General features: G+C 47.8%; 1 protein-coding gene across 2 annotated transcripts; it reads right to left on the reverse strand.

The window, feature by feature from the left end:
• Positions 1 to 29,485: 29,485 nt before the first annotated feature.
• CMTR2 (cap methyltransferase 2) lies at positions 29,486 to 120,351 on the reverse strand. Of its 2 annotated transcripts, none has more exons than XM_078670865.1 (2): positions 120,232 to 120,351; positions 29,486 to 35,313 (listed from the first exon to the last, which is right to left on the reverse strand). In XM_078670865.1, the coding sequence occupies exon 2, from the start codon at positions 35,297 to 35,299 to the stop codon at positions 33,011 to 33,013; it is 2,289 nt and encodes a 762-aa protein (XP_078526991.1). In that variant the 5' UTR covers positions 35,300 to 35,313; positions 120,232 to 120,351; the 3' UTR covers positions 29,486 to 33,010. The 2 variants fall into 2 exon arrangements, with proteins under 2 accessions (XP_078526991.1, XP_078526990.1); XM_078670864.1 differs by having other exon boundaries at positions 120,205 to 120,281.
• Between the last annotated feature and the right edge of the window lie 23,828 nt (positions 120,352 to 144,179).

Here is a 144,179-nt window from a genome sequence, read left to right on the forward strand (position 1 = left end):
AGGAGCTTGCAGCTTTCATAATTGGTGACGTTTTAATGATTGTCCTCTCTAAACTGTTGATCCACCTGCTCTCCTTTTCTAGAGGGGCCGATAAGACTGAGGCCATAGAATTTCTTATTTGAAGTTGCAACACCTAAAAGTTCCTGAGTCGGGGTTCCTCTCAGAAATGTATGGTCTAAAAAGGTTGCATCCAATTTATTTTCCTATTATAATTTGACTAGACTACAAAAAGGATCAAGAACCTGTTCCATGTGGGCGAAAGAAGGCCAGGGAGCTGCAGCCTACATTAGAGAGCTTTAATATGACTGAATCCTGATCTACAGGACTGATGGTTTCTATAATCAGTTCTTGGCAGCACTACCTGTGACACTGTGAAATGCAATAATGACATTTTGAACATTGGAATGTTGGGAGATCCATTGAAGACAATGGAGTGCTCCCTGCTTCTACGGGCCGGTAAAGGCCCGCAGAGCAACATTCCAATGTGTTACAAAGGCCTCTCTGAGCTTGAGGGAATTTAAATCCCCTCGAGCTTCGAGAAGCCTTTGTTTAATTTGTTAGAACATTCGGCCCTCTAGAGGCAGAATGTTCTAATAGCCTTATAGCCCTTCATAGCAGAGCTATACCGGCTGTTAAAGTCCTGTCCCTTGTTAAAGGCCCTCGCCTTCGACTTGGGCCTTTAACGCGGGAGCTAAGGCTATATTACAGATGTTGACTATGGGATGGGTGCTAGAAATTGAGAAGAAATAATAAACTCCACCAAAAATAACCAATGTCAGGGTTCCAGTGGAGCTGTCAAAGGGTGGGGGCATGACCTACTCCTGTTAATTCACTAGGCAAGGGGTGCCGCTCGCAGCCGTTAGTTGGGAATACCAGTGCGGTGATTGAAGACCTGCTGACCTTGTCCTGTCTGGAGCTATTGGCATGTTGGGCCCCTTGAACTGGGCTAATTGAACCTTGACTCGGGAGGGTGCGGGACTGCGAGTTCCAAGCGGCAGTGCGCGGAGGAGATCGAGCGCACCTGGGACTCTTCCCGCCCCCCCCTCAAAGTGTACAAAACCACGCCCACTTACGCGCCTCGCGGTACGTGCCGGGCGAAGCCCGGACCTGTTTTTGCCCGTTAGAGACCGTGTAAGACCGGACCGGGCCCCCCCCTAACTGTGTGTAAGCTCCAGCCTTTTTAATTCATTTGGTTTTAAAATAGTTATTAAGTTTACTCATATTTATATTTTAACAATATGGTTTACACTGTATGATTTTTAACTGTGTTAATAATAAAACAGCATGTCGACACGAGGAAGTAGGAGTAAAACAGCTGCAGGAGGGACTCAGTTAATAGGCCCCCTAGATAACTTCATCATTAGGGCCAACACATTTATAGATAAAAGCATCTCACTCATGGAACGTAGAGTCTCACAAGATTTGGCTATAGCGAAAGGATCTTCCCTGGGCCAGCTGGCGACCACTAGAACACCTGAGCAGGTCAGGGGCCCTGGCCTGATAGAGGTTTCTGCCGACATACATACTTTACCAAATGTGGTGGATTTATCCGCCTCACATATCCTATCTGACACGCAGATAAGTCTGGAGTTGGAAAAGACACCAGATTTAGCCCTGATCACTACCCCAGAGGATACAAGACAGCTCAGGGGAAGAAGGGAAAGCGCGGTGCAGAAAAAAAGGGATAAACGGGAAAAAACAAAGGACATCCGTAAGACAACTAAAAACTTGGGAGACAAGTCAGTTCAAACTACAGTGAGAGGGAGGAAAACTGGGCATACCGAGCATTCAAGCACTGCGCCAAATGAGATCTTGGGATACGGAAGCCCAGAGACACTGGTTATCCCGCCGGGGGGAACAAACGGAAACGAAACTGACAGTCAACTCCTGATAAATATGGGAGAGTTACTTAAAAGTTATCTTTCCCCCGCTAGAAACCAGATTGCTACATATTGAAAAACAACAAGCCGAACTGACAACTCTCGTAAAAAATCCACTAGTTGGTGGGGCACTAATGAAAGGGGGAAATAAACCAACTAATAGCAACTCAGCAACCCCACAAGTAAAAAAAATAGTGGCTGCAGAGGTAAATGCTAAATCAAAAACGCCTAATGTAACCAAAAAGAACACGGTAGAAAGGCCCAAAGAACCAACTGTGCAAATTAGCCAACAGGCTAACATTCCCAAGGTCCCCGTCCCAAATTCGAATAGAGACCGGGACAGGGAAGCTTCCGATGGCAAATCTGCTGTTAACTTGCCCCCTTAGGCTAGCCCTTTTACGGTGGTAATGACAGGTGTCCCTGAGCTGACTAACCCCAGAGAGGAACCTACTTGGTCACTTATGAACAAGGTTCATCATTGGCTAAATGCGAACCGACCATTACCACCTTATGGGTCGAGTAAAATCCTAATGGCACGTAGGGCTCCCTGGGTGGGACATCGAAGAAAAACAATTCAGGGTGATTGTATCCTGATTAGCTTTGAGGATCCTCACATGGTGGATCATATTTGTTCTTGGGGGACCCTGGATAAAAATGGAGGGATAGAAACCAAACGTCTTTTTTTTATCCGCCCAGAAACCGTTTTGGCACAGACTACGCAGGGAATTGGAATGGACGGAATTATCAAGATAGGGGATGTGATTGGGAGGAGTGGGGAGTTAATTTCAATAGAAAACCTACCAGGGAAGCTGCTTACGAAAGGAACTGGAATGGAATAACCCAATGAGTCAGGGGAGGAGACTGGGAGGAGCGGGGAGGTAATTTTAACAGATACCCTATTAGGGAGGCAGCTTATGGGGATAGCTGGAGAGGAATTCCGACCATAAATAGGTTTAGTTGTTTGGAGATGGTCGATTACCATCACCAACAAAGGGCTCCTCGACTGGCCACTGCAATCAAATTGTCCCCACCTCCCCAGCGGCCAGTACAGTAGTTATCAAATTGTCCCCACCTCCCCAGCGGCCAGTACAGTAGTTACTGATTATCCATTGGAATATAGCGGGCATTCGCCCCAAAGTTAAGATGGAACTGCCCTGAATTTTCTGCAGCAGTATAATGTTATCTGTCTGCAGGAGACATGGTCTACAACCGAGCTTCACCTGATAGGATTTAAGACATACTTCACGCCAGCATTGGCAGGAAGTATGGGTAGGCCCAAAGGTGGACTGACCATCTTCATAGCCAATACGATACAAGGCCTGAAAATAATGGTAGTAAAGCTGGATGTAAACTATCAGCTTCTCCGCCTCTCTTTTAATAGTCTAGTTTTGTCTAGTTCTAGGACACCCCCGCGCCGCACGGCCACCAGCTGCTGCGTGCGCCTCCCTGCCCGTGTGCCTCGTTACCGCCACGTGACCACGCCCCCTGCCTTAGAGCGGCGTGGCCCGTGCTCGCTCGAACTGCCCTTGTTGTTTCTGCCGTTTCTGTATTGTATTGTATTTTTGACATTCTGTACTGCCTGTATTTTTCCCAGTAATTCGTTGTTTCCTTCCTGTGTTGCCTTTCTCTGACCCTCGTCCCCCCTCCCCGCTTCCCGCCACCGCCGGTAACCCCGCCCCTTTTTCTTCTGTACCCTCCCCGCTCCCGCCTCCCAGCTGCTCCGCCCCCCCGCGCACTTCGCCATATATGGCGACCGTGCGAACGCGCAGCGTTGACGCGCAGCGGGCGCGCCGATTGTGCGCCGAAGGCGCGCCAAAGGTAAGCCCGTCTGCGCCCGTCCGCGCCTGGACCGCGCCCAGTGCCAGGACCCCTGGCCCTCGAGGACCCCGGCCGACCCGCCTGACATACACCGCCGCCAACCTCAGCGCACTCGACGCCGGTCGACCCCCAGGATGCTACCAAGCCACACCACGACGCACCCACGGACCCTTCAGCTGCCGCGCCTGCAAGTTCACCTGCATCCGGACCTGCGTCGCGCCAGCACCCGCCAAGTCGAACACCAGCAGCACCCACCTCAAGTGCATCCTGCTCAACACCCGCTCCGTCCACAGACACGCCATCGAACTCTGGAACCTCCTCGACACCACAGCCCCTGACGTTGCCTTCCTCACGAAGACCTGGATGAACGCCTCTTCAGCACCCGACATCGCCATCGCCATCCCAGAGGGCTACAAGATCATCCGGAGGGACCGCACCACCAACCAGAGGGGAGGAGGCATCGCCATCATCCACAGGAACACCATCCGTATCACGACCAGCACCGACAACACCCTCACCACCGCCGAACACCTGCACTTCCAGATCCACACCAACCCGAAGACCACCCTCAGAGGCACCCTGATCTACCGGCCTCCGGGACCACGCACCCAATTCAGCGAGGACATCGCCGACTTCGTCAGCCCGCATGCCCTCCCCTCCGCTGACTACATCCTCCTGGGGGACCTCAACTTCCACCTGGAGAACAACAACGACCGCAACACCAGCACCCTGCTCGACAACCTCGCCAATCTTGGACTCAAGCAACTGGTGTCCACCCCCACCCACCTCGCCGGACACACACTCGACGCAGTCTTCTCATCCAGCACAGACATCGCCTTCAGCCACGCCACAGAGCTTCAATGGACGGACCACAGCTGTGTCCACTTCACCTTCAAAAGAACGACGACCCACCACCACCAGCAACAGGTTGCCCGCAGAAGCTGGAACAAGATCACAGCCGACCAGCTCGCCACCTCCTTGAGCCAGCACCCTCCTGCCAGCTCAGCGAACCCCAGCCAGGCCGCAGACAACCTCACGAAGTGGATCAGCAACTGCGCGGACGAGCTCGCCCCACTGAGGACCCCGCCCAGCAGACCCGGCAGCAAGAAAGCCCCATGGTTCACCAACGAACTCAAGAGCTCCAAGAAGAACTGCCGAGCCCTCGAGAAAGTCTGGAGAAGGGAACCAACACCGGACAACAGGACCACCCTCAAGCTTGCCACCCGGAAGCACCACCAGCTGATCCGCGCCGCCAAGAAAACTGCATTCAAGGACCGGCTGGACAACAACGCACACAACTGCAAGGAACTCTTCAACATCGTGAAAAAGCTTTCCAACCCCAGCGCAGGAAACAACGACATCACCCCGTCGCAAGACCTCTGCAACTCCCTCGCCTCATACTTCCACAACAAGATCGCGGACATACACAACAGCTTCAACAACCAACCAACGCACACCACGACCGCAGCCCACCACCACCCTCCGCGCCTGGACTCCGATCAGCACCGAAGACACCGTCCGCACGATGAACTCCATCCACTCAGGATCTCCAACCGACCCCTGCCCCCACCACGTCTTCAACAAGGCCGACGCTGTCATCGCACCCCACCTGCGAGACATCATCAACACATCCTTCGACACCGCCACCTTCCCTGAGAGCTGGAAGCACGCCGAACTCAGCGCTCTACTCAAGAAACCCACAGCGGACCCCACCGAACTCAAGAATTACCGCCCCATCTCGCTCCTCCCGTTTCCAGCCAAAGTCATTGAGAAGACCGTCAACAAGCAGCTGGCCGCCTTCCTTGAGACGAATGGATCCCTCGACCCCTCACAGTCGGGCTTCCGAGCCAACCACAGCACCGAGACCGCCCTCATCGCCGCCACCGATGACATCCGAGCCCTGATGGACAACGGAGAAACAGCGGCCCTCATCCTCCTAGACCTCTCCGCGGCATTCGACACTGTCTGCCACCGCACCCTAGCACAGCGCCTCAGCAACGTCGGAATCCAGGAGAAGGCTCTGGAATGGATCATCTCCTTCCTCGACGGAAGAACACAGAGGGTCCGCCTACCGCCGTACAAGTCAGAGGCCACCGAAGTCATCTGCGGCGTCCCTCAAGGATCCTCGCTGAGCCCCACCCTCTTCAACGTCTACATGAGCCCCCTCGCGGCCATCGCACGCCAACACAACCTCAACATAATCTCCTACGCCGACGACACCCAGCTGATCCTCTCCCTGACCAACGACCCCGCCGCCGCCAGAGCCAATCTGCACGAAGGGATGAAAGAGGTAGCCGAGTGGATGACGACCAGCCGCCTGAAACTGAACTCAGACAAGACGGAGGTCCTCATCCTAGGCTCCTCGCCCTCCGCGTGGGACAACTCCTGGTGGCCTCCCGCCCTGGGCACCGCACCCAAACCGACAGACCACGCACGCAACCTGGGCTTCATCCTGGACTCCTCCCTCTCCATGACCAGACAAGTCAACGCCGTCTCCTCGTCGTGCTTCAACATCCTGCGCATGCTACGTAAGATCTTCTGGTGGATCCCCACCGAGACCAGGAAGACCGTCACCCAGGCCCTCGTCACCAGTCGACTGGACTACGGCAACGCCCTCTACGCCGGTACCACCGCCAAGCTCCAGAAGAGACTCCAGCGGATCCAGAACGCCTCAGCCAGACTCATCCTCGACATCCCACGAACCAGCCACATCTCTGGACATCTCAGAGACCTGCATTGGCTCCCCGTCAACAAAAGAATCACCTTCCGCCTCCTCACCCACGCACACAAAGCCCTACACGACCAAGGCCCGAGCTACCTCAACAACCGAATCAACTTCTACGCTCCCAAACGCCACCTCCGTTCAGCCAACCACGCCCTCGCCGCCGTCCCCCGCATCCGAAGAGCGACAACAGGAGGAAGGTCCTTCTCCTACCTGGCCGCCAAGACCTGGAACTCCCTCCCGACCGACCTGCGCCTGATCCAAGACCATCTCTCCTTCAGGAAGAAGCTGAAGACCTGGCTGTTCGAGCAGTAACGGCACCCCCCTCCCCCCAGCGCCTTGAGACCCTACGGGTAGGTAGTGCGCTCTATAAATGTCTTTGATTGATTGATTGAATAACAAAGAGACTATCCTTCTCCTTACTTTTTATAACAACCTCTCGGAGGGACAGGTCTTGAAGGTCCTGTCTAACCTGCGAGATAAACTCTCACAGTTGACACAGGACCATGGAGACGGAGCAACCGTAAGCATAGTATGGGGGGGGAGACTTTAACCTTCACCCCTGCCCACGAAGTAGCAGCAACATCTGTGGGTTCGTGGATGAATACGATAGTCCCATTCCCCACTTTAACCATTCCACCTTGGGCTTGTTCTTGAACGAAGCACTTACAACATTAGGTCTTATGATAGCCAATAAAGTGAACCCGGTTCTACATCAGCTTGAACCAACATTCCTGGGGAGGGGCCATGAAACAGCAGCTGACTACATTTTATTATCAAATGTCCTGGCTAATAGAGTCAGGAGTTTTGACGTGTTAGTCAACACATTAAGTGACCATTATGCCTTTAGTCTCGAATTGGCCTTAATATATTCCCAGCCCTCCTCACAATGTATACTAAGTGCGCTAACTCAGAACACTCTGCATCTCGATAAGATAAATGGATATTCTCTAAAATGGGAAAAGGTGGATCCGGGGGATTTTACAGAAAAGGTGATAAGAGCAGCCTACCCATTTATTCTTAGATGCTTAGATTTAGCAGCCTCACAGGAGGAAGTTTTAAGTAACTTCGTGGTAATTCCAGTTAAAATCAAGGAATTGCTGATTGTAAAGACCCAAAGAGAGGAACCCAGGAAAGTAGGGTGGTTCAACCATAGCTGTACGGCTGCGCATACAAAATTAAAAGTAGCCTTGAATAAAACAAATAGAGATCAACAGACTATAACCGACCTTAGAAAAGGATATAACAGTGCACGTAAAAAGAGGAAGAGTGAATTAAAGCAAGCCTTATGGGATCAACTCCATAAGAGCTCCACAGAGAAAAATAGTGAGGCTTTCTGGAGAGTGGTAAAGTCCCCCTTTTTAGCAGAGGAAAGCAATCTCCCAAGAATTGAGGTAGCGATTGAAGAATCAGTTTGGGTGGCTCACTTTTCTAAAATATTTCAGAAGGGCCCGACACAGATAGGAACTGATGTAGTTGCAACTAGTGGCCTCTCTCCCGTTACATATCCCATTACGTTAGAATTTGACATTTCCGAGGTGTTATTGGCATTAAACGCCAGCAAAAACGGGAAAGCTCCAGCACCCGATGGGGTCCCTGTAGACCTATTTAAATATAACACGGATCTTTGGGCCCCAATATTGACCAGGGTGTTTAAGGCAGCTACGGAGAATGGGCTGCTGGACTCCTGGACCAAATCCATCATGGTTCCCATATATAAAAAGGGGGATCGGCAGGAGGTATCCTGCTATCGCCCTATTTCACTGCTGGACTCATTGGGCAAAGTGGCGGGTAGAGTGGTGCTCGAGCGACTCCAGCAGTGGGCGGACGATGGCGGGATCCTCTCCGACCTTCAATTTGGGTTTAGGGAGGGCTTTGGTACTACAGAGCAAGCCCTGAACCTATCAATGTTGCTGGGTAAATACTTGCATGCAAAGCAGGGCAGGTTATACCTGGTTTACGTTGATTTGTCTGCCGCTTTTGATTGAGTCTCCCACGCAAATCTCTGGTCTGTCCAGCTACATATGGGTGTTGATGCTCCTCTTGTAGATTTTTTAAGGAAACTATATTCTAAAGCCTCTGCGAGAGTACGATTTGGCGTAAAAGGTGAATTGTCCGCATCTTTTGGTGTAGAACGTGGTGTTCGCCAAGGTTGCGTCCTGGCCCCCTTTCTGTTTTCACTATATACAAACGACTTGGAGGTGGCAATGTTGAGGGGGGGCCAGGACCTACCACAAGTAAACAAGCGTCCAATTCCAGCTCTGCTTTACGCGGACGACGCCGTGATACTGGTGCGTACTCCACGCGAACTGCAGAAGGCCTTGGACAGGTATGCAGACTTCATGGGGAGTTTAGAATTACACATAAACATAAAAAAGACCTATGTAATGATAGCGGGCACGGGGAAAAAAGGGGTCAAAGATATATTTCTTGGCAAAGCAAAATTAGAAACTACGGCCCAGTATCCCTATTTAGGTATTTTAATTGATGACAAACTGAACTGGAAAGCCGCAGTTGAGGCAAGAAAACATCTCCTCATGAGAGCTATTGTAGCACTCATAAATTTTTCCCAGAAGCTAGGTAAAAGGCCCCCAGTAGAACTGCTAAAAATCTATAATGCAAAATGTCTGGCAATAGCCTTGTACGGGGCGGGTGTGTGGGGGCATGCGAACATCGGCACCTTGCAAGTGGTAGAGAATATATTCTTAAGATTCTTATTAGCGGCGCCTAAAAGAGTCTCTACATTTGCATGTCATACGGAGTTGGGGATTCCTTATTTGGTGGATCTGGCAAAAATCCAACCGCTTTTATTATGGAGACGAATTTGGCTATCTGGAAAAAATCAGTTAACGAAGCAAATCATGACAGACTGCATGTCACTAGATCACTCACTCAAAAATAAATGGCTTTTGTACGTGAGAAACTTTTTGTTCGATCTAGGGCTAGGATCCTATTATGAAAGACCTGAGTCAATTGGCGAAATCTCGAAGAAAGACTTGAAATTCAGGGCATTGGGCCACTTAGAAGAACTATGGATTACAAGTGAGGCAACGAAGGCCTCTGTTCAACATGCAATAGCGGTCCAGACTACCCTGTTAATCCAGCCATACTTAACATATGATTTTAAAGTATTCGAGCGGCTTCTTTTAACGAGATTTAGGCTAAATATTTTTCACCGACTAGTTGCTTTCCCAGTGGAAAATACTTGGGATCCTATTCTCTTATATTGCCCTTGTGATGGAATCTCAGAGCAGTCAACTATACATACTGTCCTGTTTTGTAAGTTCTATCATGGCCATCGTAAGATTTGGTTGATACCGTTGCTAAACTCGTGGGGTATAAGTCGTTGTCGCCCAGCAATGCTGAGATTACAGTTTTTAGAGTCTGAATGTGTTTCTAATCATATTGTAAACTTTTTGAAATGTATTTTTAAACACATAAAAAAATTGTGATGAGCTCTTTCGGTGTAGAAGAAATTTGTCAGAAGCCCTCTCAACCTGGACACTGATTCTCCTTTTTCCCCAATGATTTTATGGACAATGGTGTGCAAAATGATTTGAAAATGTATCTGTATTTTAATGTTACTTTTATGGTTTTCTACTCTGTAAAACCGAATAAAGAAGAATTCATTCATTCATTCACTAGGCAACTCTTCCCTGTCGTACATCTGCTGCAGACCAGTTTGATTTTGAGGCAACCGTCAACCTTCTGCAAAAGAAAATCTCCTGGCAGCCATCCAAATCTTTAAAAGTGTGAGAAACTGGAGGGCAGAATACACACAAACACATGGAGGCTGGAACAGGCGAGGTCAGAAGAAGCAATAACGTCTCTTACTTTTAAACAACAATGGAAAAACAAGGCATTACTTTAAGAGGCTGGACAAAGATTAACCCCCTGATCGCATAATTATGTTTTCAGTCAACAACATCTTTTATGAATACTTGCTTATTCCCTAGTTCGTCAGCCTAAAATATGTTTTGGGAGTGACAATTCCGGTCAAATGTGCTTTATAATGTAATTGTTTAATTGGAGGTTAAATTTTTTTTTGCCGGGTTGTGGCTTCGTCGGCGATGTAGTGAGACGTGCTTTCCGCGGGCTCCGATGCCCTGCCGCCTTTATGAGCCTTATTTAGCGGAATTGGGGTGCTGCACCGTGGCCCCAGGAGTGGTGGATGCTGCCTGTGAGCCGGGGCACCCGCGGAGAGCAGTGATCTGTTGGGAAATTGCACTGTGGGCTGGCGGCGACTGCCAACGTTCCTGGGAGCAGCCGTGCCCGCCATTTTGTGCCACCCGACGGAGAAGCTGACCCGAACCCAGGGGGCTGCCTGGGGTCCCGCTTAGCTCTGCCTGTGTGTCTCCTGCGGACTGGGTCCGGGCTGGCAGTGGAGCACTCCCGAGCGGGAGCTTTGCCGACAGTTGCGAAGGCAAGACCCGATGAGGCAGTGTGGCGAGAGGAGGCGGCGCGGCCTGGTGGGGCTGCCGTGGTGAAGAACGTGGCGGACTGACGGCGCCTGGCCCCGAGGTGGTGCAGGAGTTAGTGCGTGGGCTGGCCTTGAACTGCGGCCACCCAAAAGAGTGGTAAGCCCCCGGAGCTGTGCTATATGTAGTGGAGCGGAGGCCTGGGGGTGAAACAGCGGAGGCGGCGCAGGATTGGCGGACGGTGCTCGCGGCTGCTCTGGGGGCCTGAGCTGAAGTGGCCTGAGAGGTGGAGGTGGACCGGCAGGTCCCTCTTGGATGAGCGGCAGGAGGCAGGCTGTAGACCCAGCCTTGTAGTGGTAGAGGCGGGTCATTGAGCCGGTTGAAGGGCTTTACCGACAGTTGCAGAGGCCAGGCCTGACGAGGCAGTGCAGCGAGAGGAGGCGGCGCGGCCTGGTGGGGCCGCCATGGTGAAGAGCACGGCGGACTGACGGCGCCTGGCCCCGAGGTGGTGCGGGAGTTGGTGCGCGGCCCGGTTTTGAACTGCGGCCCCCTGACGGAGCGGTGAGTCCCCGGAGAACAGCGGTGCCCGGCTGTGCTCTGTGTAGTGGAGGCCCGGGGGTGAACCAGTGGAGGCGGCGCAGGATTGGCAGGCGGTGCTCTGCAGCGGCTCTGGGGGCCTGCGCTGAAGTGAGGGGTGAGGTGGACCGGCGGATCCCTCTTAGACAAGCGACAGGAGGCAGACTGCAGGCCTGGCCTCGTGGCGGGTCATTGAGCCGGTTGAAGGTGCGGCGAGGCGGGGGGTCGGGGGCCAATGTCGGGAGCGCTGATCTGAGCGGCACTGGGGGACTCTAGACATTGCACATTGCTGTCCCCCGGAGTCCTGCTCCCCGGTCTCCCTGCGATGCTGCTTAGACACATGGTGCGCCTCCATGTTGGATTGAGCGGCGGGTCGCCCCAGGGACTCAGAGCGGCCGGCACCGAGGCAGGGGAGCTCTGCTATATGCACGGAAGTGAGCGGGGATTTCTCCTCGATGGAGTTGCTGGGGGCCATCGTAGGCGGAGCGGGGCTGGTCGTGTTGCTGCCCTGTGGCGAGCGCCACCATCTGGGGCCCCGAGGCATACCCCATCGGTTGGACTCCCCATTGAGTGACTCGTGCACATTGACTGGCACTGATTTGTGTGGGGTTCGGGACACACAATTTTTGCTGTTAAGTGGGGTTGGAAACGCTTGTCAGGCTCTGCAGTGCCCTGTGGTCTGGGGGACCCGATCATCATCGGCTGCTGCCAGCCAGTCATCGCGCGACGTTTGAGGGTGAGGGCAGCGGGGCCATCGACCGCCATTTTGAGACTGAGGCCTGGAGGTACTGACCGCCTCGACCACGGCCCGCACTGCACTGCTGTGGGCGAGTGTGCTCCGGTGGTCGCCCTCTGAGACGTGTGAGGGGGTTGTGGAGCGGGTATTGCTGGGGGTGACGGAGTCATTTGGCACGGGCAAGGGAGGGCAAACATTTTAGGGCTCCAGTGTCGCCATTCCGTGACTTTAACTCATTGCCTGAAGTTTAGCACTGTGGAGAGAGGGGACCCTTTTTTGTAGCTGTGCGACTACCCTGGGGCTGTGGCTGGTGAGCTGGAGTGGAGAGGCTGTGGCCCAGATTGACCTGCAGGGGGTGGCGCGGACTGGTGCATTCCCCCTCCACCCCCCCCTTTTTCTTCCTCTCTCCTGGGCGCATACCGACCGACAGGCACAGTGTACGCTGATTGACCACAGCCGCAGAACTGGCAATTACACGGTCTAAGGGGGGCAGGGCCGGCTCGGCAGCAACATCCAGAGACAACTCAGTTGTAGCCATGTGGGGCAAGGTCGGGGCGACGAAGCTTGCTGAGGGATCTTCGCAGGCTGCTGGAGGCTCACCGCCGGTGACCCAGGCTTTTATTACCTCCTTTATGTCTGAGCTCAAGATGGAAATAGGCTCCCTACGCTCCGAGGTGCATTCTTGCGTCAAGGAATTGCCGAAAGAGGTCACCGACTTGGGAGACCGGGTCGACAGGCTTGAGAAAATACTAGATGCACGTACGGAAGACCAGGAGCAATTGTGGCAACGCCTGGCGGCGCTGGAGGAACAAAATATAGAATTACAAATCAAGCAGGAGGACCTTGAAAACAGAAGCTGCCGGAACAACCTCCGCATCCGGGGGGTTCCTCTCGGAGCAGACAGAAAGGACATTATGACCTATGTGGCACAACTCCTCCACGAGGTTTGGAGGGGATGAGGACGCCTCTCTGCCGGCTTTGGACCGAGCCCATCGAGTTTCCGGGCCTGCGGGGAGACCGGGCTTCCTTAAAGACATTCTGACGCGAGTGCATTTCTTCACCGAGAAGGAGGCTATCTTGAAGGTGGCAAGGGACAAGCCAGATCTTAGCTATGATGGCCACAATTCAATTCAATGAACTTTATTCGGTTTACTTGAACTCACAGAGTTATAGAACTATGGTGATGATGTAACTTCAATGTTTATGAGATGAGGAGGGCATCATGAGAATTCCAATAAATAGTGTGAATTAATAAAAACATAGAATACTTTGACCGGTACATTTAAAATTCCAAACTTTTTCTATACTTCAGGGAACATTTAAAAAAAAACAGCCACAAATGGAATACATTCAGGTTTTAACAGTTGCAAATAATAGAGAGCGGGACGTGCTTGCACGAAATTTAACTTTTTTAAAAGAGTTTTTAAATAAAAGATCCTGGGCATTTCATAACATTTTCAGAAAAACATGAAGTGCAGCAGGTCCTGAGGAGACATATTGTCGCAGCCACAGGGTGCTAACACTTTCCCTTTATGATATCCCCTTGGAACAACTAATAAAAGGTGGAAATAGTCCATTCTAAACCTGATTAGTAAAAATCGCTCGCAGGCTGGTAACGGCCATACTAAGTATGGTTCCAAGTCTAAAGATGTTTTAAACATTATGTATTTACGGACACTGGTCTTCAGCAGTTCTTTCTCCTCTCTTTCCATTTTTTTACGTAAAGTAAAGGAGTGTTTTACAAGCGCAACATCTTCTTTGGTAATGCAATCAGGTGTTAAAAACAAGTCCGGGCATCCCAGCTCTCTAAAACACATCTTTAAATATTTCAACCATGGAATGTAAATCATGTGATCCAGACTCATGATCTCTTTAAGGAGTTTATGTGTGAGATCAATATGTTTGTTGAGCCAACATTTTAGCCAGAAAGTTAATGGACGCAAAGCCAAAATGTCACAGATGTAGGGAATGACGGTTTCTTCATGTACTAGTAGGTTCGCAGTCCCCTTTGGAACACACAAAAACTGTTTTAATAAATTATTTTCTGTTACCTGTAGACCCTCACGTCCGGAATATCCCCATAGGTCACTCCTGTAACTGGCTATAGATACGCTCTTAGCTCGATAGATCTTTAACATTGCAGCCACAGGGCGATTGCCCATTTTGGCTGCGAAGCCAAATAGCGCAGCATTAGCCCTGGTGACCTCTCCCCTTTTCTTATTTAGAAGTGCGACCCAGTTAAGCCGATCATCCATTAGGACGCCCAGGTACGAAAAGGTCGTGCATATTGGTACTCTGTCACCATTCACCATGAAGGTATACTGTCTTTTTGGGCGCAACCCTACCTGCATCACATAGGATTTAGAGTTATGTATGGACAGATCTCTATTAGCCATAAATCCATGAAAAGCATCAAGTAGGGTCTGTAACCCTTTCGGGGTACGGGCCAAAAGGACTGCGTCGTCTGCATATAGCAAGACGGGCAAGCCCCGCCGTCCCACATACGGATAGTCTGCCCCTGTTTCTAGCAGTGTTCCTTCTAGGTCATTAATGTAGAGGTTAAAAAGGAAGGGTGCCAATATACACAACTGTCGCACCCCCCTTTCAGTATTAAAATTCCTAGTTACCTTGAGGTCTGTGGTGTATCTGATAATTGCCCTTGTGTCTCTATGCAATTCCATCAGAAAGTCCACCAAATTTGGCTCCACTCCCATGGCCCTCATGGATTGCCACAACTTTCCCCGATTGACACAGTCAAAAGCGGACGAAAGATCCATGAAGGCCATGTAGATGGTCCCTGTACGAGCTATGGTGTACTTTCCCAGGATCAAATAGAGTTTTAGGCATTGTGCCATGGTTGAGTGGCCTGGGCGGAACCCATACTGGATATCCGAGATGATTTTATTTTCCTCTGCCCAAGCAAACAATCTCTTTAATATGACTCCCCTATAACCTTTACAACGGAGTCAATCAGGGAGATAGGCCTATATTTCATAGTGCAATTACGGTCTCCCTTTTTAAATACTGGCACTATTGTTGAGACTCCCCAAGATGTTGGGCATCCTTCTTTAGCCGCGGCGATACCCACCGCAGCCAGGATCGAACCCCAAAAAGAGGGATTTGATTTAAAAAGGTCCGGGGGGATACCAGCCGGACCTGGGGCCTTCTTATTTGTAAGGTTATTGATACCCTCCTCCATTTTGTTCACAGAGAACACGACTGCGTTCTTACCTAATATCTTATCCGGCACATACGGCGGGCTAGATGTACTTTTAAAAATGGTAGCAAAGTGAGACACCCATTCGTCCTCCGTTATGATGGTGCCCACTTCTTTCGCTCTTTCCACTAAAAAAGGAGATCGATTAATAATGCTCCAGAATCTGGAGCTACTAGATAGGGTCAGTGGGTCTAGGAGCTCCCTCCAGATCGCTTCCTTCATTTCAGTTTTTCGAGTGGCCAGCACTTTTTTGTAGTTTTTCCGGAGTATACCGATCTGGGTTCTGTCCCTTGGTGTTTCTTTCAGTCCCTCCTTGAGGTCTCTTGCGGCTTTGGGACATAAGGGACAGAACCATTTAGGATCACTAAACAACCTGGGTTGCCCTGGGGCAGATAACATGCCCCCCACTTTGGAAGCAATCCCTTCAAAGGTTTTGAGAATACCAATAGCCAATGATTCATCATGAAGGCAGCAAGAAAATTCTGCAGCACAGACGTCTGAGTTTTTCAAGAAAAAGGGACGGGATCACTTGGTTCCATTTTAGCCGCCGCCCACCATCAGTTGGTTGCCGCCCATCAGTTGGTTGCAGTGTGTTAATACCAGTTACTGGGCCCTCTTTCTTCATAAAGCTCCCACCCATGGTGACACAGACTGGGTTGTGATCGCTATATACACTTGGTACTATTGAAAAGCCCTGAAGAAAAGATAGGATGGTTCTGGATAGCAGTATATGCTAAATGTGTGTGGTGTGTTTGTTGGAGCGTCCTGAGGTGAAAAGCCGGGACTTGCAAGCTGTCTGATCTGCGTTTGTTCTAGGTGCTTTTTTAAAACTTTTTACACGTCGTATTTTAATTCTGTTAATTCTGTTTGCTGATTTGACTAGCTAACAGTTTTGTCCTGTGTTACGTACTGTGCCACCTATTGATCTCGGGGCCATAGCGGTGTGCTCCTTTGCGCTGTGGACTGCTGCTGTGCAGAGTTGGCTGCCCGGTCTTCGCAGACCTCCCCCACTGCAGCCGAGTAGGTGCTGCCGAGGGGCCCGCCATCTTGGGTGAGGAGCAGGAACAGGGCGAGCAGACTAGTGCTCGGCCCCTCCTGCCCTCGTCACTACAAAAGCCCAGCTCCTCACACCCCCATTTGACTGCTAAATGTGTGTGGTGTGTTTGTTAGAGCGTCCTGAGGAGAAAAGCCGGGACTTGCAAGCTGTCTGATCTGCGTTTGTTCTAGGTGCTTTTTTAAAACTTTTTACACGTCGTATTTTAATTCTGTTAATTCTGTTTGCTGATTTGACTAGCTAACAGTTTTGTCCTGTGTTACTTACTGTGGCACCTATTGATCTCGGGGCCATAGCGGTGTGCTCCTTTGCGCTGTGGACTGCTGCTGTGCAGAGTTGGCTGCCCGGTCTTCGATTCTCTCACAGACCTCCCCCACTGCAGCCGAGTAGGTGCTGCCGAGGGGCCCGCCATCTTGGGTGAGGAGCAGGAACAGGGCGAGCAGACTAGTGCTCGGCCCCTCCTGCCCTCGTCACTACAAAAGCCCAGCTCCTCACACCCACATTTGACTGCTAAATGTGTGTGGTGTGTTTGTTAGAGCGTCCTGAGGCGAAAAGCCGGGACTTGCAAGCTGTCTGATCTGCGTTTGTTCTAGGTACTTTTTTAAAACTTTTTACACGTCGTATTTTAATTCTGTTAATTCTGTTTGCTGATTTGACTAGCTAACAGTTTTGTCCTGTGTTACTTACTGTGCCACCTATTGATCTCGGGGCCATAGCGGTGTGCTCCTTTGCGCTGTGGACTGCTGCTGTGCAGAGTTGGCTGCCCGGTCTTCGATTCTCTCACAGACCTCCCCCACTGCAGCCGAGTAGGTGCTGCCGAGGGGCCCGCCATCTTGGGTGAGGAGCAGGAACAGGGCGAGCAGACTAGTGCTCGGCCCCTCCTGCCCTCGTCACTACAAAATGGAACCACCACCTCGGAAGCGCAGCGGACGAGCGCAGCGGGCGCGCCGGCGGCGCGCCGAAGGCAAGCCCGTCTGCGCCCGTCATCGCCAAGCCATCGCCTCTCGCCAGAATCCCTGGTCCTGACCCTATGGGGGTCCGAGTGTATGACGATCTGACACTACGCTCTTTGAATAATGGTCATATGTGTAATAACTTGCCGACTTGTGTTGGAGATTCGAATTTTGCCTGTGACTCATGTGGTTTTATGCTACCTTGGCCAGGTCTGGTCGGACAGAATGTGAGGGCGGAAAAATTCACTCAGCTAGTCGTCCTACAGCTAAATGTAAGGTCCATTGCCAAACACTACTTAGAGATACAGGCGCTTCTGCTTGAGGAGAACCCTGATGCCCTTTTTGTTTGTGAGACCTGGCTGCATGACACGGACACCAGCCTACCACATCTCACTCTCCCTGATGGCTATTTGATCAAATTAATCAACAGAGAGACACGAGGTGGCGGGATTGCTGTTATCTTCAAGGAACAATATACTTGCTCCTTTATTAGAGCTGACATTTGCGACTGTGAATGTGCCAGATTCCAGATTGCCTTCTGTCCCCAGTTCACGTTCTCTGGTCTTTATATCTATCGACCCCCGGGACCGGCCCAAAAATTCATTCAATCTCTAATAGAAGCAGCGAACTCCCTAGTAATTGGACCCTCCAACTTCACTATCTTAGGAGATTTAAATCTCCATTTTGACCACAACCACGATGCCACTATTAGGAATCTCTTAAATGACTTAATGGCCCTGGAACTGGAACCCTTTGTCCATACTCCCACTCACGTGGCGGGTCACACACTTGACCCCGTTTTCTCTAATTTCTTGGAGCTTAGAGTTGACGCCCCTAAATCCATGGGATGGACGGATCACTTTCTGATTAAAGCCACCTTGCAGGTCAGGGATCCTTTCAAAATATTGGGGCCTAACCAGGTCCTAAAAAGACCAGGCACAAACTAAAATCCGATGATCTCCAGACTACATTGGGAATGTTTCCCGGTAGAGAGGAGCCTAATGTCAACGCCGCATATTCCATCTTTCAGGATTGGATTGTGAAGGGCCTGGATTACCTCGTCCCTGCCAAATGGACTAGAGGGCGTAGGTCACCATCCCACCCGTGGTACAATGATGCCCTCAGAGCCTGGAGGAAAGACTGCAAGAGAGCTGAACGCCTCTGGAGGCGTGAATATAGGGATGAGCATAAACGGTTATATTTGGCCAAGTTGAAACTTTACCATAAAGCCATTTGCTCTGTACGCGCCGCCTTCTACGCTGAAGAAATTAAGGCCAGCCCTAATCCCACCAAATGTTTGTTCAAACTCGTCCAAGAACTTCAAAACAGTAGAACTCCATCCACCAACATCACCTCGGCACAACAGTGTGAAGATCTGGCCACTTTCTTTGTTGAGAAAGTCAATACTATATATAGCTCCTTTCCACAACACCCTTCTGAGCCCGGTAATTACACCTGCCCTAGCTCTAAGGGAGCAATATTGGCCTGTATCCCCAAGATCAATGTGGATGAATTAGCGATAATATGTAAAAAAGTTAAATCGGGTAGCCCGGCGGACCCTATGCGGCCTGCCCAATTTGTTGATTCCCTAAACCTCTTTCTTTTACCCCTTAGATCTCTCCTTAATCTGTCCTTTTCCACAGCAACAGTTCCTGATGCTTGGAAACAGGCTTGGGTCTCCCCGATCATAAAAAAGCCGACTCTGGATCCTTCCAGACCTGAGAACTTCAGGCCAATCTCCCTCCTCCCTTGGGTGGCTAAACTCGCTGAAACCCATGCCAACTCTGTGCTTGAACAATTTGTGCACCAAAATGACATCCTGGACCCATCCCAAAATGGGTTCAGACCGGGCCACAGCACAGAGTCTGCCTTGTTAGCTACCACCGAACATCTTCGGGAGATCCTCGACGCCGGTCAGAGTGCAGCGCTGATCTTGCTTGATCTCAGTGCTGCCTTTGACACGGTGTCGCATGGGATCCTGCTTCGCCGCCTGGAGGAATTTGGTATTAAGGAGTGTGCCCTGAAATGGTTCAAGTCATTTCTTCAGGACAGATCTTTTAGGGTTTCGGCACCTCCTTTTCTATCCAGGCTCCACCAGATTGGTCAGGGTGTCCCACAGGGTTCCGCGCTCAGCCCGTCCCTTTTTAATCTTTATGTACAGCCGCTTGCGGCGATTGCCAGAGAGTGGGGCTTGACGCTGGTATCGTACGCAGACGATACTCAGCTAGTCGTCACACTCTCCGAGACTCCATCTGTCAATGCTATGAGATTTAGGGATGGAATAGCTGCAGTCGCGCACTGGATGACTAACAACTGTCTCCAGTTGAATGCCGGTAAAACGGAGATTCTGCTGTTGGGGAAGAATACGACCCTGTGGAACAAACACTGGTGGCCTCCCTCCTTAGGTCTGATGCCTGCTCCCAAGACCTCAGTAAAAAACTTGGGTGTCTGGATGGATCCCTCTCTGAGACTCCAGACCCACACAAAGAAAGTGGCAGCGACTTGTGTGGGTCTATTAAAGAGCCTCCGTCCCATCTTGGGGTTCTTTGAACCCGCCATGCGTCAGCTTGTGGTTCAGGCCATCATTCTGTCACGCCTAGACTATGCCAGTGTCCTTCTGTTAGAAGCCAACAAAACGGAAGTAGCCCGCTTTCAGAGAGTCCAGAACTCGGCTGCTAGGACCCTGGTAGGCCTTCCCCGAAGATGCTCTGCCAGAGCTACGATCAAAAAACTGCACTGGCTCCCCATGGAATCCCGCATCAAATTTAAGACGCTCTGTCTGGCTTTTAAAATTCTTAAACTTCAGAGCCCGGTCATCCTACGCCCTCTTCTGACTTTCTACGTTCCACAACGTAATTTAAGCTCCCTTGGTCAACATCTTGCAACCATCCCTAAAAGCAGGATCTACCGTATGGGTGGACGCTCTTTTTGGGTGCTGGGACCTAGGCTTTGGAATTCTCTTACGGTTGCCATTCGTGGCATCGAGAACCTGCTTGCCTTTCGCAAAGCTGTAAAAACCTTTTTGTTCTCCTGTCCTTGAGGCTCTGCTCTTCTGGCCTGCTACATCCACTCCACCTCATTAGTCATCAGCGCCGGGACGCCTCTTCGCTGGGGCAGCTGTGGCGCTTCAATAAACTATTAACATAACATAACATATAGTCTATAAAGGATCCGCTGCCTCGGCCTTTAAAGGTCGGTTCCCTTTGTTTGCTAAGCGGAGAAGCGAAACTCATAGCGGAGGACAGATCGAACTTGTTGAGCATATCATTAAGAACGTTTCCCTGTTTGGAGTGCTCAAAATGAAGTCCCGATGTTAGCGGGCAACCCAGCGTCCCAATGTCATTAAGTTTAGGGTCGCCGCATGGGTGCACATTGAAATCACCTACAATCATCAAATTCTCCCTAAAAAGGCCACAGCGCGGTTCTATAAAGTTATTCAACTTGGCAATCCCACATCCCGCTTCTTTATGGATGGCGTTATAAAAATTTATCAAATGAAGGCTGCTGTTTTTTAGCCCCAAAGAGATAGCCTGTATGTTTCTATTTTCGAAAGGGATATCCCTGATGTTGCATCTCAAGGCCAAGGAAGTAAAGATTGCCAAACCTCCCATTGCTCTACCACGGTTTGCTCGAGTTGCCGGGACAAGAAAAGCTCTGTACCCGACCAGCCGAAGGTTGCAGTTAACAAGCCAAGTCTCTTGAAGACATATTATCGAGAAGTGGCTCACGAACTGCACCCATAGGGGGTCTGAAACCTTGCCCCCCAGCCCCTCAATATTCCATGAGAGTACATTGTGATCCTGGATGAACTCGTTTAGAACCAAAGGATCATTGATTCGCTCCCCAAGGGGAACAGCCATTATTTTTCCAAGGGGATTATCTTCCCGTGGCCCTACCCCTGGGGAGGGATCAAATGTTTCCGGGTATGGCACTACATGCAGAGTCTCCGAGGCTGGGCTTTCACCTGAGAAATACCTATCGGAGGGTGAGCAACTACTATCTTCAGGGGCTAGTATGTCGAGCTTCCCGCACAGGCAATCACAGTCATTAAGGTCTGAGAGAACTGCGTATCTATTTGGACCCACTGGAGACGAGGAGTAGCCATGGTCACCCCAAGTATGGTCCCCATTTGGTCTCAAAGGTAAAAAGCCCAACCTCGATTGATCTCTATGGTTGTATGGTCTGTCGTGTAGACCCATGTTCCAGTTGTCAGTTCGACCTAGGGTCGCCCTCCTGTAAAAGAAGCCCAGTGGCAGTATCTCTATACCTTGTCCCTTGAAAGCTCTATCATACTCCACTTCCCTGAATATCCTTTCTACTGGTGCGGGACTATTAAAATGTATCACAATACAGTCTCCCCTTCTCGATTTTCTGGAACTACCCAGCCAGGATACACGCCGAACCATAATAACATTATGCAAGGCCGTATGTCCTTCTACAGTGTTGCGGGACAACCAGTGGGTTACCTTATTTTTAAGTTGACTGTAATCCTCTTTAACTCCCTCAGGGAGGGATGGTACATTACCCAATACAATCACCAATGGGGTGGATTGTGGAGGTAGATCAATAACGGGGAGATTTTCCACGCTTTTAGTTAACTTTCCTATGTTTAAATTTGCCTCAATCTGGGTTAATGGTGCAGGGCTATTTTTCCAATTTTTCCTATTTCCCCCTCAGCGCATTCTTTTCCTGTTTTTCCCTTTATTTTTTATTCTTTCTGCCTCTGTCCTATACTCCCTGTTTGTTAAATTATTTTGTTCCTCATCTACAGTAGTAAGTGTAGGACGAGATATAGGTGGTAAACTTTTGTTGGACTCTGTTCGTTTTTTGGAATATGAGACAGGGCCACTAGTTTACATACAGGCTACCAGGCTTTCCAATATGTGTGTGTTGTCTAAAGTAGCCTGTTGTAACTTACCCAGGTTCTCATTTATTACCTTCATTCTCTCTATGAGTGGAAGCATAAATGACTTCAATATCTGTTCCAGTTGTGCTACAAGGCCTTCTGGGATATGTGATGCTGATATCGGACGTTTAGATAGCTGTGGAATGGCGTTGGGAGATAGTTATTGTGGGTACGCTCTGCGGAGCATTGGGGGCATTAACTGATGAAGAGTTTACTGGGGGAGTTAAATTCGCCATGATGTTGGATGTTTTAATTACCGTTGGACATTTGTTGTCCCCCACCCCGCTTTCTTTTCCCGGTTTGTTTGTGGCATGTTACTAAAATGTTTGGTGTGGAGACAGCTAAAACTGTAGTAGGGCTTGTTTCAGCAGGCCCACTTTCTGCAGATAGTATACTACTGCCTAATGTGGTGTTCACAGAGTTGGTATTACGCCCAGCTAATCCTGTATTCACTTCGGGCAAGCTATCCCCGCTATGTCTCGGACTACCTGGTTGTTCTGGGGTTACAGCATTCTTAATATTACCCAATGAGGACTGCTTCGAGCCAAGGGATTCCAGAGATAGCCGCTTTTCTGTAAGGGCTATTTCACGTTCTAAAACGACCGCAGCTCTAGTAATAAAGTTGTCTAATGTCCCAGAGATGCTGCCCCCTTTGGTGTTTGGCACTATCTTCCTCCCATTCCCAGATCGTTGTGCCAAGTCCCTGTTTATAAGTTGGCTGGTTGAGGACAAAACAGTACCTGCGATTGGATCAGTATACAATGTTCACAGCCCGATTCGCCCAGCCTCCTCCTGCATTAGACGGCCCCGCCCTTGTCCCGGGATGCTCCCGCGCCGCAGGGGTAGTGGCTGGTTTAAATGATAACAACCGCTATGGGCGTTGCAGAAACCAGGTCCAGGTGTGAGCAGGCAAGGAATCCTGGGACTTGGAGTCCGCCAAGGATGTTCGGGCGTCTCTCACCAATCCCGCAGTTCCAGTAAAACAGGTATGCGCCTCGCGTCTCTCACTCAGCCCGCTGTGATCAAGAAAGAAGTATTTGCCCTTGTAGCCTCCCAGAAAACGTCTCAGGAGTTTTTGCACAGAAAAACCTCAAGCGCTGAAGGCTACAAGATCCAAATCTTTCAGGACTTGGCGCCCAACACCCAGCGCAGACGGAGGGCTTTCAGGCCGGTGACGGAGAAGCTATGGGCCCTCCGCATCTCCTACCAATGGGGTCACCCGTTCGCCCTACATCTTTCACTGGGACGATAAACGCAGAGTATTAAGGTTCTATCGGGAAGCGGCACAACTGCTTAAACTACCGGAGTCGCCGGCGCATAGCCCTCCTCGCTGGATGAGAGATCCGCCTCACAGGCTAAACAAGACATCATAGCGCACATCCGGTCTCTCGAGGGGGAGCGCGAGGGACCGCCGTCACACCCATCCACCCCGTGACCTGGCGATCAGCGGTGAAGTATGCTTCAATGACTGTACTACTGCGGTCAATGTCCTTGGCCCCCTGGGTCTGTCGGGGACGGACGGCTATTTACCTGAGCTCCAGCTTCTGATCGGGCGGTAGGGGTACTGGGGCTCTGGGGATGTTCGTTCCGGAGATTGCTATAGGTACCCCCCAAACTGTTACCTAGGGAAGTGACATCTCTGAGTACGTCTGATCCCTTGGGTAGAAGATGCCCTGTGACTGGGACAGTATAATGTGGCCCTGTTGGCCTCTGTTGACATCTTTTGTCGAAAGGCCTGATTGGCCGCTATGGAGCTCCTATCCCTTTCCTCCCTTTCTGCTTCCTTCCTGACTCTCTTCCCTTTCTATCTTCTCTTTTTTGTGTGCGATGGGGTGGGGATCGGGTGGCCGCAAGCTCCTGGGCGGGTGGGGATGGGGGGTGCTGCTCCTGTGTCCCTTCCCTCACAGTGGCAGGGGTGGGGGGTGTAGGTGAGCCCCGATTATTTCGCAGTATGGCTGTGACCGTCCCCAGGCCTTTAAAGATATTAACACTTAATGTTAAGGGCTTAAACTCCCCTAGCAAGCGTAGACAGACATGGCGCTATCGTCTCCAGCAGAACCCCGACATCATATTCCTACAGGGAACCCATTTGCTGCAAGCGGACACGAAGCGCATGGCACACCCTAAGTATCCTCTTCAGTTTTGGGCTGTTGCTGACACTAAAACGGCGGGTGTGGCCATATTGTGCAGGGCTGGCTTCAGGCTGGGGGACACTAAGCCTTTTAGGGGTGGAGAAGGGCGTTTCCTTAAAGTTAAGGTACACATGGGGAGGCATCAGTTCACTTTATGTAATATATACGCGCCCAACCAGATGCAGGATAGATACCTCCAGACACTTCTGCGGGAGCAGATCCCATGTGGTGACCCATCCTTGGTACTGGGAGGGGACTTTAACTTAGTGTGGGATCCAGACATGGACCGTAGCGACGCCTCATTCAGCGGAACCGGGGCGTTGCGCACACAGATTACGGAGCTGGGACTGATCGACGCGTGGCGCTACCACTGCCCGGGGCTGAGGGACTACTCATTTTATTTCACGCCCACCAGTCATACTACCGCATAAATTTCTTATTTACTTCGCTTGATCTGGTGTGGGACACGTTGGGAGCCTCCATGTCGGATATTTCGCTGTCTGACCACGCTCATGTTGAGCTGCTCTTGCATGACCCGACCACATGCCCTACTCGGGAGGCACGTTGGTGTTTGTCGCAGAGTATCCTCCGAGACGCCACCGACGTTGAAAGCATTCAGGAGGCCATAGATTCTTATTTTAATAGTAATGACATCCCGGAGACTCCCTTCCCTGTGGTTTGGGACGCCTTCAAGGCCACGATCCGGGGTCATATCACCTCCCTAGCGATCGCGCGGCGACACGAAGCCTGTAAATTGGAAGTTAGCCTGAGGAAGGACATAAAAAGTGCTGAGATCCAGGATCGGGAGCATTTGTCACTGGAGTCCAGAAGGAGGCTTGCCAACCTCAGAGGGCAGCTCAGGCTTCTACGCACCAACAAGGCAAACACTCTCTGCTGGCACTGAAGCGGAGATACTTTGAGGGAGGAGACAAGGTGGGACGCCTGCTGGCGGGGAGGTTGAGAGCGCGTGCGAATAGGGCCCACATAGCTAATGTCCAGCTCCCGGATGGGAACAGGCTGTCTCGGAGAGGGACAAACGCGAGGCTTTCAAGGGCTACTACACCGCCCTGTATCGGAGGGAGACCCCCCCCCCCGGCAGACGCAACTGCGGCTGTCCTCGCCAATTACGAGGGGACACCGATGCCCCCAGTGTGCGCGGCGGAGCTGGAGGATCCCATCCTCGAGGAGGAGATAACGACAGAAATCAGAGATCTCCCTTTTGGGAAAAAACCAGAGCCGGATGGCCTACCCCTGTCCTTTTATCGCACGTTCCAGACCCAGCTTAGACCTTACCTTCTGAGACTGTTCAACTCTTTCACAGATACCGAGGGAGCATCCTCCGAAATGGGTATGGCGGAGATCGCTTCGATACCGAACCCTGGGAAAGACCCCACGATGTGTGCATCCTATTGCCCTATAGCTTTACTGAATACTGACCGTAAAATCTATACTAAGCTCCTCGCCAAACGCCTGGACCCCAATATGCCGGGGCTTGTGGACCCAGACCAGCTTCATCTGGGACCGGCAGGGAGCGGACAATGTGCGCAAGCTCACACATCTTGTGGGGAAGGTGCATCATTGGAAAATCCCGGCCTACCTCCTGTCGCTAGACGCGGAGGAGGCCTTCGACCGGGTGGACTGGACCTTCCTTCGGGCGATACTTCAAAAATTTGGACTGGGCCCGAAGATGATTACAAGGATCATGGCCCCGTATGTAGGGCCGCGGGCCAGAATTCGGGTCAATGGCCAACTTACGCCACCGCTACCTAGCCATAGGAGCACAAGGCAGGGGTGCCCTCTATCGCCCCTGCTGTTTGCCCTCGCAGTAGAGCCCCTCGCAGAGATGATACGCCGAGAGCCAGATATCCACGGCGTTATTCATGGTGGGCGGGACAATAAGGTGGCACTTTTTGCGGATGACCTGATACCAACTCTTACACATCCGGGGGAGTCTCTCCCGGCCCTGCACAGGGTGCTCTGCCTCTATGAGAGGGCCTCTGGTCTCAAGATCAACCATGACAAGTCTTGGGCCCTTAACCTCACCATCCCGAAGGAGGAGATACCCTCTTTGAAAGACGCGGCACCCTATCAGTGGGCCGAGCACCATATCCGCTACCTGGGTCTTCTTCTGACCCCCTCTTTGGACGCATGGTCATCGGTAAACTGGCGGGAATGTCGAAAAGCGGTCCTGGAGGACCTACGGAGGTGGAAGCCTCTGATGTTGTCGTGGTTGGGTAGACTCAACGCCGTTAAGATGTCGATACTTCCCAAAATCTTGTATGTATTTCAATGTCTCCCCACTCCGATCCCGCTTCACTGTATACGGGGTTTGCAACGTGAGCTCACGTCCTTCATATGGGGCGGAAAACGGTCCCGCTTCTCGCAGAAGATCCTTATGGCGCCGCGGGATGGGGGGGGGACTAGCCTGCCCCAACCTAGTGCACTATTACTGGGCCTCTCACCTTCGCTTTGTGGTGGAGTGGGAAGTGCGAAAGAGATAGAAAGGATGGTTACATATGGATCGAGCAGTAACGGGGCGAACCATCTGGGACCTAGCATGGTTACACCGGACGTCCCGCTCTAAAAATGCTTACATGGCGGTGCCCACGAGGACGGTCTTAGACATATGGGACAGTGTAGTCGTGTCCAAGGGACTTACCACATTTCCATCCCCGCATACCCCCATAGTGGGGAACCTGCACTTCCCACCGGCCCATCAATCTCGAGCATTTGACAAATGGACACAATGTGATTGCAAGATGAGTTGCGACCTATATGAAGGGGGCGCACTCAAAACCTTTGACCACTGTCGGGAGGAGTTTCGAGTACCATCGGAGGCAAGACTGCAATATGCGCAGTTGCGACAATGGGTCTCTGAAGGGGAAATGTACCAGGCAGCCACACACGATTTCACCCCATTCGAGAAGCTGGCACGCTCCCTTGGGGGATTAAAGGGGCTGATTTCCCAGATCTACCACATCCTACAACACCCGCCGACTGTGCCCTCTCACCCATACCAACGCCAGTGGCAACTGGCGGTCGGCGCAGACATTGAGCCCTCGCAGTGGGACAGACTTTGGAGAGATATCCCCAAGATATATCGGAGCATCCCGCAAAGGGAAAGTGCTTACAAACTCCTGACCCAGTGGTACTACACGCCCCTGCAGCTCCATAAGATGTTCCCACGGTCTCTTCCTTGTACTGGAGGTGTCAGTCTGCATCCGGGGATTTTATCCATGTTTGGTGGGCGTGCCCGATCCTGACTGTCTTTTGGAAGGAGGTTCTCAGCCACATTAGAGGGGGGCTGGGGTTCCCCCTGCCTGAAACCGTGAGCACAATCCTACTTGTTATCAGACCTGCCACCCTTAAGGCACTCACCCGCAGCGATTGGATCCTGGCGCTCCAAATGCTGGGGGCGTCCAAGCAGCTTACAGCCCTATACTGGAAGAGAACCGAAGCCCCACCTATAGCAGTCTGGTTTGTACGGCTTTGGCATGTCATAACGATGGAACTTCTTACAGCATGCATGACTGCAAGCACGCGACAGCATGCATGACTGCAAGCACGCGACATGCGTTTTTGGGCGGTTTGGCGGCCCCTAGTGCGAAACCTCTGCTCCATAGAACACGCGCGCCACATGCCTACCAAGCTCAGAACCCTGAGCCTCTTTGACAACGCTGTCGCCCCTCCAGACCCAGACAGACTACTCCCTTAGACATCCTCGATGACGCAGGAGTTACCTGGGGCGTCTTCTCCCCGCTGACCCCCCCATGGCGCACGCACACTCTGCCTTCACTGTTCTCATTATATCTCACACCTCTCCTATTCTCCTTTCATTTTCTCCTCTCCTTTTCTCTGCTGTTAGACTCTACACATGTTTACTGAGCCCCGTTGGGCTGCCCTTAAGTGTTGGGCCCGTTGCCCATTAGTCAATTGCCAATGGACCTGTGATCTGGGTTATCTATACGCCACATGGATACAACAGCTTATGTCATGCCACGCAGCCGGCCCCGATGGGGTTGTAGGCAAGGTGCTGTGTAAATTTGTTTTTTTTGTGCAAGCCCTCTGGCCCTAACGCTGTTTCCCTTCGCGGACAGCCCTGTCTAGGGTTGTAGGCTTAACGCTGTGTTTAAATGACCCTGTTATGAGTGTTAACTCTTAAAAATAAAACAGACTTGAAACAATTTTTTTTTGCCCCTGCTGGTATATTTTCGATTATAAATAATAGTTAAAATACACCTATTTAATATAAATGCTTTCTGGAGTCTTCCACATGTATGGAGCTGAGCTATAATTTATGAAAACCAGAGAGCACACAAAGGACAATGGCGCCTTCTTCTAAAAAATACTTCATCTATTATACAGTCTTAAATTAAGACCAAACAAATAAAATTGGAGAAAGCTGGAAGGCAGCCAACAGTGGCTGCTCTGGGAATGGATGTTCTAGACCAACTGAACCTCTCAGCAATAATTTGCTTTAAGGTGGCATGCTGCAAAGAATGGTATGGAGCCCTGGGTGATGAGATGTTAAGATACATAGCATAATAAGAGTGTGATATCACCTCTTAAAACTTGCTCCCTACCCATCAAATCGTGTCGAACTGAGAAAACCTCACTCCAGTGGGGAAAGACTGACGGGCATGTCTGAATGGAGCGTGTTAGCAGAGAAAGTTTTGAATGCCTTCTGATGCTGCTGAATGTATACATGAAACCTTCAGATCATTACACTTACACAAACTATGGGTGGTGCTACAAGGGTACTCTATGAATAAAAGCAAGTAGATAATCCAGAGACATTAAAAAAATAATTAAAGGAAACGTTATGCAGGTTGTTTGTAACAGCAGTAGGAAAGTGAACATTACGTCGTTAGAAGCATAGAAAGACAAACATATCTAACAATTAGCATGCCAGCACATTTCCAAGTTTCTTATTTCTCTTCTCTTTAGCCCGCACTTCAAACCTGTTGTTGGACAACATGTATCCACCACTGTCATATTCCTACCAAAATTACGCAGAGTAGTGTATACCACATTAGAAAGACAGCACAGTAAAAAATACACAAGGACGCATCAGAAAATGAAAATACATTTTATGTACAAGGAACCTCACAATGTACACATTATAAAAATTGAAATAAAATCTGTTTTCTATTATGATGCATCACCAGTGTGCCTTTCTAGCTACCAATTCTCTATGACTCGCTGGAAGCGAGTAATTCAACTGAATTATAGTAAAACAAAATCAGTACCGTGAAAAGATCCTTCTTCAATAGACATTTGTTGGATGGTGGCTGCTGGGCACGCAACAATATTTTGAACTTGGAGCCTGCTCAGTGCAAAGCATATATCTTCTAATCACTATTGTGTGACCTATGAAACCTTTTTCTGTTACTTCTTATTCTTTGACCCCTACATCTTTCACCTTCCCCGAAAATCAGTCCATCCTCTTTTTGTGCTTTATTCATAGTGCATGATTAAAGGTTTGCAGTCTGAATGCTGCTCCTGGCCATCCTGCTGCATTCCTTTACATTTCTTGTACCTCTTATAATCCAGTGAAAGCCTGTATTGTTTGTGTAATTCTGTAGAGCCTTTATAATCTAAATGTTTGTGCTTGATCACTGGACCATTACAGCATGGAATTTAATGTTCTATGCCACACCCTGGCACTAAGATCATGATAAGCTCATTAATGCTCTGCATATGTTGCCCCTTGACACACTGTCTCCTCACTAAACATTTTCTCATGCAGTATGATTCCCTTGGTATCATTATCATGCATGTCATATTAGCAGCTCAAAGATGACAATCAGAACCTTCTTAAACGTTATGTCTCACAAAGATATAACTGAACTTACAACAACATGATAAGTCAGAAATGTCCCACAAGGACCCGCAATAAGAAAAATTTCTAAAATAAGATTGAAAGATGCATTCTACACTTGCTTTAGATTCCTGCCTTCCTTGTTACTTACTGAACGTATAGCCTAGAGGCATTGACTTTTATAATAGGTTTTCTGCTAATGCCAGAGTCACCAGAGCATAACAGAAGCCTTTATAAAAAAATAACAATATGAAATAGGCCTGAAGGAAAGTGAGTGGTTTGCAGCTCCTGAATTCCGAGAGAGATTTACCATAGCAGCACGTGGTTTTACTAGGCATGCACTTGCAGAGATAGCTCATTGCATGCTCCACTTCATCTCCTCAGCAAGTGACAAAAGCTTGAACACTTAGAAGATTTAAGGAGGGAGGGGCGAAAAAGTCCAGCCTCTAAGAGCAGAGCAAATCTGTTAGAATGCCAGACAAAATGCTCATCAACAAATGTGCTACAGTGCATGCCGGTGATCAATTATCTATAAACCACGCCCGGCTTCACTAAGTGCCTCTTGGTATGGTCGAAAACGAGCAAGAGTCTTCACCCTAGCTGAGGGGTCACTGTGCGATACTATTGTACCTGGATTAAGAGAGCAAAAACTCCACCGCACCAAAAATAAGGCTGTTTATTTGCAGAGGTGTTAGTTTGCCATATTGTCGTCTGGCTTGAGTCACCGTGGTTTTAAGAGACTGGCTCAAACATATTGCCCCCCCCCGCTGATCATGGAAAACGTTCATGCACATGACAAAGCCCCCAGTAGCGGAGTGTATGTAGCGTGTCACCGGTCATTACAAATGTTTGAGATCATCTAGTGAGAAGAAATAATAGTCCTCTCTACCCAAGCTACATTACCAACATTCAGCAAAAGTAAGAATTCCAAAAGTCCTTTTGTTTCACGGAGTCTAGGTTTTGAGATGCATAGTGAAATTATTCAGAGGATATCTCTTTAATACCTCTGAGCACGAGAGCTATGTAGAGAATCTTCTCTAGTACAGGTACTGTATGGAAGTTACCTTCCTCTCAGGCCAACAGTTTCCCTTTACTTGAATGGCAAATATTGAACATCCGCAAGGGACTATTAAAAATAAAAGTGCCCAAATCGACTTAAGAAATTAGAAGTCAAACTTACAAGATGCCCACTGAATAAATTGATAACCGGTCTCAATTTGAGTTGTAGATGTTGCCGCCCTCTGACCACTGGGTCCCCAAGTTTAGCACTGGCCAAGTTACACAAGAGGGCAGCAATAATGGCCACTGAAAGACAAATACTGAATCCATATCCTTTCCCCCCCCACTCTCATCTCCCAGAACTTTGCTTTCACAGCTGTACTGTAGTTTGATGATTATATTCCTTGTCTCTCATTACTTTTCAAGCATAATCGCCATTAAGGATAGCACAAACCAGGCACCTCTTTTGGAAGTTCCTTTAGAAAATGTCAAATTCAATGAGTGTGAAGTCTCTGCTCCACTTTTAACCGATTGAGCAAGGTTAATGACTACTGGTGCGCAATGATGGAAGCTAAGACTGTGGTGTGAAACTCACCCTGCAGAGTGAGAGTGAGTTATTCAAATCAGTACTTTTACGATCTCCACACTATAAATTCTGTCAGGACTTTAGCAATTATACAGTGTGTACTACACAGAAGAACTTGCAAATCTACTAAGGGATGGGCTCACTGTTTAGGCTTTGTACTAACTGTCCTCCAAGCTCTGGGTGTCACAGCAGGCTCCATGGATAGGACTGAGAGACAAAGTAAAATTGGCTGCAATGCCAGGTTCAGAAGCAGGGTAGAATTAAAAACAGTTAAGACGCAGCTGATTTGCAGGGCTGCACATACGTCAGTAAGTTGTACTCTTAAGAGTAAAGGAGGCAGTTGGCCATATATATATATCACCCACCAGTAGATAACAATTTGGGTAACAGGATAAAAAATACGTATTGAGGTGGTACAGTAATGAGAAGGGAGAGAGTGGTAGAAGCAACCAATCAGAGATGTCAAAACTTGAGTGTAAAGAAACAATACTGCCATCCTCCCCTTGCAATCCACTAAGGTGGTGCCCCAATTGCAACGGGCAGAAATATACTTCTTCCACGGTTAAAGTCACAAGGCAGACAGCGAAAACAAACTTTCTAATGATGGGATTATACTAAGAAAATCTATCAGCGGAATCTATTAGCGGACCATGGGGGATGAAAAGGCTTTATGGAATTTAAAACGTATTAAATGGTGTAATGAAGCCAAACAACCATTTCTGATTTAGACAATAAAATATTTGCACCAAAGCTGGCAAACGGGCCTGCTTAATTAAGAACAAAAAAACAAACTAAAGTGAACATATTTGCTCAGTAGGAAAATAACATATCTCAATTTGATTCGCAGAACCTAGGGGATCTGAAGGAACACCTACACATTTCAGCATGGAAAGTCCCACCAAGGGGATGGGAGCAGAGAGTAGCTTGAAAGTTGAAACAACCACAGCCTAAATTGAGCACTCAGCATGGTCAACAACCAACCATTCCACAATATTTTTCAACCACATGACAGCTTTTTTCATGTTGGACCTCTCAAATTCTCTACCAACAATACTTCCCTTAATAGTAGAAACTTGGAAAACATGTACATTCGTAAGGCACGATGGATACAGGGAAAGAGGTCTCTTCAAAAAGTAATCAAGGAGTGAAAATGAAGACAGCTGCCACCAACACCAATGTGGTGCAGTTCTTCTCAATCTGCTTTTATATTGCTTTCTTTCTGATAAACCACTTGTCCAATCACATGCAGGCGCTGCTTGATGATGGCAGAGTTGAGATCCCACAGAAACTCCAGCAGTGGACCCGTAAGGAAGTGTTCAATGGGAACACACTCCAACACTTGCTTCTGTGAATCCAGCATAGAGCTCACCTCAGTGCTGAGAGTCTGCAGGTGGGTGAGGACAGGAGCCAGGAGACCCTCATACCCACTACAAAGAAGCACAGCACCAATTCCCGAAGACTGAGCAGATGTGGGGCAGGCAAAGCTGATATTCCGGAAGCAGTGATGCAGGATATATAGGAGGCCCGCTGTGAAGCGTGTAAGGCAGGACATGATGGGGAGGATCAAGGATGATTCCGGCTGCAGCTGCTGCATTGAGAAAAGGATAGCTTGCAGAAGATGCTGATGGTATTTGGGATCACCATCATGCAACAAAGAACAGCAAAATGCGTAGTTTGTTGGTGGCTCCAGGTTGATCACCTCTATGTGGTCCTGGCTTTGGAAATTGCACAGCGATGGAATACCCACAACAAAGCATTTGATTTGATCCTTGGGTCGATTGACAAAGACTTCTTGATGAACAATGGAAAGGTCCAACAATTCATTAAGTATGAATTCTTCAGACAGGACATGGCAGGATGGGCATGACTGCAGGGCAGGTTCTGCTACTATACCACTTATGAAAGAACCGGCCATGGCTTCATTGAGGCTCTTTAAGAGCTCACCATCACAAAAGGGTGAGCTCTTTACTTTGGCTATCTTCAACCCCACCACCATGTACCATTCATCACAGTTCAGAGGACAGGGTGGTTTTTCCAGAACAATGTTTTTTCCTTGGTTGCACACAGCATGCTCCTCTGCCCAAGGCAAGAAAAAGCCCTTCAGCACTTTGTTTTCCCAAGATAGCATTTCAAGCTCCTTCCTCTCATTGAACGTGTCACTGCGCCGGTTTCTACTTCCCACCCATCGGTATCCAATACTGCTGGCAACATTGGGCTTCTTCACAATCCACTCTTTTTTGGCAATGTACTTCATGTTGTACTTATGCAGGAAGTATTCTACTGCATAGTCTCTCAAGGCATTCAACCTTGAAAGGTCTTTCTTTGTCTTATGCTGAAACAAGCGGAGGTTTTCAAGGATAGTCTCAGTCTGGAGCTTGTGAAAAAATGAACAGCAGCCATGGTGGGCTTTAATGAAGGAATCTGGAATGGCGTGTTGAGGAAAGAGTGCTTTGTCAAGGATTCCAGTCCCAAAATTGCATGCAATCTTGTCCAACAAAGGTTGAATAGCTACTTTCCCTATATAATTCAGGCAAATGACATAGACTTCTGAGTTACCTGACTTACTAGTGCCAGGTTTGAAGATGCACAACTTTTCAAAGCAGCAGTTCAGAAGGTAGATCAGATTGACAGAAGCTTGTTCAAACAATGTGAAGGTCTTCAAGACAAAGGAGCCACCAGTGCCCAAGATCATCAAAGCAGTAATGACTTCACAGTAATGCAATGGAGCCACCAGTCCTTCTTGCTCTCCTGGGTTCCCTTGGCAGTCAAAGCTACCATCCGCAGTGACCAAATGAACACAAGACATGTGGCCAATGAAATGCTGCAGTCCAGAAAGATGACTTGATTTCATGATATCTCCAGTGTTATCAGGACCAAAGTACCACCAGGTCAAAGTGCTGGCAATAAATCGGTCATCTGCGATCATCTGTAGGCTGTCATTGGCTTCATAATATGGGTTCAAAGTATTGGCCACCCAGTTCCAATCACAATGAAGTTCCTGAGACTTCAGATAGTGGTTGAGGCTGGTGATGAAAGCTCCTGGGGCTTCGCAGAGGTGAACGGAGTTCAGCTCCCTATTCCACAGCGCTTCTTGGGGAAGAAGCGGAAAGCTGCTCAATATCTCATGAAGTTTGCACCAAGCCTGGGTGCACAGTTCTGCATTAACTGTTTTCCTAACCTCAGGAATTATGCGTCCAGCTTTGTTGGTGGAAGAGGTGTGGAGATGCCATTCATCAAGTTTCTTGTCACATAGGAGGTTCTTCACCTGGTTGAGGGACTCCTTCAATGCAAGGAGCAGATCATATTCCTGGGGGTTACTGTTACATAATTCATCTGGGCCCGGGAGGGCCCACTCATTATTCTTGGGTTTCTGGTAGGTGAACTTTTTCTCAAAGAGGTCCTCGATTTCAGCACGGACATCAGGACTGTACATCTCGAGAACAGCAGCATAATCAAGACGCTGCTTTTTACACTGACTCATTCTCCATAAGGACTCTGAAAGATAAAATTGCAACAATTCAAGTCAGCAACTAGACCAGGTATATGGGAATCAGTCAACATTCAGCTTTTAAAATCATAGGCGCGCCAAATAAATCAAGAGACTTTAATCAGTTAACATCATTGTATCCTGCTACAAATGATATGTAGACTGATTATGTGTAGTTACCCTGCAAAAAGCCTATGTAGTAAATATGTACAATTGTTCAAGAGTAACGATTACAGATACTGCTAAAGTGTAACATGATGGTGTAACATGCAAAGTTTAAAAGAGAAAAACCAATAAAGTATGTTTTAAAAAAAAGACTTTAATCAGTTAACATATCAAGAAATTTAAAGGAACAGCTGTGATATATCTAGGGGAATTGATGAAAATCATACTCACATGAAGGAATAAATAACACAGAAGAGATGCACAACACTCAAAGAAAGCAGACTTAAGTATTAAGTTTGCATTCACACATTAAAATTACAGACGCTAAGAAAACCCAAGACACAATCTGACAGAAGCAAACGTTGGGATCATTTTCATTAAACATGTCCAAGAAACACTGACTATGGAAACAGTTAACATTCACAGACTAAAATCATAGAGCTCCAAAAGAAAACGAAAGAAAGAACAGGGAATCAGTGAACAGTCATTAAACAAACAAGCATTTGCAATGCAATAGGTCTAGCATTTGCGAGAGTTTGAGCTATTGGCATTGTAAATGACAATGCCTTTTATTTATGTGTTGTATAGAAACAGACAGGAACGGATCAAGATTGAAAGAATGTTTAAAGAACTGATAGCTTTAGAAGAACTTTTGATAAGGGCTATAGCCAGACAAGGTCCCTTGGTTGACATACTATCAAAAATCGAAATAACCAAAGCAGAGGCAAGCGAAAGCATAGTCAGGAAAGCGGCTAGTAATTATCTATCTGAGAAAGAAAAATTCTATGAGTATAGCGAGCGGGTAGGTCACCTTTTGGCAATCCGCACGAGGCAAAATCTGGCAGCAGGAGAAATAAAGGAAATTATGGACGGAAAGGGAGGGGCGGTGAATAAGATAGAAGATGTGAGGGAGGTTTTTAGAGGGTTCTATGCAACGTAGTATGATCAGACGCTTCTGAATTTAGACACAGAGACTATGGAATACCTTGAGGGAATACCACACTCAGTACTAGGAAGAAGAGGGGAAAGAGGAGCTAGACCTTCCCTTTACTTTGCAGGAACTAGGATTGGCTGTGAACAAACTCCCCTCGGGGAAAGCTACAGGCCCGGACCAAATTCCAGTAGAATTTAACAAAACCTTTTGGGCCACGCTGGGCAAGGATCTGCACGAGTCCTTAAGACAGGCACAACTAGGGCTGTCTGTTCCGCATTCATTGGCGGGGGGCAGACATTATAGTTATACTAAAGAAAGATAAACCTCCCCTAGAACCAGGGTCCTATAGGCCAATTACGCTAATGAACACGGACGCAAATATTTTCTCTAAAGCACTGGCACAAAGATTAGGGAGGGTCATTGAGAGCCTGGTTAGCAGCACGCAACATGGGTTTATCCCAGGGAAAGGGACCACGCAGCATAAGAGGCAAATGATAACCCTTCTAGATGCAGCGGAAGTCTCAGGAGATCCTGTCGCGGCTGTATTCTTAGATGCGGAAAAGGCCTTCGACAGGGTCTCCTGGAACTATCTCTGGAAGGTTATGGAATGGTTTGGCATCGGTAGAGGCTTCATTAGAGCAATCCAGGCCCTATATATAAAGCCAACCGAAAGGGTTAAAATTAACAAAGGCTACACAGACACAGTACAGATAAAGAGGGGGACAAGGCAGGGGTGCCCCGCCTCCGTTTGTGCTGTATCTGGACCCAATACTACGGAGGCTATCTGGTAATAATAACATCCTCCCAGTCAAGCTGCACAGTAGGGAATACAAAGTATTTGCCTACGCGGATGACGTGGCTATTATTACCCCGGATCCAGGTAGAGCTATTGTGGAAATTGAGCGGGAGGCAAAGGACTTCGGGGCAATTTCGGGGTACTCTAATAACAAGGGGAAGACGCAGATTGTACAAAACAACTTTACAGCATATCAGGATGTGAGGGCGGTTCCTGTGGCAGTCTATTTAGGGATAAAGGTAACTTCAGACCTGGATAGGCTGGGAGAGATAAATATGGAGCAACTAATAACAAAAGTCAAGAAGAACACAGAAAGAATACATAACTTACATTTAACTCTTGTGGGACGTATAAACGTCATCAAAATGATCACCTTGCCTACATTTCTATACATCTTTAGAGCTATTCCGTTATTCTTTGACCAAGTATGGTTCAACAAACTAAAACTGATATTGAATAGGCTTATCTGGGCACAAGGGAAAACCAGGGGAGCGTATCAGCATATTACTCTCCCCAGAGAAAAAGGCGGCTGGGGGGCCCCAGATTTCAGACTTTATTATTGGGCGGCAGCCTTTCAGTATTTTCAGGGACTGATAGGGGGTGGAGGTAATGAGTACTTGGGTGACAGACCTGCATTCACGAATGTATATAGGGCACTGTTGGGTGGGGATGCAGAGAATTGTTTTTTAAATACAACCGACTTCAGTTACTTCAAACACACAAGGTTCAAGACGCTAAAAGCAGCATATAATATCTGGAAGGCATTCACCAAAAAACTAGGGATTGGGAGATATAACAGGTATACCCGATTGTCTACAAATGCCTCACTACCGGGGGACATTTTCAGGGATGCTGTTATGATGGAATGGGTGAATAAAGGGATTAAGAAAGTAGGGGATCTGTGTGACCAGGGGGGCATGCTACAGTTTCAAGAGCTACAAACAAAATGTAACCTAACCAGTAGGAGGTTTTTTAAGTATCTACAGGTGAGAAGTTGTTTTGCCAATAAACAGGGGGGGGGGGGCATTGGGATTTGGCCAATGCCGAATACTGGAATATGTAGAGGGCAGCGGGAACTGTTCAATTCGTCAGTTATACGCGGAACTGTACGCACTCAAAATTGATGACAGGGGAAAGTATGCCACAAACTGGGCAGAGAAAATAGGTTCACCGCATGAGGGATTCCAGGACTCCCTGGACCTGGGACGCACTGTTCTATGCTCAGCGGCTCTGCAAGCGCAACATTACAAGACACTGTACTCCCTGTACCATACCCCTGCTAGAATAGCACAATGGGGTGGCACCTCGGGCAAAACCTGCCTGCGATGTGACTCAAATAATGCAGATATTATTCATATTTTTGCAGGATGCCCACAACTGTATTCCTTTATTACTGCAATTGAGAAGTTTATGGATGCTTCGTTGGGGGTTAGGGTGGCAATGTCACCTGAATTAATAATCCTGGGGGTGTCGGGAGGTGTAGAGGGGCACCTTAGAGTTTGTGTTTATGGCCATGGCAGTATATCGTATTTGCATAGGAAAGGCCTGGCTAGACAGAGCTCCTCCAACTCTCCAAATCTGGATTGCCAGGCTGCTCTCTACATATAATCTAGAGAAAGCGATATATGACAGGAAAGGTCGCAGAGCAAAAGCCTTGGAGCCCTATAGTACAATGGAAAAGAGGGATGAATGCTGGCACTGAGACAGGATCCTTTCCTATAGGCTTTTAGGGGTAACTCTTCTGGGTTTTAGCTTCCCTCTAGTTGTTTAACTTGGTTATTTAACTTTTGCTGCTGTTTAACGTTAAGGGCGTCTAAGGTAACAGAGGGGTCTTAGGAACTGGAAAATGAAACTGTATTAATATAAAAAATGCGTTTTCTAAGGATGCACTTTCATGCTTACTTTTCTTTTGTGTTTTTTCTCTCCCTTTTTCTTTTTGTGCCAAGAGGTTTACTTTGCTGTCTGGAAAGTGTGGAAATATGTTTTGATTAAGAGTGCTGTAACACTGGTTTGGAATATGTGTAAAAAAATCTTTAAAAAAAAAAAGAGAAAAGAAAACTATGATGCGGCAAGAGTTGTCCGCGTCATGGCGCTTTTTGAATGCCAGTAGGGGGGCAACATGGGCAACAGAAGGAGGGTAATTGGATGGGAGGGGTAAGGCAAGAGTCATAAACAACAACCTCATCATGTTTCAAGTTCTAGGAAAGCCTGCAGGAGTGCCCGAGGCCTGTAGGAAACCCCTCGCCTGCGCACTGAATTAAGTTATAGAACATACTCGCAGGACCAGCCACGTAGCAGCGGAAGGTGATGAAAGTGCAGTGAGTGGACTCGGAGACAGAATGCTGCACGTGCTCTGGTGAATCCAGAGTCCAGGTCCCGCACTGTGCTCTAAAGGTGACAGGCGGATGCCTAGGGACTCCGGGGAGCAGAACTGACATGGTAAAAGTGGCCCTGACATGTTCTCAAGATGTCGGGCAAGGGAGAGGATCACACGTTACGACCAGAGCTACCAGGTTATTCTGGCTAAATCTGTCCGTACCTTAAGGAAATATGAGTGACCTTGTGTGATGTAACTAACTGGCGCTTATTATGTAAAGCGCTCCAATACCTTTGGGTGAAGTTCAAGTTATATAATATGCAACAAAACAATGACTTGAAAAATAAAAGTGTGAGGGAAGCTGCACTGCGGACTAAGCGCTATGGCTGCAAAGCGACGCAGAGTCTCCATAATCACGGCTGAGCAATCTATTTGGCTGCAGTGTGCTCCTCATGAAAAAAAAACCAATTTGTTCATGATCCTCAGCACTATTACGCTCACCCACCTTACTGCCAGTATACCACTGATCCTGCCTCCATTCTGTATAGTGATTGCCCTGGTGGAATCACGTGTGATGTGTGAATTGCACGCACCACAGAGGAGCGGGGGCGAGGGAGCCTGTCATCTGTGCCACGCTGATGCGCGTGCTAGACACCGATGGGAATGAGCGGAGCAAAGGCGGGACATGCGCCTGCCTTTGCCCAAGTGCGTGCCTTATTTTTGTTAAAAAAGCACGCAAAACACAATGGGAGCCGGCGAAAGCCTGATCACACGCACAAGCGTGTGGTCAGCTTTCAGAACCCCGTACAAAAGGTCTCGTGCTGCGCACTGCAACGCTAGGCACAAAACCTAAAAACCAGAGGCTTCATGTTTGGACTAAAATCGCAGACAGGTCAAGAAAACTAGAAAGGAGAATTACGAATGAGTAAACATTCAGAATTTTTTCTAAAAAGAATACACATTTGGCATCAAGGGCCGTAACCCAGGCAATGCGTGATAACGTGTTTGCATTCTGTTAGCTGCTCACTTATATTTGTTGGACGGCTAGAAAAAAAAATATTAAAAAGTCTTCTGAAATTAACATTGCACACAACTATTTAATTTATTCCTAGTTTTCATTTCCCCTATACTGTTTGCACCTCAATGCACCCCAATGACTGACAGACAATAAATACTGCAATGAATCAACACAGTAGCATGATGATTATGGAATACAAGTGCAGAAGCAGATGTATGGAAAGACTTGTGCCATGAGAGAGAGATTGGATGTCAGGACCAGATACAAGAATTATGCTTTACTTACTTTGCTTTATTACATACATTCATAAACAACAGCCATTTTAGTATCAACAAAATAAAAGCCAACATTCCCCCAGGCACTTGGAATAACAATAGTATCAACTGTCAATAATATAACAATAGTCCATATATATGCTTTGGTTGCTTTATGCCCATTGTTTATTTGGTGGAAGTTGTGCTAAGCAGGTTTGCGATCTGTGTTGGTTTGCAGGAGTGCTAGCGCGCTCCTTACACAACTGCTAATCCCATTTTCCTACCTGCGTCGCTCAACTTTCCTCAAGCGGGGTTTAAGACGTACGCTGCGGGAGCTAACCGAGCTGTGTCCCAGCCTGGTCACTGACGCCCCGTGGCGGGGTCTGCATTATTATTCCCCAACCACAACTGATTTGGATGCCCCACAGGGGTGGATATTATACTTTTGGATGCCCTACAGGGTCTGTAATATATTAAGGTTCCATGCAGGCCTCGGTGGGCACGCGGCTCCCGGGCTTAGAACCTTAAAATCATGATGCTACTGGCCCCCAAATATATACTACTGGGCTTCCCAGTTCCGCACTAGGCAGAGCCAAGTCTGCTTGGATACAGCTCTCAGTGTTAACGTCATGCAGATATTGGAGAGCACTTATTTGGAGGAGGACGCCCTGTTCTTCCTTCCATGGTACAACAACTTTTATAAGGTGGAAGATGCCTCTATATACAGGGCAGTCTCAGAGGCGTTGGCCCTCTTGGATCAGTGCTTCTCAAGGCAAATAGCTGAGAAATGTGCTAAGGCTCTCAGATTGGACCGTGCAGCTTTGGTGCCTTCAGCCCCTCCCCAGGTTACCGAGGGGCGAGTATCTCTACCCTTAAAGAGATAACGAGACACTGGGGTGGATCAGGATGCATTCGATTGTTTAAAGAGCGTGTTCCTGGACCAAACTACTCCCCTAGACAGGCCTGCTGATGGCTTTTCATAGCCTCCTGAGTCAAACTCACCAGATAACCTGGGTGGGGACGACTACCATGTGGATTCTGACGAGGAGGCGGCCCCTAGAGGCCCTGGTGTCAATCGTCTGATTCAGTCCCATCCCTGGGACATTCCTCCTCTGACACAGTGGCAGATCTGCTGAATCGCGAACAATATCATACACCCTAGATCCTCTGACTGGGGTCCGGCAGATTAGGTGGCAAAATATGTGGCATGTAGCTTGCACAAGTCTTTGGAGGAGGAGGTCCATAGCCGCCTTTGGGCAGAATGTCCTCAACCTTCTGTGGAGGGAAAGGTTGCCCTTACCCGGGAGATCGACCCCACGATGGCCACCTTCCTGGCAAAGTTTATGAAAGAGCCCAAGAAGGGATAGGTGTTGGCACTCTTGCCAAGACAAACTACTGGATGCTGTAGGCCCCCTCACCAAAATGTTGTCATGGTTGAGGAAGCCAAGTCGTCTGGGTCCCTAATCTTTCCCGATGTCCTCTCCGGCTGGGCCCAGTGGGCTGTCATTTTTTTTATAGGAAAAGCCAACTGTGCGTTCTCCAAAAAGCGCCGTTGTTTGCCGCTTATTAAGTTGAACCCGAAGTTTGGAGATCTTGCGCCCTCGAAAGCGGGGGCGGTGGCCCAGGGAGGTGTTTTCTGGGACCCCTTCATTAAGGAGTTGGAGACGTTTGTGGTGGCATTCATGTTCCTAGATGAGGCCCAATCTTCCATTTAGAGGATCTTCAACGCCAGGGGCTGGCCGTGGCATGTTCTGCTTCCCTTCTCAGAATCCCTCCAGAAGACAATGCTCCAAGTGTGGCTAATAGCAGGACCAATCTTGCTTCCTGTCATTCTACCCCACCAGGGGCCAGCCTTTCTATGGCAGAGGAGGCTTCAAGGGACAAGTCATCCACCCCTCCACAAAGAGTATTCAACTTCCTTCCCAACAAAAAGTAGGGGGCAGGCTGGCAATTTTTTTCATCACACTTGGGTGTCCATTACAACAGACCCGTGGGTCCTACAGACAATCTGGGTTTCCAGATTGAGTTCCATGGTTCCGCCTGCATCCAATCAGTTTCTCTGTGCAGCTGTCAGACTCATCGACACGGAGGTCAAGGCCCTCTGAGACAAAGGGGCCATTTGCCCATCTGTGATACACCCCTATGGTTTTACCTGCAACCTGTTCTTGGTCGACAAAAGTTCAGCCGGCAGAGACTGGTCAGCAACCTCAGGGAGTTTAAGATGGAGGGTATTCCTCTACTCTGGGACATCCTGCCACCATTCAAAGGGATGGTGCATCTGGACCTAACGGACGCTTACCTGATAATCCCTATTCCCTGCCCAACAGGACTGTTCCTCCAGTTTGTGTGGTCTCACCAGACGTCCAGGAAGGTGACAAAAATACAACACGAACTGCAGAAAGCTCTCTCCAGGCAGCGCACATCTCCAGCAAATTGCTCGTATGGTGGGCTTACTGTCCTCCTCTATCCAGGAGGATTTCCTGGGTCCACTACATTATTGGGCTTTACAAAGCATATCATTTGCAGAATGGGCTAACTTACTGCCAAGTTAGTGCCCTTGTAAGAAGAGGCGAAGGTGGAAATAGGCTGCTGGCTTTCCCACATGGAGACTGGAATTGGAGAGCGATCTTCCGTTCAATTCCAGACCTCGTCATAGAGTCTGATGCCAGCAGGTTAGGCTAGGGCATGAGGTGTGGGGACTTCTGCACAGGAGGTGTGGGGACTTCTGCACAGGAGGTTTGGAGCTCCTCGCGGGCTCCTTTGCTGATCGGTGTTGGACCAAGGACAAGATCCAATCCTGCGTTCTACTTGAGATGGACAACGTGCCGGCGCACAAGTTACTACTTGTGTAACGATATATCTGTAAGAGACATTAGATTCCGTACCTTAGAATATCCCCAGGCGTCAGACTGGAACCGGAAAGTTTTGCTAGCAGTACCCCTGCGTGTTAGTAGGTGGCATCCTGCGGCTCTGCGTCCATCGCTGGCGTCGTATTTGCCAAGATGACATCACAGAGACTACTTAGGCGTGCTGACGTCAGTTCTGTACACGACTTTCCGCGCAAGGAACGCAGAGCCATGCAAGATACTGACCACTGGTGCATTGAAACTAGGGCCCTGAAATGGATGACCTTAACCCTAGTAATCAGTTCACAGAACAGGGAGGATGGGAGGGGAGGTAAGGAATCTATCACTAACTAATCTCCCTTACAGATATATCGTTACACAAGTAGTAACTTGTGCATCGGAAAGAGACACGTTAGTGATAGAGTCCTTACCTTAGAATAGATACCCAAGCAATCCCAACCCCGGTGGTGGGTCTGCAAAAAAGATTACACCAGAAAGTCACAGAGAAAAGAATGGCCAAAGAAGCCGTCTCTCCGGACTTGACTGTCAAGGCAGTAATGCTTGGTAAAAGTGTGCAGCTAGGCCCACGTAGCTGCCTGACAAATGTCCTGCAAGGGAACGCCACGTGCCAAGACAGTAGTGGCTGCCGTTGCCCTGGTGGAATGGGCACGCAGCTCCACAGGAGGCTCCTTCTTAGCCAATGAGTAACAGGCCTTGATGCAGAGAACGACTCACCGAGAGATGATCCGGTTGTGCACGGCCTGACCTTTTTTGGCGCCCACGTAGCCAACAAAGAGCTGGTCATCGATCCAGGACTGTTGTGTGCGCTTCAGATAGAACGAGAGCGCAAGTTTTGGGTCCAGACGGTGGAGCCTCTCTTCCTCTTTTGAAGGATGTGGAAAGAAGGTGGACAAAGTGATGGTCTGCCCGATGTGGAAGGGCGTGACAACCTTTAGCAAGAAAGAAGGACGGGTCCTCAGAACCACCTTGTCCGGGTGAACAGAAAGGAAAGCAGGTTTAGGAGAAAGGGCCTGGAGCTCACTCACTCTTCTGGCAGAAGTGATAGCCACCAGGAATGCCTTCTTTAGAGTAAGAAGACGCAAAGGAAAGTTATGAAGAGGCTCCAAGGGAGCGCACAACAGATATGTCAGGACAAGATTTAAGTCTCATTGAGGCATTATGAACGGCACGGGAGGGAACGTGTACGTAATGCCTTTCAGGAAGCGGTTAACAAACAAGGACTTAAAACGAGAAGGCTGATCAGGAAGCCAGAGAAAGGCAGAGATGGCAGAAAGATAACCCTTGATAGTGCCCAGAGCAGAGCCCTGCTGGGCCAAGGAAAGAAGGAACAGAAGAAGAACTTCGGAAAGAGGGGCAGAAAGGAAAGCCACAGACTTATCTGTGCACCATGCCACAAACTTGTTCCACCTGCATGGTATACCGTTTTTGTGGAGGGACGCCCGGCTGCCAGAATGACATCACAGACTTCAGGAGGAAGATCGAAAGCTGTCAACTGTCGCCGCTCAATCTCCACGCATGGAGGTGGAGGCTGGACAGGTTCGGGTGGAGGACCATCCCCTGCTGTTGCGACAGAAGATCTTCCCGAAGAGGCAGTCAGATCAGGGAATCAAGCGCCATGCTGAATAGCTCGGGATACCAGTATCTTCGTGCCCAATCCGGAGCCACAAGAATGACTTGGGCCCGGTCTCGCCAAATCTTCTTCAGCACTCTGGGAAGAAGTGGTATAGGCAGAAAGGCGTACAAGAGACCGCAACTCCACTCGCGACGAAAAGCGCCGCCGCGCGAGTTCTGCCTTGGAAACTCCAACGTGCAGAATTGATGACACTGCGCGTTCTCTTCGGTGGCGAATAGATCTAACCAAGGGTCTCCCCACTGCAGAAAGAGAACTTGCACCACGTCCGATTTCATACGCCATTCGTGATCCATAATGCACCGGCAGCTGAGTTTGTCCGCACTGGTGTTCAGAGAACCTGCCAGGTGTTGAACCATCAAGGTAATGCCTTGATGTTCCAGCCATGTCCAGAGGCGCAAGGCCCCGGACGTAGGGTCCATGACCCCAGCCCGCCCTGTTTGTAGCAATTTAACATGTCTGAGGTGTTGTCCGTGAACACCTGCACTACACTGCCCTGGAGAGAGCGAAGGAATGCTTTCAGTGCAAGTCGGATCGCTCGAAGCTCCAAAAGGTTGATATGGAGCCGGGACTCCGCTGGAGACCAGGGGCCTCTGATCTCCGCCTCTCCCAAGTGGCCTCCGCATCCCAGCAGGGACGCATCCATCAACACTGTGCTCCGGTTGGGAAAGGGAGAGGGATCAGCCATTGACCCAATCGCGATTCGTGAGCCACCACTGCAAGTGTCGTGCACTGCCCTCCAAGATCTGGACGTGGGACATGTTGCCCTGATGCTATGCCCACTGGAACTTCAGGTCCCACAGCAGAGCCTGCATATGTCATCTTGCATATTGCACTAGCAGGATGCAGGAGGCCATCAGGCCCAGGAGCCGGAGGGTCATCCTGACTGAAAACCGAGATAGAGGCTGAAAGATAGGAATCGTAGCCTGAATATCCCGGACTCGCTGTTCGGGGGATAAACCCGAAACTGCGTCGAATCCAGAACCGCTCCGATGAAGGGGAGCCTCTGAGAGGGACTCAAGTGTGACTTCGGCACATTAATTCAGAAGCCCAGCAAGTGTAGGAGGTCGGCCCTAGTCTGAAGGTGGGTGACGACTGCCTGGGGCGAGCCCGCCTTCAACAACCTGTCATCATGGTAGGGGAAGACTGACACCCCTGAACTGCGCAGAGAAGCTGCGACCACCGCCATCACTTTCGTGTACACCCGAGGGGCACTTATAAGGCCGAAGGGGAGCGCGGCAAACTGAAAATGCTCCTGGCCTACCGTGAACCGCAGGTAACGCTGGTGGACCGGCAGGACGGGTATGTGAAATTATGCGTCCTGCAAGTCCAACGCTTGCATCCAGTCTCCAGAGTCGACTGCAGCCAAGACCTGAGCCAGAGTCAACATCTTGAACTTCTCCTTCCGGAGGAAGCGATTGATATCCCTGAGGTTCAAGATGGGGCGCAAGCCCCCTTTGTCCTTCTTGGGGACCAGAAAGTAGTGGTAATAACAACCACATCCTACTTCCGGCCCAGGGACGTGCTCGATAGCCCCCTTGGCCACAAGGGCCATGAATTCCTGCTGGAGAAGCGCAAAGTGATCCCCTGTCAACTGGTGGAATCGAGGCGGCTTGGCCGTGGGGGTAGACTCGAAAGGAAGGGAGAGTAACCCCTCCTGACGAGTTACAGCACCCACCTGTCGGTAGTCACAGAACGCCAATGGGGAAGGTGATGACGAATCCTGCCACCCACCGGCGTGGGGTGTGACCTGAAGCTGAGACTAGGAAGGGTTTGAGGTTGACGTCGCGGGGACGGAGGTGGACTGACCTTCACGCCGGTCCCCGGAGCCCGTGCGGCAGCCTTCACGGGCACGCTGAGTCTGGTTCTGCGCGGGCTTTTGGCTGAACAAATGAGCAGGGGCGCCTCTGCCCTGGCCACGAAAGGAATAAAAAGTAGACGTGGCCGGGCGCATGGAGGAAAGGCCTAAGGACTTGGCCATAGCTTGAGAGTCCTTAAAACACTCCAGTGCAGTGTCGGCCTTATCAATAAACAGGCGCATGCCGTCAAAAGGCATGTCCATGAGCGAGCCCTGGACGTCCAGGGAGAACCGGTGGACCGCAACCAGGCGTGGCGACAAAGCACCACGGTCGTGGAAATTGCCCTGTAAATGTGTAGTGTATTTTGTAAAGCGCACAGCTGCCCCAACGGGGCGTCCCGGCGCTGTATAACACTGTGGAACTCTTTCTGGCTCTCCCTGTGAGATGCCCCTCCTTGGCACCCCCAAGGTGAAGCCAGGCATCCCAGTGTTGTAGGGGCCGTTGTGGAGATTAAGCAAGCTATTGCCCAGAGTTGCAGCGTGGGACCCATGGTTAGAGTAGGCGCCGAGGCGAGAATTATCGAGTCTGCGGACATTGAGCTCAAGACCCTGCCGCGTCGGGACTTGAACCCTGGTCCCAGGCCTGATCTCTGCTTCAGAGTCTGCCGCTCTAACCAGTGAGCCACACTTCTCCACCGAGGGAGCCCTCGTTGTCCAAGCCACAACGAATGGCGAACCTAGCCGCGTCCTTACCCCTCGGCCACAGCCTGAGGCAGGACAGTCTGGACCTCCTCCGGGCACTAAGGCAACATCTCAGCAACGGTATCCCACACCGCGTGGGAATAGCGGCTCAAAAGGCACGCGGTGTTCACCAACAGCAGCCCTAACCTGGCCGACGAGAACAACAGCTTACCAAACTGTTCCAACTTCTCAGAGTCCTTATCCGGCAGAGCCGAGGGAAAAGCACTCTGGGACATCCAGGCTTGAATGTCTAAACTCTCCAGTGTGGGATGAGTAGTCAGAAAGGCAGGGTCACCAGGTGCCGGGCGATGAGGCCTGGCGATGTTTTTATCCACAGGAGCCCCTGTGGCCGGCCGCGACCAAGTGCCCAACAAGACTTCAGTGAGGGCATCGTTAAAGGGCAGCAGCGGCTCCGATGAAGTGGACGTCGACTGGATCACCTCAGTGAGGAGATTAGTCTTAAGGGTCACCGTGGGGAGATCGAGGTTAAGGACCTCAGCTGCCGACAGAGCACCCCTGTATACCAGGCACCTTCCTCCATTGTGGAGGGGGGAGAAGCAAACCCAGAATCAGAGGAGACGTCAAGGCCGCCAGCCTCATCCAAATATGTCCACCTAGCCCTGCTCAGAATCACACTGACGAGCAAGAGGGTCCTCCGACCCCTCCCTATCGTCCTCCGCCGCCGGTGCAGACGGCACAGGCCTCGGCGGCGGGGCAGGGATCGGGGAGGGAAAAAACGGCACCGGGAATGGCGCTGGCTGGGGTCGAGCCGGCGCTGTGTCCCAATTCGGATCCCAGGTGGGGACAAAACCGTCCGGGAACCGGAAAAGAGGCAGAACCACCGGTTTCCACTGCGGCGTAGCCGAGGGCGGCACCAGGGCCAAAGCCGGCAGCATGGGACCTCTTGGCGCCGGGGCCGGAGCCACAGGCGGTGCTGGGGCTGGAGCTGCCGGAGGAGTCGACAGCCCAGCAGGATCCTGACACAGGACCGTGGGGCCCGAAGGTGCACTGGCAGGAGCCCAAGGCCTAAATAGGAGGTCCATGGCAGCAAGGAATTCTTGCATTTGTGCGGGAGTCGCCGACGGACCCGGGTAAGGCGGGTAGGCCGCAGGACTCCCAGGATCCCAATGAGCCGCAGGGGCGAAGCCCCTGTCCCCCTCGTCCGCATCCGACGTTGGAGACAGAAAAAGCTTCTTTGACTTTTTTTTGTGTCGTCTCTTACCCGATTCCGAGGGAGAAGACTTGGATCCCGAGGAGCGGTGATGATGGCTCCGCGAGCGGTCACGGGTACGACCCCTGGATCTTAAACGACACGGGGACGAGTGCCAAACTTCAAGCAACTTCCGCCGCTGCTCCCTCAAAGCCTTCGGGCCATAGCCCTACAGTCCAGACAGGACTGGGAGTCATTGTCACGCTCCAGGCAGTAGAGAGAGACGTCGTGAGGGTATGCCTCTGACATATTGCGACGGCAGGCCCCACAGGACTTAAAACCAGGCATCCCTACTCGCACCAGAGAAAACCAACACGAGACAAAAGTCTCAAAAAGATAGTCAAAAAATGACTGAGGTACGTGCTCTAACCAGATCGGCGCTTACTGGCGCGGAAAAAGAAAGAACAGACGTCAGCACATATGGGTGGCGCCTAAGTAGTCTCCGTGACGTCATCTCGGCCCATACAACACTAGTGACGGACGCGGAGCCGCAGGACGCCACCTACTGACGCGCAGGGGTACTGCTAGCAAAACTTTCCGGATCCAGCCTGACGCCTGGGGATATTCTAAGGTAAGGAATCTATCACTAACATGTCTTTTCAGATAGTATGTTACATCAACCATCTAGGAGGGATGAAATCCAAAGCCCTTTCAGACCTGGTGGAGAAACTGTTGTAGTACTGCCTGGGCCATCACATATCTGTCACAGCAGAGTATCTTCCCGGTCAAGCTAACCAAGTGGTGGATTGGCACACTCAACACTTTCAAGATTCGAGCCTGTAGAAGCTGAATCCCCAGGTTAACTCCATGATCTCAGACAGGTGGGATCTGCTCTCGGGGGATATTTTGGCCTCCCGTTTGGACCACCAGGTAGTCAGGTTCTTCAGCAGGCAGTGGCGACCAATGCATTCTTCAAAAATTGGTGTCAGGAAAGGGGCTATCCGTTCCCCCCCTTCTCAATCATCATACAGGGTTTTGTCCCATGTGCAGAGACAGCAGACAGAGGTCATTGTCTCGTCCATCTGGAGGTCTCAAGTTTGGTTTCCAGTTCTGATGGAACTTGCTTGAGATTCTCCAATCAGTGTCCCCCCATTCCAGACTCTTCTCCTGAATCCGGACCAAATTCCGCACTGGATGGTGACCAAGGGTTCCTTGCGCCTGATGGCATGGCGAATACAGGGAACATAGGAAGATCCCAGGACACGATGGATGAATTGATGTCTGTGACTAGGTGTGGATCCCATGGTCACTGATTTAGTGCAGGTACTCAGTTTCTTATCCAGTCTGGCTTCAGATGGTTTAGCCTATAGGTCGATTAATACCTTCTGCTGCTATTTCTGAGGGACATACCCCAATTGATGGTTCCCCGGTAGGGGAAGATCCCTTTGTTTGCAGATTGCTACTTGGGATTTGCCTTTCAGTTCCCCCACAGCCTACTACTCTGCTCTTTGAGATGTTAATCAGGTTCTTGACCTATTTCTGTCCTGGCAACCTAACAGGTTTCTGTCACTTGACCCCGCTCCCTCCCCAGTCCATGCTGCCCGCAACCTTGGCTATCAGTTTGACGACTCTCTCTCATGCAAATCCCAAGTTAACAAGGTCACCACTGCCTGCTTCATGAAGCTACGAATGATCAGGAAGATACTTCCCTACCTTCCATTGGACGCCCGCCGAACAGTTACCCAGGCCCTCATTACGTCCCATCTAGATTACGCTAACAGCTTATACGCGAGCGCTCCTCAGTATCTAATCGATCGACTCCAGATCGTTCAGAATGCGGCGGCCAGATTGATCGGAAACATCCCCTACCGCCAGTCAGTCACCGCTTACCGTAAGGAACTCCACTGGCTCCCCATTGCCAGCCGCATTCAGTTTAAGATCCTCACCCTCGCCTTTCGAGCCATCAACGACCTGGGGCCCAACTACCTGAAAAAGCGAGTGTCCATATCTTACTCCACTAGATACCTGAGATCCAACAACTTACGCCTTCTGGTCCCTCCTCGCTTCCGACGCGCCAGATTGGGCGGCAAGGGGTTCAGCGTGATTGTTGCCAAACTGTGGAACCGTCTCCCTATTGATCTCAGGTTCTGTCCTTCTGAACCGATTTTCCGGACCAGGCTAAAAACCTGGTTGTTTTCCGAACTCTGACTTCCTTTTGGCTCCCCCTCCTCCATCTGCCCATAAGGCCTTGGGTTCTAGCGCCGGGACACCCCGTAAGGGGTAGCTGTGCGCTCTATAAACTACAAAAAATAAAAAAATAAAATGATCTTTTGGTAAAATTAGTCATGCTTTTATGTCTGGTGTCCTGCAGACGAGTCTTGGACGTGAGGGCCCTTGAAATAACAGGTAAAGTATTTTCCCCAGAGGGGTCTCTTTTGCAGTCAGTAGAAGGCCTAAGTCTAATAATAGGGTTATCACTTATTCAGCTTTACTTGATGTCCCCAAGCTGTGTGTGGTACAGTGCCTCAGGACTCGTGAGATGATCCAAGATTTTCATCAGCAGGGCAAGTGGCAACTTCTCATCACACTGCGTAAAAAACATAAGGCGGTTTCTTCACCCACAATGGTAAGTTCGGTCATGCAGGAGGCTGGTAAAGAATCCAGGGTGTTTGGGGCGCACTCAGTGAGAGGAACAAAGGCATTCAGCCTAGGTGCCCATTGAGAGGGCATTATGAATGTGGCAGATTGGGCTGCAGATTCCACCTTTCAGAGATTATACTATAAGGCAGTGTTGGATGTGTTTAAATTGATGGTGAGCAAGCTTTGCACTAGCACAATCCTCGCCTTCGGCCATGACATAAAATGTAACATTTCATAGCTTTCGAAACAGAAAGTTTCAATTATAATAAAAACCCTGAGGCAAAGATTATCCCACCTGGCGAGAAGCCTCAACTGCACCCTCCCCCGACCTCTGCAAGTATTTCATTTTCTGCTTCTTTTCTATCAGTTGTATGCTGTTTTCTATTAGTTGCATGCTTGTGCGAAAGTCCAATGCTGATTAGCTGTACACTCGTTGCTGAAGTCCCAACGCTGATTGTCATGTTTATGCTTGATATTTGTTCTATGGAAAAAAGTTATTTATGGGTCTCTCTCATCCTAGGAATTGATGGTTCCAAACAGGATGCATGAGGAACGTGCAGTGGCATAATTTGCAAGAAGAAAGCTTCAACAAAGACAAAAGACTTCATTTGGGCTGTTGTTATATGATTGGCTTTTGATACTATTGTTGTTCCCATGGTCTTCTGGGAAAGTTAGCTTTTATTTTGTTGATACTAAAATGGCTTCTGTTTCTGAATGTATGTAATAAAGATAAGGAAAGCAAAATCCTCACCTACGAGTCCTCCATAGAATTGCAACTTTCCGTTACAAAAAATAGGACATTTTACATTCTAGGGTAGACAGGGATGTAAGGCAATGGAGAAAAAAAAGAATGCAGACAAAGTGGAAGCGATACAGGGAACGAAGATGTGGTGTCCTAAAATTATATGTGGCAAATGTATGTTTGGTGCAGTGGAGTGAAAAGTTAAAAGGAGAATTAGTGCAGGGGGAAGACAGTGAGGGCCTGTTTTGTGCAGGGGCTAAGTGACAAGGGCAGGTTCAGTGCATAAAGAACATGTGGGGAAGAGAAGAGGTGGTGAACGTGCATTTGGAACTGAATTAAAGGCACATTTAGTGCTTGAGAGGGGCATGTTGTGGAAATATATTTGTTTCAGTAGAGTCACAAATAGTAAGCAGCACACTTGGTGTAGCAGGAGAAGGACACAAAGAGAATAAACATTTGAAGGAGAGTAGAGCTGATGTCTTGTTAACCTAAAATCATATTTGGTGAAAGAGCCGTCTGATGTAAGAGAGGAAAAGTGTTGCCTCAATTATCACGTCTGAAGTATCTAGTGCCAAAAGGCCATGCTAACACTGAATAACTCCCATTTAATCTTGCATAGTTGTGTTTGGAATAGGTTGTTGGCAGGCATGTTTAGTGACACGTTTGATATACAAGGGTTACATCTGATAGAATGGATGCTGTAATAAGATACACATTCGCTGAAGAACGCAGATTTGATGGAACAAAATGTTATAACTGTATGAACATTTTAGTGAAGCACGAAGGATATTTTATGAAAAAGGATGTTGCAGTTTTATGAAAAGGGATGTTGCAATAGATGCACATTAGCAGAAAGAGAGCAGGGTGGTCTAAAAGGATACAAATTTGGAAACTATCTCATTGGAATTTTGAAAAGCAATATGTCACAGGGTAGAGTACATGGCTTCAATGGGTGCACATATAATGGAGAAGTAAATGCTTAAATGAGAGCATGCGGCCTGAAGCGAGATGCTGTAACTGGAGAAATAGAAGTGGTATACATATACGCCACTTACACGTTAGTACAAGATATGGACAGTAAGACCAGTTAAGGAGCAGTTTGAAAGGAAAGTGGGGTCAAGGTTAACACAACGAAAGTAAAGTTTAAAAAAAAAAAAGTATTTATTAAGTTTCAGCAGTAACAACAATTATGATATACGTAGTCCTCGGATAGATACATGTGTAGTAGTAGTAGTGACTTCAATACATCGTGGCAATATAGAACAGAATCCAGCATATCAACAAAATGGTAGGATATGACAAATATCATAGGAAGGCTGTAGTGAGAAATAATCAATATAATCAATATAAAAAAATGAGAGGACATTAGCAACTCCCATGTATAGAATGACTTGCGTGGGATATAAATGAAAACACATAGTGCAGAACAACACATCGACTCATCAAGGTGGCGATCAACGTTTGAAGACAGAGTGAGGCAAGCGGGGAGAGCGAGTATCACAGTCCGTCTCGACCGGGTGCTCAAGGAGATACGCTTTGAGTGGATCCCTAGATATCTCAGGGTCGGGAGGTGAGGGTAAGAGATCTGAATAGATAAATGTCTCGTCTTGCCAAAAGATCATGTCACTAAGCCAGTCCCTAAATTTAGGTGCTCTACTGCGACCCCATCTACATGCTACGCGCCTCCTGGCCAGCACCATGCTAAAGTCAACAAATGTATGATGTTTTGCAGCAAGCTCTTCTGTGTAGCCCAGAAGAGCAAGGAAGGGAGAGGGGGACAGCGTGGAGGAGATCATGAGTTCTACAGCTGCGATTCTTGGTGCCAGTATGTCAGCACAAAGTCACATTCCCAGGCAAGATGTAAGAAGTCAGCAGCATGCGAGCCGCATCTATCACACTTATCAGTGTCACTGAGCTTATATTTGTGTAGTTTAACCGGGGTATAGTATATACGGTGAAGGAATTTATAATAAATAATACGTATTCTACTACTGGAAGAGATTTGTGTAGTCTGTTTGCAGCAATATATTCACTTCTGATCAGTGAGTGCATATCCCAGCTCCAGGGATCATTTGTCCCTTGCAGTGCAGGGGGAATAAGTGATGTCAGTAGATATGCTGTGATATAGGATGGACACTAAATGCGAGGCACTGTCAGTGCGCAGTATGTGGCGTAAAGGCAAGACATCCGGGGCTCGAGTGGATATTTAGTGGTGTACTCTTTGAGGCCTTGTCGCAGGTGGACGTACATGACAATGTCCATGGGTGAGGGTGGCGATTTAGCAAACAACTGTGCTGACGTGTGAACTTTTCAGTGCAAATAGAGATCGCCCCAGCACACGATGTTATATTTGGCCTTAAGTTTTTTAAAAAGCACCTTCTTGCAGAACTGGCATTTTCGGATGATAAGTAAGGGGAAGCAGAGGCGAATATAACATAGGGGCCTGCAGACGAGAAGAGATGCGCAGCCAGGCCCTTACCGTGCAGTCCACAGAGGTTGGGTTTCGACCGAGCGGTGTAAGCGCAGTGAGTATAACTCCATCTAATGGAGCGGGGTCTGCCAACCAATGTTCGGTCTCCACGTGAGGTGTGTACCTGGGGAGGGTGGAACCAATAATGGGCATAGTACGCCTGAGCACAAAGGTAGTACAGCTCAAAATTAGGAGCATCAAATCCCCCCTGCGAATAGGATCGGGTAAATGTGTCCCATTGTAATCTCCGGTGTTTACCGCCCCAGATTATTCTGGTTAATTCTGAACGCAGCGAGGAGAAGAAATGACGCCCGGGGTCATAAGGAATATTTAAAGACAAGTATAAAAATTTGGGGAGGATAACCATTTTAATGAGGGAGATACGACCTGCCATAGTGAGTGGGAGGGCAATCCAACGTGAGATGCAGGTGGAAATATGTTCCATCGTCTTCCCATAATTGAGTCTCAGCTTGTCTCGATCGGCAGTAACATGAATCCCCAAATATTTTAAATCCGCACTGCACCATTCGATCGGATAATCGGGGGCAAATTTCGACACGGAATTAGTGAGTGGGAAAAGTTGGGACTTAGCCCAGTTAAAATGGATTCCAGAGAGGCCACCAAAATGAACAAACTCACGGAGTAGTGGGTTAAGATTTTGCGACGGATCACGGACATATAAGGTAATATCGTCTGCATAGAGGGAGATTAGGATGGGACATAAGAAGCGAAGAGCCTCGTCATTATGACGCTGTCTGACCCTGGCAGCTAGAGGCTCCACGGCCAGGGCAAAGAGAAGCGGAGAGAGCGGACAGCCCTGCTGCATGCCCCAGGTAATGGCAAATGGAAGGGAGATGTGCCCATTAATGAGAACTCTGGCCAAGGGAGAGGTATACAAGAGGCGTATCCAAGACATGAAACCTATGGGAAGCCACATGCATTGGAGATTGGTGAAAAGGTAATCCCACTCCACAGAATCGAATGCCTTCGTGGTGTCTAAAGATAGCGCCACTAATTTCAATTGGGGGGGTAGACATTTTGTGGGATGGAAAAGAGAGTGCAGAGATTATGGGAAGTTGCCAAAGATGAAGCCAACCTGATCAGGCAAAACCAGTTTGTCCATCAGCAGGCTGAGACAATTGGCTATCATCTTGGTGTCAGTATTAATAAGGGCCGATACGAATCGCAACACTCCAGAGTTTTCCCGGGTTTCAATACTGAGGTAATAGGAGCCTCTCTCATAGAACCAGGGAAGATCTCTAACTCCTATGCTTCTAGATAAACCTTCAAAAAAGGGAGTAGCTGGTCAAGGTAAGTTTTGCAAAATTCAATAGGGAGCCCATCAGAGCACGGAGCCTTCCCTGATTTCAACTGCATGACTGCGGCACGAAGTTCATCATCTTCAAACGGTGGCGCCAGGTGATCCCCAAGCCACCCCAATGTGATATCCCCAAGGTATTGAGAAAGGTCAGGAGGTTCAGTTCTGCGAGTGCTGAATAGGTCAGTGTAGAATTCTGCGAAAGTGTGCAATATATCGAGGCTATCCCTGTGTCGCACACCGGTGCTATCGATTATGTCCGGGACATTGTTTGAAAAACAAGGCAGGCGTATTTCCTTCGCGAGTGCTTTGCAATGTCTCTCTCCCTCCCCATATTTTCGAGCGGTAAAGTATTTGCCGCGAAAGCGGGTTTCACGTTCCGCCGTGTCTTTGAAATCAGTAAGTTTGTCTCTCAGCGTGACTTCATGAGTCCCAGTTGCGTCCTGCCACAGGCTCATTTCCAACTGCAATTCCAATTTGCGCAAATTACTGCGGATGTCCAGAAGAACTCCAAAGCTTTTTGAAATGCACAAGCTGTGCAATGTAACTTTTAAAGCCTCCTAGACCGTGCCCATGTGTGTGACTAATCCCTTATTGCGCATGAAAAAATCTGCTATTTCTTCCCCTAGTTCTCCCTCAAAGACGGTATCCAATAACGCCTCCAGCATCGTGGAGTAGCAATAGAATGGGGGGGGGGGGAAGCACCAGGCGGACAGGGTCGTGATCAGAGTAGGTCCTGGCCAGGTGTTCTGCCGAAAGTATCCAGGAGGATACCCCTCTGGAGACTACCCAATAGTCCAGACGGGACCAGGAGGAGTGCATTGCAGTGTAATATGTGCCTTCTCTCCCATCAGGATGTGTATGACATCATGTGTCCAGAAGTCTGTGCTCAGAGAGGAGATGTGCGAGTGTGTTTTGAGTCTTGGTATAATGATGAGGAAGTGGGTTAGACCTGTCAGAGTCAGGAAATAAGGCAGTATTAAAATCACCCCCCCCCAAATGACATGCGTGGACCCTACTTTGAGAATCTGCCTTTAGAGCGTGGTGAATAAGTCGGGATCATCAGTGTTTGGTCCATAACAGCAGATGAGTGTGACTGATTGTGCACCCAGTGTACCCCATAACATGCAGCACCTACCAGCAGAATCGCCATAAGTCACACCTAGGAGGAAGGGTGTGTTCTTTTTTATTAGAATCAGCGTCCCCCTTGAATAGGTAGAGTAGGAGGAAAACACTCGCTCCGCAGCCCATTTGCTGCCAAAGGGGGCAGGGCGACGGGGATCCATGTGTGTTTCTTGCAGCATAGCAACATTAATCTGGTGTCTGTAAAGGTATGAAAGAATTTGCCTGCGTTTCCGCGGATCCCCAAGGCCTCTGACGTTCCATGTGAGCAAATTTATGAGCAGCGCTTAAGTAGGTGGGGACATGTTGAGGGAGGAAAGTGCTAGTATGAAGTGTAACATGTAAAGTCCTATGTGTAAGAAGTCTGACGTGTATTGGCATGTCTATCTGTTGCTGAACCATAAAATTGACATCGAGAAAAAAACAAAAAAACAAGCCACCCCCAACCACAACAGCACCCCAATTGTGCTGGAAGTACATAACCCACCCAAAGCCCGAGAGAATCCTAACAGTTCAACCCAGGTCAAATATGACCAACATGGAAGCAAGTTGTGTGGGGGATCACCCATATGAGGAGGATCGCTGGTGGGCCACAGAGACCTCCCTTCTCCCAAAGCTGTGCAGCAGCTACCCCAGTGGCAGGGGGATAGAGGGAGGTTAGAGGGAGGGTGCTCGGCATCATACGGAGAAACAGGAAATACAAATGTCCGAGTCATACATTTAGCCCACCACATTAAAACATGATGAACTGAAGATGCTGAGTACACTTAGCTGGTGCCGACTAGATGCATGCAGTTCAGGCCTCTAGCGAAGATGAAGCTATTCACCACGCTGCGCGGCATCAACAGTTCAGAGGTGGTCCGGTGTCTTCCCTCACTGCGGAGGGCCATTCACGCCAGCGGACTGGGATTTGGAGTTGCAGTAGTCGGAATCGTGTCGAGGTGAACGGCGCTTGATATTTTAAAGAAAGTCTTCAACCTGCTGCCGATTCAGGAAGATGTTTTGCTTGTCTTGATAAGTGACCCTCAGGCATGCTGGATACATGAGAACATAGTCAATTTGCGCATTCCGGAGCTTTTGCTTCACCACAAGGAACTTTCGTCGAGCCTCCTGTACAGCAATGGTGAAGTCGGGATAGATGGTGAATTCCATGCATTCGTACCAGTGCTTTCTTCTCACGCGCCAGCCGCAGCGCAGTGTCCTGATCCCGATAATTAAGGAGACGTGCCACAATAGGATGTGGAACACCGCCCAGAGGCGGCCTGGGGCAGAGGGATCGGTGCGCGCGTTCCACGATAAGTTGGGGGGAGAAGGCATCTTTCCCAAAGGCATCTCGCAGGAGGCGCCTCAACAAAGTATTCTATGCGCCCAGTGTTGGTGCTTTCTGAAATTTTTAAGACACGATTGTTATTACGGCAGCTACGAACTTCGAGGTCCTCGTTTTTAGCAGCAATCACCTTCAGCAGTTTGTCCATCTGCGTCATTTGTTGTTGCATCTGGGACGTGGTGTCTTCTGTATCCGAGATACGGCGTTCCGCCTCTTTAAACTGTGCATCACACTTTGAGGACCAGGAAGTCTAGGCGACTGTTCATGGTGTCCATCTTGCCAGACAAGGCCATAAGACTGTGTTGCATAGCCAACAGCAAAGTTTTCACTTCATCGTCCGGGGTGGATGATGGCGGCTGCGACTGTTCCCAAGTGGTTTGGACAGGATCTTCCGTGCAGGAGCGCATGACAGTCTTTTTGGCCTCAAAGACCAGTTTGTGCTGCCGACCATCTGGCTTCCCCATGGCAGCACTGTAGGGCACGTCAGACAACACACTGCTGACTGTAGTCGATGTTGCCTCTATATCTATGTGACTAGCAAATTTAGATGAGCCGTCCAGGGACGTAAGTAGATCACAGTCTGCACCACGCCGGTGCAATGAGTGGTAGCATAATGGTGGCGTTGTTGTGGCATAATCCTGGTAGAGGGAGCCAAGTAATGGTGAATATTTAGGTAGGTGTCAGGCCAGCACAAGAGCCGGAGGAGAGACGAGCCAGCCAATCCGGTTAGTAACAGGCAAGGTATCCCGGCAGTCAGTATGCCACAGTTCACAACAAGAGGTCAGATCCAGTGGCCTCAATACAATGTAGGAAAGTGGTGTCAGCATAAAGTGAAGGCCAATGTGGCAGCAGGTTTCTGTATCAGTGTTTTTTGTTCGTGTCACCTATCGTTTGCCTTCAGGCCGCTAATATGTTTGTAGAAAGCCACAAATGTTCCAAAGGCTTAAGAGGGGAACCAGGTGAGTAGCGGAGACGTAGCGCTCCGTGCCTATAGTGCCCTCAACAGCTGGCGAGCGCATACCTGATAATGTAGGGCCCAGTAGTCTAGTTCTCAATCAACCATAGATAATATGAGAGTTTCCCTTTCCTGCTCCACACTTCAAGGCAGTCATTCTACAGACACCATCACTATTGGTAATACCTAGCTGAACCTTTAGACCTGGAGTTGGGTCTCACAGTCAGGTCTGCATTTTGCTGTTTAGAGCATGACTGGTTTCTCGAAACATGGAATTATCCAAAATTTCTTGAATTAATCCTGGTGATCAATGACGTTGCTTGGCTCTGGCTTCATCATCACTGCTGCCCTTCACACATTATGCAATTCAGACACCACATTAAAAAAAATGGGTTTTGGACCAATTTATTTTGAATGACTTGTGCCAGGCTGGAACTGCTTACAGACCTCTCAAGATTATAGGTAAAGTTTTTGTCCATTTAATTGGGTCTGTATGGTATCAGCTGCGGGAGAAGAGAGTAGCCTGCCACAGTGCGTGTGGACTCTGTGGACCTGCAAGGGGACTCTGTTTCACAGCTGCCCCCTGGCCAGCACAACGCTATTTAGGCACGATGCAGAGCCACGGCCCGTGTACTCGCTGCGGGATAAGAGAGGAGCCTGCCACGGTGCGTGTGGACTCTGTGCACCAGCAAGGGGATTCGGTTTCCCAGCTGTCCCCTGGCCAGCACAACGAAATTTAGGCACGCAGACCCGTGCCCCGGGACCCCCCCCCGAGCGACTAGCGGGCCCATCCACGCCTGGAGGCTGGGCTTGGCCCTCCTCTAAGATCTGAAGCCCATATAAGGTACTGTGCCGATACATTTTGTTTCCCTAAAGTGCTTGTTTGTCTGCACCATTGTGTGAAATGGTGAAGCGGAAAGGACAAAGCGAGAAAGCGGATAGAGGGACTGTAGCCACGCTTGATGCATTCTTAACTAGGGCAGCGAGTGTAATCACACACAAAATTGAATTAACTGAGCGGCTTTTATCACTGGAGCCTCTTGTCTCCCAGATACGGTCCTCCTTAGGGGACACAAGTGCTGGTAACACTATCACTCAGCCCTTGCAACTACTACCAGTTGAGAACTCAATACCAAGCCTCTTGGAAACTCTATACATCTATCAGGGAGCCAGACCTTTGTACCTACCCTGACTCTAATAATGAACAGCCAGTTAAAGAGATGAAAGGGGTGGTGGAGCTCAAAAGCCAAAGCCTGCCAGAACCGTTTGAGCAACAAAATCAAACGGGGGCCATTAACATGGGAATTGGTACACCTCAACCCCTGACTTCGACCACTTTGACCACGACTCCTTCGCCATGGTTAACTGATGACGCCTTGTGGAAAAGTGTAGAAAAAAGTATGGCTACCTTATTGGACCCTATTCTACATAAATTAGCACAGAATGAAGAGAGGCTATCTCGTATAGAGGCTCAAGGTGAGAATATGGAGTGTACCACAGAGAATCCATGCCCTGGGCCAGCCCGTCCAGCCGTGGAACTTAACCAACTTTTCCCACATACTAACTCTGGCTTGGTCCCACCTTCTAATCTCTGTTCTGTAACTGGACCTCCTCCCCGGTCACATACGTGGCTTCCGCAAGCTAATGTACACTCTAAGACAATAAGGGAAGAAACAACCTTACCATTATCTGTGACCAGTATTTTGAATCGTTTACCGGTTTCGATGACCTGCGGGAGAGGGCTGATCCTCGGTCGCTAGCAAGATCAAATAGCCCTAAGGTGGGACTAAATCATTATTCACAGCAGGTTCTCCACCTTTCACCTGAGACCTCTCCACTGGTATTGGTTTTGGCAAACATACCAATCTTGAGGGAGAACCAGCCTGAATCGACAATTCAATTAATGGATAAATGTCTGCATTGGCTTTCGCGCTACTTAACTGACTTGGGGGTGGGGGCGGCCCGTTGGCCAATCAAATTATTATGGCAAGGAGAGTGGGGTGGTTGGGCACGTCCACTAAATCTATTTCGGGTGGCTGTGCCGTGATAACTTTGAGCAATGCGTATGTGGTTAGAACACTTAAGTCAGCTACATAAAATCCCCCCCAAAGGGCACTCATATTATCCCCCTACCATTGGAGCATTTTTATAATCATTTTGGCCTTCATAGAAATTAACAGATGGCCCAGGTAAGGATACTCTCCTTAAGGAAGAATAGAGAGGGAACCACCAGTACTTAAGGGTTGAGCTTGGATAATAGATATGCCATCCTGACAGACCTGGAAGCATGTGACTGACTACCCGCAAGCGGCCCTGACCCTGACGAGGGAGTGGATAGATCAGTCAGTCTAACCCCAGTCATACAAGGTAGGTTTGAAACCTCCAATACTCGGGATGAGGCACGCAGGTACTCGATTAATATAGAGTCTTGGAAAGTGGCTGGCATTGCATCCAAGTTAGGAAAAGAAGATTGGCATAAACTCTGGCATACACAGGATATTATGTCTACAGGAGACTTTGGCAAAGGACCCTGCTTTCGTCACAGGCTATCGCTCATTTCAGACAGCGGCAGTACCATCAGTGTCAGGCAGAGCAAAGGGGGACTCTTAACCCTAATCCCTAATACTCTTTCAATAAATGTAAGGAAGGTCGATTGCTAGAGTACTCATTTTCATTAGCTTCTGTTGGAGTCTGCCAGTATATAATAAATGTGGGGGAAATACGAATTCAGTGGTAGCCGAGCTGAATAGGGAGATAGACAAACTCACCACGGTCACCAAAAATGTCACACCCAATATCATCTGGGTGGGAGACTTCAATATACATCTTTGTAAGCATCATGAAGACAGTGTGTGTGGGCTGGAAGATCTCCAGGACAAAGCAATCCTACATTTTGTCCATAATGATTATGGAGACAGTCTCAATAGGACCCTTTACACCAGGAACATGGAAACAGCTAACAATGCATATTCAGGCTATATAGGGAAAACATTTAGACAGATCAACTATGAATCCACCACCATTAACCAATTGAAATGTAACTCGGATAAGTCTGAGATTTTCTTCTTTGGCTCCGGCCCCTGTGATGCCTGGCTTAATTGGTGGCCGCAAGATATGTCCCCCCCTTCAGCACCAGTGACCATGGGTAAACATTTAGGGGTGAAACTGGATTTCAACCTCTCAATAAAGGCCCAGATACAATCAGTGGCCAGAACCTGCTTTGGGTTGTTGAGAATGCTGCGAAACTTCCTCCCCCTACTTCCTGTCGCGCATAGAACGAGTCGTACAGGCCTTGGTTATCTCTAGATTGGATTATGTCAACTCCCTCTACCTTGGCCTTCCCGCGTACCTGGTAGGTCGTCTTCAAGTGATCCAAAACGCTGCAGCCAGAGCCATATTTCTGGCAGGTCCCAGGACACACACAACCCCTTTGTTGGTCTCCATGCATTGGCTTCCGGTCCAGAAACGGATCCAGTTTAAATCATAGGTGCTGGTCTTTAAAGCCTTCCATAAGATTGGGGCTCTTTACCTCAATGAAAGGTTTCAGCATTACATTCCCCATGGCACTCTGAGGTCTTCCGCTCAGCTTCTGACCTTCACTCCCAAGGTCAGGTTATCGGGACAGATCCTTTCAAGTGGCAGTATCTCATCTATAGAACTCTCTGCCACTAGTTCTCAGACAGGCGCAAATCCTACTCACGTTTAGGTGGAAATGAAAGACCTGGCTGTTTCAGCTGTAAACCCCGTGGATTACTTTTCGCAAGCAGAGTTTCTCGTTCTGTTAGTTGTTGCGTTGTCTTTGTGTTAGCGCCGGGACACTCCTGGGAGTAGCCGCGCGCTTTATAAGTGCCATATAACATAACACTGACTTTATTTTAGCCACAACCCCTTTTAATGAAAACGTGTCTCATGTAGACAACTTATTTACAAGTTTTAGTGATCACGCCATCCCAATTATGTGTCTAAGTCTGGCATATAAGGAAATGAAACAGAGGCAGGAATTAGCAAACCTGACCGTATGAAGGAATAACGGATATCTATTAAAATGGGTTTGAATTGAGAAGCGGAATTCGGTCCCAGGGATTATAGCGGATATATTGGACGACATCTTTAACTGCCTGGATCAAGAGACTTGTCCATCATTCTTGGTATCACAGTTTAGAGACCTTATAGGGAAAGTAAAAGTCGCTCTTACTCGCCACAAACCTGCAAATCGTTTATCATCCAAGCACTGGTTTGATTCCCCTTGTTCCAAATTCAGAAAAGCACTCACCAAAGCCCTGAAAGCCCATCCTAGAAATCCTGCACGAATAAGATCACTATGCAGCGACTATAAGTCAGTTAGAAGGAAAAGAGAGAGGGATATGAGGGAGGAGGCATCGAGCAGGCGGCTAGGACAGCCAATAGCAGACATTTTTGGAAAGTAATAAATGCTCCCTATTTTAAAAATCCTAAGGATCCGACATTGGACTCGCATGTAGGTGAAGAAGCATGGGTGGCACACTTTGAATTTATGTTTGCCTCAAACACTTCTCCTGTGATGACCTCTACTGACACAGATCCTAAATTGCAGGGTAATTAGTTTTTTTCACTTTCAGAAGTCAGAAGGGGGTTGGCGGCCTGTGTTGCTGGGAAAGCCCTAGGACCTGATGGGGTGCCGATAGATCTTTTTCAGGAAAACCAAGATTTTGGGGCTCCACTGCTAACACACGTTTTTAACAGCATAGTTATAGATGGACCTCCACCTTCCTGGAAGCATGTAATTGTTCCTATGTACAACAAGCATTTGCAATGCAATAGGTCTCGCATTTACGCGAGTTTGAGCTATTGGCATTGTAAATGACAAGGCCTTTTATTAATGTTTTGGTTTTAAAAACATTAATAAAAGGCATTGTCATTTACAATGCCAATAGCTTAAACTTGCGTAAATGCGAGACCTATTGCAATTCAAATGCTTGTTTGGGGGGGGGGGAGGTGTAACGCACGAGTTTGACACGCAGGGCGAACTCAGTGAGGGGGCATTTTATGGCGCGCATGAAGTGCTCGAATTCCTATGAGCTGTGAGGGCAGGGGTAGGGTGTAGGCTGGACAGCCCCGGCTTCTTTGTGCCTTTCTGCTGGCCGGAGCCCCTCAGGGAGCATACAATGAGCATTCTGTGCTGCCGGCCACTAGCTGGCCCCGGAGCCCGCTAGGCAATGGGCCAGGAATACGTGGCCTGCAACAACAGCACTCACCCGCCTCAAAGGGGACCACTAATTAAAGGCCAAGGGAGGGGGCCAGGGACATCTTCACTTCTCTCTGGGTGTCAATGGGCAGGAATGTGAAGACACAGAAGTGCGCTCAGAATGCATTGGTTTCGATCATTGTATCAACACTGAGGGCCACTTCACCGACCTCCATCCAGCACAGACAGCAAAGTTCCGGCATTTTGCTCAAACCAGCGCCATGACAAAGTCCGTTCTTGGCGCATTATAAACATCTATTGAAATCACTGGCTTTGCGATCGTTAACCCACCCATTTTGAAAATTACGCAACGCTTTACAGGGTGGCATAAAGATACCGGAATCAGTAACATACGATATAGTACATTTAAGGGGCGGCAAAAGAATTAAATAAACAAGCGCGGTTAGGAAAATTATTCAACGTTTTACAGGGTAGCAGTAATACACAGGAATCAGAAACATATGATATGGTACATTTAGGGGGCAGCAAAATAATTAAATGAACAAGAGCGGCCGCCCTTGCTAAAGCCGACTGATTAAAAAGAGTGCTTACCGACTAATGAAGGAGATCGTGTAACGCCGCAAGTAAAAGATCTAGTCCTGATGGGCGGTCACACAAGGAGACAGGGCGGTAACAAGGAGGGACTTAGAAGCCTCATTTTGAATCGGAAGCCAGCATTTACCATGGACGATGGTGCCAGCCAATGAAAAATATGGGCGAGGCTTCCACACCACTTCTAAAGCATACCCTCCTATAGCATGCATCGCAAAGTGAGCAACGCATGCGCTGCAACACTAGGCACGACCTAAAAAAGGGGACAGGAGAAGCCCAAAGAACTATAGGCCCATCTCCTTATTGGACACAACTGACAAACTTATAGGTCGGCTCCTTTCATTCAGGCTTAAAGAGTGGGCCCAAGAAAATAACATCTTAATGTATGGCTTCCGGAGGGGAAAGGGCACTACACACCAATGCCTAAACCTAGCATTATGTATAGACAAATATACCAGAGCGAAAGGCAGGAAAATCTACATGGCGTTTATGGACTTGTCAGCAGCATTTGACTGCGTGAGCCACCAGAAACGTTGGTATTTAATGGAAGAGATGGGGATTGATCCACTTATAAGTAACTTTATCCGCCAACTATATGTAAATGCTACTGCATGTGTCCGTTATTGAAGAAGTGGGGAATCTACTTGCCCCTTTTAAGATCGCTAAGGGAGTTAGGCGGGGATGTGTCATCGCCCGGTTTCTTTTTTCCATCTATACAAACGCGGTTGAGGCAGCCCTCTCGGGCTCATCCCCGGACGTGCCTGTGTTTAACACCAACCCCCTCCCAATATCAGCATTACGCCGATGATGCGGTGCTAAATGCAAGAACCGGGGTAGCTCTCCAACGGCTCATAACAACATATGCATCATCCACGGCTTCGCTGGACCTTAAAGTAAATTAAACAAGATCGTTTGTCATTTTAGCAGGATCTAGCAAAGCTGCTAAATCCCCACACTTCCATATGGATTGCCAGAAAATAGAAGTGGTAGAGTCCTTCCCAAACCTGAGAGTCTTATTTGATCAAAACAAATCTTAGGAGAACCTGGCAGTGGCAAGAGCACTAGGAATGGAAAAGAGTCTGAAACAATTAAGGCTTTCTCCAAAAAGTTAGGCGCTAGCCCCTTGACCCAATTAAAAACATTTATCTGGCCAAGACAAAGGCAGCAGCCACATATGGGGCTGGAGTCTGGAGTATGGTGTCTACCGCTGTCTCCAAAAACTTGAAGGTAGTTTTTTTAAGTCCCTAGTGTCCCTACCATCCACTTCTTCTAATCATATCTTACATATAGAACTGAGGTTACCTTATATGTTAGATACCATTAGACTGGAGCCAATTTTACTATGGTTTTCTATAGGGCGTAAAAACACAGTCAATTTAACACAAAACATAATTAGAGCTTGTTTAAAGTTGGACCATTACAATAAGATCAGATGGCTGAGTTAAGTGGAATCAGAACTGATGCAATTGGGTTGGGAGAACTGTTTAAGGATCAAATGGCAAGCAGGAAGATTTCAAAACTGAAATTAATTCTGATTTGTATGCAGAGGGCTCATTATCTTCGTAGGGAAAGGAATTACAGAAAAAAGACAGTCCTCGCAAATCATTTGATTCCCCCTAGGCCAGAGGGAGGATATTCCTATTTAACATGTACCACAATAGCACAGCATAGATACAGATCATTGAGATTTCGTCTGAATCAACTCCCTTTGATGGTGGGTTATCCAGAGAGAAGATTCAAACACTCAAATTTGATGCTGTGCCCCTGCGACAACCATTCCCCTCAATCTGACCTGCACTTGGCACTTTACTTCCTAAAATCTCTACCTGATCCCTTTGTCTGTTTTTCGGTAGCCACCTTTTTGTGGGCCTGTATGAAAAGGAGAAAGGCGCAAGGTTGACAGAAAATATAATGGTTTTAACTAACAATTATGTAGAACTGATTAATTTGATATAAACTAACTGGATTTGGTCTATAAGGCATATAATGCACTTTATGTTTTAAAATGTCCTGTAAAATTCTTTTATGTACTTTTTAGATAACTCTACTTGCTATAAGTTTTTAACTTGTTATGAACTGGAGCTCGTTGTTGATCCCCGTTTAAAATGTGCTTTTTTCATCTGTATTTGAGAGATCGAATAAAGATTTTCTTGATTGATTAATTGGGTCTGTACAGGGAGGGAGTGTAACAGCATATCCCCTGTAAACAGCAAATGAGCAGTCAGTGTAATCAGCATGCTTCCTACAAGTATTGACTCGGGTGTGCCTAAAGCTTCTTCCTCTTCAAGAGTGGTATGATCTCGTCCAAAGACCGTGGAATCAAGTTGGTTCAGAACAAATTACTTATACAATGTAGCTTGTCTGCAATGTTCCGTTTCTTCTGCTACTATTAAACTTCATCACAACCCAGCTCTCACTTCTATGAAGTTATAGTTTTCCCACAATATTCGCCATTCCATTTCCCTTTTCCCTATAATTGTTCTTTGTGATTTCAGTGCCACACCTCTCCCACCTATCCTACTGCAGTTTGGTAGTAAAAACATTAGTTTGCATTTTCCTGCCACATTACGATTTTTCAGCTAAAATTATAAAAGCTCCTATACAATGTTTTGTTTCTCTTTTGATTGATAACTGAATGGCAGTGCATGAGGCATCGTCAGTGGAGATGAGAACATATCGAGTGTAGGCCAGTTTGGGTAATGTTGAGGGCAAGTAAACGTTTGTGCTGGCATGAGTATTCAGGGTACGTGGGACAATGAAAGGTGGAGGGTTTTATGATCAAAGAATGGGGCACTGGGCAAGGTGGGGCAAAGTCTGTGCAGGGAGCAACTGACAGGAGAACAGTTGGACCTTGACGAGTGGGAGGTAAGTGAAACGAGTCAATGCAGGGAGGGTACTGGACAACTGGAGGAGCACTCAGTGTGAGAGCACTTAGAGAAGGTTTCAATTAATGTACTGGGACTTGGATCAGAGGTGTGAAGCCAGTGCGGGGGGCCAACAAAAGGATGCACTGAGAATGTAGGCAGAACAGTCAGCTGAGAGGTGAAGTGGCTTAGGCAGCGGAATGTTCATTTATTGAAGAAATGACTTGTGGGAAGACAGGACATGTGATGAAGGTGTATTTTTTGTGAAGGAGTGGCTGGAAGCTGGTAAATTTGAAAATATAAAGCTGTTTGTGGAGTTGGCTTCACTCAAGCAAATTATGAAAATGGTGATTAAAAATTTCAGTTTTACCTCACTGTCTTCCAATGTGCCCCTGAGCAATAGTCATGTACTGCAGCCAAACCGACATATCTAATTGCCTCTTATCAGTTTATTTTCTTCTTTACCTGTTCCACAGTTTAGTCATGGACTAGGTTATATTAAACAAGTTAAGTGAAGCGCTCTGTCAGCCATGGGCGGGAGCCTCCAAGCATTATAGGGAAGGTATGCGTACAAAATAAGTCACCATTAATTGGATGAAAGAGGGTTAAAGGAGGAAACGAGACAAGTCTTTAGCCTTTTGTTTTTTCAAATGATCGGGTGTGATCAGGGGGACTAAGAGACATTCCAATGTCTCGCAAAAGGTCATGGTATATATTTTGGGCAAATGGAAGGGGGATTACATAAATATGTTTTTGCACATTGTATTTGGAATGAAAAGGCAGCTCATGAACATAGTGGGTTGAGGGGGATTTGTAAAGATAGAGTACTCAATCACATGATCTTGAAATGACTCTTCTAAGAGACACAAACAGGGCTGAGACACAATAAAAAAAAACTTTCAGGCCTAGTTGAACTCTTGCAGCCATATTTTGAATACATTGCAGGAAAAGCCAGATAGACAACTGTAAATGTCAAAACAGAACCATTCGATATGAAACTCATCTGCAGAAAGGTGGGGAAAGAAGGATCATTCTGAGGAGTTTTAGATGCAAACTGCAGCTATCTGAGATCCGAACTACAACTATGAATCTGAGTGCCCACCTTCCAGGGTGCTCTGACTGGCGTAAGGCATGCATCTACTAAGAGGGGCAAAGGTTTGGACTCCAATCGACTGGGCTCACACTGTGTCGATGATTTCAATTTTGGTAGGGTTTAGTTAAGAAAGTTTGTATTTATCCACTAGAAGGTGGGTCTCAGGTGCTGATATCATTTTAAGAGCACTGTTAGCCCACATGCTATAAAGGCTGCACAGGAGCCTTTGGTTCTCAGCAACCATTAACATTGTATATAACTCCGAAATAGGTACACCCAGGTTTACATTATTTCCGCTAGCAATGGATCAGTCTCTGATGGATCATTTCACTGTTTAGCTCTCTGGTGTGTTCATGCCTGTGTTCATGCCTTCTGAAAAACAGAGGTTGTATCCCAATCAGCAGCATGTTCCTGCTTCATGCTCTGGGCCCGCACTAATTTTTGTGCCTCGGAGAGTAGAGGAAGCAGTCATCGCCCAATGCAGTCCAGAGCAGACCAATGGTGAGTGTCTCTGCCATCTCAGAGGCGCTCTTGTGCTGGGCACTGATCGAGTTAGACAGAAATTGAAGGGGCAGCTTCTTCTGGATGGTCATGACATTGGCAGATGTAGCACTGCACAACTATAAGCTGAAGTTCACACATCAGCTAATCGCTCGGGCAGTCGTGGCCACGCACAGGCTGATCACAACGCTTGACAGATGCGGCCATGCACAGGCTAATGGCGAATTTCAGCAGTAGCAGCCACAAGCAGGCGATCAGTTCAAGGAGTTATGACCATGCACAGGCTCTTCAGCTGGCAGTTGAGGCACCACACAGGCAAGGTAAGAAACACAACTGCCCCAACTGGGCCCCAGCATTTGTGGTCACAAATAGCACAGTTCTTGCCAGGAGCCCAGCACAGTGAGACTACAGGTCAGCCAACAGCAGGTTCCTGAGATCGAGCTCGTCAGTCCCTCTCTTATAGGTGTGCCACAGTCAATTGCGACACACTGCACCTTGCTCCTCATAGACAATCACTTCTCCTGCAAAGTAGGCAGGATTCCTTATTCTATCAGCAAGCAGCAAGTTAACAGCTCCTCCAGCAAGAGATCCAGACTCATGTGATGTCCCCTCAACTTTGGGAGACTGGCTGCCATGCACACACTAGTCAAACTCAACAGCAGTCCTCTGAGTATTCCTTTCCTTGGCCATACAGGACTTGGATCTGGAACAACTAAAGTGGACGTGAGAACCAATTTTTATACACACACATCAGGCATTAGATGCCAACAGAAATTTGCTAGAAGCAGAGAGGTTTGTGTTTTCTCCATATGTAGTCCAAGTCTTATCCAGGTTAAGGTAGAACTATCTGTACTACAAACCGTAGAAATGTGAATTTAACAAGACTTAAGTAGAATATTTGAGCTTAAGACTAAGTGCACGTGGAGTTGCCTTGGATTCTCAGACAATGGCAGGAATATATGAGTGGCCAACCCCAGCTAACGTAGAGGAAACAATCCTCTCTGGGAACATGTCCAAACTGTGGATGCATCTCCATTGGTTTCTAGTTAATTTAAGGAGCTGTGAATTCCCTTGATGCTGACTTTTGGAAATAAAAATGAGCTAATTTCTTTTGATATTATGACTTCGCCCAGTTAAGCTCCAGCATTAGGAGTTCCTGGCTTGCCTAACACAATCCCTATATCAATTGGATAAAAAGGACAATCTGCCTTTCCTCCAATTCTGTCATAAGCACTGTTATTACTCTGAGAACTACTGGTCTCGCAAAGCAGGGTTCATGGAAAAATCACAGTATTCTAATATAGTAAATGTTCTTCAGTCTTTACAGGTCAAATAAGGAATATGCTACTTACCAGTATGCATCTGTTCTTGGCATAGAGGGCTGCAGAGTGGTACATTTATGAATAGATCGCCATCTGGTGTTGGGCTCGGATGATTGCACTTTGTTTTTCTCTTGGAGAAGTCTTTGTCGTCATAGATGACTCCTCCTCTTGGTGTTAGTGCGCATGGGCATCGGCTCCATCCTTAGATTGTTTTGCCATAGTAGGGTTAGATGGAGTAGTGTAGTATAGTACATAAAGATATGCCCATGTAAGTGTATCTAAATAAGATAATGTTGGGACAGACACCGGTTTCCGGGGAGGCTGGGAGGGCATGTACCACTCTGCAGCCCTCTATGCCAAGAACAGATGCATACTGGTAAGTAGCATATTCCGTTCGAGGCATATGGGCTGCAGATGGTACATTTATGAATAGATTGTAAAGCAGTTACCTCCCTAGCGGTGGTCACCAGTGTCTGTCGCAACTGTTTGAAATAGAGTCTTTAATACAGCTTGGCCCACTCTGGCTTGTTGTGCAGCCTGTACATCAACACAGTAGTGCTTTGTGAATGTATGTGGTGTAGACCAAGTTGCTGCTCTACATATGTCATCTAGGGGAATATTCCCTAAGAATGCCATAGATGCTCCTAGTTTTCGTGTAGAATGAGCTCTAGGAGGAACAGTTAATGTTCTCTTTGCTTTGATGTAACATATTTGTATACATCTTACAATCCATCTAGCGATGCCTGCTTTAGAGATAGGATTGCCCTTATGTGTTGGGGAAAATGCTACAAATAGTTGTTTAGTTTTCCTGAAGTTGTGTTCTTTCTATGTAGTACAAAATGGCTCTTTTGACATCTAGTGTATGTAGAGCCCTTTCTGCCACCGTCTGTGGCTTTGGAAAGAAGACTGGTAATTCCACTGGCTGATTGATGTGGAATGCTGAAATTACCTTAGGCAAGAACTTTGGGTTTGTTCTAAGAACCACTTTATTCTGGTGTAACTGTAGGAATGGTTCTTGTATTGTCAATGCCTGTAATTCACTTACTCTCCTGAGTGAGGTAATGGCTATAAGGAAAGCCACCTTCCATGTAAGGAATTGTATTTCGCACCTATGCATAGGTTCGAAGGGTGGCCCCATTAGTCTGGTGAGTACTACGTTGAGGTTCCAGACTGGGGAAGGTGGTAATCTTGGTGGAATGACTCTTTTAAGGCCTTCCATGAATGCCTTTATAGCTGGTACTCTGAACAGTGATATGTGTTGCCTGTTTTGTAGGTACGCTGCTATAGCTGCTAGATGTACTCTGATAGATGTGTACGCTAGATTACATTGCTGTAAGTGTAATAAGTAGCAAATAATCTCCTTTGTTGATACGTCCAGAGGGTTGATATTGTTATTAGTACAGTGTATAGCAAACCTCTTCCACTTAGCTGCATAACATGCTCTGGTGGTTGGACGTCTCGCTTGTTTAATTATCTCCATGCAATTTGGAGGTAGATCTAAGTACCCAAATTCTAGGATTTCAGGAGCCAGATCGCTAAGTTCAATTGAGTTGGATCTGGGTGCATTATTTCTCCATGGTTCTGTGTAAGGTGCATGGGTAGAATTCGTAATTTTTGGTGTGGCACTTGTGAGAGTTGCAGTAGCGTGGTGTACCACGGCTGTCTTGCCCACGTGGGTGCCACTAGTATCATGGTCATTGAATGTTGTTGCAGCTTTCTGACCACTAATGGAATTAGTGGGAGAGGGGGAAAAGCGTGTGCAAATTTGTTGGACCAATTTATCCATAACGCATTGCCCTGCGACAGGTGATGTGGATACCTGGACGCGAAGCTTTGGCATTTTGCGTTCTGATGAGTGGCAAAGAGGTCTATCTCTGGTTGTCCCCATCTTTGGAAGAATGGCTGCAGTATTTGTTGGTGCAGTTCCCATTCGTGTATTTGTTCCGACTGTCTGCTTAAGATGTCTGCTATCTGGTTTTGGACTCCTGGTAGGTGTTCGGCTAACAGATAGATGTTTTGAGGAATGGCCCATCTCCAAATTTCCTGTGCTAGTCTGGATAGTTGGAGAGAGTGCGTCCCCCCCTGTTTTTGAATATAATACATTGCTGTCATGTTGTCTGTTCTGATCAGGACTGCTTTGTTGGTAACATGTATCTGGAAGGCTTTCAATGCTAGAAACACTGCTAGTAGTTCTAGATGGTTGATGTGCAGTGTTCTTTCCTGCACACTCCACCTTCCTTGTACTGTGTATTTGTCCATATGTGCTCCCCATCCGGTGAGCGATGCGTCTGCTGTTATTGTCACCTGTGGAATTGGTTCTAGGAATGACCGCCCCTTGGTAATGTTTGTTATGTTCCACCACTTCAGAGAGCGGTGTGTGCGGTCGTCTACCAACACCAGATCTGTAATCTGCCCTTGAGCCTGATTCCACTGTGTCGCTAAGCATTCTTGTAGCGGACGCATTTGTAGTTTGGCATATGGTATTAGCAGTATGCAGGATGACATCATGCCTAATAGCTGCATGAACACTCTTGCTGTTAGTGAGTGTTGTGGCTGAAATCTTTGAATGATTGTAAGCATTGTTTGGATCCTGACTGGGTTGGGGTACACTTTGGCTTTTTCTGTGTCTATAGTAGCTCCCGGATATTGTTGAACCTTGTTTGGTTGTAGGTGTGACTTCGTGTAGTTCACCGTGAACCCTAGCTGGTGTAGTAGCTGAATTGTCTTTTGTGTGTTTTGAAGACATTCCTCTTGTGACCTGGCCTTTATTAGCCAGTCGTCCAAGTATGGGAAGACATGAATTTGTTGTCTTCTTAGGTGAGCTGCTACCACTGCCAGGCATTTTGTGAACACCCTTGGTGCCGTTGTGACACCAAACGGAAGGACTTTGAACTGATAATGTTGTCCTTCTACCACAAACCTGAGGTATTTCCTGTGGGCTTTGTGAATAGGGATATGAAAGTAAGCGTCTTTTAGATCCAGTGTAGAAAGAAAGTCCCCTTTCTTCAGTAAAGGAAGTACTTGTTGGAGCGTGACCATGTGGAAATGTTCCGAATTTATGTATGCGTTGAGAGGTCTTAGGTTCAGTATTGGCCTTAGAGACCCGTCCTTTTTGGGAATTAGGAAGTATAGGGAGTATACTCCTGTTCCTTGTTGTTGCTGTGGAACCTTCTCTATGGCATGCTTTTCTAGCAGTGATAGTACTTCTTGTTTTAACAGTGTCAGGTGATCTTGTTTCATTGGACGCTGTTTGGGGGGGATGTTTGGTGGGGTAGCTGTGAGTTCTAGGCAATAACCATGTTGGATAATTTGTCTTACCCACCTGTCTGATGTGATGTTTTCCCAGACAGGTAGGAACTGTGATAGGCGTCCCCCGACCGGTGTTATATGGTCTGGGGGAAGCTCTATGAAGTCACTGTTTTGGGGTTGGAGAGTTGCGGTTGTTGTTGTTTCCGCGACCTCTACCCTTGTTGTTGTTACCCCTGTAGCCACCTCTAGAATTACCTCTGGGTGATGTAGGTGTAAAAGAGGTTTGTTGCTGGTTTGTACCTGTATTTTTGGATCCTCCTCTATAGGTGGATCTACGAAAGGAACCTCTTTGTGTCGGCTGTTGCAATGCTCCCATTGATTTAGCCGTTTCGGTATCCTTCTTCATCTTTTCTAGGGCCTCATCTGTCCCTGTGCCGAAAAGTGTTTTCCCATCAAAAGGTTGGTTCAGTAACGATGTTTGTACCTCTTGTTTGAACCCTGATACTCTGAGCCATGCATGTCTCCTTAACATGATGCTTGTGTTTGTAGACCTTGCCGCAGTTTCTGCCGCGTCTAGGGCGCACTTTATTGAAGTGTTAGTAATTAACTTCCCTTCTTGTATGAGTTGATCTGCCCTCTTTTGATGTTCTTTAGGGAGATGTGTGATGAGTTTTTCTAACTCATCATAATGCGCTCTGTCATACCTTGCAAGTAGTGCTTGCGTATTAGCTATGCGCCAACTGTTTGCCGCTTGAGATGCTACTCTCTTGCCAGAGGCATCTATTAGTTTAGACTCTTTGTCAGGAGGTGGAGCTTCTCCTGTAGATAAAGAGTTTGCTCTCTTGCGAGCGTTTGTGACCACTAGTGAGTCTAGAGGAATTTGCCCTTTAATGTATATTGGGTCTTTTGGAGCTGCCCTATATTTTTTATCGATTCTTGGGTTCAATACCCTAGCCCTCACTGGGTCCTTGAATATCTCTGATGTATGACTGAGAAGGCCCTTAAGCATTGGTAGTGTTCCTGATGTTCTTTGTGCAGTAGGTAGTGTTTCTAATAAGAAGTCCTGTATTTGAGGTTCTGTATGTAGGTCTACCTTATGATATGTTGCTGCTCTAGTAATGAGTTGTGCAAACCCAGTATTGTCATCAGGAGGTGAAGGTTTTGAGGGATACGATTCAGGGTCGGTATCATTATCTGACCCTACATTATACTCTTCCCATGGGTCTGCCTCCTCTGGGATTGTGTCCTCATCATCCCCAGGATGTTCCCCCTCCCCTGTGTCACTCTCTACATCTGTTGTAGGTGTAGATGGTCGTGTGGGAGGAATATTTGGCCTATTGTGAGGGAGAGGAGAAGATGGTGTGTGAGGTTTGGGAGAAGAGGGAGGAGTTGTATTCGTCCCCATTGTTCTCTTCTTCGGATGAGTCTTGTCGTCCGAATGTTCATTCTTCCTCTTTTTAGGTAGTTCTGTGACTACCTTGCCAGTCTTTGGGTCAATAAACAAAGTCTTTTGTTTAGGATCAGTCCCGTGTTCCTGTGTCGGTACCGCAGTTTTCGGTTCCGAAAGGTGTTTTTTCTTTTGAATGTCCATTTGTATTTTCGGTGCCGAGATTTTGTTCGGATCCGATTTCTTCGGTATCGAAGATGTCCCCGGTGTCGAGGGTGTTTTCGACGCAGAAGCGTGCTTCGGTGTCGACATGGACTGCTTCGACTTCGAGCTTTCCTTGACTTGGTGCTTCGGTGTCGATGTGGTCCGTTTATCGGAACCGGAACCACTATGATGGGAGACCGAGTGTTTCGGTTTCTGTTTCGTTGCCGGGCTCGAAGGCGGGGCGTTGGAAACTTTTTTCGGTTGTCTGACCGGGCTCGAGGGCGGGGTCGACACCGTGCGGGGTCTGTTCATTGGTAAAGGGACGTCGTCACTCACGGTTTGTTGGATGTCGATTTCCTCGACGTCGGACTCGTCCGCTTCTGACCCCGCCTCGTCGGCCTCTTCTTCCTCCTCTTCTGGGTGCTGGTCCTCGAACAGCTCCGGGATTGCTTGTGACTGCATTCTCGATACCTCGTGTCTTCGGGCTCGACGGTTTCTAATCGTCGACTTTGAAGAGAACGCTGCACAGGCCTCACAGTCCCTGGATTCGTGTTCAGGGGACAAGCAGAGGTTGCACACCTCGTGTAGGTCCTTGTGTGGGAACTTAGCACCACACGTTGGACATTTTTTGAATGGAGTCCTTTCCATGGACCCCGGGCTGGACTACGTCGAGTTTCTCGTAGTCGTCGTCCTTCGAACCGCGTCGGTATGGAGTAAAGTCGCGTTCGATAACGATACCGTCGATTTGGAAAGGAGTACGCGCCGGTTATAACCTTCTTTGTTGAAGTCGGTCCGGAGCGCTTCGATCCTCATCCGAACCCGATGGCGGAAAAAAACAATCTAAGGATGGAGCCGATGCCCATGCGCACTAACACCAAGAGGAGGAGTCATCTATGACGACAAAGACTTCTCCAAGAGAAAAACAAAGTGCAATCATCCGAGCCCAACACCAGATGGCGATCTATTCATAAATGTACCATCTGCAGCCCATATGCCTCGAACCAATAGTTTTTAGACATTTTTGAAAAACCTAAGGAATTATCTCTGCCAACTCACTGGAAGTTCGCTCGCATGATTCCACTTGAGCCACAAGCTATTGTTTCCTTTACAGAACGTATTCCTTTTTTTTATACTTTTATATAGCGTGAACTTGACCCGAAGGTATTGGACCACTTTACATGATCGCCAGCTACATTAAACATAGACATTTTTTTTTTTTAGGCACGAGGAGCTTAAATGATTTGCCCAGAATAACAGGATGTTGAGCCAATGCAGAGACTTGAACCTGGTACCCCAGTTCCAAAGTCGGCAGCTCTGGCTGTTAAGTCACTTTCTTTTCTAAGATGTAACCAGCAGTGTAGGCCAAATCAAGGCCTGGAGATCAATCTCCAGATGTAACCAGCAGTGTAGGCCAAATCAATGCTGGTTCGGTCAAGTTACACGTTAGGTAGCCTGGTAAGCCTTATCAGCAAATTGAACAGGACAAATGGTCAAATGTACTGTCAAGGCACCCAAAAATTGCTATAGCTTATTAGGATCCCTAGAAAAACACATGGAATAGAGGAAGATGTTAGTGGAAGATCCGGTCCTCTGGCAGACAAGGCCTGTCGTAGGGCCAAATGTTAATTCCTCAATTGCTAGGTCTCCTCAGACTTTTGTTATATGGATTCCGCAAGAGCACCTGAATGATCCAGCAGCAACTCCTGTAATTGATCTATAGTCTGGTCCTCTAGTCTGATCTGTGGGCCCTGAAACCTGTAAATAGCTGGGCATCTAGTCTGGCTCAGCTTCCCTGTCTTTCTCTGCCAGAGGTATGGGAGACTGCTTGCATCTGCCACAATCTCAACAGTTCCCTAATAACACGGCAAGCAACAAGAGACTCCAAGAAAGACCCCAAAAAGAGGAAAGGCCAATAGGAAAAGAACCTATTGGAAGATGAAGTGGGGGATGAATATCTTCTAGAGCTGCTGGCAATAACTGGAACAAAGGATGGAACTTGAAGAAAGCTGAATAAAACAGGAGTAAGAACATCCTGAGAGTAAAATTCTAGGAATAAAGAAGAAAAAAACTGGAGCAAGAATAGAACCAGCAGATGAAGAATACAATGAAAAAATACTTACCAAATACGTTTAAGCACAGTGAAATGTTCAAAAGCTCCTCCCTTTTATAGTGACCAAATAGGAAGCTATCCCATATCCTCAACTCTCCAGCTTAAGTTGGAATGAATCACAAAGAAACTCAACTGATGTCTGCCATCTTGGAATTGGACTAGACATCCAACAAACAAAGCCATTTTTTGCCTTCAGGGATACCAGAAGGGCTGTCTAGGAGGAAACATGCCAGAGAGAGAGGTGGTAAGAATTAAATTGCATCCGGACCCATATCCGCAGCTCTTGCATGGGGCAAGAGAAGCACTGCTGCAAAACAAGATATGATACATTCATCTGAGGTTTTTGGTTGCAGATTTTCTCCTAATCGCAGATCCTTATAGTAATTCTAAAAAAAAAAATGTCCTATTACACCTACAAGATCTCCTATATATTTTAGCTCATCTTTGATAAATTATTGGGTAGTGAGTGGCTTAGGGTGGAGATGAGCAGTTCCTTGAGGACTTGAGTTCTGTAGTTCACTTCTGGAGTGGGATGAATTGGACTGGGTTTGGTTGGGATGCAAAGTCTAATTTTCAATATTTGTTTGCATGGTTATCTCTTTCTTTCAGGTATGCACCTCAGAATTCTTACGTGGAGCATGAAGACTGAAGGCCTCATTTGAGAGACGCCCTCTTACATGGCCTAAAAGGATCACATAACAGCCCATACATTTTTCTCCTTTATATTTTAGCTCATTTTCGATAAGTTATTGGTAGGTGGGCGGCTAAGGGTAGAGGAAAACTGCTCCTTGAGAACACCAGAGTTCCACAGTTCACTTCTGGGGTGTGGTTTGTTGGATTCGGTTGGGTTGCAAAGTCTGATTTTCACTATTTGTGTTGCATGGTTACCTCTTTTTCTTAAGCATGCACCATACTATTCCTACATGGAGGATGAAGACCTCATTTGAGAGATGGCCTCTTACATGCCCTAACAGAATTAGAATATAGACCATACATTTTTGTACAGGATAGACAGGGGGTTGGTTAAGATTACTCTTCTTAGCTCACTGGCCCTTTCTCCAACAGGATTATCACCATCTCAAATATGATGCCTTTGCTACATATTTTCCCTCATAACAGTGAGGACTTGAACTATCTGACAAAAAGGAAGGTGACATTGGATTATTGCAGCATGTTGAAGAGGGGGTTTATTATTACTACAAGAGCCTACAGTCACATTAAAAGATGAGATTTGACACTGCTTGCGGACACGTAGCAAATAAGAAAAATTAGGTGATTACTATACCGTAAAATCAAATGTTCAAAAAGATCAATCAGAACGTTCTGCATTAATTGTGCACTAATTCTGAGTCGCACGATTTTTAGACAATACTTAAAACATCTTGACAGAGTTACCGACAGATGTTAACTTAACCGTGGGAGAGACTTTAACCTACCAATAGATGGCCTTATGAATAGGTAATCCAGCTGCTAGGTTTGCCAGGTAACATCTCACAAAAAAAGTTCAGTGGATGTTCCCAACATAATTCGAAAGATACTAGGAAGTTACACAAGTCAAGAGAAAAGGGATTCATGCTTTATTCATTTCCACACCAAAGTCATTCAAGAATTTTGATAAATGGAGCACCAGTGGCATTCACAGATGGAGCAAAGATAACAAAAAATGACAGTGTCAGACCATAAGTTTGTATGAGCATCTTATAGCTTGGGCAATCCTCTGACACATACTAGAAATGAACAAACATCTACTATCAGTCTGGGATCCCTTTAAACCATTGAAAAAAATCCATTTAACTATTTAAAATAAAAGAAATTGTCTTGCTCGTCCACACAGATACTGTGGGATGCACTCACGGTCACAATAAGAAGCACAAAGATTAGTATTGTGGTGGTAAAAATAATGCTCACCATGCAAAACTTCAGACTTTATAAATAGAAATTAAATACTTGGATACAGAACACTCGTGTTTGAAAGACAAAGCTATTGAAACCACACTACATAATATTATAGCGGATTACAACAGGATACTCAGGACAAAGATTGGGAATTACCTACAGAAACAAAAAGCTAAAAAAAACGGAGTAGTATTGAGGTGGGAAAAATAATGCTCACCATGCAAAACTTCAGACTTTATAAATAGAAATTATATATTTGGATACAGAACATTCGTGTTTGAAAGACAAAGCCATTCAAACAAGATTATGAAACATTAGAGAGGATTACAACAGGATACTCAGGACGAAGATTGGGAAGTACCTACACAACCTAGGCACCAATTACCTAGTGGACTCCCCCTCACTTTGCCCTTCAAGGATGGTGGTTATCTGACTGTTTCAGCCACCTGCGTCTTTCTCCCCTCACTGTATTCATAAGTATTATGTCTTTGCTTATATCTTTATGCATCCTTATGTCCTGCAATGTTATGCGATTTTTCATTTCCTTTGTGTATGTAATGCGCTCTGATGCCCACGGGTCTAGCTAGTGCTATATAAAACTTTATAAATAAATAAATTTAAAAAAATATGTGAGAGCTCCACAAAATTGGGCAGGTTTTGGTAAATGACTTAAAATTCAGGAAAACCCAAATAGCTGCTACTAAGCATAAGCTTATTAAAATTCTTACAAAAGCTACTAACACTGCTTCAGTGTTTTGGGGATTTCTATGCCTGTCCTAATTCAGAAAATAGAGCTATTACACAATTGTGAGTCATAGATAGATCATATGGATGTCCTCAATTATATGATGAAGCAGTGGCTGTATTGGACAAACCAAGATTTTTAAGGTTATCCTCTCCCTCCCTAAATGCCAGGACCGATGTGTTTTTAGCTGACTTCTATAGATCACACTATAATCATTGATTAGCCAGTGTACCTATTTTGGGATTTCGCTCAGGCAGAATTTTGGGTCTTGCTGCAAAATCCACAATTGTTGTAATATCCAAAGATCCATTGGTACCAAAGAACTACCCTCAAATTTCACTGATACATTTAGATTGTAAGATCTATGCCAAACTGTTAGCTTACTGACTATAGAATTACTTTTTTTTTTACTATATTTGTTTCAGAGTCGAAATAATCTTTGTTCGGTTAAAAAACAAACCCATAAAAGAATGTTAAATATAAAATTATCATCACAGTACATCACAGTATCTTATCTTATTAAAATAAACATAAACCAATATAAAATCATCATTGCAATACATCCCAATATTTGGTCCTATTAAAATGACATGTCTATGCTGTATCTCAGTCATAAGAGAAACACTATCTTAAGTAAATAAAATATAAAAAGCCCATCTCAGTTCAAGCAAGTAGGAAATATCCTTGGACCCAATCAACCTAGCTGGTTGGTTAAAAAGTGCACTGTCCAAAAATAAGCAACGAGAAGACAGCTTGTGTTCATCACAATCTTAACCGAGCAATTCCATCACAAAATGTTTTATACAAATGTATACTTTTGGGGTAATCAAGTGGCACAGATTTACCTGCGCACATCGCCATAGCGTACTATTTGCCCACTAGGCTCCTCATTCTCACTGCTACACAAATACATTTATAAATCATCAGACAAATATATCAGTTTGTGAAATTTGTAAGTAAAACAGGGCAGGTCTACACCTTCTGATATTTACAAATCTTAGCAGCAGGATTTTATTTTTTTTCATGGGAGAATCAGAATAAACTATGCTGGGGTATCAAAGTAAAAAATGGACCAGGTTAAATCTAAACCACACCAGGTAAAATCTTTGGGAGTGTTGGAGTAGAAACAAAAGGTAAAGCTCCATTGAGTCCGTAGTTACTAATGGGAAATAACTGGACACCCTCTTCTATTCCATCACCAGGCCTTCTCTACGTTTGTTGCATAAGGCTAAGTAGTCATGTTTTAACTGATGTTTGAGAACAATGGAAATGTTCTGTGGCTAGCCAAAACATTCAGATCTCCCTAACAAGATAAGTTTTCTTTATTGTATCTTGACCGTGGAATGCCTTGTGCACAGTAAAGAGACAAACAATCATTCTTTATATATTAACACTTTGGATGCGTCGGGCGGCGCTGGCCGTCCGACGTCACCGGTGGCGTGTGCGTCGGACGGCCGGGAGCCGACCGATTTGCGCACGCGTGAAATTTTCTAGCACTGCGGGAAAATTTCACCCGCATCTAAAGTGTTAAGTAAAGTTCTTGTTTGGTTCAAATTGAGTGCCATACCATAAGCTGGGCAAATTTAATATGGTCTTCCAGGCTCCATAAGCCTAGCTCCATGCAGCAGAGGAATATAGGAAGGCTGTTAGGTACAGGCAAAAGCCTTCTCAAGAACACGTTTTCTTCACCCTGTAAAGTTGAGATGTCACAATATCCCTAGACCTCAGCTCCATATGTCACAGTAGAGCGCCAGCATGAATCATAAATGTTGATCATCACAGCCATTGGTTTAGAGCACAGCTTCACAGCAAATCTAAAAAGGGCCTCAATGGTTTGGCCAAGCCGAGATTTTCTAACCATTATTAGATGCGACCGTGTGCCTTTACAGTCAAATAGAATACCTACATAGGTGAAAGTTAGGACATCAGAAGGTTTTTCACGTTAATATAACGTGGTCTCAGGCTACAGCATGTGTTACCTACTACCATCACATGTGATTTGGAAGAGTTTGTCCTTAGACCCACTTCATCCATCAATAAGCAAATGTATTCAACAACCTCTGAAGGCCCCCACCAGTTCTCAGTCGTCCTCATAAAGCAGGGCAGGGAGCTTCGTAGAACCCACCCTGGATGTATCTGCCTTGCCGATATTTAGCCAGGTGACCAGGTCATTAATATATAAGCAGAACAGGAATGGTGCCAACATGCAACCTTGCCTCACACCGTGCCTCATTTTAATGTGGGCAGTGCATTATCAATATCTTATTCAACCAGTCACATCTTAAAGCAGCTGGACCAAAAAATGAACCAATGCCCCTTCCAAACCCATTTCTAGCATTTCGTGCCAGTTTCCCTCTATTCACCCACTCAAAGGCTGAGGTGAGTTCCACAAAGGCTAAATGGAGACCGCCCTTCTTGGCCACCGTATATTTGCTGATGGCAAGATGGCGATTGAAACATTGGTCAAAAGTGCCAAGACCATGTCTGAATCCATACTTGAACTTAAAAAACCTACCCATTTCAGTCACCCAGGCTACCAACCTATTCAATAAGATCTTACACGTAACTTTACTTGTTGAATTCATTAATGAAATAGGGCCGTAACATTGTGGGTCTGCTCTGTCACCTTTTTTAAAATATGGGAACTATGATAGAGCTGGGCCATAATTTTGGAGGACCAGCCACGGTAGAACTTCCCAATACATTAGTTAATAATGGTGTCCATAGATCAATATTATCAATAAATTGGGCAACCGGCACTCCATCGGAACCGGGAGCCTTATTTCTGGTGCTCTGCTCTGTTCTGTTCATTCAAGGTGGGAGGTACTAGCTCCGCCCTGCCCCAAGGGGTTTAGAGAATACAGTATCGAGGATGCTATCAAACTCAATATCACTGCCATATACTTTAGAGAAGTGCTCAACTCATTTAGGTGGTAGAATGGTGACATCAATAGGGGTATTGTGAGTGTCTCTAAAATTTGGGGCATTAGCAGTTTCCCAAAAAAGTCAAAAGTAATTCTTTACGCTGGCCTCATGCAATTTCCCCCATGCTTATAGCCTAATATCAGCCTTCCTCTTTGTGATTACATGTTCATAATTCTGTCTACAGAATCTCACCACCCTTTGTCCCGTGGCACCTGCTTTAAAGCAGAGAAGATCAGAATGCACCTTTGAACATTTCCCATCAAACCACCTTTGCGGCTTGGGCTGCCTAACCTTACACCAAGTTGTCAGAATGTCGGCAACAGAGTAAAACAAATTTCCGCAAGGCATGCAGCACATAGATAGGGTCCTCTTCATTGTCCAAACAAACCAATACCTAGTCCCTGTCCATTTAAGTAAATACCCATGTTCCTTTTAAAAACGATTGGCCTAGTGACAAGTGTCACAAATCCACAAAAAAAACAGTCTCTAAGGCAATATAATATTTAATTTTTATAGAAAAGTATATGTCACTGTGAATTTTCAACTCTGCATGATGTATGTATCTTTACAATTTCCATTTCTACACAGACCCCCAATTCTTATTCTCTTGTAGAGTGGTCTTGTGACACTTTTCTTGCCTACTTTCTCTAAAAAGACATTTCTCCACAGACAGTCTCCAAGAAGGTAAATAGTGACTGAAAACTTCGCTATATTCAGTTAACCAAACTACCACCCAATGATAGTAGAACAATGTGTGGAGGACAAAATGACCCCTCACGGGCGCACCTCGACTGGGGTACCTGGTAGGTACTCACCAGATAAGCCCACTATTCTCATCATTGGCGGTCATTTTGTCCAAAAAAAGGTGTCCAAACAAAAACATATAATGTGTTAGTGCGGTAGAGTGATGAGCGATAGCAATCCACATAAGTGACAAAAAGTGATTAAAATTGACAGTAACACTTTTTTACAATTACTTTATTAGTTACTAAGTGTGTACTGTCAAACTAAAAAATGAGCTGGTAGCTAACCATGCATACCAATGCTACATGCCAACATGTTTGTTTGCCATGAAAATTGCGGCAAATTCTTCAGGGCCAGACACTTCGTCACAGCACCAGTGTTGGACACACCATACAAGTCGACCTCACCAAGCTTATGTCTTTCGTACCAGCTTGTGAGGTAGGAACCAGGAACAAAACTCCTCTTATGAGTCCTCCTTTTGATTGACCCTTTAGACTTTACGTCAATCGACTGGGGCCTCACGGAGCATGGCGTCGTACCTACCAGTTACCCCAGTGGTGGTGCACCCGTGTGGGGTCATTTTGTCCTCCACACATTAGGAACAAAACTCCTCTTGTGAGTCATCCTTTTGATTGACCCTTCAGACTTTACGTCAATCGAATGGGGCCTCACGGAGCATGGCGTCGTGAGGCCCCAGTCGATTGACGTAACGTCTGAAGGGTCAATCAAAAGGAGGACTCACAAGAGGAGTTTTGTTCCTGGTTGTCGCTATGACTCCTCGAGAGCGGGTCCTATGTATCAATTTCCAAAAATGACATCGCCGTGTGCGGTTTTAAAGATTTATTTTGCTGCCACTATCAAACGCTTTTCGACTGTAAAACAGTGATCAAGACTGTTTTACAGTCGAAACGCGTTTGATAGCGGCAGCAAAATAAATCTTTAAAACCGCACACAGCGCCGTGATTTTGGGAAATTGATATACATATATATATATAAAAATATATATATATATATACACAAACAAAATAAAGATTTCATATCTGGGAGCCATAGCTGACATATACTGGTAGATCAAATTAGAAAGAAAAGCTAGGCTGATTAAATTAAAAGCAAGTAGGATCATGTGAAGAATCTTAACTGTATGTGTTCCACAACCAGAATTTGAACCAGTGCAATGTTTGGCGGGTAACCGATGCATGATCCCTGCAATGCAGAATTGAAGCTAGACGACCAGCTATGTTTCGAGGTCTCTGCAATTTAAAAATGGCCTTAGGCGGAAGCCCCAGACAGACAAAGTTGCAGTAGTCAGTGAGAGACATCACACCAATACTCACCACCAGTGACTGGATGCAGAAGGTAGAAAGAGGAGTGTCTTGCAGAGAAGTCGGAGCAGACAGAATTGTGTCAACTAGATTTTCCGACTTTGGGCGTAAAATGACAGCTTGCAGCTAAAGATGACAACCAGGTTTCTAATAGACAATAGAAGCCCCACTTCCTTGGACTAGAGGCATGCAGTCCATACAGGAACATGGAGTCCCAACCAAAGGAGCTGTGTCTTCAAACTATTCAGGTGTATATAACTGTCAGCATCTATCCCTGAGTGGCTTTCAGATAGTCCTGCCAATGGCCAGTGAAATTAGAGGAGCTATGGTCAAACAGAAGGAACAATTGCATGTCGTGCCCACATGACTGCCTGAAAGCCAAATTATCTGATAACCTCACCCTGGGGTTTGAAAAAGATGTTGAAAAGTACTGAAGAGAAGATAGAACCCTGAAGGACTCTGTAATTCAATGTAATATCTGAGGAGCGGTAAGGCCACATGGAGATCACTTCAAGTCTCTAGAAATATCAAATGGGGGAGAGAGAAGCAAGGAATGTCTCTCTCCCACTCCACTTCCCAAAGGTGCACCAAAAAAACAAAGAAAGAGTGGAATTAGATGTTGCTATGTGAGGTTCTCTTTGGAGAATTCTCTTGGGAAATTATTCGGCACCCTTAACAGCCCTTTTCAGTAAACGGTATATTTTCCCTCTGATGTACTAATAACTGATAGCGTCATCATCTGCTCTTTATCTCCACCCTGAGGCTGTTTTTTTGAGACAAAGGGATGATGTGGAATCCGTATCAAAATTATGTGATCTAAAATTACCTTCTTACCCAAAACCACTGGAATTTATTAAAATTTGGGTAGGGGTAAGAATAAAAACAAGGCTGAGATGTGTCCAGGAACATATAAGGTGTCCCTCACATCGAAAATACCTTTTCAATCTCACTGCATAACAGGTAAAATGATTCAGCCATACTTGCACCCAAGTGGGTCGGTGGCTTTCGATAGGACCGACAGAATGGATGTATCCCTTTTTGGAGCCAGAAGGGACACCTTCACCTGGCTTCAAGCTCTGTTTGATGTGTTCTCTCACTATGAGAGTGCTGGAGAAACCAATGTTTCCCTCTGAAAAGAAAAGGGCAGTAGAACACACCCTTTCTCATATGCACTGTACTGATTACCACTCTGTACATTGTAGAGACCTACTGTGCCCGATCAATGAGCATCTAAACTATTATAAAGACTTGTGTTCCATGTTTCTTTCTTAATGGCACATTGTGCAGTGGTAAGTGCGACAGAAATAGATAAAACAGAATATTCCTCTTAGTGGATGTCCTGGAAAGCTACTCCCCTTATGTCCCGACAGCTTTGAAAGGTACCTCTAGCTTATAGGTCAGTAGTTATGGACACCTTGAAGGGGGGGGGTCTACAATAATGAAGTTGTGCAGTAAGACACAGCGGAGTACAGTGGTAGGACTGTCCCTCATTTTAGAGGTTTTCCTGTATCCTGGAGTGAGCTCCTGCAGGACTCCAAATGTCCAACTTTTTTTGCTCACCATGTGGTTCTGAAGATTCTGGATTCATGTAATCGTTCTGGACTCGAGAATTAAAACTTCGTCGAAACATGACGAATTGGGTATCAAAAGACCGAGAATGACGAGCACACCATGTACATATAATTTCAGCACATTCGAGTGACGATTTCACCTTGAAATCGTCATTTGCGTTCTGAAACCCTTCGCCTCCATTTATGTGTTGCCCTTTGCATAGGCCTTAATCCAGCTGAATTCAATTCCACAAGGACACATACTCCTTAATCGACTTTCCTATGACCTGTGCAAGTTGGAACCATTGCCCCGGGCCGAACTCGTTAGGTCAGTTCCCCTCCCAGTGGCCGAACAAGATAGCATCAGGGCTCAACAGGCCATAAAACCATTTCAGCGCGCACACCTGCCGTATCTTGCTCCCATCTGTCTCTACTCTTTTCGATTCACTTACTTTATGGTGGGGAGGCGCCTGTTTTATTGGGGGTCCATCGATATCTGATGAAATGTTGGGCCTCACCGGGTGATTTGTTATGGGCAGCACGACGTGAAATATGTACATGTCATCATGACTCTGCTTTTCCTTTGTAACCAAAACCTGTAAATAATATATTTCAAATTCGAAGAATGTTTGCCTGAAGCTGAATATTCTGTATAAAGAGAGAAGCCTGACTTTGTAAATTGGAGCAGTCTCCTGAGAATATACTTCCCCGTGTGTTGTACTTCTAGGACACCTGTTACCTTGGTTGCAGCCAATAAATCAATCTTTGACTTCACCTAGAAGACTGAGTTTCTGTGGTCTGGATCAGGAAGAACCCGAGGTCTCTGGGTGTACCCTGACACCGCTGGGTTACCGGTTCTGTGCCGGTTCTTAAAAACCCGGTACCTCAGCTGGCGCCCAACGTGGGGCGATTCCAGTGGTACCAGTCAGCCAGAGGTTCGTGAGGAGCTTTGTGTGAAAATTCCAGAGGACGGCCAACCACCTCATCGACCCCTGCATGTCGAAGTGGTCCGAAGGTCTTTGCTGCGAGGTTCCCCGCTTCCCGACGGCTACAAGGACTGCTGCCCTGGCTATCGCCCTGATTTGGACCCTTGAAGTTTGGTAGAGCGAAACACGAAGACGAGTCTTCTGGTGACGTCATCGATATTTCAGTTAAGTATAAGTGGAGCGTCTCCCAGTCCTTAGTTGGTCTTAGTCTTGGGTATCCTTTGGGATAATTGTTGGTACTTGCAAGCACCAAAACCGAAGGACTCGTGTATTCACGAGAAATATCGTAATCGATAATCCTTTGAAGTTTGGAACTAGACTAGAGAACGAAGATGCCTAGTCTTAAAATTGGAAATTTGTTTTGTCTTAGTGGTAATAATAGGGACTCCCGATTGGAGGACTCATGTCCGGTTCCTCCAGTTGGAACTCCAACTTACGAGTTATATGTGAAACATGGGGTAGGCCCCATCACATACAACGAAGTATGGATCAAATACACAAGGAAAGATGGTGTTTGAAAATGGCCCCAATATGGTAGCTTTGATACCGAAATCTTAGATAACCTTGAAGTTAAACTGTTCAAAAAGAAAGCCCGGCCGGCAATGTTCGACTCTTTTCGCCTATGGCGTAAGGAGGCCAAACAGAAGGAAATCAAATTAGCTAAGACAAATAAGAGAGAAGGAGGAATTTCAGTAATGCAAGCTGCTATGCAGTTTAAAGACAATGAAGAAGAGCAGATAAGTGAGCAGTTGCACAGGCAACGTAAAATGGTAATAGATAAATGTTATCCAGTTTTGCCGTCTCTTCAGCAAGAGGCAGCAAAAGAGCGTGAAAAAGATCCATTAATGACACATTTATTAAGTTCACCACCCGCCTATGCACAAAATCCCACGGCACCTCCACAACCCACAGTTGCACAACCTGTGGTTGTTATGCCTCCTATTCCTCTGCAGCAACCACCAGCTACTCTTCAGCTGGCTCCTACTCCTTTGGTGCAGCCTCCTCAAGGCCCACCGATCACACCTGTTTCTACGATTTTGCCCACTGTACTCTCTATTTCTCCTAATGCTCCCTCTACGATTTTGCCTAGTGTTCCTTCTATTTTTCCTGATGCCTCCTCTGCCGGTATCTCTGCCTCTGCCTTATCTCACCCCGTTCTTCCTTCAGTTTCACCTTCCATTCGGCAGAAAATGGCCAGCACTGTCACTAACCTTCTTTCACCTCTTTTTGGGTCGCCTACTACGACCCCTAAAATGGAACGAAGACAGTTGCGAAGTCGACTGCCTGACTATCAAGAGAGAGACTCATTGAATCGTTTAGCACGGAAATGGGTTATGGACACCGTAAAATATGATGTAGAGTCGGTCATGGAAGTCTTCCATCAATGGGAAGCACCGACACAGAGATATGTTTTACAACAGATGTGTGTTTTCCTTTGCGAGGATTTGGAAGACAATGATCTGGAATGCATCCCGCAAGAGATGTGTCGTGTACTGTTTAAGTTTGGTGAGGGCATGATTGTAGGTCCAGATGTGGAAAAAGCAGTTGAAATGTTGTTATCATATCGGAGTAAGGGAAGCAGTTCTGGGTCACAATCTGAGCCAAGTGCATCTAGTAGGAAAAAGGCGCGACAATACCCTATGAGAGAAGTTCCCCCACAATGGAGAGAGGGTGACACAACTGTTAACCCACCTATTCTGCCACACTTTCAGCGGGTATGGGTACATGTCCCATGGAAGCGAGCTGAAGTTTTAGCGCTTATACAGACATTGCCTGATCCGCGTAAAAATCCACAAAGAGTTGTCACAAACCGCTGGGTCATGTATAATGAATTTAGCCGATATCGATATGCTGTTTGGGAATGTTGTTCCACAGCCTTTATGGGGTAAAATTCGTCATACAGATCATGATCAGGAATTAGGTGACTCATGGGCTAATATTGCCGCTGCAGATGCCCGACAAGTTGGTGGTGCTAAGCCAGAGCCTTTGATAGCAGAACTCCCTGGTAGACTAGTTGATTACATGAAAACGATAATGCCTGCAATACGTGTAAATTGGGATAAGTTGTCTGCATGCAAGCAGAAGAAAGAAGAAACAGTCTCAGATTTCTTCACCAGGTTTGAAGAGACATTTGTCGACCACAGCGGTGAAGACATGACCACAGAAGGTGGTCAGAGATTGTTTGTCAATAAATTCGTGCACAATCTGCTTCCGGAATTGTGTAAAAAGTTAAAGGATTCAGAAAGTTCTTGGGCAGTCTCATCTTCAGCCCAGATATTGGCTACTGCACAATATTACGAAAATAGAGACAAGGACGAGAAAGATAGAGTAGAAAAGAAAACTAAAGAATTAAAAATGAAGGTTTTGCTACAGCAAGCATATCCGCCACGTGGTGGTGGTAATCAAAATAATAATGGTCAGAATAATTATCAGAGTTATTTCCAGCAGCCTCAACAGTATCAGAGGAACTCGCAAAGAGTCGAGTACACTCAACCCCGTGTCCCTGTAGGCCCCAACCAGTGTTCATATTGCAAAGAAGAGGGTCATTTCAAGTATAGTTGTCCTATTTTGTTACAGCGTACAAATGGTGTTTCTGGTGTAAGAGGTCGTGGTGTTCAGCAAATACCTAGAGGAAGAGGACGTGGAAACGTCCCTCAGAACACACGTCCCCTTCCACCACAAAATTCTATGAATAGGTTTGATCAGCAGAATAACGCATCTGACAGGACAGCTCAATACTATGTTGATGATTACTACACAGAAAATGAATATTTGGAGGGTAATGATTGCTAGGACAGCCGAAGACAAAGAGAGGGAGTTGTTTCAGTTCCAGTAGATCAGAGTGGACCTTACGTTGAGGTGATTACATCAGGTGTGTCAGAGCCTTTTCTGTTGGATACTGGTGCTACAAAGAGTTCTATTATGCACTCCAAACTCCCTGGCGCACCTTTGTCTGGCGAAATGAACGTTTCTGTAGGTTTTTCTGGCGCCCCAGTTAGAAATCCGATTTCTGACCCTTTGTCTCTTTCTGTTGGTCCTTGCGAATTCGAAGCACCTCTTATTCTGACAACAGGTTGTGGTTAAAACTTGCTAGGATTGGATTTGTTAAAAAGGTTGCATGCGACTTTGTACTGTTCTCCTTCAGGAGTACACCTTACTGTAGGTAAGAAAGTAGTTTCTCCCATGTATTTGTCGAGGGACAAACTTCCAGCAGAATTGTCGTTTCTTCCAGATATTCTTTGGGCCACTGGTCCTAATGATGTGGGCCTTTTAGAAATTCCACCATATGTTGTAACATTGAAAGCCAACGTTAAAATGCCACGAATTCCCCAATACAAAATCTCGAGTGAAGGTGAAAAAGCTTTACTAGCAATCGTTTACGAATTGATTGAAAAGGATGTGATTGAAGAAACACGAGGAAATGTTTGCAATAGTCCAGTTCTGCCTGTTTTAAAACGAACTGACCCTTCTCAGCCACCTGTGTACAGATTCGTGATTGATCTGAGAGAGGTGAATAAAATAGTTGTGCCACAATTCCCAGTTGTCCCCGACATTACCACATTATTGACTATGATTCCAGCATCTGCCTCTTGGTTTTCGGTGATTGACCTGAAGAATGCCTTCTTCAGCATCCCGATTGCTGAAGAGAGCAGGGATATTTTTTCCTTCAGTTTAGGAGGTCGCAGCTTCCGCTTTAAACGCGCTCCTCAGGGCTACTGTGAAAGTCCATCAATATACAGTCAAGCTCTAAAAACACAGCTTGATACGATTGTTTTACCTGAAGGTGCTACTCTTGTACAGTATGTGGATGATTTGCTCATTGCTGCAGATACTAAGAAAATTTGTAAAAAGGCCACGTTGACATTATTGCGTCATCTATGTGATCTGCATCACAAGGTGTCACTTTCCAAACTGCAATATTGCCGACAAGAAGTGACCTACTTAGGTCACCTCTTATCGAAGGAGGGAAGGAAACTGACCCCAGAAAGAATTCAGGCAATAGCGAAATTGAATGTGCCAAGAACACAGAGAGAAGTGCGTGCTTTCTTGGGCATTACATCGTACTGTAGACAGTGGATTCCACGAGAAAGAGGGCTGTGCATTGTCAGTGTTGACTCAGTTGTTTGGGGGTAGGCAGCGTCCATGTGCCTATTTTTCGTCGGCCTTGGATCTGGTAGCACAAGCATTACCGAGTTGCTTAAGAGCCACAGCAGCAGCAGCTGTTTCTATTCGACAGTCTGCTGGTCTAGTAATAAATAATACACTAATCGTGATGGTCCCACATGCAGTAGACACGTTGTTAAATAGAACCAAGACACAGCACTTAACTAGTGCTCGACTGTCCAGTTACGAATTGACACTGCTAGCGAGCCTTGTGCACATAAAAAGATGCAGTACCTTAAATCTAGCTACGTTGTTGCCAATTGCAGAGGAATCAAATGTTCCAGAACAGCACGATTGTTTTCTCAGAACAGAGGAAGAAACGAAAGGGAGGATAGATTTATTCGATACCCCTCTTGCTGAGTGTGATGGTACATTATGGGTGGATGGTTCATGCTTTAAGCTCCCGCGTGGTGACACAACTGCAGCATATGCGGTCACGACTTTGCATACAGTTGTTGAAGCTGCACGTGTCCCACATAATTCGGCTCAGGCAGCAGAATTAATTGCACTCACGAGAGCATGTGTGTTGTCTAAAGGGATGAAAGTGACTATCTACACTGATAGTCAGTATGCATTTGGAGTGGCTCACAGTTTTGGGCGATTGTGGAGAGAACGTGGATTCCTGACTTCGCATGGAGCTAAGATTCAGCATGGTCAGTTGGTGAATGAGCCTTTTGAATCACTGACTTTGCCCCTGCAAATGGCGATTGTGAAATGTAGTGCTCACAAGAAGGTGACTGATGATGTTGGTCGCGGAAATGCATTTGCTGATGAAATCGCGAAAGAAACGGCAAAGAATGTAATGAGCCGAATGTACGTTGCAGGCCCTGGTCTGGTCTGATAATGGAAGTGAATTTGTGGGTCGTGTGATGAAAAGAGTGTGTGAAGGGCTAGGTATCCGGCAGAAGTTCCATGCTGCAAATCACCCCCAATCAGCTGGATTAGTAGAATGTTACAATGGCACTCTAAAACTTAAACTGGCCAAAATCCAAGCGAGCACAGGTCTTAAATGGCCTGACGCTCTACCCTTAGCACTCCTGTCCACTAGGATGACTGTACATTCACGAGTGAAACTTAGTCCATACGAAATAGTTTTTGGCCGGCCAGCCAACATATGGGGAGTGCCTAGACCCACTAAGTTCAGCGAGTTTGAACACCCTATTTTGCTTAATTATCTGTATGAATTGACGGCTAAATTGCGTGTTTTACATCAACAGGTCCACAACACCCTGCCTCCGGTCTCTGAGACTCCGGGTCATGCCATTGACCCCGGTTCCTGGATCCTTGTAAGGAATTTCCAAAGAACGAAGAACGACCAGCCCAGGTGGACCGGGCCTCATCTCGTCCTTTCTACAAGATCAGCCGTTCGGGTGGAGGGGAAGGCCAACTGGGTCCACGGGATCCATTGTAAGAAAATCCCTTTCCCTCTACCCTATGACCAGTGGGTCCAGAAGGGGGTCGCGGACCCAGAACCTGATACCGTGTCACGTGCCGTCCCTTTTCATGATCTGCACGTAAAAAGAACTGACTATGAACAAGAAAATGAGAACATTTTGCACAAGGCTGTGACACCATCCGAGCGATTGAACATTACAGAGCCTGACCTTTTGTTCCAGGATCAGACAATACCTGGGAAACAACGATACAATTTGAGACCGAGAAAAACAAACTAATAAAACACTTTCTTTTTGCAATTTGAGACCAAGATCCTTGAACTAATAAAACGGATATTTCCTTTTCCCCCAAGTACTATTTTTGAAAGTGCAGCTCTCCCATCTAAGAAACTTACTTATTTTGCTTTTTCAAACCGCCATCCGGGTTCCGCTGCTAGGGCCGCGGTTGATTAAAAGTCTTTGGGGTGCAGCTGACGACGTTAGGTCGGTAGTTCTGGTTGGTTCAAGGGAGTTGCCCTAGACGGACAGAAGCATCCCTTAGCAGAGGCAACCTACCACCGCGGGCAGCACTTTAGAGAGGATGGAGTTTCCCCGATGTGGAGAGACCTGCCAAACAAACGACCTTAAAGCGCAGACTATGTAACGTGATGACAGAGAAAAGTTTTATAATATTGTGTATTTTTATGCTATTCAGTGTCATGGTATTTTTAATAAGTTATGTTTTATTCTCTTTTCATGTAACATTTGCACCCACTGCATCCCCCAGACCTCTTCCCACTGTTTCCTTTCATTCTTTCCACCCTCTGCCTGATCACGAATCAAATAGGAGATTGGAATTCATTAATAACTCGTTTGTTCAGTTGTTACATCAACACCAACTTGTAATGAACACAACTAACTGTTGGGTGTGCGGTCTTATGCCTCACACAACGGATAAAGGTATCCCTTATTTGGTCCTGCCATTTAGTCACAATGGTTCTGTATGGGCATATAGGACAATGTTCATATATGCACACGAAATCTACCCCCTACTTTCTGTAACAGACAATCCTAGGAAAAGTGCTCTAGTCAAGGGTATAGTAGACATGATTAAGGAAGGTATTTCTTATGAGACTATCCCTAGAGATGAGACACTATTATACATAGGATGGAACATGACCGGATATGGAGCTACTCTGAGTGAGAAACAGCAAGCTAAGAGATCGTCCCCGATTTGGATTGTACCCCATCAGGGTTATCTGTGTCTGCAAGGTAATGGCACGAATCCCAGGGCTCAGTTAGGGAAGAGTGTCTGTGCTGAAACTTATGTTTTTGGATCTCAGACCTCCCCTGCGTTTTTAGCAGCTAAGGGTACTTATTTCATCTGCCACGATAGAGCCTATACATGGTTGCCCCCTGACTTTTCGGGCTCATGTTTTGTTTCCTTCCTGTTGCCTCCCACCTACACAGCAGCGGCAGACTACCACCGGACAAGGATAGTTAGAGGTGTTTTGAGTGAAGAAGACACTGCAGGTCAAGAATTTGGGGACTTTGCAAAAGGTTTTCTGCCGTTCTGGGGATCCATGGCTAACAGCAGGAACATTAGGCAATTGACAAGGGTAGTTGAGTCCACCGTGATTGAAACTACTGGTGCCCTTAGTAACTTGACTGCTGAGCTCCAGTCGGATCGACTTATGACCCTTCAGAACCGGGTCGCTTTAGATGTCATACTTGCAGACCGAGGTGGGGTATGCAGATTGATCCAATCTAGTTGCTGTATTTTCATCCCTGATAACGCTCCAACAGTGTACCAGGCCATCTCCAAACTACATAAGATTTCCGAATCTATTCATGTGGATAAAGGAGATTGGTCGTTAATGGGGTGGTTCTGGGAACTGATATCTGCCTGGGGATGGAAAATTCTGATGGTCATTGGGATGGTCTTAGCCATTCTTTTTCTGTTCTGTCTGTGCATACAGTGTGCTCCTGCAATATGTGGCCTCTGTGTTACATCATGTGTAAGGAAGCCTGTATCAAGAGATGAAATGAGTACTAGAATGATGTTACAGCAACATCTCAATGACTTTAGGAATATAGATCTGGACTGAGATTAACATGAGGATAGATTCATTGCCTATGTAAGGGCAAAAGGAGGGTTTGTGGTTCTGAAGATTCTGGATTCATGTAATCGTTCTGGACTCGAGAATTAAAACTTCGTCGAAACATGACGAATTGGGTATCAAAAGACCGAGAATGACGAGCACACCATGTACATATAATTTCAGCACATTCGAGTGACAATTTCACCTCGAAATCGTCATTTGCGTTCTGAAACCCTTCGCCTCCATTTATGTGTTGCCCTTTACATAGGCCTTAATCCAGCTGAATTCAATTCCACAAGGACACATACTCCTTAATCGACTTTCCTATGACCTGTGCAAGTTGGAACCATTGCCCCGGGCCGAACTCGTTAGGTCAGTTCCCCTCCCAGTGGCCGAACAAGATAGCATCAGGGCTCAACAGGCCATAAAACCATTTCAGCGCGCACACCTGCCGTATCTTGCTCCCATCTGTCTCTACTCTTTTCGTTTCACTTACTTTATGGTGGGGAGGCGCCTGTTTTATTGGGGGTCCATCGATATCTGATGAAATGTTGGGCCTCACCGGGTGATTTGTTATGGGCAGCACGACGTGAAATATGTACATGTCATCATGACTCTGCTTTTCCTTTGTAACCAAAACCTGTAAATGATATATTTCAAATTCGAAGAATGTTTGCCTGAAGCTGAATATTCTGTATAAAGAGAGAAGCCTGACTTTGTAAATTGGAGCAGTCTCCTGAGAATATACTTCCCCGTGTTTTGTACTTCTAGGACACCTGTTACCTTGGTTGCAGCCAATAAATCAATCTTTGACTTCACCTAGAAGACTCTGAGTTTCTGTGGTCTGGATCAGAAAGAACCCGAGGTCACTGGGTGTACCCTGACACCGCTGGGTTACCGGTTCTGTGCCAGTTCTTAAAAACCCAGTACCTCAACTAGAGGACTGATGAAGGCAAACAGGCTAATCACAAAGGGATGTACACCAAACAGGTCAGTTGGTAAGCATGGAGCAGCAGGTTGTTCCAGCACTGACGCTGCTGAGGTGTGAGAGGCCAGCATTTGTTAACATGGCAACTTGGAAGAAGCACTTGCAGCATAGGAGGTGACATACAAAGGCCAAATTTACCCTTGGAGGAGCAAACAAAGGAGGAGTGTAGAAACTGAGAATGAAACAGCCCTAAATGAGCCAGCAACCACCCTGAAGTCTTTACATTCAGATAATTGCCAGTATGCCTGTGACCCAACGGCAGATAGGGAGACAAAGACCCATGGAGAACATGATTTGCCAAGATTAAATAATGTAGTCAAGTAGGGGGATCAAGATTGTAACGGGATTGTTATGGGATGAAAACTTCCAAAATAACTCCGCGATTTTGGCCAATAACATATAGACATATTTTTGGTGAAACTACAAGCACGTTTAGTATCCTGTGAAGTGAGAATGACAAGTTGGTTTCCAAACTGATTGGTTGAGTGTAAAGTTCTGCTAGGCTGCTTACGTAAAAATGTGGAGGTTAGAAAGGTAGGGTAGCAGTGATGTACAAATTTATGTACAATCTTAAGGGCTTTGAAGGCAACTCTAGACCAAAAGGTAACCAGAGCAGCGTGCTTACAAACCGAGATATCCTGTTGTGTCTTGAGATGCCAAATGCGGGCAGAAAGCAGCATTTTTGCATGACTTGAAGTTAATTGAGTTTTTCAGGGACAACTAAATAAATGGCACTAGTGTAATCCAGCCTCGACTCAATTAAAACTTTGCCAACTCCTATATGCCAGATGCTCTCAATGTAAAAACCAGTAGGATTATCAGTTCCATACTGCGTCATTACAAGAATCTGGCTTGGAAGGTATCCAAAAGATTGTCCTCAACAAATTGATGGAGTTGTTTAAAAAGCAGTATTCCAAGAGTTTGCAAATGAATGATAGAAAGTAGATTGGCTGACAGTTGTGGAAAGTATGTGGGTAAAATATATTTTAAACAAGCACTACAAAGCCAGTAGGTATTGTCTACATGAGAGCTAATGGCTTTAATAATGTATTTGAGATATGTTGTACAGCAGTGCAGCTTCTGTGCACCATGGCTGAATGTTAGGGGGAAAAAACACTAGGATGCGCCCATCATTTTATCCAACTATACCAGCACCAGCAAATATGACAGATTTAATGAATCTCCTTACTTTGATGCTCATGCTCAGAAGGAGAAGCCCTTTCCACTAGTGTAATCCAGCCTCGACTGAATTAAAACTTTGCCAACTCCTATGTGCCAGGTGCTCTCAATGTAAGATAAGAATTTCTTCAACAACTTGAGATGACCAACACTCGTAACTTGTGACAGATTGGTGTTGAGAAGGATGCCCCGATTGTATACAACTTAGGTGGAGATAGAAGAGGTCGGTGTTGAAGGTCTTCCAAAACCAGTAGGATTATCAGTTCCTTACTGTGTCATTACAAGAATTTGGCTTGGAAGGTATCCAAAAGATTGTCCTCAACAAATTGATGGAGTTGTTTAAAAAGCAGTATTCCAAGAGTTTGCAAATGAATGATAGAAAGTAGATTGGCTGACAGTTGTTGAAAGTATGTGGGTAAAATATATTTTTAACAAGCACTACAAAGCCAGTAGGTATTGTCTACATGAGAGCTAATGGCTTTAATAATGTATTTGAGATATGTTGTACAGCAGTGCAGCTTCTGTGCACCATGGCTGAATGTTAGGGGGAAAAAACCACTAGCATGTGCCCATCATTTTATCCAACTATACCAGCACCAGCAAATATGACAGATTTAATGAATCTCCTTACTTTGATGCTTATGCTCAGAAGGAGAAGCCCTTTCCACTTGCAAAGGTGCCCCTATGGTTGCCCTCAGGCGGGTAGTGCCCGCTCCGAACGAGAAGCTGATGGCCATTCTCCTGGATTAGTCTATTTACCTTATAGAGGAATTTGGGCTTATGTGGACCATGGAAAGACAGAGGGTGGTGATGGTTAGGCACAATGCCAGGATAGGATTATGTCACAGCCCCAACAGCTAGAGGACGAAAAAACGACAGAGAGGCGAGAGTGCCCTACATAAACCTGCCTCACAAAAGAGAACTGCGTGCTAAACAACTGCGTACCATGACACGAGCATGAGGGAACCAAGAACTGTGTGTAGCTTAGTGCAATGCAAGCCAGGATCAAGTGGGACTCTGAGAGGTTGAACGTGACGCTAGGCATATTAAAAAACATGTTTAGGGCCACATGTTGACAAAGTGAATGATGAGAGATCAGAGCACATCAGGAGGGGCAAGAAATTATGTTGAAAAAAGTTGATCACCCTATGTGTTCCTCACGTTTTTAAATCTTCACAAGGGCTTCCTTGCAGAATAAATTATATCTGGATACCCCTAGTTAATTTCTGTTTAATACTATTCCGTCCAATTTTCCAATTTCTTCTGCCCTAATAGTTCTTCAGGGCAGTGCAGATAGTGAGGATACTGTGAAGAGACACGAAATTCCAACATGGCCGACAGCTTAGGCCACGTCTCAACCACTGAGTGCTCCAGCTCTCACTGAATCAGGGTTGCGAGACACTCCACACCCCTGAAAAGGACAAAACAGAGGACGGAAATGAGAGTGGTGAGAACCAGGAAGAGAGGACTGACAAGCGCAACGTGCAGGATGAGGCGATGGCGGGAGACCGGAAGTGACGACCGCGGCTCCAGAGGAAGGTTTACGAATATATGATTTTTCCACGAAGACAAGTTCCACGCATGGCATTACCACGCGAACTTTAGTTCGCATGTGTCTTTACCACGCAGCATTTGACAACGCATGTTTTTACTCCGCAAAAATAACGTTACGAAACATCTCACGTCCCATTTAAATTTACATAACGATGCTGATAGGCTACATGCAGTACGAAGGAAAAGATCGATGTTTTAAACAATTAAAAACAACAGATTCCCTTACATTTTATTTTCTTTATTTCATAATGCGCTTAAATAATACCTTAATTAACAAAGTTTAGATTCTTATCTGACCCCTGTATGTCTTTCCCCATCAGCCCTTTCTTCCACCGACCACGGAAACAAGCGTCAAAACACGTCTATCAAAATTGATAAAGGACTTCAATTATGACGTTCACGTCTCCTTGTTGGTGAGGCTATTACCTTGTTCGTTTTGAGGCATTGTAGAGCGTTTTTTTAAAAAAAGTTTTCTTCTTATTTATTTATTATTATCCGCTTGTTTTTTTTGTGGGGGGGGAGACCCCCCCAACCCCCCCTAGCCCCCGCCCCCCCCTAGCCCCCCCAGCCCCTAAATCCCCCCCCCCCAAGCCCACGCAGATCGTACAGGCAGAACGACAGTAAGGAATACCACTCGCGTGGTAAAGACGGACGTTGAAGGCATACGCGTGGAAAAGACCTTTGCGTGGTGAGTGACGCGTGGTAAATGTTATGCGGGGTAATTCCTTCGTAGTAAATGATGTTTCCCAAGGTTTACAGGTCGCAGTATGAGAGGCTGCAGATGGAGCTTTGGGAGAGCCCGAGAGTCCCGGAGATGCCAGAGCAGAGAGGACTGGAGACGGACGGCTGTTCAGGATACAGCCCCAGCACCGTGAGGGACGAGAGGAATGCTTTAGATGCCCACACCTTGACCCCGGAGATGGGTCGTGGTCACAGGCAAGTACTAAAGAACACCCGGGGCTTCTGGTGGAGCGCTGGATTAAAGCAGGCACCTGGGGAACAGAGAACAGTGCATGTGGGAGCGCATGCGAGCGGAAAGTGGTGGAGAGAGAGAGAATCCCATCACAACAAAGGTTGTAGCCACAGCTTCCCACCCTGCACAAACACCCCTTGCCAGGTGAAGGTGGCGCTCCGGTGAAACTCCTAGAAAAAGTGACCCGTTTCTAATTCCTTGTATCTGTAGATTGTTTTTCTTTTTTGCTTAACTTGGGGGTTCTGGACGACATGACGCTTCCTGAAGTAAAAGGAGACCAATCACCAACAACTAAACCCCCTGAGAGACTGATTGAGACTTACTCCTTTTTACCTTATTCTTTTGTTCCTTTTGAATTTAATAAAACATACGCAATACAAACCTTTAAAGTGTGTTCCGTCAATCCCTCCACTATTACAGTGGTGTCAGAAGTAGGATCGTCCTACTGTGTTGCATCATGACACAGCCTGTGCCTATCGAGGGGATAACATCCCAATTAGCAGAGGGACAGAGACATTTATGTTAGTGATAGAACAACAAGCACAGACTGCTCAAAGAGACCAAAAGTCCCTTAAAGGACAAGCTTATTACTAATAATCAACAAGTGCAGGATACTGTTAACCTGAGACTAACCAATGCAATCGTCCGTTCAAGAGTCAGGCCAAATGTCCCAGGGACTGTTCTACAAAAGTATCAAGAGGGGGACGACCCTGACTACTTTTTTTATATAAATTTCGAACGGGTAGCCACCACAGCTGCCTGGCCCCAGGAGAGATGGGGTCAGTATATAGCTTCATTATTGTCGGGGGAGCTGCAGGCCACCTATCAGGCCGCCAACCCACCCAGCAGGCACTGGTGCCTATGAAGATATAAAAAAGGTATATTAGAAACACTGGGGTGTGACCCAGAATATTATCGGGCCAAGTTCAGGAAAGAGAGGTGGGTCACAGGGGATAATCCCAAGGCTTACTACTATAGGATCCGAGACCTAGGGAACAGATGGTTGTCTCCTCATACCGCTAGTATGGAAGTAGTAACCGAGAACATTTACTTGGAGCAATTTCTTGAGGCCTTACCAGCGAGTGCTCGCAACTCGGTCAAACAACATCCCAATCTAACACCTGTAACAGTGGTGGAACTAGCCTGTGCCTTCCATCGATCTCCCGAGTTTAAGGCTAAACCTACACGCCCTGCTCTTAGCCTCCCTAACGGTTCGACTTGTACAGAAAAACCTCAGACAAACCCCCATCTCCCCCCTTATACCCCCAACTATACCCAGGGACCAAGACCCACAATGTGATCATTGTTCTTAGTAGGAATACATAGCCAGACAATGTCCACACAAAACTCCAGCAGCTGAACCCATGGAGGTGGGGTATACTCAGGGTCACATATATACAACAGGAAAATCCTTAGGTCAGTATAGAAGGATGGTATACGTAAAAGGAAAAAGTCAACAGGCTCTGTTAGACACCGGATGTCGTTTTTCTGTTGTAAACCAGACTTTAATACCAGAATCCTAAATAAGGGAGGGCGAACAAGTATGTGTCACTTGTGTACAAGGTGACTCAAGAACCTATCCGGTAGCTGAGGTCCTTCTAGATGTAGAAAATGTCCACCATCTAAGAAAAGTAGTAGTACCTTCCTTAACAGAATCTGTAATTATTGGTACTGATTGCCCTCGGTTTGCACGTTATTTAGAGTTCCAAAAACTCCGCTATATCCTGGTTACAAGAAGCCCCCTTCAGTAAAAGCGAGATAGAAAGAGTAGAAAAGGCGATAAACAGAAAAAGTCCAAAAATGAAAAAAGACGAGAGGAAAAGGCTTTGACAAGTGTGCAGACATCACAACCTTTTATCCTTTTAACTCCAGAAGGAAGCAGGAAAACTACACAGATGAGGTTTCGAGTCGCCCAACGTGATGACAGCACCCTCAGATAAGACTACAAGACCAAGAGCCAGAACAAGTAGGACCCTATTTCATTGTTAAAAGAGCGTTAGTATATAGAGCGGTGAAAGGAGGTACAGGCCAAGGTATACAGCTGTTGGTCCCCACTTCCTGTAGAGAACAGGTGTTACATCTTGCTCACAATCAGATGGGAGGGGGTCACTACGGGAAGGACAAGTTCCTAATGGAAAAATGTATTGCCCAGGGGTTCATAGGGATGTGGCCAGTCATTGCACCTCCTGTATAAAGTGCCAGTATAAAAATCCAGCACACGTGAAGAAGGCTCGCCTGCTCCCTCTCCCTATAATTGATATCCCTTTCAAGAGGGTTGGCATGGACTTGGTGGGTTTGCTATCCCCCTCTGCAAGGGGTCATCGTTACATATTAGTCCTGGTAGACTATGCAAGTCGTTACCCAGAAGCCTTCCCTCTAACAAGCAGGACAACTACTAACGTAGCCCAGGCCGTGATCTTCTTTTTCTCAAGGGTCGGGTTCCCAGAAGAGATCGTAACGGATCAGGGAGCCCCCTTTATGTCTCGCCTTATGTCTCACATCTGTAACTTGTTGGGAATCAGGCAGATAAGAACCTCAGTATACCATCCCCAGTTTGATGGCCTGGTGGAGCGCTACAATAAAACCATTAAAAATATGCTATGCAGGGTTATTTCAGAGACAGGGAAAGACTGGGACAGATGCCTACCGGTAGTCCTCATTGCGAGTAGTTCGCACGAACAACGATCCACCGGTTTCTCTCCTTTTGAATTTGTATTTGAAAGGAAACCGAGATCTTTCCTAGAGATGGCAATAGAGCAACGGGAAAATGAAGATGCGGAGGGAAAACCTATATTTGAGTATGTGGAGAACCTGTAAAACCCCATATCTCAATTATGGGGTTTGGTACACGATCACTTGGAAAAGGCACAAGAGAACCAAAAAAGGTACTATGATCGCAGGAGTTGTTTAAGAGAATTCGAGAAGGGGTATAAGGTACTCATATTATTTCAATCCCCAGATAAGTATCTAACCCAGTGGCAGGGGCCTTATATCATGGAGAAAAGAGTCACCCTGTCACTTATAGCGTACTCTTTCCCCTACGATCTAGGAAAAGGCAGATTTATCACGTCAATCTCCTAAAGAAATGGGAGGAGCCTTCCCTCCCAGAGGAAGAACAGGTACCCGTACTACATGTCAACACTACTCCCCCAATAGATATTCCTCTAATTTCCCGTCAAGAAACCAAAAACGACAGGTTTAATATAGGGACATTAATAAACGCATCTCAGAAGCAACAACTCCTTAGTTTGTTAGACAAATATCCCTGCCTTTTCTCTACCAAGCCAGGCCGAACCCCTCTCGTACACCACAACATTGTATCCTTGAGAGATCAAATAGTGAAGCTAAAACAATACCGCACCCCAGCCACCCAAAGGGAGGCCATAGAGAAGGAGTTAACAGCTATAATACACCTAGATATCATCGAACCATCCCAGAGCGAGCAGACATACTAGCTTGTGTCCACGATTTCACACTCAAGGAGAAAATCCCAAAGGCCGCCAGGGAAAAACATCCTATACAATTTCAGGGTCACTCTCCTCTTCTGTATCAAGATTTGGCAGCGTCCAGTCTCCAGAAACGCAGGGCCTTCCGACCTGTTACCTCGCACCTTTGAGAACTGGAGGTGTCGTACTCCTGCGGACATGGGGACATCCATTAGGCATTGTTTTTCACCTGGAGGGGGATGCGGCACCAACTCCATTCGCTAGATGAGGCATGTCGCCTACTCTACCTGAAAGGCCCTTTCCTGGAGCGCTCCAGTGTGAGGAGGCAAGGCCGTGGTAGAGGGGAGTTTCACAGAGGAGGGACTCACGGTCCTCACCGCCAGGATCCGACACCATCGCCAGGGAGAGGCAGGCGGTCCTGGTTACTCTGGTGGGAGACTCAGCCGGGCTGACGACTGCCTAATGTAGAATGCACCTTTTTTCCTTTCTCACTTCTGCTCTCCTAAGACTTGCCTTCTCTCCTTCTTCATACGGGGCTCGGCGGGGAAGTGGGCCACAGAGATTCCTCCTTAACTTTGGTATTCCACGGAGACACCCATCCTGGACAATGTTCTTCCTTTGGACAATAGTTGTTTTTTTATTTGGGCCACTAGGGCCTTTTGTTACAAGGGTTTGTTGGACCTAGTGACCTGGCGCCCATGCACATATCACCTCTGCTGTTACACAAACAACCTGATCATTTGTACCCCCAGCTCAGACAGAGTTAGGGCAGGATAGTTCAGGGATATAAGAAACGTTGCTCCCCCCTGGAAACCACCATAACTAGTGATTCTCACACTTAACGTCAAAGGCCTCAACCACTCGCTAAAGTGGAGCACCATCCTCTCCTACTTAGAAAATTCAGAGGAACAAATATGTTTGTTGCAAGAGAAGCACCTTCTCCCCAAAGACCAACATAGACTTCACTCAAAGGCATTCCACTATCAATTCTTCTCTCCCGTCCAAGACTGCTGCTCTAACGATTCTGTTCTCCCGGAAATTTCAAGGGAAGGAGGGGCACACACAGATTTAAGGCAGGCTCCTAGCATACACCTTACACTGCGTCCAATACCATCACAGTGGGCACAAAATACACACCCCCAATGAGGGACAGGAACCCTTCCTCCGCAACGTGGTAACAGATCATGGGCACATGGTATAGGTTGGCGCATATGGAGGGGAGATCTGAATTTGGTATTCAACACGGACCTAGACAGATCAGCACAACGCCATGGGCAGGCAGGAACCCTTTCTTTAGCGTGATGGACCTGGCTGGGGGGACATGGGCCTAGCAGACCTTTGGAGAACATCACACCCAGACTCACAAGATTTTACCTATTACTGCCATGCCCATAAAATATACGCCAGACTTGATTATTTCCTAGGTACTCCCAAAGTGGCTACGGTGGTCCAGTAGACAGAGATTGAGCCACGTTCCCTATTGGATCACAATGCAGTAACAGTGTCGCTCGCTGTTCCGCTCCCTGGTCCATCCTCTGGAACCTGGAGGCTTAGGGAGACCTTACTCCACCACCCTAAATTTACAGCCCAGATCAGTAAGACAATCAAGGATTATTTGGAGATTAACAACACCCCTGAGGTGAGGTTTCAATCTCTATGCTGTGGGATGCCCTAAAAGCAGTAGTCAGGGGGGGATTTATAGCCATAGCCGCCGCAGATAACAGAATCCACTAGGAAAAGAGGGAGAGCCTTTCCTGCCAAGTGGCATAACTGGAGCACATACACAAGAGAACAGGGGCTCCTAGGATTTGGAGACAGCTAGAAGCAGCCAGAGGCCAATTGGCAGGACTGGATGTTGATAGGGCCGAATACGCTGCACTAAGGCTCCGTCACCGGTTTTATGTGGGAGGCGACCGCTCTGGCAGCCTCCTCGCGCATCATCTCAGGGCCCAGAGATACGAGTTCGAAATTCTGAACAAGGAGGGACATGAATGAACAGACGACGCGCATATTGTGGAATCCTTCCGTGAATATTACTAGACACTCTACACAGCACAGGACCTCCACCCAGGTGCTATCCCTGAATACATTAAAGAGGCCGCTACTGCCTCTTTGACCCCACGCAAGCAAACCTGGATCAACCGATCCGGATCGAAGAAGTTATTTCTAGTATATCCCACCAAAAGCTGTACAAGGCCCCAGGCCCGAACAGCTTTCCGGACCCCTTTTACAATGCCTTCTGCCAGAGCCTTGCCACTACCCTTACTAGGACTTTTAATGTGATCGGGGACGCAGCCCCGCACCCCTCTTCGATGCTCCGAGCAGCATTAGTAGCAATTCCCAAACCAGGAAAGAATAAGACGCACTGTTCCTCAAACCGACAAAACTCCCTTTCGAACACAGACATTAAGCTCTTCACAGGTATTCTTGCGGGCCTGCTGAGTCACCTCCTCCCGGGCTTCATAGATCCCGATCAGGCAGACAACGCTTAAGCATCCTTTGAGGAGCCTTCCACCTCACTGCCCACCTTCCTGGCTGAGCTGAGGGTATTTGGCCTTGCATCAGGCTTAAGTTAAATATCCATAAATCACAGGCCCTTAATTTCACTCACCGGCCAAAAACCCTAGACAATTTGCGACAGACCCTGCCCATACAATGGGCCCGACATCAATCCTGTACCTCGGCCTCCAGCTAACCTTCACTATCGCGGACACCGTTGCCCTTAATTACCAAAAATTAACCCACCAGATGAAATCAAACCTCCGTTGTTGGCAGTCCTACTCTCTATCCTGGTTGAGGTGCATATCAGCAATTAAAATGACGATCCTTCACAAGATCCTGTTTCTCTTCCAAGTGCTCTCGGCTGCACCCCCCACCCAGGACACTGCCTTCCCTTCAACAGGAGATTAATAGATTGGTGTGGGCAGACAAGCGCCCCTGTATCCGTAGAGACCTCAGCTATATATCCCCGGACGAGGGTGGCCTGGGAATCCCCAATCTTCTTCGCTAATTTCAAGCCATTCAACGGAGGGTCTTCGTGGAATGGTTGCGTGCAGAATCTGAAAAGAACTGGTTGTTTATGGACTAAGCGCTGGTGGGCCGGCTCAGTAGCGCAAACCCTTTCTCCCTAAACAAGCGAGGCCCAAATCACTGTATCTTTCCCCCATCACTAAGGCGTCACTGGCATTCTGGGATGGAATAGCGACACAGAGAGACCTTACGTCCTTCCCCTCACCTCATATGTCTGTATGTATGTACGTTGGTATTTGTTAGGCGCGTGTGTCACCCATAGGTCTCGCAGCGCCAGATGGGTACAGGGGGTTGTAGCAGATAACTCATTCGAGCCGGAAGAGCCATGTTTTCAGAAGTTTCCGAAAGCTTTTGTGGTTATGTTCAGCGCGAAGATGAAAGGGAAGGGAGTTCCAGGTTTCTGGACCGAGTTTGGAGAATGCTCTGCCTCCAGTTCTGATTGTGCGCACTTTGGGTACGGCTAAGAGAAGTTTGCTACAAGAGCGGAGGAGTCGGGTTGGTTCATACCTTCTCAGTTTGTTGGCTAAGTACCTGGGTCCATTGTTGTTAAGGGATTTATGAATCACACAGCAGGTTTCGAAAATAATCCTCTTTTTTACAGGAAGCCAATGTAGGGCCCATATAGAAGGGGCATAGTGAGAGCGAGGTGGGAGATGAAGGACCACTCTGACCGCTGTATTCTGCAACCTCTGGAGTTTAGACAGGTGTTCCTCGTTGATGCCTGCAAGTAGTGCATTGCCGTAGCCTAAACGACTGATGATGAGACCTTGGAAAAGGGGCATCCGAGAGGAAAGAGGAATCCACTTAAAAAAAATGTTAAGCGTTCTCAAAATGCCAAAGCTGGTGCAAACTGTGGTGTTATTGTGCTCAGCCATAGAAAGTTTGTCATCAATGATGAAACCTAGATTGCATGCTGAATTTTTAAGGGTGGACAAGGGCCTAGGACTGATGGCCACCAGTCATTGGACCAAAGTTTCTGCGCATTACCGAAGAGGAGAATTTCTGTTTTGCTGGCATTCAGTAGCAGGTGGTTGTTTGCCATCCAGGCATTGTCCGATGCCATACAGTGGGTAAATCTGATTTTTGTGTCACTGGGCTCTGTCCCGAGTGTTATTAGGAGTTGCGTGTCATCAGCATATGACACTGTGTCGAACCCGTAGTTACGGATGATTTTTGCTAATGGAGACACGTAAAGATTAAAAAGTGTTGGGCTCAATATAAAGCCTTGTGGAACTCCTTTGTCGATGTTCTGTTTTTTGGACACAAAAGGGCCAATTTGGACCTTAGAGGATCTATCAGTCAGGTAGCTCCTGATCCAGCCTAATGCGAGGCCTCCGACACGAATCTCCGACAAGCGTAGTAACAACATACTGTGGGAGATGGTGTTGAAGGCCGCAGAAAGATCCAGCAGGATCAGGATCGCGGACTGCTTAGCATGGAGGGAGAGCCTGATGTTGTCCACGATTTCGAGGAGGGCAGTCTCGGTGCTGTGGCATGCCCGGAAACCAGACCGAGATGGATCAAGTAGTTTCTTTTGTTCCAGATATTTGTAGAGCTGACGATTAATCAATGATTCCATTGTTTTCCCAAACAGGGGTAGAAGGGAAATGAGGCGACTGTTTGTGAGTTGAGTTGAGTTGGGTTGGGTTGGCCTTGGATTTATTTTTAGAATTGGTCGGATAGTAGCTGCCTTCCAGTGTTTAGGGATTGTGGATTGTGTGAGAGAGAGGTTAAAGATATTTATGAGGTGTGGGACAAGAACTGGAGCAATTTTAGAAATAATCTGGGCGGATGCCGGATCGTCAGAGGATGCTGATTTTATGTTGTTCAAGCTTAGACCTACCTCTTCCTCAGTTATAGTGCAGAATTGCATGAGAGAGGTGATGGACAGGGGGAGGGATAGGTTATTCTCTGGTGGGGGAGTGGTTGTGGAGGGGAATTGGCTGTAACATATATCTATTTTCTCTTTAAAATAGGAAGATAGGTCGTCAATCCACTCTTGGGAGGTCTTGAGAGGAGCTTGACATGCTGAGGGACTGGTAAATTCTTTAACTATTTTATAAAGTTCCTTCTGTGAATTAGAAGCTTGATCTATTCTGCTAGCAAGGTACGTTTTTTTGGCTAAGGCTATATGATCCATGTAGTTTTTGTGCAATTTTTGTACTATTGTTTATCTTGTTCGTTTTGAGAATGGCGCCATTTGCGTTCTGCCTTCCGGGCAATAAGTTTATCGGTCTTTAAATCAGGGGTAAACCAAGGCGAGAGTTTGGCAGGACACTTGGTAGTTTTTGTTGGGGCGATGATATCCAGGGTGCTGCTGATTGCGGTTTCCAAGTCTTTTGCGGCTTTGTCAATGTGGGTGGTTTCCGACAGTGAGGAGATGGGAAAATGGACAGAGAAAGACTATTTGAATGTTTCTCCACGGACGGCATTGTTTGAATTCACGCGCAGGAGGCGAGTGGGTCTGTGACCTATGGATCAGAAACTTTATTACGTGATGATCTGACCATAAGACTGGGAATCGCTGGTCGAAAGAGATGTAAGATGAATTAGAAAATAGGAGATCTAGAGAGTGTCCTGCTGAGTGGGTAGGGCCAATGACCAATTGCTCCAGCCCTAGTGAACTTAGGCTGGTGATGAGATCAATGGTATGAGGGTCTGACCCTAGCTCCGCATGGTAATTGAAATCTCCTAGTAGAAAGAAGTTATTGGTGGCTAGGATGTGTGGAGCGATTATTTCAGACAGATTGTTGATAAAGTGTGTTTTTGTGCCAGGAGGACGGTAAAGGAGGGCACCTTTCCATGACTCTTTCTCATGGAGCTCTATGGTGAAAATGCATAGTTCGCCCCAATCTGACTGGTGGGATTCGATTATGTGAGTTTTTGTTTTGCTATTGAAGGCAATCGCAAGTCCTCCCCCTCTTCCATCCTTCCTGTCCTGATTGATTAAATGATAGTCGGGAGGGAGAGCTGTCGTTATGTCAGGTAAGGAGGAGTCTTGTAGCCAGATGTCGGTAATGAAATAAAGGTCGGGTTTTTCCGAGTTCAGTAGGGCCCAGATGTCCAATGCATGCTTGGGTAAAGAGCGTGCATTGCAGTATAAACAGGTCAGGTCAGGTGGGGAGGCCTCGTGGGGGGGCTAATGCTCAGGTTGGTGTTGTTTTTATTAAGAGCTTAAGAGTGTCTATTGGGGAGGTGGGAGTCAGATATGGTATTGTGGATCGGAGTCAGTTTAGTTTTACAGCTCTTCTGGGCACAGGGAAACGCTTGATTCAAGAGGCGTAGTTCTTGGTTAGTATATTTAAAGATGGCCATACCAGGAGCAGGGAGTGAGAAGTATGAGGGGAGATAGAGGAAAAAAAAGGGCAGGGTGTCTGGCGTCGGTCTGGCGCGGACGCGCTTGCCTTTGGCGCGCGTCCGCTCGGCGCACCTCCTTTTGACTGGGAAGTGGGCGACAGCGAGGCTGGAATGCCGACCTGCCTTTGTCAGCGGTGGCGGGAAGGCAGCGGCAAGAAGCGTGCTAAGATGGTGCCTACCCCTCCGCACAAACGGCACAAACCGCGGCAGACCAGGGGAGCACAGACAAGTGAATCAAATTACTCGAGTGAGTGTGAAAATATTTTTTAAACAAATACAAGTTTTAGTTCAAAAGGCACGCTGGTACAGCGAGGCGGATGTGTCCGTTTCCGTGCTCGAATGTACAGTGCCTGGGGGTCTGCTGCGCGCGTCCGCTCGGTGCACCTCCTTTTGACTGGGAAGTGGGCGGGACCGCGAGAGCGAGGGTGGAATGCTGACCTGTCTTTGTCAGCTGTGGCGGGAAGGTAGCGGCAATTGAGACAGCTACGAAAATCACCACCTACTGGTACTATACACCCCACCGACTTCATAGATACAACCAGTCCAAATCTCCGGAATGCTGGCACAAATGTGGATCCCCAGGTACGCTGTTACACATCTTGTGGGATTGCCCGAAACTCAGGATCTATTAGTCGCAGGTGCTCACAGATATTGATAATCACTTCGACAAAGAGTTTCCTAGGTTTACCGCTTACATAATATTAGGTCTTCCTAACCGGCTCGCCTTCCCTCTTAAGTCATGGCGGGACAAAGAGATCAGTTTAGCCCTGGGTGCGGCCCTACAAAACATTCTTTCTCACTGGGGTACAGGGCAGATCGCCACGCATCTACGGTTGGCTACACCATATGTGGTACATACTAGGGATGGAACCTATCACTCTATCCCTGTTTAATCAGGGAACGGAATTTCCTAAACTATGGGACAATCTCTGCCCCTATTGACTTCAGAATTTCGAGAACTCACTTGCCCTAAATACCTTCGATTGTTGCGACTGAGGCCCACTCTGCTTCCACCTAAGGGCCATTATATAAAATCATCCCCTCAAAGGGTAACCCAGCAACTATTTTTCCATCTCTCTCTCTGTCTATCGGTCACCAGGTCCAGGGGTGGGGGGAGTTTGGGTTGTCATGTCACACTACATGGAGTCTGTATTCAACGGGCCTTAAAACACTTACGCACGTTTCCCCTTTTCGTTTTGTCCTGTTGAAAACCCAATAAAGAAATTTAAACCATAAAGGCTGAGAGGGGGTTGATAATGTCTTGTAGTCGTGGCTTAGGGAAAATGCCACTAAATCTATTTAATCCACAAATCGCACTCTGGCTGTTTCACATTTAAACAATTTAAGTTTAAATGAAAAATTCAAGAATGCCAATTGCTTTCAGAGGCAAACCCCTAAAAAATTATACTTTGTGTGTACAGAACTCAAACCTATGCTTCACAATATTTCAAATAAAAAGGTAAATGTATCAGAACTCAGATTTATCTCACTAACGCCCTTTCTTAATTTTACAGTGACTTGAGGGTGCCTTCTATAGAAGGCAAGCTATTAGCAACTAGTTTTTTTGCTTTTGTATCTTGGTCAAAGATCCTCTGTGGCACACACCTTATTTTGCACTAGGTATCTGGGAAACCGTTTTGGAATTTTAAGCCATACTGGTCTTTTTTTATTTGTATCCTAAATGCTACACCATGCCTCATTAGGGCCTATAGAAATATGACTACATCACTCCACCTTAATGGCTATCCATAGGCTCCTTTGCAGGCCAGCGCCACCTTCAAATCCAGCTGCATCATCTACAAATCCATTATGATTGTTATACCTGCTTATTTGGGTGACCAGCTCACTATCTCTGGTGGCTCTATAAACTCCTACAACCAGGACACCTTCAGTAAGGAGACCAAGGAGTGTGAAAAAAACAAGGTGAAAGAAGTTCTCTATTTATGAACCAAGGATTTGGAACAATATCCTTGCATTTCTCCAGACAGTCCAAACCTGTTGCATGCAAATTAGAGGGGCCACACACATTCCCTTTCTTCCCAGAGCCCCAAAAATCATAAAACCAGCCATTTTGACAACAATTCTAGCCCAGTCCTGTTCTGTCCTCAAGTCTGTGGTACTGGCTAGGCCTCACTTTGCACACTCCATTTGGTTCTAGATTGGCTCTGAGGAGAGTTCCATGCTGCTAAAGTGGGTATAATTCACTTGTTTAAATAAAAATCCATTTCTTACATGATCTCCAGAATTTTTTAATTCCAGCAGCAATCGGACTAGAAAGGGAGACACCGCCCTCCCCGTGATCATGATGTGCCATTTAGCACGCTGACAAATATACAACGAGAACTAGCAATCGTATCTATTTCAATGCATGTCTTTATTAGTAGCAGCGTTCACTATTTTTTCCTTATTTATATTTTCCTATTAAGGTTTATACAGGAGTGGCAAACACAGGGCTGGTCCCTGTGTGGTCCTGAGGAAGAGCTAGGGGAAGCTCGAAACATGTCGACCATACATTGATTTCCTTCTCATTATAGATAGGTACACAGTGTCAACCCCATTTTTAACCATACCTGCCTAGGAGCGAGAATAAAATATTTGAGGCTCACTAGCATGGTATTTTTAACCACTTGGATGCTAAGGCCTTTTCCATCCTTCCCATGTAATTTCCATTGAAATGAATGGCAACTCCATGACGAGCTGAGCTCGTCATGAGCGTCGAAGGAGTTAACCACTTACACCCACTCCACTACACATTGCACCACACAGTCTTCCACAAAAATAGTGCTCCTACGTAACTCCGCAAGTCGCAGCACGCCCCAGTTCATAGAGAGCTGGGATGGCACCAATGATGAAGCATGTCACCGTGGGGAAACCCTGGTGAGTGAGGGGACTCAAGAAAGGAATTTTTCTTTCTTTTGGCTTTTTTCTGACCGCACTGGCCAGAAGCCATTCTCATAAACTAGGTCTCAGAATCAGACACGTTGAGTTTGTGTCTTGATTACTTGTTTAAGGAGGGCGACCTATTCTTATTTCCTGCTTCTCCCTCATTAATGTACAAATTATGGTAGCAGTCTCATTATATAAGAACTCTGAAATAGCCTCTCTGATTATGCCAGGGCTCCTTCTATAGTAGGGACAGTTACAGGTTTGGAATGCCCTTTTGAGCCTGTGCAAACCTACTAACATGCATGTTTTAAGGATTTTCACCAACTCTTCTCTAATCTCTTCCCATAGTGAGAACGGTTGGAGATTTACTCGACAATGGCAGACATAAAAGTTCTTCCAGGGTGGGGAAAAAAGTAGTTGGAGGGAAAGTGAACTTGCAGACACTCAGATTTTTGCATGAGCAAACATATACCTGAATATCTGCTCATGCTAAAACGCGGTTCACAAATATTTTCTAGGTGTACTATTTCTTGGCCTACTTCTGCAAAGTCTTGCGAATTCACGAAAGTCGGATACCTGCACTTAATGCAAGGACATGGGTGAACTTTTGAGAATTTATTTAATAATTGGGCCCGTAATTAGGTCTCTGGTTAACCATGACCTTTTGTTGTTTATTAAAATTCTATCAGCTAGCCTCACTGTGAGTGGCAGCATTCTGTTCTTTCACAAGGAGCATATCGACACACAGTTGTTTTGTTCAGTGCCCAGAACTACTGTGGCAATGTGTGCTTTTTGAGACCAGAATAATTTTAGCTTTTTCCGATTTTTGTTATAATGGTGAGGGCCCTGCAGCTCCCACACCAATAAGGTTTTGCAAACGCCATGCCAAAACAAGTCGCACATAAAAAAAAATAAAAAAAAGGCTGCCCAACAAGTTCAGACTCACTGGCTTTACCAATGCTTCTTTATTTTTCTGTTTCCCATAATCATACTAAAACTGGTTACACTGATTTTCTATTATGAATATGTTTGGGAAATACAATCATACATCAACACATTTTAATAAATGATGATGCAAAGAAAGGATACCTAAAATGTTACAGCAGTTTAGTGAAATGTTTTTGCATTTTTTTTGTTAAGATTTTATTTTGAAAGCAAAGAATCATCAATCTTGCTTTCAAGCTTCTGCAAATATTTACATCTAATCAGAGAGCATTCTGGGAGCAGTATACATAGCCTCATATTGCTAAACATTGAAAATGTGTGTACCCATTTTTATACTGGAACTACTGTCAGTAGTGCAGTCTGAGCTCACTACATTTACTTAAAGCGCTCACCCTAATAATGAAGGCTTTGCATCATTGTAAACTGGCAGCCAAAGGGTGTGGGTGGTAGGGATTTGGGCCTACTTGCCCCAAGGACAAAATACACATGAAAATGTGTTGCCCTTGACCCCAAACAATATGTCCTGGGCATCAGGCTATAAGAATTCCACATCCCTGAGTTCAATACTACACTGCAATCCACAATGGGCAGAGATGGTTAACCCCTTCCATGCTCATGACGGAACGGTTCCGTCATCAGCGTCGGTGCTCCGGTGCTGATGACGGAACATTTCCGTCATGAGCCAATACGCTTTTAAACCCTTCAGCACTGCAGCGAAATTCGCGCAGCACTGAAGAGGTTAAGAGTTTGTCGAAATGTGTGGATTGAACAGCGTGTCCAATACGGTTGTACTTTTAAATCTGCGATTTTCACTCCAGCATTTTTTATGGAAAAATAAACTACAAACACAATATTTCAGTGATAAAAATCACGCATGGAATGTTGATTTGCCTACCACAGCTCCATCTAACATGTCTCATTGGTGTTATAAATCTAAATGTAACCCATGGCACCAACAGACCAGTTTACACGTTTCATCACACAGAATGGTTCAAAAAGAGACACCCTGAAAGGAATTCTCCATCTTGGCCCACCCAGTCACTGAGCCTTCCAGCTTGAGGTTGTAGAAGACTTATGTGCTACTAGTTTTACTTCCCATAGTGGCAATGCCTTTGTTTAAGATAAAGAAAAGTAATATATTTTACAATTGGACTAATGGCTCAGCAGCTGTGGATGCTTAATGCGAAATACAAACCCATTTGGCAACTGTACAAACAAAACAGTGCCATCCTGAATACAGGCACCTCAATTAAGTCCTAGTGCACTACTTCTGCCGTCAGCATGGGAAACGCATGGAGAAATTCAAATTCAGCCTTTCACACTACTTTCCTGCATTCTAAACAAAGTCTAAGCCACATACTCTGTGGCCAGGTTTGGAACTAAGCAGTCAGTCAGACTTCCCCACCAAAAGCACACCTTGACTCACTGCCCCACAATTGCATTTTAGTAGGGTTCCCGCCAGGCCGCGTGCTTTTTACAGACACAGTCTCACGGAAGAATACACTCTCAGGTATGCACACCCAGCTCTTATAAAGAGTCAGGAAATAGATATTAATATTCCTCTGCAAGAGTCAGTGGTCCAGCATTTCCTAGTGGACCCATAGGTCCCTGTAGTAGTCAAAAAATAAAAACAGCTTGTTCGTAAATCAAACCTAAGGGAGTGCAAGCTCACTTGGGAAGTTTATCTTCTTCCCCTTCTATCGTTATCTAAATGTTCACTTTTGTTTCGCCTCACAGTTTTTGTCCTTCTCTACTCTTGCATCAAGCTCTTCCCTCAAATGTAGGTCTACCTCTTCCACCTCAACCTGCTATACTGCACATCTCTGCTTATGATCTCCTGTTCATTCACTCCGCTTCTCCACTGCTTTCATGCAAGATGCTTTTGTCTTCATCTGGTATCCCATTGCTCCCACCTTTTTCCCCTGAAGGCTGTCTCTATACCCCGCTCTCTCTTCTATGAGGTGTCTTTCTCTCCTTTGTCAGGTATCCCATCTCTGTGATTCACTCGCCTTTCCTCCCTGTAGCCTCTCTATACCCCACACTCTCCTGTTAAAGGTCTTTCTTTACTGTCTCAGCCAGTAAAGTCAGCAGTCGCTCATACTTTCTCCACTGCAGACTTCCTCAGTTTCACATTCTCTTCCTTCTCAGCCTATGTCGTCCTTTACTGTTTCTCACCCTTCCCAGCTCCCCCTCCCCCACCCAGGACTTTTGTCTGTCTCCATAACCTCTTATTATCTTTCCACTCTAATACCACCTCTCTTCCCAGAAGTGCCTTTCTCTCGTAACTCAACTTGCTGGGTATCTCTCACTTGCTCTTTCCTCTCGGCAGCTCCACCCTGTCTCTGTACCCATCCCTTTCACAGTTCTATAAAGCATCTATTGTACCTGTCTCAGCCTCTTATGTCTACCATCACTGCATGGGGTGTCTTTCTTTCTCCCCTGCATTCTATCACTATCTAGCTACTATTAGCTCATTATTTGTCATTCATGATCATCCAGCCGCTCGATCAAACATTGTTTTGTTCCACACTTGTTTGTGTCAGCATTGTAAAGCTATTCAATCCCTAGGGGCACAGCACCCAGAAGGTGCTGCATGGCTAAAAACGTATAGGTCCCAAAGGCGAAACCTATTGGCTATGCCAATGCTTGTCTTAACTGTCAGTACTTTGCCATCCGGGTCTCGAAAACGACCGAAAGCACAAGTGCCAGAATTCAAAGCGAGTGGACTAAACAACCAAGTGGGCTCCTATCACAAGATATATCACCACCTGGACACCGGTTACCACCGATGAAACCACTGCGACTATGAAAAGCACCCACTCATGAGCACATACAGACCCCTGCCCTCCTCACATCTTCCACAGAGCCGCCATCACACCCGAACTATGCCACACCATCAACACCACCTTCGAATCCGGCATCTTCCCCGACGACTGGAAGCAGGCTGAGGTCAAGCCCCTCCTCAAGAAACACTCTGCAGACCCGACAGACCTGAAAAACTACCAGCCCATCTCTCTCCTTCGGTTCACAGCCAAAGACACAGAGAAATTAGTCAACGTGCAACTGACCACCTTCATCGAAAAGAACGCCATACTCTACTCCTTCCAGTCCGGATTCCGCAGCAACGACAGCACTGAGCGCGCCCTCCTCGCCACCACCGACATCAGCATGCTACTCGACCAGGGACACAACGCGGCCCTCATCAAGCTAGAGCTCTCCGCTGCCTTCAACACCGTCTCCCACTGCACTCTTGCAACCAGACTCCACGACGCTGGCATAGAAGGACTCGCCTTCAACTGGATCTGCTTCTTTCTCACCGGCAGAACCCAGCGGTTCAGACTCCCACCCTTCCTCTCCGAACCCATAGAGATCAACTGTGGAGTACCCTAAGGATCATCACTCAGCTCCACGCTCTTCAACATCTACATGGCCCCCCTGGCCGCCATCATCAAACAGCACGGGCTCAGCATAGTATCCTACGCCGACACCCAGCTCAAGAACCCCGAAGGCACCAGACTCCGCTTCCGAGAAGGAATGGAAGATGTTGCAGCCTGGATGAGCGACAGCTGCCTAAAACTGAACTCAGAGAAGAGAGGTCCTCGTCATTGAACCCTGCCCCCAACGTGTGGGACAGCTCCTGGTGGCCTTCTTCCCTCAGAAACCCACCCACCCCAACGGCCCATGCCCGGAACCCCGGCATCATTCTAGACTCCTCCCTCACCATGACTCGCCAGGTCATCGTCGTCGCCTCTACCTGTTTCAACTCCCTCCGCAAGACATTCAAGTGGATACCACCCGAAGCCAGAAAAACCGTCACCCACACACTCATCACCAGCAGATTGGGCAATGGAAACGCCCCCTACGCGGGAATCAACAAATCATGCTACGGAACTCCAGACCATCCAAAACACCGCAGCCAGACTCGTCCTCTGCACCCACGACATGAGCACATGACCCAACACCTGCAAGACCTCCACTGGCTCCCCAGAAAGAATAGAGTAACCTTTAAGCTACTCACCCACGCCTACAAATCCCTCCACAACATCGGACCCAAATACCTCAACAAAGGAATCTCTTTCCACGCACGCAAAAGAAACCTCCGCTCCACCAACCTCACCGCGGTCGGATTGGGATCACAATTCGGCCCGGGCACAACTTTAAAAAGTGGCCCACATTCCCGGATTCCACCCATTTATTAAACAGCATTAGGCTAATCGCGTTAGGCACATTTTTAGAGAAATGTTTTATAAGTTACATATTTTAAAGCACATAGAGCCAGAAACATTGGTGAAAGGTAGATGCACTACCTTTTGGCTTGGTGAGTGAGGTGAAATAAAGTGGCCCAAAGGCCACAACTCCCAATAAGGCTATGTTTGCCACCTGCCTATTTTTTAGCCAGCATTACTGGTATTTTAATGTCCTGCTCATAGGAATTTTAAGAAGATCGCCTAACGCTGGCATTTTCTCCTCTGATCAATATGTACTTTAAACAAACATAAGGTGAATGAAGTTTAAAATGTGGTCTAAAGCCACTTTAATGATCCATGACAGATAGTTAAAAAATAAACAAAGGCAGATAAGCCATGGCAAGAAGGAATAGGGACATTTTTATTATTGTATAAACAATCCTCATTTATTATTATTCCAGCCTTTGCAGACTCTTAAAACATGTACAGACAGAAGATTATTGCCATTTGCCCAGAATCACAGGATGTTGATCTGAGGCTAGATCTCAAACCTATTTCCAAATTCAGTAGTTCTGACCCTAACGTTACAACCTCTCAAATATTCTCTGTGAAAGATGCCTCACAGCGAGGCCTATGCAAACATACACCCCCCTCTACTAAGGCCGGAAAGACTCTGGTGCAGGGGTGCAAACAACAGGCCCCAGGTGGGGCCCCTTCACTTACTCTTCCACCTCCCCAGCCAAGTATAACACTCAGGGCGATGGCCTGGCAGGGGTAAAATAAAGCACAGAGCTGCAGCTGCTCCAGGGGAGCAGAGGTGATAATGGCCCAACTGTGGCATAACCTGTTCCCAGCCAGGCGCCTCAGTTCAACAGCAGGGAAATGAGACACTGCTTCTGAGCGTCAGCCCAGGCCACACAGGGCCAAACTAAAGTCCGCAGTGGCCAGAATACTTACAGAGCAACTTTGCTGCAAGAGGCGGGGAAGAAACAGTAAGACTCTGTGGGCTGGTTGATAGAGCTAACAAAAATACGGCCCACAGGTGACCCTTAGGCACCGGCCCAAAGGCCAATGCCCGACTTCCCAATCCAATACTGGCCCTCACCCTAGCAACGACCCCGCGTATCTGCAGAACCAGGACATTTTCCTAGGTCGCACCCAAAGCCTGCAACAAACTCCCAGTCAACATCAGACGCTCCCCCACTCAGCACACCTTCAGGAAGAGCCTCAAGACCTGGCTTTTCAGTTAACCTTGAGCTGCCCCCCCCCTTTCAACGCCTTGAGACCCTCACAGGTGAGTAGTGAGCTTTATAAACCCCTGATTGATTTAACCTCACAGACAACTGACTGGGCAGCTATGTAAGCAGACGACAGGAAGGAGTGCGGTATTCCTGGTTCCTTGCCTCAAGCTGCGCTCTGGGAACAGAACTTTATGCAATTCAAAATTATTACTTTTCAACACCGGCGTGCACGGTTTCATTAGATACAAGCCTCGTCAGGGGTCCTAAGAGTTATAAATGCAAATAAAATACGGGATTTGCAGTAAATGCACGGAGCACTGCGTCGGATGCAAGGCAAGGCGTCCGACTACACGTAAGGGACAGTGCAAAGGGAGAGCGAAGGAAGCACGCTGAGAGCAAAGGGTGAGGTACAAGCTGGGTCACGGGACGCGAGGGTAGGGGTAAAGGAGAAGGGTTGAATCGTTGCACGGGACAACCGACTAGGGTAAACTCAGCACAGTGGAGTACAAGGTAGAAGCTACTTTCCATACGAACAAACCCATCCCCACACGCTTACTTCCTCCCTTTCTCCCCCTGCTCTCACCTGCAATTCCGGACGTTTCCCAAACATCTCTCTGCGTGCTACGTCACCACGCTGTTGGTCACGTGAGTACGAGGACTGCTGCTGGCAGGCAGGCCCGGCAGGCAGCTGACAACACGGCGCCGAACACCGGAGGGAGACTAGGGGTTGTGTACCGAGGACTGCGGAGCGAACAATTCAGTGCGACGGTTCGCCGAGCCTGTTTGTAATTACATTCGCTGTTGATATATTTGCTTTCCATGTATTACATTACTGCAATACCTAACATCGTCATTATTCCTCTTCTAGTTTTCAGAGGCATAAAACATCATGGAAACTATAGTGAGTTGGATAATTCGTCACCCCAGACTTGTCCCATACAAGTAGAAATATAAAGTTAGGATCTTGCCCAGTCCAAGTTTACTTTCCTCTTTGTGAGGCGCATATTTCTTTGAAATTGTAAGCATTTTCTTGCAAAAGTACATATTGACGCTTTTAAAAGCAGTTCTCTGAGGCCCTTGTTGAAGCAGACGGATTGTGATAGGTCCCATAACTGCTGTTACCACACTTACAGCAATTGTGTGTTTCGTGATAAGCACTGGCAAGTCAAATCTGTCAATATTTATTGGTAGAAATGCCCGGCATGTTCCGGAATACGCGGATTTTGCTGCTATAACGACCAAAATCTAGGTTATTCCTCAAAAACACACAATTTGGTGGTATTTGTCGCACCCGATACATTTAAAGCCAGACTAATCCCAGTAGGATTTATTAAGGTGCGATAAATATATAGCATCAATTACTGGGACTTTTCAAACCGGGACCTTAAGTGTAGGAAAAAAGTAAATAAATAAATATGAGTCACCTAAACTAAGCAATCCAGAATGTACTTCTTTATTATTCGATGTATATTTATTGTAAGGCTTAAGGGTCTGATTAGGACTTTGGCGGTGTGGGAGCTTGGCTGCCTTCTCACCACTCCGCTGCCACACCACCAAAGTCCACCGTTGGCCACCCGCCAGATTGTGAGTTTTCTCGTTGTCTGGCGGGTGGTCCTACAGCAGAGCCTTTGAAAAAGGCACCGCAGTGTGAGCTGCAAAGCATGTTCCTGCAAGGCATGGACTGTGCAGGAAGGTGGTGCATGCACATAGGGGGGGCACAACATTTTAATGTTGTGCCCCACCCATACATGCATCCTCCCTGCATGCATCCTCATGGTCTGAGGCACCAGCAGGCGCGCAACACCCATTGGCCTCACGGGGCTTCAACCCCCCCGTCGTGTGTGTCAGCCCAGGCTGACACAGCTTTGCGAGCTGGCGACCATCTAATTGCAGCCGCACCCGAGTACTTACCAGGTCTTTAAATTTACTTGTTAATTAGGCATTTGTTGTGCTTTCACCCCTTCTTCCAGTCACTCTGTCTGTTGGAAGAATTAGCCCCCCCCCCCGAAATATATTTAAGCCTCCCCCCCCCGAAATTTGTCTCTAGTTGCCCGCCTGGGCACCAGGGTGCCATGTGGGCATCCTTAGTCCCCTCTCCACTGTGGCAGAAACGCTTGGCAGTCAGGCCTTCTACGGAAGGTTGGCATGGACAAATGATCACATACACTGGTATCAGTATTACTCTACCTCTGGGTGATGACCTTGGGCTAATTATTATCCCTAGTCGCTACGTCACGGTCGCGACCATTCCGATTGGCCGGGAAGGGACTACTCCATGAACACCTCTCCCATTGTTAACTTGGTGTGTGAACCCACCAACCCTCAAACATAACATTCCTCCTTCACCCACAAATGAAAGAAAACCCAGTAAAAACAACATCAACAGTGGTTAATCGCTCGAGAAAGCGATAGAGATGAAAGAGAAAGAAAAAAAGAAAGAGAAAAGACCAGAATAAAAAAAACATAATTTAATGCAGCAAAAATCATTCAAACAAAATGATCTTGCCGGATGGGATTGGAGATATCTCTCCATTCCTTGCTGACAGTCATTTCTCCTCAGCTCCTTTGGCACAACAGCAGTCGGCTAAGTGCCCAGATCCAAGGACACGCGCTGGCAGACAATGTCCCTAAGCTCCAGATAAAGAAGGCATCTCCCCTGTTGATACACATGGATCAGGAGGCTCAGCAGGGAATAGCTCTGCATCAACATGTATTGCCCCACTGCCCGAGGTGTCCATATCTTCGTAGATGCACTTGCCAGGGATTGAAACTTTTTGAAGAACAAGACATTCCTCATTATAGTCTCTCCAGCTCTTTGAGCAGTAATCATGGTTCCTTTCACTGTTTGCACATTCCAAGGTTGAGGCTCAAACGGTAGCGTGAACTTTCCTTGGGATGTCTATTTTTGACCAACTCCCGATCACCCACTCGAAGTGAACACCGCTTTGCTCTACGAGTCCTGGACACATGCTCATTTTGTGTCCTGCGCTTCTGCAAATTCTCAGCAACCAGTTGGTGCACAGTGTTAGAAAGTGAGTTTCTGTTGCAGTACCCCCCACTTTTTGCCTGATACCTGATGCACTTTTCCTTGGTGTGCCCTGTCCCTGCCAATCATGTACCCAGGGCCTGTGTTCCTTCCCTAAAAATTGTACTAAAGCCTAAACCCAATTGGCATCTCTGGCCACATGGCAGCCCCTAGTAAATGGTACCCTAGGTACCCAGGGCATTGTGACCATAGAAGACCCCTAAGGGTTGCAGCACTTATTGTGCCACCCTTAGGGGCCCTGTACCCTGACACACACACACACTGCCTTTGCAGGCTGAGTGTCCTGGTGCAGAACTAAACAAAGAGTCGACATGGCACATATCCCTGTGTGCCATGCCCACAAACCCACTGCCCTGGCATATATCAGCCACCCCTCTAGCTGGGTGCCCTATGCCAGTGGTGTGGGCACAGGTGCATGAACCCTGTGCCCCTACAGTACCCACGGCCATTCCTGGGCACTGTAAGTGCAGTGATGCCATTAAGAGTTTATGGTGCTGGGAGGTTGTCATTATGAACTCCACAGCACCATAATGGCTACACTGAAGGCTGACAAGTTTGATATCAACACATTAAACCCACACTGTGGGATTTAATGCACTACAGAGGGCAGCTTAGAGATGCCCCCTGAAACCTAACCTGCAATCCACGTCTTGTCTGAGAGGGTGCCTAGGCTGCCATACAGCAGACATGTTGCTGGACCCCTGGGTGGAGAGCTCCCGCTCTCCTGGGCCTGCAACAATGCACATACTGGGACGAGGTGCCAAGCCTCCTCCCCTAGGATGGGCAGGGGAAGCTTCAAAGGCATTCCGCCTTTGTGAGCTTCTCCAGACCACTTGCTGTACTCAGCTACTGGCCCCCACCAGTTCTGACCCCCACTCTGGCGGGAAGACTGGCGGAAACCCTACGTCAGAAAGGGGGGTGTGCCAGCCTGTGCCAACTCCACCCCTCAGGTGGGAGAGGCAAGGTGATTCACGACCCCAGGATCCGGCCATCTTGAAGATGGGGAGACCTGCCCAATCCCAGCTAGGCTCCTGCCCACCAACCACAGGAGAGGAGCAGGCTAGGGGGTGTACCCACCCCAGGACAGGGACCTATTGGTCCCTGCCCTTGCCCTACCTGTAACGCCCCTAAATTTAGTATTTAGGGGAACCCTGAACCTTCTTCCACAGATCCAGATTCCGGAACAAGAAAGAAAAACAAGGAACAAGAAGACCTGACATGCAGCTGCTAAAAAGAGGAAGACACCAACTGATTTGGCCCCAGCCCTACCGGCCTGTCGACCCTCAAACCTGCTCCTTCTAAACCCCGGCGTCTCCAGTGGTCAGCAACCTCAAAAACCCCGTAGGTGCTGACTGCCTTGTAACTCTGTCTACCTGGGTCTCCCACGAGCAGTGGTACTGCTCAAAGCAAGTAACAAGCCCGGGCATCAGCCCGGAACCGCAAACCCTGCACACTCTGCACCTGCCAAGCCTGGCCTGGGCTGGAGTGAATCAAGACCCTGAGGGCGTCCCCCCGGTGATTCTGACTTGGACTCCAGTGCCCAAGGACCCTCCTCGAGGACCCCGACGACGCCTGCAGCCTCAGGACAAGGGACCCCTCCGACCGCGACCAGCAGGGGGTACGATTTTCTGACCTCAAAAGACACCCCGGCGCCCCATGGCCCCCTGTGCCCAACTCCTGGGTGCCTACCTATCCTCCAAGATCCCAACTTACCCCTCAAAGTGTTGGTCGCTCCAGAAGATCCTCCGACCCCGAGCCTGCAGCCTTTGTTCCCTTTTCAAGATCTCCATTGAATAACATTGAGCGCCCAACGGCTCAAAAGCACCCTGCACCCAGCCGCCCGAGTGCCCCTGGCAGTGCAACCTGTACCCTATCCTACTTCCCCATTTGCCCTGAGCAAGTGACCAGGAGCCCAGCTCCCACAGCCGCGTGGCCTGCTAGCCAGCAGCCACCAACCGAAACCCCCTGCCTCTCATTGGATAACAATGGGCCTAAATACCTCTGCACCCGGCTGCCCTTGTGCCGCTGAGTGTGCACCAACTGTACCTACCTGACCCTGGGGAACCCTTGAGTCTATGCCCAGAACCTTACCTTCACCAGTCGAGGACTCACCTGAAAACCGATGACTCACTTTCCTGCTATAGGATAACATTGACTGGTTTGACTCGAAAAATCTTCTAAGTGTGAAGTTTTGAAACTTTAAAATATTCATCTAAAATCAGCCAAATAACAAATTCCGAAGTACTCACCTGTGTTCAGGAGAGAAGCCAGTACGGTACATTTTAGCCCAGTACTGAACCGTAAAAGTAATCATAACCGTGTTTACTAGTAACCTAAATTTCTTCCGTAGGAAACCATTGACTGTTTTTCTGTGAAATTTCTTTAAAGTGTGAAGTTTTGAAACTTTAAAATATTCATCTAAAATCAGCCAAATAACGAATTCCGAAGTACTCACCTGTGATCAGGAGAGAAGCCAGTACTGTACCTTGTAGCCCAGTACTGAACCGCACAAGTAATCCTAACCGGGTTTACTAGTAACCTGAATTTTCTCCATAGGAATCCAGTGTCTGCTTTTCTATGAAATTTCTTCTGTCTACTTTTGAAAACTTGAAATATTCCTTAAAACTCGTACCAACTACTGAAACGTAATTACTTACCTGTCTTAAGTAGAGATCCCAGTGCTGGACCTAGGAGCCCAGTACTGGGTTACAAAACTAAAGAGAACATACTGTACCTGTAAACTGAATTTCCTTTCTATTGGATAACATTGCTAATTTTTCACTGAAGTTTCTAAGTGTCAACTTTTAAAATACCTTTATATTCTTTAACAATCATTGCAATAACTAAAACGTTTTTACTGAACTGTTTTCAGCTTGGACCCCAGGACTGAATCTAGGATCCAGTCCTGGAGTTACAAAAGTAATCTATAAAGTAATCAGCTGCATTTATGTAGAAAAACCAATTGAGCTCAATGTCAAATTGTGTTTAGAATTGTGTTGCCTACTGCAACCACTGAACCTATTGTGTTTACACAGTTTATTGCCTCTTTGCAAAGTAACTACCTGAGAGTACTCATATTGAGAAAAGTATATTTTGATACCTGTTGGTTCTAAAAATAAAACAACAATATTTTTTTAAATAAAAACAATTGGCCTAGAATTCAGCTCTTGAGTGTGTATTAACCTTTTGCTGACTGAGTGTGTACAACAAATGCTTTACACTGTCCTCTGGTACTGCCTTACTGCTCAACCAAGCTACCACTTTAGAGAGTAAGGTCAGACCTGACTTTAACCTCTGTTAAACCTCTGGGGATTGTAGACTCTATACACACTGTTCCTCACCTCGGTCCAGTATATATAGAGCCACTTTCTCACACACACCTGATGGTTTCTCCACATAAGGAAGGACATCACCCAAAGGACGATTCATACATATGGAACTTGGGCTGACATGAGTCGTCGCATGAGGACTGAAACGATTCTCTCGTAGAAAGGCATAGAGAGCACATGTAAATGTTCTGGCCATTGGCAAACGCAATTCTGAACATCTTATTAAGAGTGCACGTGAAGCGTTCTGCCTCTCTATTTACTTGCGGCCACCTGGGTGTAATTTTCTGGTGGAGAATGCTCCTGGACTGCACATATTCAGTAAACTCTTTACTGGAGAAAGGGGATCCATTGTCAGTGCACAGTTCCTTAAGCAGACCATGGGTGGCCATAAACATCTTGAGACAAGGTATGGTTTGACTGGCGGTGGTGGATTCCATGACTACAACCGCGGAGTACTTTGAAAAGTCATCGGTAACCACTAACGTGTCAACCAGCAGGTAGAATACCAAAATCAGTTATGGGAAATGGCGGGATATCTTCTGTGATGATGGATATGGGTGAGTCAGCAGGGCCAATTTTTGAAAAACAGGGGACCCCTACATATACTCAGTTTGCTAGTCGTAGGGAACAATAGACAATTGTGGAAAAAGAGAGAAGGCTCTCACTAGCAAACAAAAGGTTAACACCTGCCCATTTATTTATTTAATATCAAAGCGACTGCCAGCCACTTGGCACAGGGAGCACTGGCCTCCAGTCCTCTCCAGTAGAGCATCCAGGTTAGGAAACCACACCTTGCACCGCAGTTAAGATTTTGTCTTGATGACCCCTTGATGCGCCAAATGTGCAAGGTCCATCACTCGTTGTTGTAGGATCACAGGGACCACCAGACGGGGACCTCTCATGAGACAGCCTTCCGGGGACACCATCAATTCTGTACGAACATTGTGCAATGAGGTTAACAGCAACCTCGCATAGTTTGAGCGATATGTGGTCTTGTCCAGCAAGGTACACCACCTTCCAGACCACCTAGCAGATATGCCCAGCTGGATACATGTGTCCATCAAAGAAGCTTTGACAATCTTCTTGAGGGAGATGGGGCATGGGCGGGACCACTCAACAACAAACCTCACATATTCTTCCACACCTTTGGCGTCACGTTCTGTTTCCATTGCAGGCCTGGCATGCCGGGATAGATAGTCAGCAGGATTCTGAGTACCTGGGCGGAAGATGACAGTGAAATTATAGTCTTGCAATTGTAAAATCCACTTCTTGATCCGAGGTGGGGGTTTGAAGGATGACCCCATGAACAATGGGATAAGAGCTTTACAGTCAGTATGCACCACAATGGGCCGCCATATAGATACATGTGAAAATGACTGCACCCCCAATGCACAGCAATGGCTTTTTTCTCTATGTGAGAATAACATTGCTCAGTCTCAGTTAGCACCAGACTGGCATAGGCTACGGGAGCCCACTCCTGTTGATGTGCTTCTAAGATAGCACTGCTCTGAGTCCTGTGGGACTGGCATCAACAGATAGCTCAGAGTCTTTGTCTGGGTCAAAATAGACCAGGGTTACCTCCGCTTCATTGGGTTTCCAGAGGGTTGTGAGTAGGACAACGTGGAACGCTTCCTTACACAGTGTTTGGAGGGCTGGCTTCCCCCTGAGGCTCTGTCCCGTTGCTTTGTTGTGGAACGGGCCTACAGGGCGCTTATGCAGAAGCCGCCGCTGGGGGCTCGCCCACGGCCAGTCATAGCGAAACTCTTGAATTAGGCACGAGCCAGGGAACCTCTTACAAACAACGCACGCATCTTTATCTTCCCTGACTATACGCGGCTGGTGCAGCAGCAGCGACAATCGTTTATGGCAGTGAAGGCCCGCTTGAGGGATCTCAAGCTCTTTATGCTCTCTTGTTTCCCGCCAGCATGCGGGTTGGGTACCGCTCCCGCACATACTTCTTTGATACCCCGGAAGAGGTCTTCAAATGGACTGACGAGACAGTGCGGGTGAGAGTCGACACGCCACCTGGTAGAGAATCTGATTCATCATCGAGCGAGTTGGCCCGGAGAGGTCCCCGGGGCCAGCTGAAGGGCAACAGACGGCCGCGGTCCAGGCGTCGCTCCCAGTCCTGTAGCGCCTCTTCTCAGGGAGCTCCACCTCTGGGTGGAAGATATCAGCGAATTGATCCTTGGTCCACCGGGTGCTGCGAGGCTCCAGTCTGCGGATTGACTGTCGGAGAGACTTAAACATGGGCTGGTTTCTCTGCCAGGCCCTTGCTGGCCGGGGACGTGCACGAGGGGCATGGACTGTGAGTTGGGGATTCATTGGTCGGACCAGCTCTCATCCCCCTATTGGGGATCGGGTACCCGCCCGGCCGCGACAGATACTTCAGTGTTTTTGAGGTATAGAGTGGGGGGTTTGTTGGGGGGGGTTGTTCATGTTTACAGATCGCACGTCATGTGGGTCCACACCTTTCCGCACATGCACCGAAAAATCCCCATGCTTGTTATAGTGATAGATTCCCAACCGGCTGGCCAATACACCGTATGAGATGCGGGTGACCCCTGGTACCCTCCGCATTGTTAGCTGGAATGTTCGTGGGGCCTTAGACAAAATTAAACTACTTCAACAGGCCAAACGGGCCGGTGCTGATGTGCTCCTGCTACAGGAAACACATCTAAAGGGCACGAAGGCCCTATGTTTTCAGAGATACGGGTTTCAGCAGGTCTTCCACTCCGGCTTTACGAGGGGTTCACGGGGGGTGGCGATGTTGATACACCGCAGGGTCCCTTATGTACATGAAAAACAGTGGTCAGACACACAGGGGGAATTATGTTTCTTCAGGGCAAGATTGGGGAAGTTCTCCTGGTATTGGGCAGTGTCTATGCTACCCCACCCCCGCAACGGAATCTGGTGGAGCGGATTATGACCCTCTGGGCGGACACGCCAGACACGCTCTCTGTGGTCGGTGGGGACTGGAACGATGTCATGGAGCTGGGCTGGGAAAGATGGTGGGGTGGGGGCGGTCCGGAGAATTGTCGCACCATGAAATTGCACTCCCTAGTGACAGGACTTGACTGGGTGGATGTAATGCGGCGCCACCATGGGAAGAGTCGGGAATTCACTTACTTATCTGCAGTTCATGATTCATACTCCAGAACTGATTATCTCTTTGTCCCCAGGGTGACAGTGGGCAGGGTAGTGTCAGTGGAAATTCTGCCCCGGGGTCTGTCAGATCACTCCCCGGTGGCCCTTACATTTCAGATAGGCCGAGGGCGACAACCGTTCAGGTGGTGTTTGTCTGTGTGGCATCTTCAGAACGATGCTTACAAGGAGCACATGAGTGAAGCCATCGACCACTATCTGACGGCTAACGTGGGGTCTGCTTCTTGCGCCGAGACATTATGGGATGCACTGAAACCCACGCTGAGGGGGGTGGATATTTCCTGGTGCACGGCAGCACATAGGTAGGTAGCTGCTGCGAGTAAAAGCAGGAATGGAGACACTCGAACGTAAGTGTCGGGAGGGAGAGGAAAGCCAAATTAGGCGGCAATTGGTGATGGCACAACAGAACTATGTGGCCCTTTTAATGGATAAGGCCCGCCAAGCCTGGCTGGCGACGCGTAGCAGGGTGTACCAATGGGGAGACAAGTCCAGCAAGATGCTGCATCGACTTTGCCAAGGTGCCTTCCATTCCCAGGCCCTACCGGGAGTTCTGGGCCTGGCGGGAGAACCGATTATTGACCCCCTGGCTATCGCAGAAGGCTTTGTCGCCTATTATGCGGACCTTTACACTCCGAAAGAATGCCTAACGGCTGCCGTCATAGATAAATTCATAGCTGACCTACCGCCCAAAGCTGTGTCAGATGAGGTGCGGGAACAATTGGAGCTACCACTGAATGATGAGGAGTTGGGCACGGCTCTGGGAGAACTCAACCCCGGGAAGGTGGCGGGACTCAACGGGTTCCCCAGTGAATTTTTTAGACTTTTTTTATACAATTGGCCCCTCACTTTCGACTGGTGATAGAAGAGGCTCAGGAGCAGGGCTCGCTTCCCCCGGACTGGAGCCATGCAGAGGTGGTGGTATTCCGCAAACCGGGCAGGCCCCCGGAGCAACATGCTTCATATCGTCCTATTTTTCTCTTAATTGTGGAGGCGAAGGTTTTGGCCAATCGCCTTCTGCGCCACATCTCCAGCCTGGTGCACCCCGACAAGGCTGGGTTTATGACCCGGAGGGCGACCAGACACAATATTAGGCGAGCGCACGTGGCAATGGCGGCCATCAGGCAATTGGGGGAACCAGCTCCACTGTTATTGGCTGATATGGACAGGGCGTTTGACTCCCTGAGCTGGGTGTACCTCTTTTCCCTCTTGCGATGGTTCAACTTCGGCCCGCGCCTTTTCTCCTACCTAACGCTACTGTACACAGATCTAACGGCGTCGGTGTGAGTGGCAGGGGCACTTTCATCGTCCTTTTCTATCGGGCAGGGTACACGGCAGGGCTGCCCCCTGTCCCCATACTTATTTGCACTAGCTATGGAGCCTTTGGCTGCATGGGTGCGCATTGACGCGCAGATCCGGGGATTTGAATGGGCGCCGGGTCTGCCTGATAGGATTGGATTGTATGCGGACGATGTTCTCTTTTTTCTTACAGCTATAGACAGGACGGGGCCGCGGCTATTGCGCATTATGCACATTTTTGGGAAAACCTCGGGACTCTATATGAACCCCCGTAAGTCAACACTTTGGGTTCTAGGGGATCCGATAGGGGTAGGGGCGTATGCATCCTCTGTTCAGTTCGCGGCGGGGGGCTAAAATATCTGGGCGTGTTTTTATCAGATATACCTGCAGTCTCCTGGGAACGCAACCTGGTCCCAGTGTGGGAACAGACTTGTGAAGATCTTAAGTCCTGGTCCCATATGCCTCTGTCTTTATATGGCAGATCGGCGATATTTAAGATTGTGGCGCTTCCCCGGCTCCTCTACCAACTACAGAATCATCCATACCAGATCCTGCCCGATGGTTCAGACTGGTGAATGCAGCACTGGTCAAACAACAAAAGAGTGTTGTATGGTTATGTAGGACCATACATAGGAGCAAAAGGAGAGGGTAACTGGCCACAATTAGGTGGGTGAGGAAGGCCCTCACTCACCACCTAGTGGTGACATGCTTCATCATTGGGCCCCACTAAAGAGGCAGAGTGCCTCTTTAGTGTGCTGCGACGCCAGAATTACAGCGGAGCAGGATTTGTGAGTTTTAGGGCGTGTAGTGAAGATAAATTAAATGGTGGTGAGGGGTATAAAAAAGTCTAAGTGTAACCAAAAAATGATTTATTATTTGGTCACTTGGAACATAGATTAAAATGATGTGTTGGGAAAATCGTCCACAATTAATTGTGTGGTTATTTCCAATAGATATCGTCAGTCTGACTGACGATATCTATTGGAAATAACCACACATTTGGTTACACTTAGACTTTTTTATACCCCTCAACACCATTTAATTTATCTTCACTACACGCCCTAAAACTCACGAATCCTGCTCCGCAGTAATTCTGGCGTCGCAGCAAACTAAAGAGGCACTCTGCCTCTTTAGTGGGGCCCAATGATGAAGCATGTCACCACTAGGTGGTGAGTGAGGGCCTTCCTAACCCACCTAATTGTGGCCGGTTACCCTCTCCTTTTGCTCCTACGTATGGTCCTACATAACCATACATTTTGTTGTTTGATCGGATATAACCGGGGAATAAGAGTGTTATTTACCTCTCCCTTCCTCTCTTTTTGTTTATACACGAATGCAGCACTGGGACAGTTCCTGTGGGAGGGGGGAAAAGTGCGGGTGGCTCTGCGCACATGCTTCCGGTCCACCTATTGCCGGGGGCTGGCATCTTCCGATGTTCTCTCGTACTATCAAGCCTCACACTTGCTGGTTTTTAACGAGTGGTGGTACGGTGACAGGGGAGACCCGGCATATGCAGTTGAGCGCCAGCTCATGGGACACCATTCTCTACATACTATATTATATTCGGCGCCGCTGCGGGGGTCGCTGCTATCGGTTACGCGGGTGGTGTTTCTGCTCTCGAGGCAGGCTGTGCTCCGAATGGGGTGGTGGAACAGTCTGACTTCTTGAAACCCCCCTCTGGGGCAACGGGCTCTTCTTGAAACCCCCCTCTGGGGCAACGGGCTCTTGCCTCAGCTGGCAGCCTTACAGGGCTTCCGGGGTTGGTACGCGATAGGTATCTCGGTCCTTGGTGATGTTATGAGGGGCCGGGCGCTCAAATCTTTTCAAGACCTGCAGAAAGAATTCCTTATTCCACGATCCTAGTTTTATCGCTACCTTCAATTTAAGCATGCCCTGTCCCCTAGTTTAGAGGGCTTGGAGTCGCTACCGGCATTCCACCGTTAGAGGCGAAGGTTTTTATAGGAGAGTGGAGGGCGTGGGCACATAGGAGGAGGAGGACTGGACCGAGGCCTTGGCGGCCTCACGAGGGGCAGCCATAGCGATGCGACTCTACCTAGTTCAGTTCATATATCTGCACAGGGACTATTTTACCCGAGTGCGCTTGTGGAGGGCAGGGCTGATTGCCTCCCCTGTGTGCCTTCGCTGTAGCCGAGAGGAGGGTACATTAATTCACACTGTTTGGAGCTGTCTGTCTCTGGATCGCTTTGGGACAGGGGCATATTCCTGTCTTTCGGAGGTTCTGGGGTGGGAGCTCCCCCGTATGCCACGGCTGGCCTTACTTCATGTTATGGAAGGAATAGGTGGCAACATCTGTAAGCGACACCTCAAGCAATTGGGTTTTACACTGGTGAAAAGGTATATTGCAAAGGCAAGGGCCCCATCGTGGCCGCATGGAAGAATGGGCTCGACTTTTGTATGGGGCTAGAACAACCTATTTTTGTTGCTAGGGGTGCCCACGCAAACACTATAAGATTTGGAAGCGGTGGGCAGATTATTGGGGACTGTTGTTGGACCCGCCACCGGTGACAGAGGTCCATCTGGTGGGATAGTGCGTATGTATACTTTTAGACTGTGTAGGCATGCTACGGGGGGCCCGGAGAGGCTTGCCCTTCCTGCTGTATCTCTATGCAGTGAACAGGAGTTTGTGGATCTGCTGCGATCGGGGGGGGGTGGGAGGTGTTGGGATGTGTTTGGATATTAAGTACAAAAGTCAAAGTCATCATAATTGTATAGTTGGATTGTGCAGTTGTCTCTGGAGTGCAGAGCCCTGCAATATATGTGCAACTTGACAAATAAAAATTACATTTCGTGGCCTAGAATGCTCCTTCCTGAGTAGGCCCCCAATCCCAGGCTGTATTGGCTTTTGTCAGTTATCGCGAGGGGTCGGTGAGGTCTATGTGATTGAGAATGAATCGGCCACAGTATGTGACCATGCAGAGAAAACTTCTCACCCCCGTCACGGTGGTGGGAGCTGGGGCAGCTTGGATGTCTTGGACCTTGATAGGATCAGCTAGTACCCCTCCTGGGAGAAGTGATAACCAAAGAATGATATTTCCTTTTGGAGAAAGGCACACTTTTCTCGATGAAGGGTTAGACCATTCTCCTTGAGGCATTGAAAGGAGGCTCTCAAACGCTCAAGGTGTCCGTCAAGCGTCGAAGCATGGACCAGAATGCCATCACTGATGTTAAGGACTCCGTCAAGGCCGGCCAGTACACTTCGGATGGTGTCCTGGAAAACGCCGGTGGCACTAGAGATTCCAAAGCTGAAACGTTTGTACCTTCTCAATCCTACATGTGTGGAGAATGTTGTGATCCCTTACAATTCTGGGTCCAACAGCAGCTGGTGATAGCCAGCTCTTAAATCCATATTCGAGAACCATTTCAATCCACTGACTTTGGCCACAGTATCATCAACGGTGGGTGTCAAATGTAGTTCCCGTTTAATGGCTACATTAGGTAGGCGCATATCCACGCATACCCTGACTTCTCCTTGCTGTTTAGATTCTCTAGCTACAATAATTGGGGACACCGATGGAGTCAGGCATTCGACCTTGTCAATTATATCTGCCTGTTCAAGCTTGATCAATTCGTCCTCCACCTTTATCCTTAGGTGAAAAGCCACCCATCAATGTTACAAAGCCACTGGCTGGATCGAATTGTCGATGTGGAGGCGTATCAGACGGACCTTTAGGCATCCTATGCTCTCAAACAATGAGGAGAATTGAGACACCAGATCCTCCACGCTCTCTTGATGTACGCTGAAGATGAAAACGACCTGAAGGCTTTCTGCCGTCAGTAGCATCCTTGTGCCTCCTTTTGTGACGTATGCTTTGGCACAAGTCGAGCGGGTTTCATGAGCAATTTCGGTTGTGAATACCCTTGCTAGAGGAAGAGGAGAGGTGGACCCATTAGAAAACACCTTCGTAGTGGTGCGTCGCAGAGAGGGTTGCACGGGAAGTTGGTGCATCAGGGACTGTGCTACTGAAGACCTTACGAGTGTAAGGCTATAAGCTTGAGCACTCCTGTAGGCAAAGTCAATTGCTGCGTTAAAGCACGTAAAAAAAGTAATTAAAAGTAATTGAATAGTTATTCTGATTTTTAATTCAATCAGTAGGACGAGTCATGTTTCCTCATATGATTAAGAATGACGTCCAATGAATACGTTCCAATGGTAACCATATAGTCACAGGTGTCGAGATATGATCAGTACATCATTTCTTAGAAAACACCCCAATGCATTTCGAGCCGAAAGCACGCACGCAATGGTGGCAGACGCAATGGTGGCAGACGCACTCGGGTAGAACTCCGATCTGAGCTCCCCTTCCCTAGGCCAATTCTCCGTGAAACTTCCCCGCAGCCGGCTATAAGCACAGGCGGAGCACTGCGGCAACATCACCCACCCATCAGCCGACTTTGGTGCCGATAGCTCAACCACGGCCACTCCAACACTCTCCGGAAGCTCCATGCGGCGTCCCGCACCGCCTGGCCGGCGGACGCAGCTACGTGAGGCTGGGGTCTCAGCCTGAACATTAGGCCTAAACAAATGGCCTACGAACCGAAGTGCCAGAGACCTCCTGACCACCCGTGGCAGAGCCTGAACGTGTGCACCGGCGCCCCCGGCGGTCTGCTGGGGGCTCGACTCTGCAGGCGCTGACGACTCCCCCATTTCCAGCTGCATGGCGCTCCGGCGAAGGCCAGGGGCAAGAAGGCCTGCCGGACGCCCGCCAGGAATCACGGTTGGAGGCGACACGACCCCCCCAGAGAGTGTAACTACGCTTCCAACAGGGCTTGGACTCCGTGACAGCGGACCTGACCCGCGACGACACCTGGGCGATGCTAATGACGAGAGGTGCCCCATGATACGCACATCATTAAAGCTTGGGGGTCGAACGCTTGGCTGATATCCCCAACTTACTCTCCCATCCGGACGCTCTGGGGGCCCACCAGGCCACCCCAGACCCTTCACATCGCCTCCCGGAGCCTCTGCACGCTGCCTAGCTGACGGGCGGGGCACGAGTGGCCGGTAAGCTCACCAAGAAGCTGGACTTGGCAACATGGCCTGTACCAAGTGACACCGGAGGCCTCTTGGGGACTTGAGACCGGAGCGCGGCACACGCTCACATGCCTTAAGGGCCCGGGGCACCATCGGAGAACACCGGCGCCCAGATTCTCCGGACCCCCTGCGCACCGCCAACCGGGGGGAGCTTGGAGGACAGAATCCCACCGGACGCCAGCGGAAAACCACAGCAACCAGAGGTACGTCCCCCTGATATGATATGCTGGTAGGTGAGACGGGGCCCCGCGTTGGCGGAAGCAGGCCCCAACACCAGCCCTTCTGCCGACAACCGCGCAGTGGGAACGTCTAATGCCCACGGCCTACCACTAAACCACGACGCTGGGACAACCCACTCTCGGCTCCCCTCCGGCCCCCCCACTACCCTCGCATCTGCTGGAGCACCTCTGCGACCTATGAGGCTGGGGACCCCTCGCCGACAATCATCTTTACTAAGGCTCCGACGATGAAGGGGGCCGACAGCTACATATCACAACACGGAGCCACACTGCCGAAAACTGCCATCACCACATTGGTTGCGTGATCTATCACCACGCCAAGAGGCTATATCTAGCAGATGAACGCTTCTGAATAACGAACGGAATCGCCTGATACCTTTATTCACAGAGCCCGCCGCTGCCTGACACTAAGGTGACGCCACGACGGCCACGACAAGAACGCTGCCTGCCCTGGTGACCCCCGGAGACTAATACACCTCCTGGAGCTGCAACCTGAGGCGTGCCTTGCTGCTGTGGCCACTCGCGGACGCCGCAAGCCCCTTAGCCCATCGCTTTGCCCATGTCTGGAGGAGTGAAAACGCGCACTGGCACTGGGGGTGCTTCACAGAAAGGGAAAACCGACAAGCTACCGAAACTGATGGACGCCGACCACGTGGCGACAAAGCTGGACACTCTGCTTGCAGCCATGGAGCGCCTAGAAGAATCGCTCTAGCTAACCCGCACTTCTCTAGAAACCAAAATAGACAGTGTTGCGATTGACCTCACCCATCTGAGAGACGACCACAAGAAACTGGCGGACCGCACTAAGTCTCTGGAGGGTGCAGTGGCAGACCTTGAACCCCGAGTCTGTCAGACAGATAAACAGGTAAAAGACCTGTTGAGTTTCTAGAAGACCGTGTTGAGGATGCAGAAGGACAGGCACAGAGAAACAACATCAGAATTGTAGGAGTGCCGGAAAGATGGGAGGGGAAAGATCCTACCCAGCACGTGGAAGACTGGCTGAGGACCATACTGCCGGAGGGCGCGTTGTCGCCGTACTTTGTGGTGGAGCGTACACACCAGGTGCCGACGAGGGCACTCCCCACGGGATCCAGCCCGAGACCGCTACTCCTCCGCCAAAATAATGTTCTTCCCCGATTACACGGTCCAAGTACAGTGCCAGCGACACTCCTTCCTCGAGGTAAAGCGGCGACTCTGCAGCGTGGGCCTCAAATACTCCCTCCTCTTCCCTGCCAAGCTGAGGGTGGTGGCACAGGACAAAACATACTTTTTTACCAGCCCCGAAAAAACCGAGACTTGGCTGGATAGCGGTATCGACACGGCACCCAGGCGGACACAAGGCTCCACTGCGATGACACGCACACGCGGGTCACGGCGACGCCGCAGAAACAGGTCGCCATTGGCCCACCATTTGAAAGGAGCGATGAACCACTCCCCGCCCGTAGACCTAGTTATACTGGAACAACAAGACGCACTCCGCAGAGTCACGGAAATTAGCAGTTCCCCAACATCGAACGCCGCCCAGGACGCCAGCCCCTGGACGTTTCCAAGCGATGATGAAGCAATTCTATGGGCTACCAGATTCTCAGATGTCCATGGATCAACCGGACGTCACACCACAGACAGCGGACCTGCTCAACTGAAGAAATCTGTTGGGTTACAGCAAGATATGCCTGGACAGCGACATCTTGGTCAGAGCGCGGACACACACCACTGCGAGACTGCAACCTAGTGGCCTTTGGGGAGAGGCCCCACCTCGCAAGGAGACGGCGGGGACGAGACACAGTGAGTACTACCCTTGCAGCTCGAACACTGATACAGCGCTGTACTGCTGAAGCCTCCCTGCAGCCCCCAGCCTGCTGGGCCTTGACTATTGGTATCTGGTCACGCACATGGCACGTGGCACGCGGCCTTACCTGACTTACTTCTCAGTGCTCGCCAGTGCTTTTGAACAGCAGGTCAGGACACGATAGCCCAGTATGACTCTAGCCAAGCAACGCCTGTTTCGTAAGGCCTAGGGAGGGATGAAGCCTCCTTACCTGACCAAATTGTTATAACGCTGTGACTGTGCCTAACATGTAACACCCCCTAGAACTGAAAGGTTACTTATCTCGATTGAGAGTTTGGACGGTGGCATGTTCGGCAACCGCCCTTTTGGCATTCCTTATTGGTTTGGCCCCTTCTGGTCAGTTATGTTTTTTAACTTAAGTTCCTTCAATATTTTTGAGGATTTTATCCTAGTGTCGATGGGGATGTCTTTGAGTGTGGACGGTGGGGCTGTGCGGGGGGTCCGGGGGAGGGCTGATGCGGCGGGGGAGGGGTGGGAGGAGAGAGTGGGGGTTGCCTAAATTAATACAATGACTGCGATTAAAATTTGTACCTGGAACATCAGGGGCATGCACACGCCATCACGCAGGTATCAAATATACTCCTACCTTAAGCGCCACCAGATCCACATCGCACTTTTACAGGAGACACATTTAAATAAGGCAGAAGTGCTAACGCTACGCCGTAGATGGCGCGGACAACTCTACACCACAGAATACTCCTCCTATGCCCGCGGAGCACTGCTGTGGGTGAGGCCTGGGACTCCTTTTGCTCCCCCAACACAGACCTGGGGGGCTTTTTCACACAACTATCGGCGCGACTGGTACTCTGGCACGGAATCCCTTGGATACTGGGGAGGCGATTATAATTGCATACTTGACGCGACACTGGACCGCTCCTCCCCACCCCAGGCCGGCGCGCCGACATGCGGAGCTATGAAAGCGCTCATCAGTTGGGCGACGCAAAGGGACCTGCATGACGCCTGGCGCGCTCGCAATCCTACCTCTAAGGTGTATTCCTATTACTCGGGAGCACACACCCTACATGTACGGCTGGACAGATACATGGTATCCTCAGAACTTCTACCCCTTATTATAGACACGCACTATATGGGTTGCACCCACTCTGAGCATAACCCACACGTACTGGAAATAGCATGGGAGCGCCCGCACCCGCCCATCCCTACTTGGCGGTTACAACCCGCCTTACTACTAGATGCCCCTTTCCGGTATTCCCTACTGGCACGCATAGCGCAATACTTTGCAGACAATTCTGGCACGGCGTCCTCCCCACAGATCGAATGGGACGCCTTCAAGGTTGTGATCAGGGGCACTGCCTAGGCACGCAGGGACATATGCAGAAACAATTGGAAAGGGACTTGCAACAAGTAGAGGCTGACCTGCTCCGACTAGAGCAAGAGGCGATGGAAGGGGCTGATGGACCACTATTTGCGGAGCATGCGCGGTTGCTGGAACGCTCTGTCACATTAATTATGCGGCCCACTCAGCGCGCACGCACCACCTTAGTGACAAACTCGGGAAGCTGCTGGCCTGGCTTGTTAAACAGGAGGATCACGCAGCGCCGGTGTCTGCAATCTGCACTGCCGAGGAGGGGGTGGTATACACACAGAATAAAATACACCTGGCTTTTGCGAGCCACTACCAGGCCTTGTATCGCTCTCAACTGAGAATCCCCGCTGAGGCTATCACGGACTATCTCTCAGAAATACAGCTACCGCACCTCACAGCCACACAGCGGGGAGACCTTGGGGCGCCGCTCACACCAGAGGAGCTACGCACTGCCATTTTTGCTCTCTCTAATGGCAAATCCCCTGGCCCGGATGGGGTGCCTGCCGAATTTTTCAAAGCGTGCTCTGACATCCTGATCCCTGAGTTACTAAAAATGTACGTGGCTGCTGCTGAAAACTCCTCACTCCCTCCCACGCTGAACGAAGCCAACCTCATCTCCATCCTAAAGCCTGGCAGAGATGGCATGCGCATGTGCTCATACCGGCCACTTGCCCTGCTAAATACTGATTACAAAATATTTACTTCCACCCTAGCTCAACGCTTGGCACCCCTGGTCTCCACTCTCGTCCATCATGACCAGAATGGTTTTGTGCCCACGCGCAGCACCTCTTATAATATCCGCTGACTTTTCAGAGTGCAAGAATATGCCGCCCATCGATGGCCAAGGTCGGGGTGCCTCGTGCTGGACCTTGAGAAGGCATTTGATTCCGTGGAATGGCCATACCTCAGGGCAGTGCTAGAGAAATATGACCTGGGGGGTGAATACATCGACATGGTTGGATTGCTGTTTCAAAAGCCCACTGTGCGGGTACGTATGGGCAAACTGCTCTCTGATACAATTAGAGTGCGAGGGGGGACTAGACAGGGCTGCCCTCTGTCACCGCTACTTTTTTCCTTGGCCATAGAGCCTCTCGCGGCGTTATTGCGAACGCGGGGAGAGGAATGGGGGATCCCATTGGCGGACGGCTTGCATGTGGTCTCGCTATATGCAGATGACCTGCTTCTATACATAAGAGACCTGACCTGTGTGTCGCAATCCCTATCAGATATATTTCGGCATTTGAAGACATGTCGGGACTAAAAGTCAACTGGGCTAAGTCAGGCGCGTACTCCTTCAGCCCAGACACACAAGTATGCGACATCCGTATTAATGGAGGGAGGCTCGCCTGGTACCCTGCTACATTTAAATATCTCGGGATCCACATTTACAGGAACCCACCTGACATAATGGAGGGAAACCTGATGTGTACCATCTCTTCGCTGCGTGCGCAGATAGCCTTCTGGAAGACCCTGCCTCTGAACGTGCCTAGTCGTATAGCGCTGTCAAAGATGATAGTACTACTGAGGCTATTATACCATTATGCCAATATTCCATTGTACGTCCCGGCCCGAGTGTTCCGTGACTTAGACACTATGCTCCGGAACCTTATCTGGAACGCTGGGAGACCCCGTGTTGCATTGGCAAAACTCTATGCGCCCACTGAGGCTGGGGGACTTGCGGTCCCCAACTTGGAACTCTATTATCTGGCAGCACAGCTGCAGTGGGTGTCGAGCTGGCTAAGTGGGAAGAACTTGGATGATACTGCCACAGATGCCACCGTTTGGACCCACACACAAATCTGCACATTGTTTCACCCCCTGACCAAGGTGCCATGCCCGTCGCAATTACACGTGGCGGTGGCTCGCAGGTGTTTCCTGCGTAGCCTGAAACTGACCCGAGAGGTGAAACCCTATGCTCTGGCGCTCCCCCTATTGGGCACCCCAGGATGGGTGGAGTGGCGACGTCAGCTATGCTGGAGAGATGGACGGAAGCCGGAGTGGAAACGATGGGAGATCTTTATGCGGACGGGGCCCTGCTTCCTTTTGGGGGGCTGGCTGAGGGCACAGGCCTACCGGACGGACAATTTCTCCTCCACGCGTCAATATTGCGCATGTTCGCGGACCCCTGGGGTGACATATCTGAGGAGCTACAAACCCATCATCTCATACAATACCTCCATGTCATGGGTAACAGCTCCCATGTCATTCACTGGCTAGCACAGGCCCTCCTGATGCACACGCAACGCTCCACACAGCCATTGCGAGACAAGTGGGCGATGTCCCGGGGGAAGGAATGGACGGACAAGGAGTGGGCGATGGTGCTGGCTAGCCCTGTTCATATCCCACGCAACTCCTGTTTCAAAATTATACAATTTTATATTTTACACCACGCATATCTATCGCCAGACAAGATTAACAAATATTTCTCGACTACCACTGCTGGATGCCCCCGATACTACCTGGTTGGCGCGGACCTTTTACATATGCTCTGGGAATGCCCTGATATCCTAATATACTGGAATACGGTAACGACCCTACTGACACAAAGCGCTGGCGATGGCCTGCCGCACACATGGGAAGCCTGCATCCTAGGGTTGTATAGGAGGACTAAATTGAACAAAGTGCCAGCTAGATTCTGGGACCTAGGACTTATCACGGCCAAGCGCCTGCTCACCAAGCGCTGGAAAAAGAGTGAACCCCCACACACTAAATACTGGTACACTTCCTTTACTAACTGGGCGAGAGCAGAAAGCATCACATTACACCGGGAGGAGACAGCGGGCTTGAGGAAGTTCCCCATTGCGCAACTCTGGGATGATACCCTGCAATCTTTCCAACAGGCAAGTTTAGATCAGGGAGTCACCTAGCTGTGGCCCTCTCTGAGCCAGCCCTGATCGGCAGGCGTGACGGAACGCCCCGTTCTCACCCGGTCACTGCCTCACTCTGGATAGCACACTAGAAGCGTTGTGTGCCTATGCAGGGAGGCACTGCTGCGGAGACACGTTACGCCATCTACCTGACACCCACGTACTCCTAACGTTAACACCCTGGTGCCTGCCGGATGCCGCTGGACCGATCTCCCCCCTCCCCTGGGCGGGGCCTGCACCCCGCGGAGCACCTGACACCCATTATCTTGATCTTGGACCCGAACACTTGCCTTCACGGCCGCACATTGACACCCCTCATGACACTACAGACTTCTTAACTCATCCTGTTTTCCTCATACCATTCTTTTTATTTTCAATCTTCCCCCTTATCACTTCATAGTGTTGTGGACACTATCCCTTCTCCCTGTTTTGTCCTGTTCCGTTTTCTCCCCTAACGGTTTCGTTAATGTTACGGTGGTTCTCTCCACCGACACGCCTGTTGTAAAACTGTATATATTGCATTGGTTGATGGTCTCCATCTGACACTCAGTACTTCTGATTGCACACCACATCGGGTGACACACCACTCATTGCCTATTGGGAAGGACGCAGGGAAGATGCGAAATTACTGGGGCATGCCGCCTCCCGCCAAATCTCACCTCACAAAACTCCAGGCTGCATTACTCTGGATGCAGAGTGACATCACACCCATTACGGCCCCAATAACTATCCATATTGTCCTGTCAATTCTACTGAACGACCTGTAATGCATAATGATTATCTTGCTATGCGTTATCACTGGACTGTATTGTCGCTATGTTACCATGCAACATATGTGTGTTATTTCCTCTTAAGCATCGCATACTTGTGTATTGATTATAAATGTCAAAAAACCAATAAAATATATATTTTTAAAAACAACCATTTACAATGCAACGGTTTCGCCGTTGTAAAAGTTAGAGCTATTGGCATTGTAAATGACACATTTTTTATTTATGTGTTGGTTTTTAAAAACAGATAAATAAATGGCATTGCAATTTACAATGCCAATAGCTTAATCTCTCGCAAACAGTAACAAGCACTGATAATTTGGTGGCACAGGGCCTGTTAAAATTTACTCGATGAATAGATTTATTGGGGAAAGCGTTTGTTTTTTGGTTTTATCTGGCTTTCTATGAAACTCGCCACTTCCATGTGGGCGTGTAATATTAAGGGCCACACAGCTCTTCCTACCACAGTTAAGTTGACTATAAACCCTGCATAGTAGAGATGTTATTGTAAAAAGGACCCTGCATATGTGTGTGCACAGTCATGAGTAAAGGAGGGCGCTTCTTTATCTTGGAGGGCACTGGCGTCTCTAGAGGGGAACCTGATGGGGACCGTGCCCTCCTGGCCCACATTGTGTCCCACAGCTGCTGAATGTGCCAAGACCTGACACAGGAAAACAACCATTGGCAAAGCGAAATGGGTATCGCCAATGAGAATTATTGACTTTGTCGATGTGTTTTTAGCTATGCTATTCAGCAGAGCGGCTGCTGTGCAGCACGGCTGGGAAAAAAGACCCGATGCAGCCAGTGAATGCAGCGCCATAGTGTGTTTTTACTTTATTGCTGAGGGGGGGGGGCATTAGGATTGGGGGCGACAGGAAGGGAAGGCGAGGGGGAAGAAACCCTGAGGCAGCTAGCATGTTCATGTTTATTGCAAGAGAGGGGCTGGGAGGCGGCAAGGAGCAAAGGGGCGGGGCAAGGGGGGCAGACATCAGAGGATAGTGCTGAGGGTAAGCTCACGACAATGGGGAGTAGGAGGGAGGGGCTGGGGCGGGTAGACGGGCAGCGGCCAGCTGTTAAGAGCATTGTTTTAAATGTGTATACATCTATATATGCAAATAAACATGCGACGTCCCATTTCAACATTTCAAGCAACCAGGGAGACATTATGTAAAGTCCAGTCACTAAATATGATATTGAGAAAAGAGCGAGCAACGACTTTACCCGAGGTGGCCATCTCTCACTCTCGATGATGGCGAGTAGGTTCTCCAGGCGGTTGTACTTGTCGCCAGGGCCCCTCCGGACCGGGCTGCGGGGGCTGGCACTGAGTGGGCTACCGTTGGGGCTAGCTGCAGGGCTCCGCGGATCCGGGCTGGAGGCAGGACTTCCGGGGGTGGTAGAAGCCCGCAGCTCCCTGCCCGCTTCCTTCTGCTGGGGGTGTCAGAGAATGCATTACACTCGGAAATACCACACAGGGGCATCACTCAGGAGTGACTGGCGTCGCCATTTAATGTTAACTAAAACACCGGCAGTGAGAGGGTTAATTCCATATGTCAGGTCGCCTCCAAGCTCACTGCCAAATTCAAGGGGGTG

This window comes from Lissotriton helveticus, chromosome 12, assembly GCF_964261635.1.
Source record: "Lissotriton helveticus chromosome 12, aLisHel1.1, whole genome shotgun sequence".
Classification (NCBI taxonomy): domain Eukaryota; kingdom Metazoa; phylum Chordata; class Amphibia; order Caudata; family Salamandridae; genus Lissotriton; species Lissotriton helveticus.

Coding starts and splice junctions, on each gene's coding strand:
- CMTR2 (XM_078670865.1), bottom strand. CDS start 35,299: ATGAGTCAGTGTAAAAAGCAGCGTCTTGATTATGCTGCTGTTCTCGAG.